The 144,179-nt window shown below is 45.4% G+C and overlaps 1 protein-coding gene across 1 annotated transcript; it reads left to right on the top strand.

Annotated features, from left to right (window-relative positions):
- Positions 1-44,077: 44,077 nt before the first annotated feature.
- On the top strand, positions 44,078-94,253 carry C3_1H15orf40 (chromosome 3_1 C15orf40 homolog). The gene is made up of 4 exons (XM_069222561.1): positions 44,078-44,358; positions 54,342-54,468; positions 73,096-73,223; positions 87,498-94,253. Exons 1-4 carry the CDS (start codon positions 44,113-44,115, stop codon positions 87,594-87,596), a joined length of 600 nt encoding a protein of 199 aa, XP_069078662.1. The 5' UTR covers positions 44,078-44,112; the 3' UTR covers positions 87,597-94,253.
- Positions 94,254-144,179: the final 49,926 nt, after the last annotated feature.

Raw genomic sequence — 144,179 nt, 5'->3', positions numbered from 1 at the left:
TCGCTGGATAATTGCAGTGAGAGAGGTGGGTGGTCAGAGGAGCGAACTGGGTCAGTGAAACTGAGAAAGGAGTCACGACGCTCGTCCGTAGTTTCTGTTAAGAAAGAAGAGAAACGTCTCAAACAAAAACCTCAATTAAAAAATAAAAAAGTGGCAGTGATTTCTATACGAAATGCCACTCAGGATGAGAGCTTTACTAAAGAACAGGAAGTGGGCTAGACAGCGCGGAAGAGGTCATAATAGTTTCCTGGAATGTTCAAGAGCATCTGGAGGTGAAAAGCAACTAATGACTTTTTAAAGTCGACACTCTGGACATGTGCGTCTCCACACCCATTAAGGTGTATAAACTAAAAATACAATAAGGAGACATCAAGCGCACAATAGATGCTATCGTTTGGGATCCTGTAAACACCATTTATGATATTTTAGATAGGATGGGATAAAGATTTCCCCTACCATATAATGCCAATTAGATCCTAACCCCAAACTCAACCCCAAATATCCAATAAAGCATGAAGCTACAGCACCTATGAAGGAACTCCTCACACAGCTAGAGTACCAGGGCGTAATTGACCCCTGTGTCTCACCAATGAACAACCCGTTGTTCCCCGTAGCTAAACCAGACCATTCATATAGAATAGTTTTAGATTACAGAGATTTAAATACTCACACACGCAGATTTGCCATTCAAAATGCACACAGTACAGCACTTAAAAACAATATAGTGCGCAAAAAAAATAAAACAACCATGGGTATTTCCAACTTTTTTGCTGCTGAAATATAGCACCTGAAATTAGGGATTTCACAAGTTTTAGCACTTTAGGCTCATAGAAAAAATGTTTGCAGACTATCACAAGGGTATAAAAACTGTCCAGGATTGTTTTCAGCTTGCGTTACTTCAATTTTACACTATATGACCCTGAGGCATTGTCCTACGTAGATGATCTCTATTTCATGGATGATGATCTCGTTCAACATGTAAGGTGGGTGGGACACATTTTTGTGAGATTTGCCGAATTAGGCTATAGAATTCAATTAAAAAAAACAAAAATAGCCTTCCTTAGTGTCCTATTTGTGGGATACAAATTATCAGATGAAGGCAAGAGCCTAGCGCCCCAATTTTTAGACAAATGCACACAATTGCAACCACCAAACACTATCAAAAAGCTCCTGTCACTGTTGCGCTTTTTAAACTTTGGCAGAATTTACGTTCCAGATTGTGCACAATGCATTAAACCATTATATGACATATTATGTCCTGACTTTTCAAGTAAATATTGGACAGTCGAACATGCATGCATTCTTCGAGCATTGCAACAAGACATGCCTGTAGCTAAAAACGTACAGACAAAAGACAACAAAACACATTTGGTCATCAAAGTAATTGCTGGTGCCATGGGTTTCACCTATGTAACATTCAATGAGGGTGATACCATCACTGTTGCATACAATTTGTATTCCAAAGCTGAACAACGCTTTGCTCCCACAGAAAAGATTCTGACTACTGTTCGGATGCCTATCATTAAAGAGATACACATCATTGTTGTATCTCTGATCCTTGCCCTTGAGGCTCTCAACAAAGCCAGCATTCCTAGTCAAAGGCACTACATCCACGTTGGATTCAGTGGGCAACGTCTCTGACGCCTGCTGATATTGCCAATGTTTTTGACCCAAAATTACAAACTCAAAAAGTTCTTCTATATGAACCTGAATACCCAGTTCCAGCAAACACATTGTCAACTGAATAATATTAAATAATTATGCACTGTTGGCTCAGCTCAACCTCCAGTAGGCACTAACAATCAGTACTCCACTGCCTGTGCGTTTGTGAGTGGCTACATGAGGGATGGTGAATTCCATCCATAACACACTTCCACGCAGACCTTGGGGTACTGCACTGTACAACTAGGTGAGCTCAAGGCTCTGCTAATGGCACTCGAACACATGGATCTAGGACAGTTAACATTAATAGTTTGTGATTCGTATTACTGTGTCCAGTCCTTCAATGAATATCCGCATTACTGGCACAAAAATGGGTTCAGAGATTCAAAAAGCAACACCATCAAACACAGACTCCTGTGGGGAAAAGTAGTGGATCTGAAAGAAACGCTACTCAATGTCCATGTAGTTCATACATTGGGACATCAACGTGTTGGAATACACATTGCCAGCAATACCTTGGCTGATGAAGTGGCAAGTCAGCAGTAGCTACAGCTTCTGTTGCTGTAATAACTTTTTCACAGATGAGGTTAGATGATGAAACACTGGCTGCTGTGAAAGCTTCAGCTGAAGGCAAGCCCATGCCAAAGGCATATCCTGCCAAATATTCCTACCGCATATCTAGCCTCAATACTGCCCTAGTAACAATACCAAGGGAGGGTGATTGTGTAATTCCCAACCAACATCAAAGACCTGAGTTGATTAAAGCAGGGCATGAGGGAGTTGCTTCTGCCCATGCTGGTGTGGCGGCTACTATTTCACTATTACAAGCACGTTATTGGTGGCCAGGTCTATACAAACACACCAAACAGTATGTCCTTTGCTGTGACATCTGTCAGCAAATAAAAGGGTCCACCGTCAAATGCCCACTGCAAACACCCCTCTTAATTTCTAAAAAAACACTACAATGTGTGTACCTGGACCATTGTGGTCCCCTGACACCTGTTGACTCATGCTCCAGATTTCTATGGGTATGGCCACAGCGCTCGGCTGACGCTCAAACTGTTATTAAAGATTTGCAAGTCTTTATCAGCACATATGCAGTTACAGCTTTCCACTCTGGGCAGGGCCCTGCTTTCTCCTCGAGGGCATTCAAGGACACCATGGCTTCACTAGGGTACAACTGTATTATTCATCTCCAAATCATCCCAAGGGAAACAGGGTTATGGAGCAAAAAAAAAAGATTTTAAAGCAATCCTTAACAGCTAGAGTACTAGCCATGGGTCATAGTTGCCTGAATTACCTGTATTGAGTCCAGAGAGCACTTAATAATCTGCCCAAATGGTCCCTGGGGGGGCGTACCCCATTTGAATGCCTGTTCAGAACACAAATGTATGTTCCAGATCTTGATGGTCCTGGTGCAGAGGCGGCAGATACACCTTTTGACATAAATTAATGTCACTGTCTTGCAAGACTTATAACAGTTCCGTGACAACAACGGATCTGCCAGTGCACCTCCTTGGGAATAAGGGATCAATCAATAACACCTACCGCCTAGATTACAAAAGTTGGGGATCTAGTGCGTGAAAAGATTGCTGTGAAAACTGAGTTTTATCCTTCTTATTGTGCACCGGTTCCAGTCTGGGAATACACGGTACCAGAACTGTTATTCTACCACCGCTACCTGGTTCTAAAGGAAACTGCTTTATGTCCATCGACAATGTCAAGCTACACTATATGGCCGATCCTGCACAGCAGGCCTAGAGGACTCCTGGGTCGTTCTAGACTCCATCTCACTACAGACCAGGATGTTCCTCTACGGGTTATGTGCAGCAACGCTGACATTTCTCTGAGCTTAGGGAGGGCGGAAAGTGATCTTTCATTAGTACCAGTAATTATTCTGCGACAAGAAATGTCAACAATATTGAGAGATTTTACTCAAATTCAACACAAACGAATGGAATAGTCTACTAGAAAACACCAAAGGATACTTCTGCCAGCTCTCCTCTTCCAAACACGGCTCAAGTTCTTGCAGGAACTGCTTCTGGATATTGTGCTGACATCAATGACACTTTGTTCCGACCCATCTGCCTCTTCTGCAACAAGACTGTCAAGAGCACGTAGGCTGATAAATTGGCTCAAAATTAACTACTTAATTCTTCCATGGAACTATCTGTGCCTTTTATTAACTGTACTAGCCTTCCTTCTTTTGATTGGGTTTGTCATTGTCTTATTTCTACTAATACATGGTCATTACCTTCTTGAATGCTATACGGTTGAACGGCTGGATGAGGTCCTAAAACCACATTTTTCCTCGCATAAGGTCCGCAGAGACTTGTCCCTGGTGTACATTTCAGCTTTACCACTTCCAATTAAGGATTTGAATGCGTCCAGTATACCTGCCCTGCTAAAATTTACAAATGGCAAAAATGCATTAATGGAACTGAAGATCAGCTCGATAGGTGGGTCCGAAATGGAACATTTAACACATCACTTTCACGTCCTGGCAGGGTGGTTATTGTGGCCAGTGAACACTACTGGTTCTCATGCACGTTTTGTTATCTCCACAGGGGTTTTTGGAACGAACAGACAAGACCCTCGCTATGTATTATCAGAACATTAGGGTATAATAATAACATACAGTGTATGTAGGAAGCTGGCTCTGTATATACTATCTCAAAGTGAGAGAAAGTGCGCACAGAGTCCAGGGGTTCCCCAAGAGGCTTGACAGAGGCAATAATAGATAATACTAATGCTCATTTGTGGTAGTGTGGTCGAGCAGTTAGGCTTATCAGAGGGTAGTGTTAAGCAATTCTGCGTAGCATTCCACAACAGCTCTCACTGTTAAGAAGGGCATAGCTTCCATTAGAGAGCACCTGGAATGCAGGTCTAATCAGGGGGACTGGGACTCCCTTCAGATATCAAGCTAAGTTTGCAGCCAAAGTGTTACACGCCCTGTGCAAGGACAGCTGCGTACAAACTATTGAATGACTTAAAGACGTCTCGCATTCACTACTGCTAAGAAAGACCTCCTTCATGCCATTGAAACATTTGTGCGAAAAGGGAAGCTTCACACTCATGAATGTAACTATCTCCTAGCCTTTCATATCTGCCTATTTGAATGTGTTTCAAGCAGGACGTGAATTGCAGTGTTGGAATAGGAAGATTAATAATACCATGTATTAACCATTCAGCAGATGGTATTTCAGCCATGGTAAAAGGCAACGTTTCTAACTCTTCGATGTACAAAATAAGTCACTTCCTTCTTAGCCATTATTTGTTGTTGTTGCATCAAATTAAATACAGAAAATATATTATCCCTCGCGCTGACATGTTGCCAGGGAACATAACCACATTTCAGTGTCTGTAGTGTCCAACCCAGCTGCATAATGGACCTTAGCGGACTGTCCATGTTGTAAACATGACATGTCTATTGCGGATTAAACAATGTTGTTTATGTTGTATATATAGTCAGACAAGGTGTTAATCCCATTATCTACAACGGCTAAAGCTTTCTGTAAGTTTACCTGATCTATTCGCCTTAACTGGGCAGCAGCTTCTTGTTGAGAAAGTTTCCAAATTTCACTGTAGACCGCATATAAGAACAGTTTTTTACATTGTCGTCTGGGGCCTAACAGGAAATCCTGCAAGTCTGTGTTATTAGACAGGAGACTGAGGCGTTCTTTAACAGCATCTAGGGAGGCAGTTTTTCTCTACACTGTAGGAAAATGGCTCCTTGTTGTAGTTACCACTCCACTTTTTGCCTAATATTGATGCTGACTTGACTGAGAAGTGTGCTGGGATCCTGCTAACCAGGCCCCAGCACCAGTGTTCTTTCACTTAAAATGTACCATTGTTCCCACAATTGGCACACCTCTGGCACACAGATAAGTCCCTTGTAAAGGGTACCAGTGGTACCAATGGCCCTGTGACCAGGGAAGGTCCCTAAGGGCTGCAGCATGTGTTGTGCCACCCTAGGGGACTCCTCACCTAACACATGCACACTGCCATTGCATATTATGTGTGTTGGTGGGGAGAAAAAGACAAAGTCGACAAAGCATCCCCCTCAGGATGCCATGCACACAAAATACTGCCTTTGGCATAGGTAAGTCACCCCTCTAGCGGGCCTTAAAGCCTTAAGGCAGGGAGTACTATACCACAGGTGAGGGCATAGCTGCATGAGCAATATGTCCCTACAGTGTCTAAGTCCATTCTTAGACATTATAAGTACAGTGTGGCCATATTAAGTAAATGGTCTGGGTGTTTGTCAAAATGAACTCCACAGTTCCAAAATGGCTACAGTGAACACTGGGAAGTTTGGTATCAAACTTCTCAGAATAATAAACCCACACTAATGCAAGTGCTGGATTTATTTAAAAAATGCACACAGAGGGCATCTAAGACATGCCAGCAGTATTTTACCCAATCCTTCAGTGCAGGATTGACTGATCTGTGCCAGCCTGCCACTGAGAGATGAGTTTCTGACCCTCTGGGTTGAGAGCCTTTGTTCTCTCTGGGGCCAGAAACAAAGCCTTCACTGGGTGGAGGTGTTTCACACCTCCCCCTGCAGGAACTGTAACACCTAGCAGTGAGCCTCAAAGGTTCAGGCTTCATGTTACAATGCCCCAGGGCACTCCAGCTAGTGGAGATGCCTGACCCCGGATACAGGCCCCTCTTTTGGCAGCAAGTCTGGGGTGATAATGAAAAAAACAAGGAGGAGTCACCACCTCAGCCAGGTCTACCCCTAAAGTGACCAGAGCTGAAGTGACCCCCTTCCTTGGAAAATCCTCCATCTTGTTTTGGAGGATTTAGCCCAATAGGAATATGGATGTGCCACCTTCCCCAAAGGGAGGAGGCACAAGGAGGGTGTAGCCACCTTCAGGGACAGTAGCCATTGGCTACTGCCTTCCAGCCCTAACACCCCCCCTAAATTTAGTATTTAGGGGCGACCCTGAACCAAGAAATCAGATTCCTGATGAGCTAACAAGAAGAAGGACTGGTGACCTGAAAACCCCGCAGAGAAGAAGGAGACGACAACTGCTTTGGCACCAGTCCTACCGGCCTGTCTCCAGATTCAAAGAACCTGCAACAGCGACGCATCCATCGGGCCCATCAACCTCTGCCAACTCAGAGGACTGCCCTGCAAACCCAAAGGACCAATAAACTCCTGTGGACAGCGGCTCTGTCCAAAGCAACAAAGAAGAAACCATCTTTAAAGGGACTCCCACCTCACTCCCGAAGCATGAGTCCTAAACACTCTGCACCCGACACCCCCAGCACGTGTCCCAACACCACAGAGAGGACCCCAAGGTGACTCCCACGAAGTGTCCACCCTGAGACGACCTCCCTGCAACCCCAAGACAAAGCCTGCAGAGAGAAGCCAGAGGATCCCCCTGACCATAACAAAGAACCCAACGCCTGGAAGAAGCACTGCACCCGCAGCCCCCAGGCCATAGAGGAACCAACTACCGGTGCAGGAGTGACCAGCAGGCGGAACTCATCTTTTCCCAGTCGACGGCTGGCCCGAGAAGCCCCCCTGTGTCTGCCTGCATCGCCAGAGTGACCCCCGGGTCCCTCCATTGATTCCAATACAACACCCAACGGTTTGTTAGCACACTGCAACCGGCCGCCCCTGTGCCGCTGAGGGTGTATTTTGTGTGCCTGTTTTGGACCCCCCAGTGCTCTACAAAAGCCCCGTGGCCTGCTCCCCGAGGACGCAGGTACTTACCTGCTAGCAGACTGGAACCGGAGCACCCCTAGTCTCCATATGCGCCTATGTTATTTGGGCCCTCTTTGACCTCTGCACCTGACCGGACCTGTGTTGCTGGTGCTGGGTGTTTTAGCTTGACTTGAACCCCCAACGGTGGGCTGCCTATTCCCTGGAGACTGAACTTGTAAGTGCTTTACTTACCTCAAAAACTAACCTGTACTTACCTCCCCAGGAACTGTTGAATTTTGCAGTGTCCACTTTTAAAATAGCTTATTGCCATTTTATGCCAATCTGTGTACATTACTGTTTTGATTCAAAGTTCTATCTATACTTATGCAAAGTACCTTACATTTAATGTACTTACCTGCAATTTGACTCTTGTGGTTCTAAAAAAGAATATTGTTCAATATAAAAACATATTAGCCTGGAGTTAAGTCATTGAGTGTGTATTCTCATTTATTGCCTGTGTGTGTACAACAAATTGTCACCTTTTACAAGAATTTTCTTTTTCCCCTACATAACAGACAAAAGTAGCAGATATTTGGCTTCACATTGCTACTTCAAATGTGAATTTTGTCAAGTGAGGCAGACTAAAGGCTTTATTATTTCAAAAACATGTGTCCTCTGCCCATGAGACCTATGCGTTCCAAGTGGCGAGGTCATCTGCAGAAATATAGTCCCTTTTAAATACAAACTTTCCAAGACACTTTGGTGAACTTGTGGGACACATTTTTAACTCATCCATTACTACTTGGATTGTGCATTTCTTTAAGGCTGTTGGATTTCGTTTTGTTCACGCCTCCTCCTCTATATTTGGCTTAATACCTTCAGCCATACACTTGATATATTTGAGTATTTTCATGGGACTTACGATTACTTTAGCTATAGTAGGTGGCATCTTGCTGTTACTGTTTTGTTATTCACAATGGCTGTCCCATTGCAAAAAGGAAGACCGAAATCGCTTCCACGAGCGCAACTGTGTCAGGAACCCATGATGCGGTATTTCGGAGCACCACCTCTGGAAGAACAGGAGTGCAACTGGTCTCTGTCATTCAGACCGGTTTTGGATTGTGTGCAGCCTATGTTTCGATACTTATGGTGCCTTTTCGAATGTGCACAGACAGTTTGTCTTTCTATGCGGCGCTTACTTTCATTGGACACTGATCTGTTGATGTTCTCGCTGAGGGCTCATTACCAGACATGCGCATTGAGGGTGCGTTTGCTACAAGATGCCGTCTATGAGTTGCCCTTCGTGGATCATGCAGCTCTTGACTTAACATCGGGTGCAACAGGGAATGCTGCTGCCTCAGCTGGGGCTCAGGCTTTGGAACACAAGTGCTCTTTGGTTTTCCTTGGGACTGATTTGGTCACATTACCACCTGCCGAAGTGGAACATTTCCTTGCTTCAATTGTCTGGCTGTAATTGGAGATTTTAAAATTGACATAGGCTGCATTACCACTTTTGAACCGACAATGCAAGAGTGTTGTAATCCATTTTAGAAATGTCCCTGGGCACGTTATTTTAGCAACTAGGCCTGCTGCTTGTGCCCTTTAGCTTAGTAACATTTTATTCTGCTTGATTTTATTATTTCAGAATCAGCCACATTGTGGTGGTGTTTTCTTTTCTTTTTCTATTTGTTCTTTCGCCGAGGAAAGCATTACATTTCTTAGCACTGTAGTCTTTTCACTCTGTGCTTTCCTCAAAGCTGCAGCAAGATAGGGTTGTCCACACAAGTGGTAGACTGCGTCTCTAATGTTCCCAGAAACATACGTATCTTTACCTAGGGACTACAAGGAGACCGGGCGGCATCCCCGCATTTAACTAGTTGTTAGCCCTGGTGAGGTGGCAGTTCCCCGGCCTGTGGGGGGGAGGGCCGGGTGGCCCACCACATTTAATTTGTGGTCCTTAGGTCCCCCCCCACATTCAAAACTTCAATTACCCCAGGAGCTGGCCAACTCAGGGGCTTCATTTAAACATGTGAGGGGAGCCCACGTTTGTTTTTATTGTTGTTTTTTTTTTTTGCCAGATCCGCCGCGTCTTAAAGTGGAACAACAAAAACATGTTTTTTTCTCTGGAGGGGTCCGCCTGGGATGCCTGCACCAGAGGTAAGGGGTCAGGGTGTCCCTACCCTGGCCTCTTTTCTTTTTTAATCTTTTGTTCTGGGGCTCGGCTTGTTGATGTGTTGGCAGCCAATCAGATCTCAGCACGAGATCGAGAAGGTTTGCAGAGTCTTCACTTCCTTATGTATACTAATTTTCTTTCATTTCTCAAAAACTACTGAATGAATTTACACCAAATTACAAAAAGGGCACTTTCTAGACCGAGAGCTACCTTTCTGCCAAATTTGGTGTAATTCTGTCCAGTGGTTTGGGCTGTATTCCTGTTCAAAATACTTATATACTTATGGAAAACTGCATTGGGTAAAAAGTGTTTTGGGACCCCCCCTTTTTCTCTGCCCCAACTTGACAGATCACCCCGAAACTTTCCAGACAGACACTTAAGTGAGCGCTGTATTTTTTGGCAAATGTTTGGGAAGATTGATCAAACAGCGCTAAAGTTATTAGCAAAACAAAAAATGTTTTTTCTATAGAAACGAATTATAATTATAATTACCTAGTGGCGACATAATATATGTATGAGACCATAAGCAATATATACATTTGTTAAACAGTCCTAAAGAGTATTTATTTTAAAAAACATAATTATTATACATATTTGCATAAAGAAATACGCATATCTAGATATATACTTTTAATCAAATTGTAATTTTTTATATACACAAGGGGATATGCTGTACATTAATGTTTGAGTAAGGTGGTTATGTAGGAAAGAGCCAACTTTTGAGTAGTCTTTTGAATATAAGATAGTTATCCATGTTTTGAGGTAATGAGTTCCACAGTTTAGCGCTTGGACAGAGAAGATGTGCTATCTATGATTTATTTCTTGTACCCTGGGATTTTGAGGCAAGGTGGCAATCTTGAGCAGAGGTTCCTTGTTGAATGTATTGTGTGATTTTATTCCTGATGAAAAGCGCCCCTGTTTCATGTTCAATTATGCACAATTTATTGTCAGATGTGAAACAGTGATCATATTCTACAAGTAATTCATTACAAAAAGGTAGGAAATTATTCCTTTTTAGGTATGCCTAGGAAGTGGAGCTGTCATCAGATATTACATGAGCAAGAGAAAAAGAGGGGTGGTTTGGCTATACCCACATATTGATTACATTGAGTACATAATTTGATTTGGCAGAAGCTGTGTGCTTGTGCAGAGAATGAGTGTGTGTAATGCACAGATTAGGTTCAACACGGTAGGCCTGAGTTAATTATGGTGACAAACCAATGAATATGGCTGTAGGTCTGAAAGTTTCTTTGGGAAAAGTTATGTCAGATGCTATTGGTCGGATCTGGTTATTATGAAACATTACGATAAAGAAAATAGGCCTGAGTTATTCACTGTAAAAAGCATATATTCAAGACAATAGGTCTTTATGTGTTGACGTTTATTAAATCCTATTAAAGTCCGTGGACAAGTATTTTGCAACATGTATTCCCACTGATGAGCTTAGTAGACAAGGGTTTTGATTACCCAATCTGATAAACTTTGTTTTACTAGAATTTCATTGGTTTTGGGCCTAGCTTGACAATTCAGTTGTCTGTGATGGCTTAGGTGATGACCAGAAAAAGAGCTGTAACAAGCAGTGCTTAGATAAGCTGTGGCTCCACCTACATGTTGATCAGCTTCTCTACAAGCTTTGAAAAATACTTGTGTTAGTCTGCCTAAGCTATAGTTCATAACTTATAGGGAAATTGTTAATGCAGATCCATTATATTAGTAAGGGGCTTTGCATGGTGTACCCTGTGACCAATACAGTAGGAAGGGTTTTCAAATTCTCAACTGTGACAAATACAATAGGAAGGGATTTTATATTGTAAACTGCTTGCCAAACACCACAGACAGGGGGCTTTTCAACGTAAGCCCTGTGCTTAATAGAATAGCTAGAGATTGCATATTCCGAACTCTGTGACACATGCAACAGCAAAAGACTTTACATAGCGAATCCTGTCAAACAGTATAAAGGTAATTTACAGTGTCAACACCATGGCAAACACCATAGAGATGGGCTTTATATTTTTAACTATTTGGAAAAAAATACAATAAGAATGGGGTTACATTGTAAACTCTGTGACAAATGCAAAAGGAAGATGTTTTGTTCAGAGGACTCTTTCTAGGGCTGTCCACAGTAAATGCTTGATGTTTTGAGAAAAAGACTTAAGGCCTGAATTAGAACTCAGAGGACGAGTTACTCTGTCACAACGGTGACGAATATCCTGTCCACAGAACTCTTAATCCCATTGCATCCAGTGGGATTTAGATCTCAGACGGAGTAACCCATCCTCCAAGTTCTAAATCGGGCCCTGATGTCTTAATGTTCATGACAATGAATACTTTGGGCCTGCCTAAAATGTATGTCGGGTGTCTATAGGTAGAGAGGACTTGGTCATGTTAATGGTAGTGTTAAAGCCAAGTGGCTTAATTCATTGATTTTCATTTTACATTGTGAAAGACTTGCTGAACATGAAAACATTGTGTGCTGCAATAAGTCCATACTATTTCTAGGGTTAGATCCTGTTAGTACAATAACTGTCACATGGTACCAAAAAAATAATAGGAACAGCCTAGATATAATGAGATAGTCACCCACTGTGCTATTTTGGGGTACATGATGTGCACCTTGTGATTCTGCAAGGCCATTAAGGCAATTTCAGGCAATTTGGCCTGAAATTTTATAAATATGACTATGTGTGTGTGTAATACTTGTTCTAGCACATAAACCATCCACAAATATGGCTTGTACTGCTCTGCCTCAATGCAAGAGGTGTGCTCAATTCAAGTAATTTGCTTTCCCAAGTTTTGCATAATTCTGGCAAAATTATGCAAAATGCGTAAATATGTGGCACAAGGATGCATTTAAACAAACAAATCGTGAAGATCCGCTTATGTTCTGTTGTTGCCGTGCGTTTGTAGTAGATTGTTTTTATGTGAATTGCATGCAATTACACCAAGTGGCATAATGGCATAGTTTGGGGAATTTCGTGTAACTTCAAATTCACAAAATGACCCCTGCGGATGTTACATTTCACCCAGGCTTACTCAATACCCATAGTCAGGTTTTGCACTGTGAACCCTTTGAAAAATGCACTAAGAAGAGTGTTTACGTTGTGAACTGTCTAATAAATGTGCAAGTAACGTTTTTTACAAAGAGACCACCATGACAATTACAACAGTAAAAATGTGTCATTGTGAACTCCTTAAATAACATCATGGGAAGGGGCTACACAATGTTTAACATTAAGAGAACTTCTAATAGAGATGAAAAAGTGAATTACCTTTCGTAATGCTCTTTCTGGTGGCTATTCTATCTAAGTGCAGATTCCTCACCCTAAACAGATTGGATCCTCACCCTAAACAGATTGAATCTGGAAGATCTCTGCAGAACAGACCTCGTGAGTCAGCAGATGTTACTGTGCAGCCCTGTATCGCCTACACTCCGGAAGCGATATCTGGAGAAACACACATGCGCCACCCCAGTGCACTAGCAATTTCTTTTTTGACACAGTCCACGCCCTTTGACACGAAGTTCAAAGGACAATTATTTACACGAGTGTGCAGATTTCTAGTATGGGACCTTTTTAGATAGTACATTTCGAAGACTAGGGATGAAGAGATGGTGGTGAGGAATCAGTGGTTAGATTACGTATCCACTTGAAAGAGCATTACCGAAGATAAATAACTTGTGCTTCTTATGGATAGTTCAAACCTCAGATTCTTCACCTTCGATTCTAAAGGTCTACTTTGCCTGTTGTGGGTCTGCTGAATGACTCAGACCAAAAGTCCAGCAGGATTGAAGTGCCAAAATGCCTTTTCTGTAACACCTGGCTGTCAAGCGAGTAGTGCTTCGGGAACATGTGTACTGACATCAACATCACAATCCTGCAGATGTCAAGGTAGTGCCAGAAAGGCATACAGGAGTCCTGTGCTCCACGTAATGCAGAATGAGTCTCTGAGAGAGAGCCTTCTTGAGAACTCCAGCATGCAAATGTGCTCACATTGCGTGTTCTAGGCTAAGACAAAGAAACTGAGTCAGGATTCTCCCTATTACTGGAAGATGCCCTGTACCAACTATGAGAGGAGCTGCCATTTGTGATCCACTAGGTGTCTCTGTCTGAGCTTGCCTCCTGGTGTTTCAACATCCTGCCAGATGGTGAATGACCATGGAAATGCCCTGATAGTTTAGCCAAGTTCAAAGATGTGTGACCTTCTGGCACAGAGCCCAGGAACCGACCCCATCCCTGCTTGTTGCAATAACACATGGGTGGGATGGCTGGGGTGAGGGGTTTTCTGCATGAGGACCTAAACCAGCCTCCCCTCAAGGGACAGATCGAAGGCTTTCATCACCAAGTGAATTGCCCACAAATTCAGCAGGATTAGGTAGAGAGAGATCTCCACCGGAGACCACAGACATCTGATCTCCACCCTTCCCAGATGACTTCCCACACTTAGCAGAGATACGTCCATCACCACCTTCACCAGCTGCAGTATGGAGAGGGGTCTGGCACTGGTCAATTGCAGTTGAGCAGCCACCACTGCAGATTTTCTGTAGATCCCTCTGAAACATCGATAGACTCTGGCAGGTTTCCTTGGTGTTCAGCTCACAGAGACTTCAGATCTCACAGTAGAGCCAGCATATGCCTCCTGGTAAGGTCAACAAGCAGGATGCAGGAGACCAGTAGTACAAAGATTCTCAGTCACCCTCACTGAGACCCAGGACCGAGTCTGAAACAGAATAAAAGCACAAATATTCTGAACTCTCTGATCTGGAGGGGTGGCTAGGCAATACACTGTGCTGAAGATGGCTCCAATTAAGTGGAGTCTCTGCGAAGGAGTCAGGTGTGAATTTAGAATGTTGAACTCCCACAATCCCTGGATGTTTGCCATCTCATGGAGGTAATCTAGAACTGACTGCTGCAAGTCTACTATCAACAATTGGTCATCGAGGCAATGGACTGATACATCCAACCTCTGAAGGTATGCTGTGACCAGTGGCATCACATCTGTGAACACCCGGGAGGCACTGATTCATAGCCCATCTTGAACTGCAAGTAGCACCTGTGCACCTGCAACACAATAACATAAAACTAGGGGGCATATTTATACTCTGTTTGCGCCAAATTTGCGTCTAAATTTTGGACGCAAATTCGTCGCAAACCTCACACCATATTATACTTTGACACCTGACCCTGCGAATGTCAAAATTCAGCAGTGTGTGTCATTTTCTGGATGCGTGAAACCGCCTTGCGTTAATGACGTGCAAGGTAGGCGTTCCCGTCCAAAAAATGACTTTAAGGCATGTTTGCCTTATTTATATTCCTGCGTCAATTTGACGCACAGGAGGGGGCAGGCCTTAAAAAATGGCACCCAGCCTGATTTGTGCCGTTTTTTAACGCCTGGGTGAGAGCAGGCGTTAAGGGACCTGTGGGCTCATTTCCATGGTCTCTGACCCTGGAAGCAGTCCAAAGGTGTCCTTCCCTGCCCCCAGGGACATCCCCTGCCACCCTCGCCCACCCCTGGAGGACACCAATGGATGGGGGGACCCATCCCAGGTAAGTATAGGTAAGTAGAGGTAATCCAACCTGCCCTGTTGAACTGAAAGGGATGCCATGCTGTAGCCCTTTATTTAACTAAATGCAGAATCCACTTTTCAGATGTTATGGTCTGCCACTAGTAGAAAAAAATGACTGATCATGCCTCCTACAAGGTGGTCATTTTCCGCTAACAGTAAACTAAAACGACTTGGAAGCTGCATCCAGGAGGCAGGAGACTGCAAGGTTTGCTGCCCCAGTGTGCCTAGATGCCTTGATGTTGTCTTTAAGCAAAACTCCTGCCGATGTCTCAAAAGGAGAAAACTATTCAGAATTCTGCCTGGCACACATAGAGGGACTGAAGGAGCATATCGTGGATCATCTCTCTTTAAAGTGCTCTAAGGCAGAGGCATCCTCGTTAAGGAGGTGAGACTCATCATAAGGAATTACCATGAACATCAGCCAAGAGGCCAGTGGATCTCATGTATTCATGCATGGTGCTGGAGCACGATGCTAGTCCCAACTGCTCTACCTAAACAGCTGGAATGATATTTGACCACAGCCTAGCCATTGTGAATAGTCTGTTCTAAATTGGGTTGGAACTTCTCCGGATCGCTGGCAAGATCTTTGTGACCGAGGCCCATAATACTTGGGGGTATTTGCACAGCAAATAGCTGGCAATGACTGACCAATGAGCGAGGCTAGTTGAGGAGAACACTTGTTTCCGGAATGATTCAAGTCTGTTTGACTCCTTACCTGGAGAGGTCGTAGGAAGAGAGTTTGGGTTGATCCTGCTAGTGTCAATTGTCTTCATCATATTGTGGGGGAAATGTATCCCCATCATCTCCATCGTCATCAAACGCTGGCTGGCGTTGTTCAGAATCTGTTCTGGAAGGTTGTTGGACCTCTGGAGGACAGCTACTAGGCAAATGTGGCATTTTTGTCTGAGTTGCAACGAATAAGGACCGGTTGCATCAGGACTGTTCCAGAATGTGACTTTGGTAAATGTTGAGAGGGTTTCGAGTCAGAGTCGGAGAGACTAATAGGATCTGCATCCTCATCTGACATCGGCGGCATTGCTGCGAGCTTGACATGACAGAAAATGGTATGGATTATGTTAGAAATGGGGTGTCTAGTTGGCAGTCAGTTTACACCCTGCCCAAGGAGGGACCTTCACTTTAGTCAGAGTAAGGGATACACACAGGTCAGATAACCCCCGCTCACCCACTTGGTAGCTTGGCACAAGAGTCTGGCTTATCTCAGAGGCAATGTGTAAAGTATTTGTACAAACACACACAGTAACAAAGTGAAAACACCACGAAAGGACTCCACACCAGTTTAGGAAAAATAACCAGTATTTATCTAAATCAAACAAGACCAAAACGACAAAAATCCTGCATACAGAAGCAAAGATATGAATTTTTAAAGTAAAAGAAAATCTTAATCTATGAAAGTCAATGGATGCGTTGTTTTAACACAAAGTACCTAGAATGCATAAAAAATAAAGCCACACAGGCCAGCATGCATCCGCAAAGCAAGTGTTGTGTCCATCCTTACTTGCAAGTGAGGCTGTGCGTCGATTCTTTCTCCACCGGGTAAGCGATGCATCAATTCTTTCCTCGCAGGGAAGGGATGCGTTGATTATCGGAAAAGCAGCCTCAGGTCTGTGCAGTGATGTTGAAGTGTTTGACGCCCAGTGTCGATGCGCAGAAAATTGTGATGCGCTATGCAAAGGGTCCACATTGAGAACAGGTGCTGCATCGATTCTCCAGCTGCGAGACAGGCACTGTGTAAAATGTTCAGCCACAGGACAGGCGCTGCGTCAATATTTCTGATGCGCACACAACGGTGTGTGGACTTTCCCTCACAGGTTATCAACTTCCACTTATAAGTGTCCAGGGACTGGATTTGGAACAACTTAGCAAGTCAGGATTCTCAGCAGAAAAGCCCAGGCACTGGCAAATTAAGTCTTTGATGTCCCTGAGACATCAGAACAGGGGGAAAGCTCAGTCCAAGCCCTTGGAGAAACTTCACAAGCAGGTTTTCAGAAAGGAAAGTCTAGTCCTTTCCCTCTTCAGGCAGAAGCAGCAGCAGCAGTCCAGCACAGCAAAGCAACGGGCAGAGTGGCAGATCCTTCTCAAGCATCAAGCTCTTCTCCTTGGCAGAGGTTCCTCTTGATCCAGAAGTAATCTAAATTTGTTGGGTCAGCAGTCCAATACTTATACTCATGTCTGCCTTTGAAGTAGGCAAACTGCAAAGTGAAGTCTTTGTAGTGCACAAGACCCTGCCTCTTCCTTGCCCTGCCCCAGACACACACTAGGGGGTTAGAGTCTGAATTGTGTGAGGGCAGGCACAGCCCTTTCAAGTGCAGTGACCCTCCTCCCTCCCACTGTAGGCCAGGAACACTCATAACGGTATGCAGGACACACCCCAGCTCCCTTTGTGTCACTGTCTAGAGTGAATTCACAAACAGCCCACCTGTCAGTCTGACCCAGACGTGTATTCAGCACCCAAGCAGAGTCACAGAATGGATAATCAAGAAAATGGCCACTTTCTAAAAGTGGCATTTTCAAATGTACAATCTAAAAACAATTTTACCAAAAGCTGTATTTTTAAATTGTGAGTTCAGAGACCCCAAACTCATTATCTGCTCCCAATGGGAAATTACACTTAAATGATATTCCAAGGCAATCCCCATATTAACCTGTGGAAGAGATAGGCCTTGCAATAGTGAAAAACAAATTTGGCAGTTTTTCACTTTCAGTGCATGTAAAACACACCGGTCCATGTCCTACCTTTTAAATACACTGCTCCCGGCCCATGAGGCTACCTAGGGCCTACCTTAGGGGTGACTTACATGTAGTAAAAGTGAAAGTTTGGGTCTGGCAAATGAGTACACTTGCCAGGTCGAATTGGCAGTGCGAAACTTCACATACAGACGCTGCAGTGGAAGGCCTGAGACATGTTTACAGGGCTACTCATGTGGATGGCACAATCAGTACTGCAGGCCTACTAGTAGCATTTGATTTACATGCCCTGTGCATACATGCTGCACTATACTAGGGACTTACCGGTAAATCAAATGTGCCACTCATGGAAAACCATTTATCAATAACCTTTAAACAGAGAGCACTTGCAATTTAGCACTGGTTAGGAGTTGTAAAGTGCCCAGAGTATCAAAACCAGCAAAAATGAATTACAGCACAAGATCCAAAAACAGGAGGTCAGAAGCAAAAAGTACAGGGAAACTACGTCAAGAGCTGCCAGGTCTAACAGGTCATGATGCCAGCCATGGAGTCGGCTCTGGAGTCAGCTAAACTCACAGCGGGTTCCGGAGGCACAAACCGCATAGAGGGCAGACCTGCTGGTGGGAACCTGATTGGAGGCACCTTTGGATCATTGAGGCCGGAAGGCGCACCAGAGGGAGTGGAAGGGTATTCACAACATGAATTCTTCAAGCTCCTTAACCAGTTGCAGCATCATCGACAGACCCACAAATTTGGAATACATCAGGATCAGCTGCAGAATTGTCTCCTCTGCAGTGGAATGAGAATGAGATCTGCGGGGCACCTTGATAACCTAGCAACTTCTCAGAAGGAGAGTGGCAAGGCTGGGATGAGGCCCACTTAGAATTCTTATGTCTCCGTTTGGATTTAGACGGTAAAGAAGACAAGTCATGTAAATGGCCCAGAAATTAGGAATGGGTCCACACTTTCAACTTTAAGCAAGAACAGGATATATGCGACTTAATCTGGTGCATGGTGACATTTAGCATGGGTTTGTGAACTCAAATCACCTTTGTGTGCAAAAGGGCACATTCCTCACATGACATGACATGGAGTCATGGCCTGAACCCAACCAGCAGAGGCATACCTCATCAAGATCTGTCACAGACATCTGCTTGCGACAGTACGTACAAGCCTTAAACCCTGTACATTTAGGAGGAGACATGTTCCCTTGCACACTGAAAAGAAATATGACAAACAAAGTGATGAGAAATGTTAGGAGCTATCCCCAGATTAATATACAAAGACATGGAATGACAGAAACTGAGTTCTGTGTGCTGGGGTGGCACCCACACGTGGCTCCAGATCTCACCTCTGGGGCGGAGTGAGTCAACATGGAGCCGCAAGATGCCATCCACCATAGCGCAGGGGCCAAGCTAAAAAAATCCTCCTGATCTAGCCTGGCTCCTGAAGGTGAGAAATTGGTGGTTAGAAGCATCATCTAGTTCAGGTGATGCTACAGAGTTCTTGATTTTATTGTCTACATATGTAATTTTCTATTTAGGGCCTGATTCGCAAACTGCATTTTGCAGTATGTAAAATAGTACTATATTAGTACTACTTACTACAAAAGCAATTCATAAATCAACAGGTGTAGCTTGCCACCTCCACCTCCTATTTTTTTCTATATGGGGATTTTCTCACATTTAGATTTTACTACTTACTTGTAAATGTGCGAGGGGCCAGTGGGAATGGTGGGAAAATGAGGAATATCTATACAAAATTAAAGGGTTCTGGGAAAAGTAAGGATGGGTTTAGGGAGGTACAGGTTACTACAAACACTCACCCACAAAATAGTAAGCCTGTGGTTAGTCACATATTTCACTTCTAATGTTTCCACCTCCCCAAAGGGGATAAAACAGTAGTAAGTGAATTCCTGCCCAGCCTTGGATCAAGGATAGCACCACACATGGCCACTCACAGGCACAGCACACTCACAGACAATAATGGAGGCATAGAGAATACTATCAAATACATAACATAATTTATACTTTATCTTATATATATATTTATATTCAAACTTGGGAATTTCTTGATTGCTCGCATGTTTGATTGCCATTAACCTTTTTAAGTTGAATGCACATAAAATGAAGGTGTTGGTCCTATGGGAACAACTTTAGATCCAGGACTCCACTTGGGAATAATTGGCTTTTGCCTCACTCCAAGTGCTACTAGTACGACCAAAGAAGTTGTTGCTACCATCAATGGTGAGGTTAAGGGAAATTCTCACTGCTATCAAAATTGAAGGTAGAGGTTGGTGATTCAGGCAGCTATCTCGTCCTGTTTGGATTATAGAAATACAGAATTGCTTGACTAACCTAATTATCATATCTGCCGCCTTTGATTGTACAAAAAACAGTTGCCACATTTTATGTAATTTACCTGAGCATACTTCTGTTCAACCCTAGCTGTACTTTGCCCTTGAATTAATGGATCTTATTTAAAATACTCTGCATGATTCACAGAGCACTTGTTGCCACTTGTCCCACGTTTTTCAGCCTCATCTTTAACATGACTACTTTTCATGCTTTGTACCTCTTCTCATGCACTCTCGGTTTTGTCCATGTTCCATTACACCACAACAGAGAGACACTTTTTGTTTGTTTTAGCTCCTATTCCAAGTACATCAGTGGTAAATGACTCTGTCCATGCCATTCAAGTGCACAGTGAGTGGTGTACCTGCGAGAGTGCAAGGTCCAGCCCTATTTGCATTGTCTATGCTTGTTAATTTGTCATGTCTTTTTAACTCTTTTTAAATGAAGTCAGTCACAATACATTCAGCTGCTTGCATAGACTTGATATAACACAAAAGTGTGACAAGTACAGATAAATACCAAGCACAGGGGGGCAACTAAATTCCAACCTAATTGATCACTTCAACTGGGAATCAATTTTATCAATGAAGTTTTTGCTAAAAGGGAGCCATGTTGCAGCACCACAGGTAACGGTTGAAGTCCTTCAATCTTAATCTGCTTTTAATGGGGAGGAGGATGTGTAGACACCATATCAGGTATTAAATAAATTTAAAGTATTTCCATTATTCCCAGTATCTCCTTTTTCAGATTACAACCAGCATGCCAGTTTAACCTGAAATCTACAGACAAAATATTTATAATTCTGTGCCTTTTGCACCTTCCATTTGTTGATAGACCAACAATTTTTCGTATCTGCTTTACAAAAGCTGATGGCCGGATCTTTGGTCAATCATCAAGGCATTACGCCTGGTACTGCTGGAAACTATTTTTGGGATTATAATCACAAATTTCGTGGTATGGCCCTTCATTTGCTGGAAGATAATATTAGAAAAACCTTCTTTATAATACGGATACACTGCCTGTGTATCCAGCATAGTGCTTCCAGCCCTCGTACAGGTAAGAAACTGTGCCCAGAAAGTTCAATAATATAAGTAACTGAGTGTTCTGCTTTCCCACTTATCTCATAACCGAGCTTACAGAACCTCTCGGGAATGCACTTCTGAGTTTAAAGAAGACATTTATTGTTGTTAATTCTCCCCCACCCACAAGTTCCTGAGAGACGAAATTAGTAGATTAGAAGCACACGTTCAAAAGTAGTTGCAGCAATGAAAGCAAAATATATCAAAGTACTTCTCAGTTGCAATGTAGACAGCAAATATAGGTGATTATAGTATAACATAACTGCAAAGCATAGCATAAAAGTCAAATTCATCACCGTTTGGGCAAGGCGGTAGGGCCTATACTCAGCTTCATCTTTCTGGGGTCTGCAAGTTAATGACTCCGGTCAACTGCGAGAAAGAGATTCTCTACCCAAATGGGAGACGGGCAACCGATGTCTAGTTCCAGTCTGAAGTCAAGCAGATTCAAATCTAACTCACTGTAGCCCAGAGTCATCCTTAAAAGCAAACTCAGTGTGAGAGCCGAATAACCTTGGAGAGTGGCCAATTCTCCTGAGCTCACTCGCTCTCAGACTGGATTGCGAGGTAAACAAAAAATCTACGTGCTCTTATCAGCTAAGGTCTGGTGTGAAGAAAACAGCTTGGTCCATCTTGTGGAAAAACACAGCTTGGAAAAACACAGACATCTGTAATGTCTCAACTGCAATGTCTAACCCTACGTTAAAGCCAATAGGCAGCTAACCTAAATATCAAATGTAATGTCTAATGTCATGTCAAAGCCAATAGGCAGCTAAACTGAACACACCATGTCAAAGCCAATAGGCAGAATTCAGAATGTAATGGCTAACTCCATGTTAAAGCCAATAGGCAGCTAAACTGAACAAAACATATAGGGGGTTATTACAACTTTGGAGGAGGTGTTAATCCGTCCCAAAAGTGACGGTAAAGTGACGGATATACCACCAGCCATATTACGAGTTCCATAGGATATAATGGACTCGTAATACGGCTGGTGGTATATCCTTCACTTTACCGTGACTTTTGGGACGGATTAACACCTCCTCCAAAGTTGTAATAACCCCCATAATGTGCTACTGGTGAACATTGAGCAACTAATATGCGCAGTGGTGAAACACAAAGGCCCTCATTCTGACCTTGGCGGTCTTTTCGCAAGACCGCCGAGTTACCGCCGCGGTGAAGACCGCCGACCGCGGCGGTATGCCGCTGTGCGCATTCTGACCGCTGGGAGCGTTCCGCCGGAAAACCGCCAGCAGCCACACTGGCGGTCGGCGGGAAAGTGGAGACTGGTCAACCTCCACCGCCACGCCAGCAGAACACCGCCCACAGAATTACGACCCACATTTCTGTGTGGCGGTCTTCTGTTGGCGGTCTTCTGTTGGCGGTCACCTCCCCATGGCTCCCGTCGCCTCCCGGAGGACCAACGCACAAGGTAAGTTGACCGTCCGTGAGGGGAGGGGGTGGGGGGGTGTTGTGTGATGTGGGCGTGCATGGGGGTGTGCGTGTGAGTGTGTAGAGGGGGTGTGTGAGTGCGTGTATGCGGGCGGGGGGTGCTGCTGTGTCTATGGGTAATGTGTGCTGTTCGGCAGGTGCGCATGTCTGCATGTATGTGTGCGGGTATGTGTCCCCGTTGTGTATGTGTGTGTAGGGGGTGTGTATATGTGCATGTTGGGGGTGTGTGCATGTCGGGGTGCATGTATGTGCATGTCGGGCTGGGGGTGGGGAGGGGGTTCGTACCACCTCTGGGGGGTGGCAGGGGGGTGGAGGGTGTGGGGGGAGGACTCGGGTGGGTAGTGGGGGGTGGGGGAGACCCCTATCAGTGCCAGGGAAGGAATTCCCTGGCCCCGATAGTGCTAACCGCCATGGTTCGCACGGCGGTTCCCGCCCGCAAGAAACCGCGGCGGTAGGCAGGGTCATAATACCCTTGGCGGTCTTGGGACGACCGCCGGGCCGGAGTGCGCAAACTCCAGCCCCGCGGTCATGACCGCCGTGGCGGTCGGAGTGGAGAAGTGGCGGTCGGTCGCGGCGGGGACCGCCGCGGTCAGAATGCCATTTTTAATACCGCCGGTCTGTTCGCGGTCCGACCGCCGTCTCTCCGCCGACCGCCAGGGTCAGAATGAGGGCCAAAGTCATTGGTCAAACACAATTAATAGCATCACACTGAGTCCCCCTTTCAGTCCCTAGCTGGGCAACTCTGAGCCATTTTCACTGTTCTGCGCACATAAGTCCTCTTAGTTGAAAAGGCTTCTAGCACATAACACCAGCTCCTTACCTGCTCTAGGGAATCCTTGTGCTCGGAAACTATGGAGTAACGTCCAAAGAGAACATGTGTAACCTCTCAGCTCTGTTCTGCTTCCTTGACATCCAAATGTGTCTTCAGGCCGAAGGGAATGATTGGTTCCTACACTAACGTTTAGATTTAAAAATAGGATAACAAAATTTAAATTATGTGGCTACGAAAGCAACACCTGGGTTAAAATGGAGAGATCAAATTTTCAGAGACTCGTTCAAGTATTCTACTCTAATCCCAATGTCTGAGTACAAATCAATGGGGTGGTGTCAGATGTCTTCCCTATATTTCGGGGGACCAGACAGGCTTGCCCACTGTCCCCCTCCTATTCATGCTGACGATGAGCCTTTAGCTCGACTTATTAGATGTGATACACAGGTTAGCGGATGGGTCTGGGCCACGAGGACCGCATTGCATTATATGCAGACAATGTCCTTTTATGTCTCTCGGATACTAAGGATAGCAGCCCCCCTTGTCTTCAGCTCCTCCAGCTTTTCCCTGAAGCGTCTGGCCTAAGTATCAATCCTACCAAACTGATTGTAGTACCACTATCGCCATCACAGAACTGAGTTGCATGGCAAAACAATATCCCAGTACTCCGACTAAGCTTCTGCTATTTGGGGAATACAGGTGGTTCTTCATTCCGTGCTGACATGGTCACTTAATATGACTCCTTTGGTCCGGAGAGTCAAGGCTGATCAAAATAAGTGGCAGTCTCCCACTAAATGTAATGGGCAGAAAAGCCCTAAATAAAATGATGGTTCTCTCGAGGTTCCTTTACTTTTTCCAAAACCTCCCACAAACATTACCCTGTCTTTGGGTTCAGGAAAAAGACTCCTTGGCCATAGCCTTTCTGTGGCACAATTCAAGACCAAGATTTGCCAATGGCAAATGTGAGTGTGCCACTTACGATGGCGGTCTTAGCATGACAAACTTATGTTTGTACTGCCTGACATCACAGTTACTACTAATAAAGTACTGGCTCACAGGTGGATGGTCTGACCCGGCTTACAGAGTTGAACGTACCTCTATGGGCTTTCACACATTGGTGGCAATGCTTTTCACTGATATGTTCCCCACTACATTGCCAGAAATGACTTGAATGGTGTTTCTTGCATAGCATGCTGCGTTGACCAACACAGGCTGCCACACTCACCCAACAGACTCCCCTGTAGGGCGGGTGGTTGAAAGAGGTATCGGCACTGGAGGGTTTCAATCAATGGGGCGCAATTGGTATTATTATTGGAGATGTATGATCCGCTACACATATGTACTCTTTTCAAGAACGCCAAACTACATATACACTGTCCACGACCCTATTCCATAATATTCCATAGGTACCTACAATTACACCATTCACTACATACTTACATCACGCAGGGCACATCTCTCCCAGAATTCAGTCACCTTGAAGCCAAGATCATGATGGGTGCTCTCGGAAGGGGTGACGTCTATCAAATATATCGTACACTTATCATTAATGCCTTCAATGCCATAGGACCCCTCCAAGCACAGTGGGAAAGGTGGTTAGGCTCTTTGGAAGACGAGGACTGGAGGGATGCATTGATGGCTCCTAGAGTCATTACAATATCCTCTAGGCTCAGACTGATACAAACATATTATCTCCATTGCACATATTTCACTCCAGACCGTCTATACAGGCGGGTCTCCTTACACATTCCAGTTGCTTCCGATGCTCCCAGATTACCACAGACTTCTATCACAGGGTCTGGGCCTGCCCTATCATACAACTATTCTGAGAGGCAGGGGTTGCAGAATTCTCAGCGTTACTGGGTTGGGAGAAAGACCTCTCTCCACTAATGTTACTACTGGGGGTGCTTGAGGGTGCCAGGGGCATGACGGCAGATTAGGCCTTGATGGGCACAGCCATCAGAGATCTAGAATGTCACTGGAAATCCTCTGAACCTCCATCAATCACTCAATGACGCTGAGGGGTGGACTGGTATGCCTAACAAGAGAAGACGGTGTAAGAAAGCCACGGGCTGCCCTGCCAAGTACCACAAGATATGGGGCAAATGGTGGGGGGACTCAAGTCTAGAATTGATGACAACCGCTAATATGGCACCCCCTGGTTGGCTGTCCTGCTGGCCCTACATGGGAGCAGTACTGCTTACAATGATGCACTTAACTAATAATGGTTGTGACGAATGATTGCTATGATAGTAACATGCTATGTTGTTATAAAACAAGTCATTTATTAAAACAATTGTAGAGATCAGAAGAATGTCAATATTGGGCAAGATCTAAATAGTAACAGACATAGTTTGTAGTATGTTGTGAACAAGGTACATTTAAGGCCATTTTCTAAGATTTTCAGGTGAATGTTAGATTGCGCAAGTTTAACCATTGCAGTTTAGGGGAGAAAAGTGAGTTGTTGCCTAATGTGAGTATCTTTTGATGGAAATGGAAGATGTTTAAGTGCAGGATTGTCTCAGATTGAAGAAGCATACACCATGTGTCAAGGTAGAGAAATGTTTGTTCAAAGTACCCAAAATATCCTTTTTGGGCTTTGGAATATGTGAAAGAAGTAGAATGTTTCATCAGTTTTGCAAGTTTCTACCAGCAATTCAGAAAATACCTTTCCTTTATCATTCAACCCAATAAACAAAGGAAACCTCAGCTTTGTATTGAAAAGAGGTTAGATCCAGCATGCATTTCAGAAATTAAAGACCACATTCACTTTGCCACCCACCTTGAGAAGTGCTGATGTGAATTTACCCTTTGTTTTTTTAAACTGACGCATCCTCCTTTACAATTGGAGAAGTACTTTTGCAGCGTGATTTCAAGGTTCAAGCTTTGCATATGGTAGCATATTTCTCATGTGCCTGTTCTGAAGCAGTAAACATTTACAGCTCCATACCATACAGCACTCTTGGCCATTAGTGAAGTACTCGCTCACTGAAGACACTACTGGAATGAACTCATCATCGGATTGCTGTATGGGCAGTTAATAAAAATGTATTATACTTCACTTTTGAGAGGTGTCATTGCCTGATAGGCTATATGGACTCTCTTTGTCTCACAATTGAATTACTTATGGTCACGTATGCGGCAGTGTACATCTTCACCGCTGCTGGTGTTCCCCATTGGCCACTGTACTCCATAGAGCCCCATGTTATCCAATGAGGAATAGCATGGCGGTGCAAGACCACCTTCCGCCATGACGCGCAACGTCGGCGGAGTTAGCTCACTTCCACCTGTCCCTACATACAGGATAGGTGGTCGCCATTTTTTGGTGGTGGACAATATTCAGATAATCGAGAACTGCGTCATATCTATAATTTGCACATACATTGCCATTACCAATGTCCCATCACGTTACTGCTCTATGTACACTGAGGTGGTGGTTCCATTGTTCAAATTGTGACAGCCTACTCACTCTTGTGTCCCTTAGATACCTACAACTGCTGAGGAATCAGAGGAGGAGGCAAGACCCCCTGAACAGACCCCTTGTGGACTTGGCTTCGCAGGAAGACAGGCACATAATACTCACCTTTAGACTGCACAGGGCCACAATCACAGAGCTGTGAGCTCAATTGGAGCCTGATCTGATATCTGCTATCCGTCATCCCACTAGGATCCCCCCTCTTGTGCAGGTTCTATTTGTGCTCCATTTCCTGGCAACTGGCTCTTTCCAAGTGAAATTGGGCTTGGCAGCAAGGTCACAGCCAATATTCTCAATAGTGTTGGCAAGGGTTTTGCCTGCCCTGGTGAAACACATGTGCAGGTACATTGCTTTCCCCCAAGTGGAAGATTTGGCCACTGTGAAGGCTGGATTCTATGCAATGGGACATATATCCAACATTATTGGGGAGACTGATGGTACACATGTTGCGTTTGTCCCCCCCTTTCTGCTAGAATGAACAAGTGTTCAGGAATCTGAAGAGTTTCCACTCACTTAATGTACAAATGATGCGCCTGGCTTACCAGTACATTTCCCACGTCACTGCAAAGTATCCTGGGTCAGTGCATGACGCCTTCCTCCTGAGGAATAGCAGCATCCCAAATGTGATGGCACAACTACAGAGGCACAGGGTGTGGCTAATTGGTGAGCCTGACTCCCCTCCCAATGTATGTCAGTGTATGCCTTCTGGTGTTGACCCTAAGCCATTGTGTAAGGCTAATGTTTATCCCTCAATACTTGCAGGTGACTCTGGCTACCCAAACGTATCGTGACTCCTGACCCATGTGAGGAATGCCAGGATAGGGGCTGAGAATCGTTATAATGTTGCACATGGGTGAACCACAAGAATTAATGAATGGACCTTCAGCCTCCTGAAGGCCAGGTTCAGATGCCTCCATCTGACAGGTGGATCCCTGTGCTACTCACCGAGAAGGTCTGCCAGATAGTAGTGGCAAGCTGCATGTTGCACAACGGGGCCCTCAGACGACAAGTGCCTTATGTGCAGGAGGAGGAGACTGGAAATGCCCCTGTGGCAGCAGTGGACCCTGAGGACAGTGAGGATGGGGAGGCAGAGGATGAGGATGTGGACAGCAAGACATCAGTTATACATCAGTACTTCCAATGACACATAGGTGAGACAGTGGAACTGACCATTCCTCTGATTAATTATGTTTTCTGTGTAGCTGTAGCAGGATGCCATGCACTTTCTTTGCATCTCTACTTACTGTCCCCTATGGCTTCTCATTTTGCAGATGTTGGTGATATGACAACAGTGTACTGATGTGATGACTACAGACAGATGCAGGTAATAAAATGTATGCTATCACAGTGTCCAGATCATTTGCACATGATGTGACTGTTTCCACATATCTAAATTTTCATCACAAAAACACTTTCACTTAGGTTGTGTTCAAGGGTGTTTATTGTAGTGCAACTTATTGACGGAAAAGTGCAAAGGAATGGGGTGAGGGTAGAGGAAAGTCCAGGGTATTGTTCCAGTCTGTTTGTAGCACTGGTCCAGTGTCCAAGGGGCCATTGGAAGGGGAGCAAAGGCAGTTCAAAGTGGACAAGGTGACAAGGTGGGACAAAAAGGGGACATTCAGGAGGGTCTCATTTCCTGGCGGTGGTCTTGGCCTTGGCAGGTGTCTCTGGCTTCTCTCTGGGTCGCAGGGAATGTTTGCGGGGTGGTTCACCTTCTGCAGGAGGAGGGGTGCTGGTGGCCTGTGGTCCCTGTGGCAGGGCCTCCTGCCCACTAGCTGCAGCGGAAGTGGTGGGCTGGTCAGTAGACTGGCTAGTGGTAGGGGCCCGCTGGTGTGCTGTCCATTCCCTCATGATGTTGGCCATATCTGCCAGCACCCCTGCTATGGAGACCATGGTGTTGCTGAGGGCCTGAAAATCCTCCCTGATCTCCTGATGGTGTACCTCCTGCAGCTGCTTGTTCTCCTGCATGTTGGTAATGATCTGGCCCATTTTGTCCTGGTATTGTTGGTAAGTCCCCCGGGCATTAGTGAGTGCCTCCTGGAGAGTCGGGTCCCTGGGCCTGTCCTCTCCCTAGCACACAGCAGTCCTCCCAGTGTCCCTGTTCCCCTGTGCCTCTGTCCCCTGAACGGTGTGCCCATTGCCACTGACACCAGGTCCTTGATTGTCTTGGGGGTGAGGTGTGGACTTGGGTCCCTGTACAGGCGGGCACCCTGCTGATTGACGTGTCCTGGGGACAGAGGTGTGGGGACATTGGGTTGGTGCTGTGGTGTTGGATACTGATGGGGGGGCTCTGTGGTGGACCGTGAGTGGACTGGGGTGGCCGACTGATCAGTGGTCCCTGATGGACCAGGTAGTTCATCAAGATACTGAAGTCCAGAGTTACTGTCATTACTGGGGGCATCTTCTGTTAGGGAACTGGTTAGTTGTGGCACCTCCTCGCTGCTGAGATTGGCTGGGGCACCTGTGGGGATGTAAGTGATGTATTATACTTCATGTCTGTGACATATTGTACAGCCCTTTCTTCCCCTCTATTGTTGCTGTTGCCCTGCTACCTTTGATTGTGTATGGTGATGTACTGTGGGATTGTTAGTTCTCCATGTTGTGCATGTTTTGGTGATGGGTGTCCATGCAGGGCTGGGAGGGCTGTCCATGCATTGGTATAGCATGCAGGATTTGCCATTGGGGTTAGTCAGATGTGTAGGTACAGTGTGGGATGGAGTGGAGTGATGGGAGTGAGGGTGAGGGGGTGTGATGGCATGCAGGTATGGGGTGATAAATAGTAAATATTGACTCACCAGTGTCCAGTCCTTCAGCAACTCCAGTGAGTCCCTCAGGATGCAGTATTGCCAAGACTTGCTCTTCCCATGCTGTGAGCTGTGGGGGAAGAGGTGAGGGTCCACCGCCAGTCCTCTGGATGGTGAGCTGGTGCCTTGCTGCCACGGAACGTACCTTCTCCCGTAGGTCGTTCCACCTCTTCCTGATGTCGTCCCTTTTTCTTGGATGCTGTCCCACGGCGTTCGCCCTGTCCACAATTCTCTGCCATAGCTCTATCTTCCTGGCAATGGATATTTGCTGTACCTGTGCTCCAAACAGCTGTGGCTCTACGCTGACTATTTCCTTGACCATGACACACAACTCCTCATCAGTGAAACGGGGTTGCCTTAGTGGGCACATAGGTGTTGTGTGGTGTGTGGTGTGCAGAGGGTTTTAAGTGATGTGGTGGGGTGTGGAATTTGGGGTACGTGACGGATGGATGGGTGTTTGTGGTGTGTGTGTGTGTAGTTGTATCAGTGGTCTTCGTGTTAGTCTTGTGGTGCTTTTTGGTATTTGTAAAGGGTGGTGTGTAATGTGGGTGGGTGTTTTATAGTGCTGTTGGTGAGTGGGTGTGGTGTGTGAATGAGTGGTTTACTGCCACTGAATGTCCGCCGCAGTGATTCGTGGGTCATAATGTGTTGGGTACTGTTTTGTTGGCATAACGGTATGGGTGCTCGTATCACCACTTTAGCACTGACCTTTGGGCTTGTGGATTTGTGTATGTGGCAGCATTCTGTTGGTTTGGTGTGTGTGAATCATAATATGGCTAACGGATATTCGCCACCGCGAACTAGAAGACATGTAAAGACATGTAAAGATCCTACTATACCACTAGTGTCATATGCACGATATCATAAGAAAACACAATACACAGAATTACTAAAAATAAAGGTACTTTATTTTTATGACAATATGCCAAAAGTATATCAGTGAGTACCCTCAGTATGAGGATAAGTTATATACACAAGATATATGTACACAAACCAAAATTAGGTAATTAATAGCAAGAAAAGTAATGCAAACAGTGTAGAATTACAATAGATTGCAATAGGAGCACATAGGTATAGGGGCAACACAAACCATATACTCCAAAAGTGGAATGCGAACCACGAATGGACCCCAGACCTATGTGAGCTTGTAGAGGGTCGCTGGGACTGTAAGAAAACAGTGAGGGTTAGAAAAATAGCCCACCCCAAGACCCTGAAAGGTAGGTGTAAAGTGCACCTACTACCCCCCGAGAGCACAGAAGTCGTGATAGGGGGATTCTGCAGGAAGAACAAACACCAGCAATGCAACAACAGTGGATTTCTGGACCTGACTACCTGTAAGACAAGGGGACCAAGTCCAATAGTCGCGACAATGTCGAGAGTGGGCAGGAGCCCAGGAAATGCCAGCTGAGGGTGCAAGGAAGCTGCCACCGGATGGAAGAAGCTTGGAGTTCTGCAAGAAAGAAGAGAGCTAGGGACTTCTCCTTTGGAAGACGGATGTCCCACGTCGCGATGAAGCTTGCAGAGGTGTTCCCACGCAGAAAGACCGCAAACAAGCCTTGCTAGCTGCAAGGGTCGCGGTAGAGGTTTTTGGGTGCTGCTGTGGCCCAGGAGGGACCAGGATGTCGCCACTTGGAGGAGGAGACAGAGGGAGTGCCCAGCAACTCAGGGAGCTCTCACAGAAGCAGGCAGCATGCGCAAAAGTGCCTGAACAGGCACTTGGAAGGAAAGTGAACGAACCGGAGTCCACGCGAAGTCACAAAAGGGAGTCCCACGACGCCGGAGGACAACTCAGAAGGTTGTGCACTGCAGGAAGGAGTGTCGGGGACCCAGGCTTGGCTGTGCACGAAGGAAATCCTGGAAGAATGCACAAATCACGCGGTACCCAGCAATGCAGTCTAGCATGGGGAAGCAAGGTCTTACCTCCACCAAACTTGGACTCACTGGACTGTGGGAGTCACTTGGACAGAGTTACTGAGTTCCAGGGACCACGCTTGTCAGTATGAGAGGGGACCCAGAGGACCAGTGTTGCAGTCTTTTGGTGTCTGCGTTAGTAGGGGGAAGATTCCGTGGACCCACAGGAGATTTCTTCAGAGCTTCTGGTGCAGCGTGAAGGCAGGCTACCCCCAGAGCATGCACCACCTGGAAACAGTCGAGAAAGCCGTCAGGATGAGGCGATACAAGGTTGCTAGTAGTCGTCTTGCTACTTTGTTGCAGTTTTACAGGTGTCCTGAGCAGTCAGCGGCCGATCCTTTGGCAGAAAGTGAAGAGGGAGATGCAGAGGAACTCTGATGAGCTCTTGCATTCGTTATCTAAAGAATTCCCCAAAGCAGAGACCCTAAATAGCCAGAAAAGGAAGTTTGGCTACCATGTTAGGGGGATTGGCTACCAAGAGAAGTAAGAGCCTATCAGAAGGAGCCTCTGACATCACCTGATAGCACTGGCCACTCAGAGCAGTCCAGTGTGCCCCCAACACCTCTGTTTCCAAGATGGCAGAGGTCTGGGACACACTGGAGGAGCTCTGGGCACCTCCCCTGGGAGGTGTAGGTCAGGGGAGTGGTCACTCCCCTTTCCTTTGTCCAGTTTCGCGCCAGAGCAGGGCTGGGGGATCCCTGAACCGGTGTAGACTGGCTTATGCAGGGATGGGCACCATCTGTGCCCATCAAAGCATTTCCAGAGGCTGGGGGGGGGGGCTACTCCTCCCCAGCCCTCACACCTATTTCCAAAGGGAGAGGGTGTTACACCCTCTCTCAGAGGAAGTCCTTTGTTCTGCCTTCCTGGGCCAGGGCTGCCTGGACCCCAGGAGGGCAGAAACCTGTCTGAAGGGTTGGCAGCAGTAGCAGCTGCAGTGGAGACCCCGGAAAGGCAGTTTGGCAGTACCCGGGTTCTGTGCTAGAGACCCGGGGGATCATGGAATTGTCCCCCCAATACCAGAATGGTATTGGGGGACAATTCCATGATCTTAGACATGTTACATGGCCATGTTCGGAGTTACCATTGTGACGCTATACATAGGTAGTGACCTATGTATAGTGCACGCATGTAATGGTGTCCCCGCACTCACAAAGTCCGGAGAATTTGCCCTGAACGATGTGGTGGCACCTTGGCTAGTGCCAGGGTGCCCACACACTAAGTAACTTTGCACCCAACCTTCACCAGGTGAAGGTTAGACATACAGGTGACTTATAAGTTACTTAAGTGCAGTGGTAAATGGCTGTGAAATAACGTGGACGTTATTTCACGCAGGCTGCACTGGCAAGCCTGTGTAAGAATTGTCAGAGCTCCCTATGGGTGGCAAAAGAAATGCTGCAACCCATAGGGATCTCCTGGAACCCCCATACCCTGGGTACCTCAGTACCATATACTAGGGAATTATATGGGTGTACCAGTATGCCAATGTGAATTGGTAAATTTAGTCACTAGCCTGTTAGTGACAAATTTAGAAAGCAGAGAGAGCATAACCACTGAGGTTCTGGTTAGCAGAGCCTCAGTGAGACAGTTAGGCATCACACAGGGAACACATACATATAGGCCACAAATTTATGAGCACTGGGGTCCTGGCTAGCAGGATCCCAGTGACACATAACAAACACACTTACAACATAGGGTTTTCACTATGAGCACTGGGCCCTGGCTAGCAGGATCCCAGTGAGACAGTGAAAACCCCCTGACATATACTCACAAACAGGCCAAAAGTGGGGGTAACAAGGCTAGAAAGAGGCTACTTTCTCACAATTACCTAAAACAGTATTCACACAGAAATCCTTCCATGTAGCTCATAGAAGACATCCATAAATGTATGTAATCCTTGAGACAAAATGTGGGTTCTGGAGGTTGTTCAACCAAGCTTTTCTCCAAATTCTGTAGTAATCTCTTCATGCAGATAACTATGAACATAGAACATGTTTGGGAAAGAGGGGTGCACAAATGACCACTGGGATTGTGTGTAAAAGGCTGCTTTATTGACATAGGTGCACATAGCAATAACATAACCTAGGCCTTTGCCTTACAAAACTACCACCTCACTAAACATGGAGTGAAACTTATCTCCTCTACCCCCTCCCCTAAACACCCTCTCTCTCACAGAAATCTTGTGATGCTATCTGCTTCTGAGTTGTTCTGTACTCTATATATCTTTAGAAACTCTTTCACTTTTTAAACCTGTTAACCTCTCAGGGCATAACCTTGAAACCAAACTCTAAAGCCTGTCCAGTTTGGGTTTGCTTCTATCTATCCCTCCCCCTCCAGCCTGCACTGCCCCAATGCACAACCATGAACCCAGTGAAAAACAAGGATAACTTGCCCTCCAACTGCCACCCAGAAAAAGGCCTTACAGACTTTTTCTGTCCCTCTGCACCCTGAAAACTTCCTAAGTAATCTTCAAAAGGGACTTCAAGACTTCTTTAATTTGAAGCAAATATAATTACGTGCCCATAAAGGACAAGTACACCCCATCAGCCCTAAAGAATTCTATATCCTTAAATCTAATGTTGGAATGTTCTACTCTACTGATCCCTCTTTCCCTAAAATAAAATCCCCATTTCCTTATTCAGCTGATGCCTGGCCCTTTCAATAGCTGTTGGGCGAATATCCCAGCCACTTCCTTCTTGGCATGAAGGCTGTCAAGCCACATGACATCCATACCACTGTGACTTGGTCACTTTGAGGTCTTTTTTTATTTGTTTTATCAATGCCAATCCTGTCATACCTACCATGTCGTTCTCCCCCAAATGCAATAACAGAATGTCTGGAATGTACCTTGCTCTATCAATTTGTTCAAACATGGAAACAGTTTGTGCCATATCGTTCCCCCTTTCCCGTGCCACTGTACATAATACAACAGTCGGTCCAAACCCAAATGTGACCCAAAACTGGTCTGCAGAGTCTCTTCACCCTCTTTATAAATGAATGACTCACCATCCAGATACTCAGGCCCCCTGCCTTGGGACCATGCACTGATCCTGTAAACTCTCCTCGTCAACAGTTTTCCCCTCTACTCTAACATATCTCTGAAAACAGACAGAAGCCCATCTGCCTAAGTGCATTATCTTCTCACTACTTCACCCGTACTTTAATGCTTCAGTGGCCATCCCTATGTAGAAAGAATGAGTGCCAAACTTTGAAGCATCTATACCCACTCTCTGCAGCACCTTTCGTAATACTGGCAATAGTTGAAATGCGGACACTGCTTTTCCATCCCTGTGTGAAAATACCTCCAGGCAACCCTTGGCACCTGCAGCCTTAAGCTTCTATCCCAAACGTACAGGACAAACGTCCTTTCTGGAGTATGCTGGGAGCCGTACCACTGCTCCCTTTCTCCACTGATCCATTTTCGACCTACAGAGGTATAAGTGAATGCTGTGACTGTTAAGCTGAACTTTCCCCAACGTAATGCCCTGAAACCATTTCCTGCCTAATAGCTTGGATACTCTAAATGCTCCAAGAACATCCAGGACATAAGAGTGCCAAAATAGTAGTGTCTCCTCAGGGCCGCTACCCACGCTCAGCAACGCGCCAATCAGTTGACCCAACAACGCAACAGAAATAGGTTCCCTCTTCTGGGCCCCAGATCCCACTTCCTTAGCCTAACTTTCTAGAATTCTTGTGCCCAACTCACCCTCTGACTCAGAGTAGCCCCATATTAGCTTCTCCATGAATGATATACTCGCTAATTTCCCAGCAATAGTAACTCTCGCTGTCCTTGCTCAAAGAGCCACAGCACATATTGATCTACATCTTCGGTCCTTGCCCACGTCTGCTGCCTCTGCCGTGCCCACCTATTCAGAAATTCTGACAATGCCTGTAAGTAAGCCATTCAGGTGGACACTGCTAGTGAATTCAAAACCAGCTGTAGCATCCTCTGTCTCCTATTTTCTACATTTCTTGTGGCAATTGCTTCCTGGCCGTATCTGCATATGTGGCCAGCCCATGGAATGCGAACGAGACAAAGCATCTGCAGTGTCACTGTCCACACCTAGTACATGATGAGCATGAAATGCAATTTCATGTCTGAGACAACTCACCACTAATGCCCAAAGCAGTTTTAACTTTTGTGGATCCCTGGCCGACTGGAGGTTGACCCCAAGGATTCTGGGTAACAGAACCTGGTGAGAGCACCACAAGTCACCCCATCCTGAGTTCCCCTAGGTGTCTAGTTTTATAAAATGCACAGGTTTGGTAGGTTTTCGTAGGTGGCGGCTGAGCTAGAGACCAAAATCAACAGCTAGGCACTTTGCAAAAAACACAGCATTTTTGTTTGGGAAGATGTGATGTGTCCACGTTGTGTTTTGGGGCATTTCCTGTCATGAGTACTAAGCTTACCCACAGAAGTGAGGTACCATTTTTATTGGCAGACTTGGGGAAATGCTGGGTGGAAAGACATTTGTGGCTCCTCTGAGATTCCAGAACGTTCTATCACCAAAATGTAAGGAAAAAGTTTTTTTTTGCCAAATTTTTCAGATTGCAAAGGATTCTGGGTAACAGAACCTGGTGAGAGCCCCACAAGTCACCCCATCCTGGATTCCCCTAGGTGTCTAGTTTTAGAAAATGCACAGGTTTTGTAGGCTAAGCTAGAGGCCAAAAACCACAGCTAGGCACTTTGCACAAAACAAAACAGACTTCAATGTAAAAATGTGATGTGGCCATGTTGCGTTTTCTGTCGCGGGCACTAGGCCTACCCACACAAGTGAGTTACCATTTTTATTGGGAGACTTTGGGAAACACAGAATAGCAGAACAAGTGTTATTGCCCCTTGTCTTTCTCTACATTTTTTCCTTCCAAATGTAAGACAGTATGTAAAAAATAAGTCTATTTGAGAAATGCCCTGTAATTCACATGCTAGTATGGGGACCCCGGAATTCAGAGATGTGCAAATAACCACTGCTTCTCAACACCTTATCTTGTACCCATTTTGGAAATACAAAGGTTTCCTTGATACCTATGTTTCACTCTTTAAATTTCACCAAATGAATTGCTGTATACCCGGTATACAATGAAAACCCATTGCAAGGTGCAGCTCACTTATTGGCTCTGAGTACTTAGAGTTCTTGATGAACCTACAAGCCCTATATATCCCCACAACCAGAAAGGTCCAGCAGACGTAACGGTATATTGCTTTAAAAAATCTGCCATAGTTGAAAAAAGTTACTGAAGAAAACGTAGACCGAAATGGCTAGGTTTTTTCAACTCAATTTCAATATTTTTGTATTTCAACTGTTACTTTCTATAGAAAAACTTTGAAGGATCTACACAAATGGCACCTTGCTGAATTCAAAATGTCTACTTTTCACAAATGTTTAGCTGTCCAGGATCCACCATTTCTGTCACAAACTGGAAGGAGGATAAAAAAGCACAAAAAATAGTAAAAATGGGTTATGTCCCGGTAAAATGCCAAAACTGTGTTGAAAAATGTGGTTTCCTGATTCAGGTCCGCTGTTCCTGAAAGCTAGGAAGATGGTGGTTTTAGCACCCCAAACTCTTCGTTGATCCCATTTGCAGGGGAAAAAAGCAGATGCTTTCTTCTGCAGCACTTTTTGGCCATTTTTCCCAAACAACTCAACTTTTAGCTGTATTTTGTCTAATTTCTCAGTTTCCTCCAGGGGAACCCACAAACTCTGGGTAGGTTTAGAATCCCCAGGATGTTGGGAAAAAAGGATGCAAAATTGGCGTGGATAGCTTATGTGGGCAAAAAGTTATGGGGGCCTAAGCACAAACTACCCCAAATACCCAAAAAAGTGCTCAGCACTGGGGGGGGAGGCCCAGCAACTAAGGGATTAAGGACATTAGGTTGTAATGACATGGAACAGCTACAGGGAGGAGGTTCATATTTTGTCTTAATCTGACTGATTCTTTTAAATGCTTTTAAACATTGTTGTTTTTTACTTCCTTGGGCAAGAGCACGCAATGCCAGGATGTTTACATCCAAACGTTGAAATAAAATATTTTGGATAGGACAAGGTTGGAATGCGAAAGTACTTTGTGAATGTTCCAGAGATTTGAAAACACATGAAAACAAGCGGCCTTTGGAAAAAAATGCAATATAAAGAACATGCTCTTGCATAAAGCGCTCATTCTGTATGTAAAAAAATAAAAATAAAAAAACAAGAGTAACCAGAGGAAAGAGACAAACAAGTAACCAATCACCAAAAACCGGAAGGTGTACTTCGCCCACATACCACGCAATGCAAGAGCAGAACAGAAGACCTGCTAGCCAATAAAAAGCAAGCAAATTCAAGCAATGTTTGAATGAACAAATGGGAAGTTCGGGTACGATGGGGTGAAGTAGGGTGGGTTCTAAGTCCAGTTAAAAAAATTATTTTATTTTTTTAGAAAGAAAAGTCTTTGCAAGCACAGTGCAGGTGAAAACTGATTTAAAAAAACAGCTCAGCACTGGGGTGAGAAGGCCCAGCAGTTAAGGTTAAGGGATTAAAAAATGTGGTCAGAATCTCAGAATGCCGAGCTTATGCCTCCACATGCCTCCTGAATGTACATAGCTGCCTATCAAAAGGTGAGAGCTTACGCGATCAGTCTACCCAATTAAATTCCTGAAAGTAGCTCTATCTTGCAAAAAAAGGGTGTTGTTATGTATTCTATGTCAGAACTGGAGGCTCAGATTATGCTTCTCTTTCTATGCTTTATTTTTTCAGCAGCCAATTAAAAGAGATCTTTTTAAAAACTACACTTCCCATAACTACCATAACCATGTGACCAACCATAGGGATAGCCCACATATCCACATATACAAACTCCTGACATCATCAGACTTCCTCTTTCTTTACTGCTCTGCAACCAGTTAAGTACACTCTTGTCATTATTTAGGTACTGTGGTAATTGCATTTACGATTGTTTTAGCGCGTCGCTTCGCAAGCGCTACTGTTTCAGTGTATTGCTGTTTTGTTATTTGAGAGCGCTTTGGCCTCTCAGAATGCAAAGTTTTTCACGCTCCCCTATGGTGGAGTGGGAGAGGGAGCAGAGACACGACCGCCATCTTGGGTCGGTCGCGTCTCCTCAGTCTGGTCCTTCTGGGGTCTTATGGCCTGCTGGAACACATCTGCATGCGCGCACTGGTCCGCAAGTCCAATCGTGGTTTTTCTGAAGTTTCTGGGGCAGTGTTAGCAGTGTGCTTCACTGGCCTCAACCAGATTCACCCAGAAATCATTTTTGATTGTTCTTTGTACCTTGGATTGCTCCCAACGCCCTGTGGTATCTGAGTATATCCAGTGCTGTAAATTTGTAAATAGGCTTTGCCTAGAGTGTTGAGGAGGACAGAGGGGAACACCAAGAGTTTCCCCTTTCTTTTGAGAAAATCCAGGTGGAGGCTTTAGACTCTAATGTACAATTGTCAGTCAACAAAGCTCTGGCCAGAGCTCTAGGCCCCCTGTCCCCTCACCTAAAAGGTTTAGCTCACCAACAGGGCTGCTTACCTCTGCTGACTGTGTCTACTGACACTAATTCTGTATCTACCTCGTTGTCAGAAGGTAAAGGCAAGGGTAAAACTAAGGTGAAAAAGTGGCATTCTGAGGCTGTTGAGAAGTTGTCTACGACAATCTTGTATGAGAGTGTTTAAAGCCACACTCTAACGCAAACATCCTCAGCTGATGACCCCCCAAAAGATGTGGACCCTTCTGGGTTGGATTCATCTAAAGGATATTCTGACAGCGATCAGGACGATGCTCCTGGTCCTAGCAAGAAAAGACATCTTGCGCAGGGGGCGGACACAGGATCTAACCCTCCTAAGGTACTTACCTTCGATCCTTCAGAGTTTATCCCTCCCCGTTTCATCAATTGGTCTCCTCTTCCAGAGGTTGCTAACTATGTACAGTTGCATTTGAGACAAAGTTTTGACAAAGAGGTCAGGGGGAGGCTCAAATCAGAATGTCCCAGGCCAGATCTGGAAGGCAAGGTAGCGGACACTCCTAAAGTTGACCTAACCATGGTCACTTTTATGAAAAGGTGGGCCAGGGACCCCAAAACAGAACTAGATAGAGCCTGGCGATCTTGTCAGGATAAGTTGTTGGATATTTCAGGTCCCATTACTAAAATTTTGGAATTGGGTTTCACAGCCAAAGAATCTGGTGTCCCTGTGGATCCAGATGTTTTAATTGGCTGGGCTCAGCGAGCAGTCTGTCAGTTAGGTAAAGCCAAAGTCGCCATGTCCAGTGAATGACTACATTCAATTCTTAGGTGTATAGATCCTAAATTAAATGATCTTGCTCCCTCCGAATCTGGACCCATTGCACAAGGAATGTTATTTGGGGCTCCCTTCGTAAAGGACCTGGCAAAGTTTGCGGAGACCTACAACACCCGAGAAAAGGCACACCTGTCTTTGAAAAAGGTTTTCCGCAATACCCTTTTTGGAAGGGCCGGACGTTATAGAGCCTGATTGTCAGGCCGCGGATTTTACCAGGGCTCACAGCACGAGGCTTTCAACAGATATCGCAATTCTTGGCAGGACCAAGCCTCAGACCAAACCTTCTACTCTTCCAGACCTTGTGGAGGTCACCAGCGATACCGTCAAGGCAGAGGCTATCAAGAAGGCAACCAAGAAACAGGATATTCAGGTGAGGATAATACCCTTTTCAGAGGTGATTAGAGGGGGGGAAGGATTCGGTTGTACCTACACAATTGGTCAAACATTACTCAGGACTCCTGGGTTCTAGAATCAGTTCAGGATTTCAAACTGGAATTTTACACTTCCCCGATACAGGATTCACCACCATAGGAAATATATTTTTCCCTATGAGATCAAAAGCTTGTATCTGAAGAAATGATGTCCCTGTTGTGATAAGATGCCATTTGTCATTCTTCTCCTCATCCCAATGGGCTTCATCAGCAATGTCTTTCTGGTCAGAAAAAAAGACGGGGGATCCCGTTTAGTTCTCAACTTGAAAAGCTTCAATTTGTGGCTAACATACCTGCATTTCAAGATGGAGAGTATCCATCTTCTAAGGGATTTGCTCCAGGAAGGCGATTGGATGGTGAGTCTAAATTTGAAAGACGCTTACCTCTCAGTTCCCATCTTTCCTCCTCACAGGCGTTTTCTTCAGTTCTTTTGGCAAGGGCAATGTTACGATTACAAGGACCTTCCATTCGGTCTTTCATCAGCCCCATGGTGTTTCACCAAACTGATGAGACCGGTGGCAGAAGCCCTTTGGGCCATAAGTGTCAGGTTAATCATTTATTTCACCAATTTCATACTGATGGCGCAGTACCCTCAGACTGTGCTCCTTCATTTATCATAGACTGTCCAGTTGTTGCAGGAACTGGGATTTGTCATTGACCAACAGAAGTCTTTCCTAACCCCTTCTCAACAGATGGAATTTTGGGAATTTCAGATCGATTTGGTGTCATCCCAATTAGTTCTTCCTCCTCAAAAGATTCAGAATATCAAGAAGGAGTTGAAATCTGCCCTGCGAGTCCAGACAATATCATTGAGATCCATTCCTTGGATCGTGGCTCTACTAGTTTTGTCTATTCAGGTGATTTTCCCAGGACCCCTTCATTACAGGGCTCTCCAACACCTCAAGATTCAACACCTCCAGAAAGGTCTATTGTATGCCGATCAGATTCATCTATCTGCAGAGGCCAGGCTGGAATTGGTGGCTGAACCACATGGAAGCCTGGAATGGCAGAGCAATTTTCGGCAGGACCCCAGTTGTTATTCTGGAATCGGATGCCAGCAGATGGGGTTGGGGGCCTTTCCCACGGGAGGTCGTTGGACGGAGAACGAGCTTCAACTTCACATCAATTGTCTGGAGTTGTTAGCGGGCTCCTTTGCGATCAGGAGAGTTTCCCCAATCAAGTCGGATTGTTGCATTCTGTTGAGAATGGACAAAGTTTCGGCAGTACGTTATGTCAACAGACTGGGGAGCATGAGGTCTCGCATGTTAGCAGAGATTGCTAAGGACTTTTGGCACTTTTGTCTGCAACATCTGATCTCGGTCATTACGGAATATCTTCCTGGTACAAAGAATTTGGTTGCGGACTGGTATTTCCGACATCTCCGGGATTTCAGTGATTGGAGGTTACATCCAAAGATTTTTAAACAGATCAATCGCAGGTGGGGTCCTTTTTCAGTGCACCTGTTTACCTCCAGAACCAAATGGCAGATAACGGCCTTCTTCAGTTGGCGTCTGGATCCAGAAGCTCTGGCAACGGATGCCTTTTTGCAGGACTGGTCTCCCTACAGAAGGTATGCATTTTCACCCTTCAATATGATACCCAGGGTTCTGTCCCTGTTTAGTCGTCAGAAGATTAACCTGATCTTAAAAACTGCATTATGGAGGGCTCAGCCATGGTTCCCCTTGGCTTTAGAAGTGTTGTGTGATTTTCCTCTTTGGATCCCTCATCTCCTGAATCGGTTGCTGGACCTTGTAGGCCTTCCACATGCTCTGATTTAATCCAATCAGCTGCAACTGGTGGCTTGGAGGGTTTCGGGGGTAGATGGAATTTGCCAGGTATTTCAGCAAAAGCTGCAGCCTTTATCAACCAGGCCTGGTCCTGAAATACCCATAAGCGTTATGCTCCAGCATGGAAGCAATGGGTTTGCTGGTGTGGCGAGAGGAGTTTGGATCCCTCTCAAGCGGATGTCTGTTCCGTAATTAATTTTTGTCATCTTTAGCTGAATCTGGCCTGTTTTATTGATCGGTTAACATTTACAGATCAGCTATTTTGGCAGGCCATGTGCTGATTAATGGTAAACCTATCAGAGAAGACCCGCTGGTATGTAAATTGCTGAGGGGTATTTGTTTTTCCATCCTCCTCAAGCTAAATATTCATCCTTATGTGATGTGAATGTTGGACTTTGAATTTTGAAATCCTGGCCTGATAATAAATACTTATCTCTTAGACAACTAGTGGCTTAATTGACTATGTTGTTATGTTTGATTTCCTGTAAAAGGGTGTCAGAGGTTAGAGCTATGGACCTCAGAGGTCGTCAGTTTTCCCCGGAAGGTGTGAGCTTTACAGTTTCTAGAAGGACCAAAACTAACATTAGGTCTGTATCATATCCGGCGTTTCCTCATGATTACAAGTTGTGTGTAGTACAGTGCCTCGGGGCTTATGAGGCGGCCACTTGTGAATTCCGAGCAGATTCAGAGGGACAGTTGCTGATTGCTTTAAAAAAGCCTTTTAATCCGATTACTTCGTCCACTTTAGCTAGATGGCTGCATTGGCTTCTTTTGGAAGCAGGAGTGGATACTTGCATGTTCGGAGCTCATTCAGTTAGAGGCGCTATTGCATCCAAGTCTTTTAACCTAGGGTCTTGCCTGGATGATATCATGAAGGCGGCAAATTGGTCATCTGAATCCACTTTTAAATCATTTTATTACAAACCTGTGGTGGATATGGCGTCAATAATGGTGGCTCAGCTTCAAACAAGCATAATCTGAGCCTCCGGTCCTGATATAGAATACAACATTTTCTAGCTTTCACGTCAAGCATTTACAATTCTATTTAGGACACGGAGGCGATGATTTTCCCACCCTGATGAGTTATGAAGACTTCCATAATGTATAAGTATATAGGTTATGAACATTCATAATGAAAAGAATTTGTTTTACCCACCCGTTAATTTGTTGTATACAATGTTGAGGGAATGGCGATTATGGCTTCCCTTTGTTTTTTCTCAGGTACGGATCAGAAGCAGTCTGCATAAGGGCAGATATCTCCAGATTTACCTCATTGAAGTGTCAATTATCTTCAGCGCCTTATGAGTTGGATCGTCTCTGGGATCCCAAGGTTCAGAGCCCGTGCGAGCAGTTGTGGATCGTTCCGCATACAAAGAGAAGTTTTATGTTTGGTTCCAGTTTTGGGAGTTGAGGAACATTCGATGTTTCGTAAGACTGTTTCAGCATATTGACAGACTCAAGTTCGATTGTTGTTTATTCGCAAAGAAAGAGGAAGTCTGATGATGTAAGGAGTTTATATATGTGGGCTATCCCTATGGTTGGTCACATGGTTATGGTAGTTATGGGAAGTATAGTTTTTAAAAAGATCTCTTATAACTGGCTGCTGAAAAATAAAGCATAGAAAGAGAAGCATAATCCTCGCCTCCGTGTCCTAAATAGAATTGAAAATTATTGACGTGAAAGCTAGAAAAATTTATATTACACCCTAAACCCTGTAAAAACGTTCCAAAACCCCAATGTTAAACGAATTTTCCACAAAAACGAATTGGGTTAAATTAGCAGGTTCAATTCGCTGCAGCACGTCTGAGAAAGGGGTTAAACACTATAACAATCCTTCTCACCTGACACCATCTAAACGTTTTGTTTCTTGACCTTACTACCAAATGCTACTTAGTATTACTATTCCTTTTCAGGCTCGCCCCCGCACTGTATTGTAATCGACTCCCAAAGTGATAGTGAAAGCAACGTCACGGAGGGGGCGGGGTGTAGCCCGGAAGTGGCAGCCAAATATACGGGATATGAGAAACAGACGACTTGGCTTTCTTGCGGTGCACATGAATGGTTGCCTGACTGCAGTGTACTCCCGTACTTTCAGATTATTATCACAGTCAACACCCACCTCTGCGACGAAGTTGCATGTTGCTCCTAACTGCCTGGATTCCTGCTCCGCCTCGATTCCGTTGTATTTCTGCAGTGCCACGCTCACGCAAGCGTACTGCTCCTGGCTCGTAAGGCGAGCAATGCCTAAGAAAGACAAAAAGCCGGTACGGGCCACTGCCGGTAGTTGTGTACCACTGCCAGCCAAGGGCATACCCTTTTCCTCTTGGTGTATTGTTTGATAACCGTTTATCATGCTCATGTGCAGGAAGTGACATCAAATTTCGGTCATATTCTTAGTAGGTTCCTTATCCAGTTAGGCCAGTTTTTTTTTTTGTAGATTTGGTGTGTATTCAGTAGATTTGGTGTGTATTCAGGGTATGATATGTGTGTATTCAGTGTATCGTTAGATCTAACGGTCACATTTATGTTTGCTTTGCTTGCCTTGTTAATGCAACTCAGTTACTGTTTGCCTACAGTTGAGGAATATTGTGCCCATTTCTGGCTATTGGTTATCGTGCACCTCACTAGCTGATTTCAGCCAATGCTTTTCGCCCATTAACACATTTATAAGTTACTTCAGAAACGGTTGTCTTGTCTAGCTTCGGACGAGTTTCTTTCATGCTCAATAAAACAGAGTTGCTGTTTACCTGAGGCTCAGAATAAAATTGGCATAGCCTTTAGCCTCGAGCTAAAGATGTTGATGATGGCCGGTCAGCCCCTTAAAAGCAGAGGCGCACTATCCACTCCGTCCCCTTCTACTCGTGCTATGATTGAATCTTGTAATAGTTTGTCCCATCTGACACCTCAAGTTGGGAAACTGCCGTCTTTTGACCCAGCGAGTACATATTTGTCCCAACATTCACTTATTTACAAGTCAATTTTTTTTTTAAATGTGCAGTCATCTATAAACCTCAAAATGTGGATCTTTTTATTTTGTGAGTTATAATTTTAAGGGAGCACTTGCAAATGCTTCTTTATTAACATGTATACTGATCTCCCTGACTACACAGACTAGTCGCCGCAACTGCGGAGATTCAACTGCTTGGCATCTAGGGATTTTGTAAGAGTGCTTTTAACATTGTTTGGCCACTTTCGTTACGGCTGCTGGCAGCGACACACCCGCGGTGCTCTGATGGTCCAGAGGAAAATCAGAGATCTCCCTCGGTACTTAATGCAGGGTACGCCATGGACGCCAGTCCCTGATTACAATGACTTGTCGCTGCAATTGTGGTTTAGAACTTTGCACTCTGTAGTTTGCACAATTCGTTTTAACTGTGGGGATTAAACTGCTTGGCATTTGGGGGTTTTGAAAGTGTGCTCTTAACATTGTCTGGCCACTTTCATCATGGCTGTTGGCAGTGACAAATCCGCTGTGCTCTGATTAGTCGAGGGAACCAATCAGCGGACGAGCCAAAGGCAAGCACGTCAGCATCCGTCCACGCTCGGATGTCGGCAGGGGCCAGGCATGCTTCCCTTCTCAACTTCCAGAGGTTAGCATGTTCTGCCAGTGAGCCAAGCTCTCTTAGGTCTGCTGCGTGGACAAGCAGCAATCATGGGTGGGTTCTAGATGGCCCCACTTTTGCTGCCAAGCCGGCGGCTTCAAGGTGCCTCACACATTATCAAATTGGCTAACTTTAGTATAATAAGTGTTTTTAATCTCCATTTGGAAGAAAGTCAAGATGGCGATAGTGCAATTTTTATAGAGGATCTAGCTGCTTATCAGTTAACTCAATTGGTCTCTGTTGCTACTCATTTTGCAGGTCACCTCCTAGACTCGGTATTCTCCATTCTTCAATCCATGTCACTAGCGAGCCCTTTGCCTAATTCTTGGACTGATCATTTTTGATCTCAATGCCCATATGCATGCCCTGTTCCAGGCAGACGTTTGGTACTGCTCCGAACCTTAAACACCTATGGCCTAAGCTTGACATTAAAAAAATTTGGGGAATTCATTAGAACTAGATGCCCACGGGTGGCTTATACAAAAACAACATAAGGTGGACGGAATGCAGAACAAATCAAACATTCACCCTGAGTCACAGATCTGTAAACTTTGCACTTGTATAGCGCACTACTCACCGTTAGGGTCTCAAGGCGCTGTACGCATACCGCTGTGGAACCCCTACTGGCTTTTCCCTGTGAGGCACCCACTCCTGGACAGCCCCAGGGGGAAGCCAGGCATCCAAGCGCTGTGAGGGCCGTTGTGGAGATTAAGCAAACTATTGCCCAGAGTTACAGAGTGGGACCCATTAATTAGATTAGGCACGAGGCAAGAATTATCTGGTCCAAGGGAATTGAGCCCAAGACCCACCAAGGTGGGAATTGAACCCTGGTCCCGGGCCAGATCTCTGCATCAGGGTCTGCCGCTCTAACCATTGTGCCACACTTCTCCACCCGATCTGGGTTTAATCCATCAGTTTTTTTGCTTGCCATGCCATTCCAGCTCAGACCCAGCAATATACAAATCACTCATGACCCTGTTCCCCATGGGAACAGTCCAGCCCGAACTGCAGGCCAGGTCCTCCCTGGACCAGAAACAAGCATCCTGGGACCGGTTTCAGGGTATCCCCCTTCATCACGCAGGCTAGCTTGAATCTGGTGGCATAGCAAGCACGGGACCCACGTCTGGGCATACCCTTCCCACTTGGGGCTACAAATGCAACATCTTATGGCCACTTGGCCAGTAAATATTTAAACAAGTATTAATATAAATGTTATATATATATATATATATATATTTGGCATTTTAGAGACATGTTGTCATGACTTGTTTTGATTTGTCCAGAATGTATGATGCAAAAGAAATTTAGATGTATCATATGGCTATTTTGCCTGCACATAAGAGAGAGGCATATTTATATAGACTTTTTAATTATATTTGTTTTTACACGTTTGTTAAATACAATATAAATATTTTTAATAGTCTAGATTTGATTAGTTATTTTGGATATAATTTAGAGATTATTGGTTTCTTGGTCTTGAAATGCATTGTTTTGTTCTTTTCTTTTTCTGTGCATTTCTACTATTTCTACTGTTTATTGTATCTTTTTAAGGGAGTTAGTGTAATTTATTGTGATTGGCTGTGAGGAAGATGTCAGTGAGATCGAAACGCGTTGCCATTAAATTCTTTTATCACGTATTGCAAGCCTTGTAGTGCGTTTTTCTAGTTACCGGAGACGGTGGCATTTAGTTTTTCTTATTCATACTTCCGCTCCACGCACAGACTCCGACAAGAGTGGAAGAAGCCGGGAAATGCTGGCAAATTGATTTTTTTATATATATATGTTAAAGTATACACCTTTTTCTTACAGGATTTTACCTCAACCTCCTTTAATAAATCATCACTATTTTTCTCTTCCAGCAAACCCAAAATGTTGTCTTGCCTTGGGATGGGAGGCAAGGGGTTCAGGACAGAGAGAGATTAAGGAGGAAAAGTAGGAAGGAGAGAATCAAAAAACTTCTAATTTGAAAAAAATCTTGTGTAATAATAAGTACACAGTCCATTCAAATATTACATTTAACTCCCAGCCAGTTCACTATAATTTACTTTAATTTCAGTCCATTCATTTTGCTCGTGTCACACAATCAGTGGCATTCTCCCTTTTCTACACGTTTCCAATTTACCATCTGTTATGTAAATCTCAGAAATCTAGCAGTCAGCCCCCCTGCGAGCACAGTTACCTTGCACAGTTCACAACTAAACCTCCTTGCTTGTAAAATCCATTTTTTTAAAGTTGTAATATTTTGTGGTCTTTTTTTCAATTAACCTTTGTGTGTTTTGCATTGGGAATATGAAATCAAGATCACTATTATTGATTAAAATGTTCATGTTTTTGGATTCCCAGTAAGAGTTACACCTATATATATGTATTTTCAAGGAGTTGTCTTCTTTAAGCTTGATAACCTAGAGCTTGCAAATCATTACTAATACATTTGCTAGAGAATTCATGATGACTACCTGGTGCTGGAAAATCATATGTTCCTTTTCAAAAATTATCTCTGTGCCTTTACTTATTTTTCATCTTGAGGGTGCACAGTGCTGGTAATGGGCATCTCTAGGTACCTGACAAGAGCCCCTTTCTCCCCAGATATTGACTAATTTCTGGTACCATTCTTACTACGCATGGCTGATTCCACTTTGATGGCCAGGGCCCAACCTGCCTTTCCAGCATAGTTACTGTTAGAACTTGGGTCTCTAGTTGGCAGTGGACCCCCTGCTGTCCAGGTAGTGACAACGATCCTAGTCAGGGTAAATCACAACACAACCCAAATTATCCTGTGCTCACCCACTTGCAGCTTTGGCACAGAGCAGGCAGTCTTAACTTAGAAGGCAGCGTGTAATGTATTTGTGCAAGAACTCATACAGCAACACAGTGAAAACACCACAAAAAAGTACTCCACACCAGTTTAGAAAAATAGATAATATTTTTCTGAAAAAAACAAGATCAAAATGACAAAGTTCCAATATACACAGGGCAACATATCACTTTTTAGAGGTTTAAGTCTTAATCCTTAGGAATCAATGGATGTATCTCTTTAGCACAGAATACCTGGGATGTGGCAAAAACAAGGCTTCTGCGGCCACAGAGGAGGTAAGACGCTGGAAAGCAAAGCGATGCATTGATTTTTTTTTTGGGGGGCGTGGCTGAGGTGATGTTGATTCTTTCCTTCCAGGAAAGGCGATGCGTCGATTTCCAGACATGCAGCCTTGATTCCTTGCTGTGGTGCGGGGTCTGGTGTCAAACTGACACCCAGGGCCGATGCATGGAAAATCCAGATGCACTGTGTTGATGGAACCATGGTGAAACAGGCGCTGTGTCGATTCTGCAGGTGCTGTGTCAACTTTTTTTTTCAGCCATAGGACAGGAGTTGCATCAATTTTTCAGCCGTGGCAGGTTGAGGCATGGATTTTCTCCTTTAAGTGAAGTCTTTGATGGCCTTGAACAGGAGACATGCTCACAAGCCTTTAGAGATCACTTGTGGGGGGAAGGCAACGTCCTTCCAGCAGAGTCTGGGAGCAGCAGGCAGCAGGGCAACAAGCTGGAGAACAGTCCTTCCAGAAAAGTAGTCTATATGAGTTCTTTGGGCAGCACTACAGTTCTTCTGACCGTTGTAGGTCCAGAAGTGTCTGATTTTAGAGGGTCATAGGCCCAGTATATATACACACCCAAACGTGCCTTTGAAGCGGAGGAGACTTCAAAGAGTGGTTTTGAAGTGCACTAGTTACCCTTTTAACCCATCCCTATCTACCAGGAGATCTGTGGGGGTTATGAGTCCTTTGTGTGGGGTCAGGCCACTAGCATTTGAAGTGTAAGTGTGAGCCCCTCCACCGTTTCTGCCCAGGAAGACCCATCAGTATGCAGATGAATACAGATGGCAGCTGTGTGTCTTGTGTTTATGGCTGTCTGAGTGGAATGCACAAGGGGAGCTGTCAACCAGCACAGACCTGATGTGGATTGGAGTCAGGTTGTAAGGAACAGAGAGAAGTACGTGCAGATAAATGCCTACTTTCTGAAAGTGGCATTTCTAAAATAGTAATGTTACATTTAAATTCACCAGTAAGCAGGATTTCTCACCACCATTCCAAGCACGCCAAACATGACAATGCCACTCTTTTCAGAGCAGAAGATACCACTTAAAAACATATAAGGGAATTCCTAATGCTGGCCTATGGCAGGAGCAGGCTTCACAGTAGTGAAAAACGACTTTGAGAGTGTTTCACTACCAGGACGTGTAAAACTCACAAATACATGCCCTACCTTTTACTTACATAGCACCCTGCCCTGTGGGCTACCCATGGTCTACCTTAGGGGTGACCTATATGTAATAAAAAGGGAGTTTAAGGCTTGGGAAGTAGTTTTAAATGGCAAGTTGAAGTGGTAATGCAGCTGCACACGCAGGCCTTGCAATGTGGCCTGAGACATGGTTATGGGGTTACTTATGTGAGTGGCACAATCAGTGCAGCAGGCCCGCCCACTAGTAGCATTTAATTTACAGGCCCTGGGCACATATAGTGCACTTTACTAGGGACTTAGAAGTAAATGTAATATGCCAATTGGGTAGGAGCCATTGGTACCATGTTTAGGGGAGAGAACACAAGCACTTTAGCACTGGCAAAGTGTGCAGAGGCCTAACACCAGCAACAACGAGATCAGAAAAATAAAGGGAGGCATGCAAAAAGTTGGGGGAAGACTACCCTAAGGCTGTCAGATCTAACAGTTACATAAAGTTCCCGGCAGTTGATGGTGAGACAATTTAAATGTGTAATCTGCATAACTTTGTGAAGGAGAAATGATATGCATATATATTTTCACTCCAGTAAATGATTTCAATAAATCGCCTAGTTAAAAAAAAGTTTAGTCTAGATTTATAAGAAAACATATTAATTAATTCATGCATTAATCTTTCTAATCTTGTCTTCCAATAGTATAAGTAATTATAGATGAGTAAAAGTAGATAACAGACATTTTTCCGAATGGTTCCAGGTGGCATTAAATTGACAGTTCTGGCACAGCTTGAAGTGTCTACGATGTCACTTAGAACCTTGAGGTGAAAAACAACAGTTATTCATTTTTTACATATCTTATAATTTTATATTTTATGTGCCGACAAACATCTGCCTCTGAATCCAACTGCTATGCCGAGGTAGAGGAGTATGAGGGAGCCATTCATAACGGTGCCTCTCTTTCCTGTCTCAAATGTAAAATACATTCTTGGTCTCCTGCTTCTCATCTACACCACCCTTTGCCCGTTTCCCTCCTACACAAAGCTGTTCTCTCAATCGGAGTAGACAGCAAGCTGACAGGGTCTCTGAAAGCCTTGTTAGAGCAACCTGGAATTCCTTTATGATTTAGCAACAGTGGGGAGAAAATTTTGTTTCCCACTGCTGTGTTCTAAAGCAGTGAATAACCAGGTTTAGAATCTGAAGTTCATGCTAGTTGATCACAGTGCCACAGGTAACAAAGGTTTTCATCTCACACTTTGTAAACTGTTTGACTTCTCAATGTATCTACTACTCTTTGGGAGTGTGTAAACCTTTGTTACACAATGACTTTCAAAATCCATACAGAACGTGCAAAGATGAGTATTTCAGAAATACAGATGTTTTCTAGAATCTGGTTATTTCTTTATATATATATATATATATATATATGTGCTCGTTCACTTACCCTGAAGGATGTCAGTGCACTTTATAAATAACATAAACACAATTGCTCAGAGAAACAAATATAAGGACCAGAGCTTAAATATGTTAAAGATCCAGTGTGGTGCAATTTTGGAATAACTATCCTTTTGTTTGCCTGCCAAGTTAGTCCTTAGATGTGTGAAATGAGCCAAAACATACAGCCATCCATCTCTGTTAGGTTAATCTTGCCTCTTTTTCATATGTTCGTTCTCAATTATTGTAGAACTTTCTCTACACATCCCACTGAAGTGATGGAGTTTGGAAGCAGTTTGAGTGAAGTGGTTATTAGCACTAATAAATAGAACTGATAAGGAAATTATAGCCTTTTGTTTATAGTTCTGTCCTTCTAGTGTGATATCTGTGCACAGCATCACATTTGCCGTCTTAACACAATGTGTTGTAACAAAATGCAATCAAATGTGGAAGGAAATCTTCCGTGCAATGACTTTTGTTCTTGACAAAAGTCTGAAAGTGCAATGCTCTTCAGTGTGCAACTTGTACATGATAATCGAATACAGGAGGCTGCTCTATTCCAATTTACCAGTACAATTTTCACATGCATGTTGAAAAGCTGTACTCTGAATCCTTGTCATAGTTTAGCCATTAAGAATAGCATTGCAGATACATCATTATCCCTGAGAACACTCAACATTGTGCTTCTAGTACCTACACCAACCGCAATGGCAGGTTTATCACAGTGCAATACACCAACCATGCTGTAATTTATGAAGCTGCAGAATATGTGGTGATTCAGCAAGGGGGGATACTAATGTTATACACATCTCTAATTCATGAGGCACTGCTTCACTGCTTTATTGATGTGCATGCCTCCTGGAAGGGAGGAAGGGAATAAAGTGCACTCCCTCCCAGAGCATCTGTGCTCTATCAAGGGAACTGTCAGAATTTTGGGTTGAATTTAATTTGCTAATCTCAATTTCTTTAGTGCTAATCTGTCCGTTTGTAGGATCTTTTTCTTAACATCCTAGATGTCGTCTAGAACTATTTTGGAGAGTCACTGACCACAGATGTCTACAGAGGTCTCTGTGTTTAGTAGCTTTAGCTATCCGAACCCGCCACCTCACCTAGTTCCCACTTAGAAAAACTTTAAAAAAGAGAAAACATATATAGATGGGTAGCTGTACATAACAGGATATTTTTCATCAAGAAATTGTGAATGGAATTAAAGAGAACTTAAGCTTTGCTCTTCTCTATTTCATATCACTCAAAGCCCCAAGGTAAAAAATCCTTTCAATTCAGTTACCCATCTTCAATTTTCTATTCTCTACAGCCCCAATTTCATCTCTCTCTGCTTTTATCAGATATGCAGGGGTAGAGGAGTAATGGTTTCTCCTGCTCCCTGTTGCATCTTACACTTAATGTCCCTCAGTGCACCCTACAGATCTCCCACACTCAGATTGAAAAAAACATAACTAAAATTTGTCCTGCAGTTCCCAACCACCCTGAGCATTACCCATCCCTTCCCTCCGAAATATAAAGAAAAAAACTTGCTTAGTGTACTTTTACCTTCCCCAACTGCCTTCTGAATATACGCTCCCCCTCACTTGTCCAAATTAAAAAAGAAAACAAATGTTGTATTGCTATCCCCTTCTGACCACCTTCACTTTAGACAATTACTCCTGGTTCACCTTTCTTCCGAATATTTAAAAAAAAAAATCATAGCCTACTGACACTCACCCACATCACCCTCTGTGTCTTCCCCCAGTGCCCCTTAACCAATTAAAGCCATGCTTCTGCAGAGAGCAGGCAGTGTGTTGACAAGCTCTCAGAACCCCGTCAGCGCGATTTGAAGTTCCTGACAGACCCACGCTGTAAGGGGACAGTGGCAATAGACCAAAGAAGATGGCCACCAGTGTTCTCTTGCCTCTTAGATTTATGGAAACACAAGAACTGTGGGAGAAGTTGGGTGAAGCCATGAACTACCATTTCGCTTAGGTCTCTGGAGACCAATGCGAGGCTGTGGATCACTTCCCCTTCCACTGTTGCTACATTATAGCAGTGAATAACCAGATTTTGAATCTGCTATTCAAGCTATTGTCTCTAAGAAAGCTGTACAAAGCATTTTTTTCTTCTTTTTAGTGCTATGCTTTATTAGTCTACTCATGTCTGCTATTTGCTACTTTCAAAGTAGCTATGTTGTCTTTGCTGTGGTTACCAACGTTTCTAATGCTTAAATTACTGTCATATTGCAGTGTAGATGAGTTCTTTTTTTTTTTTTTTTTTTTTTTTAAAGGTATGGCATTTTTCTCTCTGCAAGCATCACCTCATAAAGAGCGGTAGGTGTTAGGCAGAGTCAGTCATGTGTTAGCCTTGCTGAAAAGTCAGATTTAAAATCAAGTCAATCTAGGCCAGTAGTGATGAGGGTCCGCATCAGTCAGAACTTCGCCCTGCCTATGAAAATATGTTTGTTGCTGAGGAAGTCACATATCGGGCTCGTGTCTGAAAGATTATTGTGTTTGGAGAACATGTGCTTTTCAGTTAGTATGTATAAGTGTTAAATCTAGGGCGTGTACATCGATGTGGTAGAAATCTGCTCAGAATATACGTGAACATTTCTTACGAAATGTATTTAAAATATTCTGCCTAAGTTACCTGAGTTTCCCCCTCCGTTAACTTCATAAAACATAACACTCTGTTTAGCTGGTGGATCCTCTGATGTCAGTACCTCACACAAACATTGTAAGGTTGGTAAAATGAAGTGTGATGCTAAGTTTCAAGTCATGCCATGTCTACTAGAAAATTATAAAGTAGCATTCTAAACCTTTTACAATTAATAATTTAATCTGAAGAACTGACATTTACTTTTGACCACCGAAGAGTTGATAAATTCATACAGAGTCACAAAAGGAAACTTTATTCCTAATTTGTTATAACATGGAAAACCACAGTCTAAGTACTCAAACTGTGTCGTCTGATTTCTCTTCTCTTGCCTCTTTCATTTAGGGAAAAGAGCAAAGTAAAAGTCCAGTGAATCCACCTGCGCAGTCTAGTCCTGTTGGGGTTGATAAAAACGGTTCCATCACCATAGCTATTCATGCTAAACCCGGATCAAAACAAAATGCCATTACAGGTTAAGTATATCTGTTTTTGAGTTCTATGGAATCACTCAAGTTAAAACGTAGGTGAAAAAAATATATTACCAGCTTCTAACGATTTAATATTTGTATGGTAAACTTTCTTGGTGAAGAAGTACATGGGGTTCTGTGGGGGAATCGATAATCATGGAGAATGTATATTTTACAGTTTGTGGTCTTTGTAATTCATACAGAAAAGGAAGAACGAGTATTCCTAGGGACCACATTTACTATTTCTACTGTTCTTTTGTGTTAGTTGGATGAAAAGGGATGATTGCCATCAGCTGCTTTGCTTAATGTCTTCAAGACAGTTTCTGTTTGATAATGTTTAATGGTATCTTGTGTGACTTCTTAAGTTTTGGGGTTATATAAAGACTTGCACAAATGCTGTCAGATCTGGCTACTGGCATATGTATCCAAGCGTGCCAACCATACCTTCCTAGTAGAGCTTCTGTAGGACATTAAGCCCTCGAGAACTGTACCTTTTCGTGTTTCGGTACAAGCTCAAAGTAATAACAAGTGACACAACAGGAAATAAGAAGTGAGGCAGTATTTAGAGAACGTGCTGCATCCAATGGCATATGCTTGCTAAAGTACCAGTAATAAATGTGTCCACACCATCCCGAACAGACACTTATTTGACTGTTCATCTATCTCTGAAGTTTTAAATTGTAATTTGTGCCAGAATATGATCTTGTTTCTATTAGGGAGCAGGACTTTACCTAGCAATACATACAACAAGGGAATTGAATGCTTTGGAAAATTAATAAAGTTGTTCTATGTTCTAGTGCAGCTGTTCTTAATCTGCGGTGTCTGCTGCATCTTCTCATGGGGTGGTAAGACCCATGTGACTGCTAACCCATATTTATTCTCAATCATCAGCGTTTTGAGCTAAATAACTGTAAATGTGGTTTCTCCTACAGGGATAATAGTTTCATCAAGTAACTATAATATCTGAAGTTTACTGTATTGCCTCCTCAGTGTATTATATAAATGCATTAATAAACTCAATAACGATAAGTTACAAAAGATGAACATAAAAAAAAAAATCTTAGTCAGATGCTGATTGCTTGTTCAAGACAAAGAATGTGCGAGTGCGTAGTCACTATTCGCACTCAAACATACTACAATCTGAGCTAGCAATCCGCTTCTGACTAAAAACACTTTTGAAATACTTATGTTTTTCTACAAAATCATATGCAATTGCACTCTTAAAGAACCAGTGTTCTAACCACTCACTGATCTCTGCATGTATTCAGAGGTAGACTGTAAAGAAATGGCTCCCTGTTGCAGTTACCCCCCACTTTTTGCCTGATACTGATGCTGACTTGACTGAGAAGTGTGCTTGGACCCTGCTAACCAGGCCCCAGCACCAGTGTTCTTTCACCTAAAATGTACTTTTGATTCCACAATTGGCACACCCTGGCATCCAGGTAAGTCCCTTGTAACTGGTACCCCTGGTACCAAGGGCCCTGATGCCAGGGAAGGTCTCTAAGGGCTGCAGCATATCTTATGCCACCCTGGGGACCCCTCACTCAGCACAGACACACTGCTTGCCAGCTTGTGTGTGCTGATGAGAACAAAACGAGTAAGTCGACATGGCACTCCCCTCAGCGTGCCATGCCAACCTCACACTGCCTATGCAGTATAGATAAGTCACCCCTCTAGTAGGCCTTACAGCCCTAAGGCAGGGTGCACTATACCATAGGTGAGGGCACCAGTGCATGAGCACTATGCCCCTACAGTGTCTAAGCAAAACCTTAGACATTGTAAGTGCAGGGTAGCCATAAGAGTATATGGTCTGGGAGTCTGTCAAAAACGAACTCCACAGCTCCATAATGGCTACACTGAATACTGGGAAGTTTAGTATCAAACTTCTCAGAATAATAAACCCACACTGATGCCAGTGTTGGATTTATTAAAAAATGCACACAGAGAGCATCTTAGAGATGCCCCCTGTATTTTACCCAATTGTTCAGTGCAGGACTGACTGGTCTGTGCCAGCCTGCTGCTGAAAGACGAGTTTCTGACCTCATGCGGTGAGAGCCTTTGTGCCCTCTGAGGACAGAAACAAAGCCTGCTCTGGGTGGAGGTGCTTCACACCTCCCCCTGCAGGGACTGTAACACCTAGCAGTGAGCTTCAAAGGCTCAAGCTTCGTGTTACAGTGCCCCAGGGCACTCCAGCTAGTGGAGATGCCCGCCCCCTGGACACAGCCCCCACTTTTGGCGGCAAGTCCAGGAGAGATAATGAGAAAAACAAGGAGGAGTCACTGGCCAGTCAGGATAGCCCCTAAGGTGTCCTGAGCTGAGGTGACTCTGACTTTTAGAAATCCTCCATCTTGTAGAAGGAGGATTCCCCCAATAGGGATAGGAATGTGACCCTCTCCCCTTGGGAGGAGGCACAAAGAGGGTGTACCCACCCTCAGGGCTAGTAGCCATTGGCTACTAACCCCCAGACCTAAACACGCCCTTAAATTTAGTATTTAAGGGCTCCCCTGAACCTAAGAATTTAGATTCCTGCAACTTACCGAAGAAGAAGACTGCTGAGCTGAAAACCCCTGCAGAAGAAGAAAGAAGACACCAACTGCTTTGGCCCCAGTCCTACCGGCCTGTCTCCTGCCTTCTAAAGAAACCTGCTCCAGCGACGCTTTCTCCAGGACCAGCGACCTCTGAATCCTCAGAGGACTGCCCTGCTTCCAAGAGACCAAGAAACTCCCGAGAACAGCGGCCCTGTTCAACAAAGACTGCAACTTTGTATCCAGAGGAGCAGATTGAAAGACCCCTGCAATCCCCGCAAGAAGCGTGAGACTTGCAACACTGCACCCGGCGACCCCGACTCGACTGGTGGAGAAACAACACCTCAGGGAGGACCCTCCGGCGACTCCGAGACTGTGAGTAACCAAAGTTGTCCCCCCTGAGCCCCCACAGCGACGCCTGCAGAGGGAATCCCGAGGCTCCCCCTGACCGCGACTGCCTGAACTCCATTCCCCGACGGCTGGAAAAGACCCTGCACCCGCAGCCCCCAGCACCTAAAGGAACGGAACTCCTCTGCAGGAGTGACCCCCAGGAGGCCCTCTCCCTTGCCCAGGTGGTGGCTACCCCGAGGAGCCCCCCCCTTGCCTGCCTGCAACGCTGAAGAGATCCCTTGATCTCTCATTGAAAACCATTGTAAACCCGACGCGTGTTTGCACACTGCACCCGGCCGCCCCCGCGCTGCTGAGGGTGTACTTTTTGTGCAGACTTGTGTCCACCCCGGTGCCCTACAAAACCCCCCTGGTCTGCCCTCCGAAGATGCGGGTACTTACCTGCTGGCAGACTGGAACCGGGGCACCCCCTTCTCTCCATTGAAGCCTATGTGTTTTGGGCACCTCTTTGACCTCTGCACCTGACCGGCCCTGAGCTGCTGGTGTGGTAACTTTGGGGTTGCTCTGAACCCCCAACGGTGGGCTACCTTGGACCAAAAACTGAAACCTGTAAGTGACTTACTTACCTGTGAAACCTAACCATACTTTACCTCCCCCAGGAACTGTGAAAATTGCACTGTGTCCACTTTTTTAAAACAGCTTATTGTGTTTTATGTAAAAAGTATATATGCTACTGTAATTATTCAAAGTTCCTAAAGTACTTACCTGCAATACCTTTCAAATGAGATATTACATGTAGAATTTGAACCTGTGGTTCTTAAAATAAACTAAGAAAAGATATTTTTCTGTAACAAAACCCATTGGCCTGGATTTGTCTCTGAGTGTGTGTTCCTCATTTATTGCCTGTGTGTATGTACAACAAATGCTTAACACTACTCCTTTGATAAGCATACTGCTCGACCACACTACCACAAAATAGAGCATTAGTATTATCTATTTTTGCCACTATCTTACCTCTAAGGGGAACCCTTGGACTCTGTGCATACTATTCCTTACTTTGAAATAGTGCATACAGAGCCAACTTCCTACATAGACTGACCAAAATGCCCTTCCAGCCTGCACCCTGTACCGTTCTTTACATGGGCAGGCACCTAGGGACACCAAGCACCTACACGTATATTGGATGGGGAGCATGCCTGTACTTTTCAGAAGAGAGGAAATACTTCCACTGTAGGCAGCGTAATGAGCACCTAGTCTTGTAGCCTTTATGTTGTCACTGTCTGTCATGTTTTGGCGTGAAGCCTCTGCATGAGCTACAGCTTTGGCCATACCAAGCTTAAGTGCACCCCTCTGTCTGTCTCAGGCCAATGTCACTCTTGTTACTACTTCTGCTTAGAGCTCCGATTTCAGATGATTACATATTGATTTGTGAACATGGCCTCCGTCTTACACCAGTGTGTAGTCGATCTCAGATTTAAATATACAGTCGTAGAGGAAAGTAAATATGCTGAATTCATATAGTATGTATTTTTGTGTATTATTTGTGAGGTACATGGGGTCCGTAAAAGTCAAAGGGTTAATAACTACTGTTCTAGTGTGTTTATCTGTCTCTGGAACATGTCAGTGAAAGCAGTTAATTAAAACTATTTCTCTTTGGTCTTTTGATTGTATGCCCACTGACCTGACGACTGTTGGGATCCCAAGGGATTATACCATCCATTTGTTCGTGACTGATGCCTTCTGTGAATAGTTTCTTAACACCGTGTTTGGTTAGGACTGACAAGTTAGAATACTGCCTTGACATATCCCTTCTTGATTAAAACCTGGGAAGTCTCTCTCCAGGTCATCTTTGTGACATTCTAGTATGTAACTGCTTCAAAGTTACTTGTTTAAATAGCCATTCGAAAATGGACAGTAGCCTAGCTATTGTGTACATGGTTTCTTTAAAATGCACCTTTGTAGGAACCTCCGTCTTAAGTTTAGCCCATTTTTATCACGGCTGCACTGAACTCCTAAAAGGGATGTATTTTCCTCATCCACGAAAATAAAACCACACATTGTTCGAAAATATTTCCTCTACGAAAAACTCACTCTTCTCATCTATTGTCCTCGGAGGAGACTGTGATAATCATTTTAACCGCCTGAATAATATCACGACCACTATCTTAAAATCATCACTTTCAGTCAAACTATCATTCCAAGAAAAAAACAAAGACGCTACAGTTGACTTATCTTCACACACAAAGACATTATTGTGTACCAGTTCAGCCCCGCTGTTCCCCTCTATCACCCCCTCCAGCCTTAAAGAATGCAGCAACATGGTTACCTACATGTCTGCTTCCTTGCACCAGTCCTCCTTTGTAAGAGTGATCCATGTACCAGACAGAAATCATTGCTTCTGTTTACATTCCACCTACCAACTGCAGTCTGTGAACATTGCCTGGATTTTTTTCCTGCTTCTAAAATTGAATATCCTACTTCTGTGGATCCCCTATTTGGATGGGACTCTTAAATGCACCTTCCCAGGGAAGTAAATGGGTGTTTGTGAACGTGAGATATGCTGGGGCCTGACAGCTGGTATTCTGCACATGCATCATTGCAAATGTCTGTGTGTGTGATCAGGCCACAGAATGGAATCCTAATTGGTGCAGTGGGGAACAGTGATATGTGGATTTATTGTGCTGTGAGGACCCAGCCTGTAACAGAAAGCACTGTGAATATGTAAGTATTATTTTAAAATTGTATTACACACAGTATTGGAGAGGGTGCTCCAAAATGATTTAGTACCGCATTACGAGTTTAGTTTGGTGGTCTTTTGGGAAGACCGCCATGGTGGCGGCTGCCAAAAGACAGCCATGTTGGCGGTAATCCGACCGCCGTATTAAGAGTAACACTGTGAAGTTCGCCAAAATACAGCCAAATATCCAAAACTGCCAGGACACTGGAGGACAGAAAAGAGGCAGTTCCACCACCAGTACTGCCAGCCTGACAAAATTCCACCCACCAAATTATGATCCGCAAATCACCACAGTGGTCCTTCCGTGCGGGAAAACTATTTGCGGTGCGAAATGTGGCAATCTCAACTCACTTCTGTCAGAACACCAGACACAACTACTCACTGCACTGTATAACACACCCCTGCACAACCCACATTCCTTTGCATTCAGAACACCATATACATATACCGAGAAATCTAAAAGATTAGATTTTGTACTTGTACACTATAGGTACACATACACATTTCACTCTGCACCCCCACAGCAATCACAATACACACATCACTAGCATAAACAATCGCTACAACCGTTTCCCACTCACATCGCAGCACCCACACCTCTCCAATTACCCAACACTGCACCCTTACACTCACAACACCCCCACACACCGTCTACGCAACCACTACCATGTCCCCACAAAAACACCTGTATCTCACTGATGACGAGTTGAGGGTCATGGGGGATGAAATAGTAAGGGTAGAGCCAAGCCTGGTCAGAGCACAGGTCCAACAAACATCTATTGCCAGCAGTTGTGGCAAAGAATAGTTGACAGGGTCAGTTCTGTAGGCAGTCATCCACGCACAAGAGAGGACATCAGGAAGAGGTGGAACGAACTATGGGGGAAGGTGCGTTACATGGCATCCAGGCATCAGCTAGCCATACAGAAGATTAGCGGTGGGCCCCCACCTTCTCCCCCCTACTTTCACGTCATGGGAGGACAAGGTCTTTGACATACTGCATCCTGAGGGCCTGACAGGCATACCTGGGGGACTGGAGTTTGGTAAGTACCCACACCATTTATGTCACCAAATTGTCTTGTCCTGCATCCTCGCTCACCACCTAAAACCCATCCTGATGAACTAGTTTACCCAGTACAACTCTCGCCAAATCGCCTAATGCCCCTCTCTGGCATGCCATTTCTCCACTGAGCCCAACTGCCCTCATAGCCCTTGGAAATGGCACGTTAACTACTGGCTAATAATATCACTACGACTCCCAGAATGCACTAACCCATCATTGTGAGAACCTGGAATGTGCACAACACATCCCATGTAGTGCAAGTACAACTAAATCACTAGCTACACAATCTAGATTGTTCTAGTGTGTACAATACAAGGCAATGACAGCAATGCAATGGCACACTCACAATAGCAACCAAAGCAAAACACAGCTATAGCTGAGTGGCCATTCACAATGGCCACAAATCGAATATCCCAAGCCAGAAATAGACTGACCTAGGGTGGAAAGTCAGATGGCTGAGTCGATGCACATGCACTATGTCTAGATACAGGACAATGTCCCTTGCATACTCAGATACTGTGTTCATACAAGGACACCATTGTGTAGCTTTAATGTGTGACATCTAGCAAGCCTGACTATGCATTAGGTAACAGAGGTGAACACTCATGTCAGTAATCAGAAGCTGTGCAGCAGCTGTCAATGTCATTGCAGGGAATCTGGTTAAGGCACTGTCTGCATCTCACACAAATGCTACAAAATACCCATTTTAACCTGAACTCTGTGTCTCATTCCCTCCACAGGTCACCTTGCCATTGCCACCATGGAGAGAATACCAGAGACTGTCACTCCCCCTCTGGATGAAGGCCCCAGTGAGGACAACACCTTTGGATGTCTGGACACTGACAAACAACCTGGCACATCAGGGACACCTGGTCAGTCAACAAGTCTCTGCCTCACCCTGCCCACATCAACTCCTACCAACCCTGTTGCATCAACATCACAGGTAACTGTTTGCCACTAAACCTGCGTCCCAAGGACTGTATCATCTATTGTGTGCCTCACAGTACAGGTACTTGAGTCTAACCTTGCCACCCCTGACAATGATGGACCTGGAACCACTGGGAGTGGGTGTACACTGCCAGGGGCATAGGCATGTGGGGGTAGGGTGCATGGGAGGGATGCTGTAGGTCAGAGGATGGGCCCTCAAAGGGACACAGCTGACCAGGAAACCATCTCCCAAGTCTTGGGAGCCTACCAAAGTTCCCAAGACAAGATAGGCCATGTCATTACTATGTTGGGGGAAAATCAAAGGCTGCAGAGGGACCACCACCAGGAAGTCATGCAGCAGTGGCAGGCACCAACATGCCCACATGGCTACCATTGCAAGGGTGCTGAGGGACATCAATACCGCCCTGATTACTTTCTCTACACAACAACTGGCCCCTTCTACTAACAATGAAACACCAGCCCCTTCAATATCTACTGCTGCTAGTGGATTGGAGGCCCTGCCAGGGAAAGGTCATGCCTTAGACACCCCTTCCTCTGTAGCTGAAGAACGTTCCTGCAAACGTGGATGTCCACCCAGACATACAGCATGACCAGATGCCAAGACCAAACCCACTGCCAAGAAGTGAACCTCTCCAGATTAGTCCCCCTTGTGTGCCCCAGCCACACCCTGCTGACTGTTCTAAAACGAACTCCATTTTCCCATTGTACAAGTGCACTGGACTAGTGTTACCAACTGGAGTAACAGCTAGCCTAATGAAGTCATTCACCATGACTTCACCCGTCACTGTTATGTTTATTTTACTATCATTGTTACAGATTTCCTTTTGATATGCACAATAAATCGCACTTAAACATAGGCCCTGTGTGTGTGTCCTTTATAATCCACGTACAATAGTAATGCATGCCAACTCTGGTGTGGTCATGTCCCCTTGTATCGAACAGCCAATGTAATGGACATCAAACGGGGACTCCAACAAAAGGAAACTCATTACAACAGAAATGTTACAGGACAGATGTCAAAGAGGTTGAAATCCAGTTCTACACAAAGTTATAGTTAGTATTGCAGTCAGCATATAGAACATGACTGAGAGTACCATCAGGATGTATGCAATGGTGTCATACAATGCAAATACACAGGAGACAGAAGTCTGGGTCATGGTAATCTACCTAAAAAGCAGGGGCACACTTACAAGTCCTCTGTATCACCTGGTATAGGCTCTTCACATACCCATACCATAGCTTCTAAATCACATATCCCATGGAGCATACAAAGATGATAACTGAGGCAAACAGTACTGAAACCTTTCACTAACGTTGGTCCCATAACTTTAGGATTGTAACTCACCTATGTCAGACGAGCATACATCCACCTCATCATCCAAGGGTAGCTCAGACAAACTCAAGCACCACGACACAGCACCGGCATGCACACAAGCAACATACACCTGCTGACACATCAACAGCTTCAACCTGCCCTGACACCCCCCACCAGCCCCAGCATCACAGACTCAACACCTGACACATCTGCAGACACCACACCAACAATCACAGATTCAGCCACTACACCTATCTTACCCACAGGCATCACAACAGCAGACCTTCAGACATCCACCCAAGTCACCACATCCGCAGACACCACAACCACAGACATGCCTACATGCAGCATGTTGGAAATGGCAATTTTTGCAGGGTTATCCCCAAACTTTTGTCTTCTTCCTCCTATTTTTTTGGATTTCATTTTGCTGGTTTATTGTCTCTGCGCACTTGACCCCTGCAGATCAGTGCTAAAGTGCAAGTGCTCCCGATGTAAATTTTATTGGTGATTGGTTTATCCATGATTGGCATATTTGGTTTACTGGGAAGTCCCTAGTGAAGTGCACCAGAGGTGCCCAGGGTCTGTAAATCAAATGCTACTAGTGGGCCTGCAGCATGGATTGTGCCACCCACGAGTAACCCTGCAAACATGTCTCAGACCTGCCACTGCAGTGTCTTTGTGTTCAGTTTTAAACTGCCAATTCAACCTGGCAAGTGTACCTACCTGCTAGGCCCAACTCTTCCCTTTTTGTGCATGTAAGGCACCCCTAAGGTTTGCCCTAGGTAGCCCCCTGGGCAGGGTGCAGTGTATGTTAAAAGAAGGACATGTACTGATGTGTTTTACATGCCCTGATGGTGAAATACTGGCAAATTCTGTTTTCACTGTTGCAAGGCTTCTCTCTCTCATAGGTTAACATGGCGACTGCCTTTAAATATCTTTTAAGTGCAGTTTCCCACTGGGAGCAGACAGAGATATGGATTTTGGGGTCTCTGAACTCACAATTTAAAAATACACCTTTTGGTAAAGTTGGTTTTTAGATTGTCTGTTTGAAAATGCCACTTTTAGAAAGTGGGCATTTTCTTGCGTAAAACCATTCTGTGCCTCTGCCTGCTTGTGTATTCCACGTCTTGGTCAGACTGACAATTGGGCTGTTGTGAATTCCCTCTAGACAGTGACACAAAGGGAGCTGGGGTGTAGCCTGCATATCCTGATGATTCTCCTGGGCTTGAGTGGGGAGGGAGGAGCTGACACTTACACCTGAAAGGGCTCTGCCTGTCCTCACACCATGCAGTCTTTGACCCCCTGTAGTGTGTCTGGGGCCAGGTCTGGGCAAGGCAGGATCTTGTGAACATCAGAGACTTTCCTTAGAAGTTTGTCTACTTTAAAAGCAGAAATGGGTATAAGTAGTGGACCCAAAACTCCAGACTTTTAGAACACTTCTGGATCAAGAGGAACATCTGCCAAGGAGAAGAGCTGGAGGAGGAGTACTGCCCCTTTGAGGTTTGTGCTTTGCTGGGTTGGCCTGGAGTTCCTGTTTCTGCCTTAAAGAGGGCAAAGACTGGACTTTGCTGTGTATCCCGCTTATGAAGTTTCTCCAAGGGCTTGGAGTAGAACTTGCCTCCTGTTGGAAGTCTTAGGGATATCAAAGACTTCAGCTTCATTTGCCTACAGCACTGTGAACTGTGTGTTTTGTGCTGCAACAGAAGAAAAACCACAGCGATTCCGTCAACGATGCTGCTGACTGCACCGTGACCGGACAACGACACACAGCGCCGTGCCCCATGTCGCACCGCAACCCTGGTCTCACTGGTGCCGCCACCTGACTCTGTCCCGAGCCGCTGCTTGCACTGTGACCTGTGAGCCCCGCACTCTGCCTCACCTTGTTCACACCTCAGCCTTGGCCTCCCAGGCGATGCTGTTCCACGCTGACACTGCCTGCACCGTGGACTGTGGACACTGCTCATGAGGTACATGAAGCACCGTCCCGCACCGCAGGCCCGGTCCACCGACGCCAGCACCATAGACTCCAGCATCAACACTTGCCCCTGTCTGCACCGTGACCCATGGGTGCCGCACGGTGCCCACCCTGCGCTGCACCGCTGCCTTGAGCCTACCGACAACAGCACTTTAGCAACGCCGCTGCCTGCATCGTGACCTGGAGACACCGCACGTCACACTGCCGCACTTCACACCACAGCCCTAGTCTCAGCATCAGCCACCACAGCCGTCATCAGCACAGAGTTCGATCTGCAACACGTGTGACTTCAAGGGCCTGATGACTCTAGCACCAACGCCCCAATCCTGACCTCATCGCGAGGATCACAACGCCCTGCATTTCCAAGGTACTGTTGTTGGGTCTTCCTGACACCGTAGCTGACCCACGACGCTGCAGCCGACCTACACTGTTGGATTTGTTGTTCACGACCCTGTGATAGCCCAAGGTGGAGCTATCGACTTCAAGGTATTGTATTTTTAAGTTAATTCTTGCAAAATTCATATCTTTATCACTGGATGTTGGATTTTTTCTCGTTTTGGTCTTGTTTTACACAGATAAATATTGGCTATTTTTCTAAAACTGGTGTGGTGTACTTTTGTAGTGTTTTCACTGTATCACTGTGTATTTTGTGCACATGCTTTACAGATTGCTTCTGAGATTAGCATGATTGATTGTGCCAAGCTGCCAAGGGGGTGAGCAGGGGTTATCTGAGCTGGGTATCTCCCTTATCCTGACTAGAGTGAGGGTCCCTACTTGGACATGGTGCAAACCAACTGCCAACTAGAGACCCCATTTCTAACACAGCACATCAACCATACCTGCAGTCACCACCCCAGCATACAGTCACCCATCCACCACGGCATTTCCCAGCACCTCCAGCTCACTCCTCCCAAGACACATAAAGGCCCACACTCACCCACCCAACAGACACCCACAAGCATACCTTGCACAAACATGCACCCAAGACAGCCACAACACCTCAGACAACCACTCCCTCCAAACCCTTTTGCCATCACTGTCCCCGTGTGTCAGAGAAAGCTTTCCTCTCAGAGGTTGCCCTTTTCCCTACTCCTCTGCCAACCCCTAATCCCTGAGGTGCCTGTCTGCCCCCTTGATGCCTCTACCTGTGGAGGTTACATGGCAGTCAGGAGTCAAGTTGGGGGCACACAGATGTGCTTTGTGTGAATGTTGCACATTAAGTTCTTGGACTGGCCTCTGGCATTTTCACTATATTTATACTAATATTATATATTTGGACCAACCTGTTGTTAGTTTCAACATTCTATCTTTGTTCTGCATTTCTTTACTTAGGGCAGATTTGATTATGGCTGACAGTGTTTGTGCGTAAGCATTTGTGTGTCGGGGTGGTTGTGCTACCTGAGAATTTGTCCCCCAGTGATGGGTGTGTGTTGTGTGATGGGCATGTGTATGTTGGGGACATGTTGTGATGGTATTGAGTGGTGTTTATGTTGACGTGTTAGTTGCAGTTTTGTGCGCCTTTGTGTAGTTAGACTGTGTGTGTGGAGAATGGTATGTCAGCTACATTGTGATGTGTGTTTTGTGGAGTATGTCGTATGCTACGTTGTATGGTTGTGTGATTGTCTGTGTTTGTTCCCTGATGTTGGTACGTACTGTTGAATTTATTATTTGTAAAGGGGTAGTGTCTATTGTGAGTGCTTGCCAATGGTTTGCTGGTGTTGCGATTGAGTTGTAGTAGTGTCATTTGGTGGTGGTGTGTGTTGATGTGTGTGACTGTGCCGGTGCTGTATATCTGGGGGTTTGGTGTGTGTTTTTGACGTGGGTGGTGGTCTTAGAGTGTGTACTATGTATGTGCGGGAATGTATATGGCTGTGTGTGAGTGCGCATGTCAGTATGAGGTTACGTTTGTGTTTCGCCCTCGCCACCCATTCCCGATTTGTATGTTGTGTGTGTGTGTGTGTATAGGCACTTTGACATTTTACAACAGTGACAGGTAAGTGTGTGTACTCACGGTTGCTGTCGTCGTCGCTGGCTCCAAAGTCGTCGGGCAAGCAGCGGGAAGACGTGTACCTCAAGTTCCATGGCGGCTCCGGGCGAGTATGGCTTCCTGAAGGTGAGTGTCTCCTTTATACAGTTGGTTTCTGCTTGGGTTTCCGTGGTGGTGCGACCACAGTGAAAAAGTTGGTGGAAACCTTTGCGGTGTGCAGCCTCGTAATCTGTCCGGAAGAAAGATGGTCTCTGCCGGCCTACATGTGGCTACTGTAGTCTGTCGCGGCCTGACCGCACTGTCGGTGCCGGCGTTGGTTTGGCTGTATTCTGTTGGTCCTAAGACCGACAACTCTTAATCAGGCCCTTAGTGTTTAGGATAATAAATGTTTTCAAATTATATATTTTAATAATAGCTAATCAGACTGCACCTATTGCCAACATGTTTGTGTTTATTAAAAGTATGATTTCAGGAACTCAGTTGATGACACCCATACATTTAACTCTCAAAAAGAATAAATCTTTGTTACCATAAAAAATTAAGTGACTCCATCCATAAGCTTATACTGACTCTCAAGCCTCTTTACATTTGGTCATTAACCAAATGGACATTTTTACAATTCTTTCAACTAGTGGTCACCCAGGAGAAAAGGCCTGTTTCTTCTTTTACTTTTTGTTCCTCCTCCTGGTTCACAATACAATGGGGACCTCTTTATGAGGAAGTGGCTTACAGGTTGAGGGCAGTGAAACCCTGCTCAAGCAGGAGTCACATTGCTTGTCAGGGTGAAGTCGCAAGCAACCCCAAAATTAACCGGTGCTCAGCCCTTCGGTAGCTTGGCACAGAGCAGTCAGGCTTGATCCAGAGACAATGTGTAAAGTGTTTCTGCAACACTTCAAACTGTGATACAGTGAAAACATAGCACATAAGAGTCTCACACTAAATTAGAGTAATTTTTAAATGAAGCTAGTGTCATAGGCAAAGCTGTCCCCCATATGTTGGGTGCGACCTTTCATACTCGTCCGTGCCTCAATGGATGTCTCTTAATGGTTGGATGGAGGATGTCAGAGGGTGGGAGACCTGTTTCTGAAGGCCGAGGCAGGGAAATGTTTTGGAGTAGGACCTGGGCGGTTCCAGCTGTATGCAAGCATGTTCCACACAGTCTGTTAGATATGGCAAACGTCCCTGAGGAACCCAGTGAGTCCCATACCCTAATGGTAATATTAGATCTGGGCTCGAGTAGGGGCCTTATTTCCTGGTTGTACGCTACCCTGAAGGACAGGCAGATGAAAGCAACGTCCGTCCTTGATAACTGGAATGGGGAGCTTGAGGTCCCACTTACGGACAGAGAGTGGAAGCAGGCCTCTGCACAAGTGCAAGAAACTGCCAATGATACCAGGTTTAAATTAACACAATTCTACTACCTGCATAGGGCCTACCTGATGCCACAGCGGCTGCATAGGATTTTTCTGGCACAGTCAGTGAGCTGTGCGGGCAGCAACAGGACCCCAGCAGACTTTACACATATTATGTGGGTATGCCGCTGGGTGTAGTCCTACTGGACAGGAGTGATGCAGGAGGTGATGTGACTAACAAGAGTCAGGGTTGAGATGACAATTCGCCACTGTATCCTGGGCATCTTGCCACTCCCCTGGGAGGGCAGGGAGATGGGATATAAATTTTCCCAACCAGGCCTGATGCTGGTCAGACATTGTATTGCCATTCATTGGGCAAGTTTGGCACTGCCGACGCAGGATAAGTGGAAGGTTGACCTATTGAGTTGCGCAATGGCCAAAGAATGTCAACTTAAAAAGATACGCACAGATGAAAATGTAGAGAGGGATTTGGAGATGTGGGGCGCAATGGTGGATCACCTGGAAGAGGACAGGGGAGGGACAGAAGAGTGCTCAGCTCTGATCTCGCCTGTGGCTGAGGCAGCGCCCCCCTGGGAGGTGGAAGGCAGCCCGGGTGTGACTTAGAATGGTTCGGAGCCCCCTCCCCACCACAAGGTGTTACTGAGAATTAGCAACAGGGGACCGCGAAAGGTGTGACTGAAGGTTTGAATGGACGATGTAGCTGCAGATGACTGTTCAACAGAATGCCATATTGAACTTACATACGTGCCCACACACCCCCTGAGCAGAACACAGTTGATCATTAGGAGACGTCTTGGGGAATTGAGGGATACTATGCTGCAGGACTGTTCTATGTTACTGTTATGGGCCAAGGCTCAGTAAGTTATTGTAATGTTGTATATTGCGTAAATGACACAAAATAAATTGGGAAATTTTATAATAAATAAAACAAGACCAAAACTACAATAATCCAAACAGTAGAACCAGAGATATGCAAATTTAAAGATTTTAATGAAAAGAGCTCCAAAAAGCACAAATTGCAAACTGTGGTTATCTGATCCCACTGGACCTAAACAAATTCACAAGCTCAGCCGACTGCAATCGAACATGGGCTGGCTACAGGGATCCAGTCAGTGCTGCTGAACAAGAGTACCTTAAAACCTGGTTAGCAGAGCATTGCAAGGTCCCATGTCGAGGAAGCATCATGCAGCTATGCAGCTGCAGTCTTGGGTAAAAAAAAAAAAAAAACTGGTTAAGAAAACAGGAGGGTGAAGGCAAAAGGTTTGGGGATGGCCTACAGAAAGGGCCAAGTCCAACACAACCCCCAAAAGCCACGATAGACTAATCAGTATGATGGGCCTTCCCTTCTTAGGCGATAAAACACAAACAAAGGCCCTGTTATGGAGGGGCGATTGTCAATTTTGTGCCTCTCTGAGCTCAGTTTTATGCCCCTGCCTACACTCTCCTGAGCCACTGAAATGACCCATGGGGAACCTTTCTCGTCAGTTGTGGACCTCATCTGTGAATCACCCAACCTTACCTGGCTCACAGATGCATCCCAGTAGGCAGACAGTACCACCATGACCAACAAAGACACGCAGCCCATTCCGCCCCTTGGATCAGACTTCTGTCCCCAACCCAAGGAAAATCCTGCCCATAAGGACCGCAATCAGCAGAGACCACTGGCAGCTGACATTGTCAAGAGCCAGGCCCCGGACCATCCACTGCCAGGTGAAAGTTCCAAGCGGGGACTTTGGACAGACTGCTCTTCCAGTCTTCTGCCTGACAATGAGTTCCCTATGGGCTCCTGATGGTTCTCTGACCTCTTAGGTTTCTCTGAGTGGGGGACAAGTGCCCTGGGTTTTAGGCACCCTACTTCCACCCGTTCAGGGGTGGTAGCCTGTGATAGGTTTACAAATGTGGAGCTGTCTCCACGGACAATCAGAATGCATAGGCATCGTGTTCTGTGGACAGCAGCATCAGGACAGTTCAGAATACGGGCGGCACGTATGTCAGGTCAGCAGTTCAGAATTATTAGTACTGAATATCATAAGCAATAGGACAATTAGAATTAAAGGAAAATCCGCAATATGAAGATCAAATAGGGCAGAAGGCTTGGAGAGGGACAAAAGGTGGAGATGACAGCAGCCTTCGTCAGATTCGAGCAGACTCCTAGACCGTAGCAGAACACTAATGAGACTGTGCCAAATGCTGTGGAGAGGTCCAGTTGGGACCAAGGCGGCAGAGCCACTTTCTTCAAAAGTTGTTCTGAGGTCATCCAGCACAGCAAACATAGCTGAATCTGTTCTGTGTAGAGGTCTGAAACTTGATCAAGTGTTTTCAAGGATGATGACTCATTTCAGGGAAGTTAAAAAGTTGCTTCTTGACTTCTTTCTTGAGGATTTTAGTTGCTGAAGTGTATTTCTGCTAGTCTTAACTCCACGTCTCCTTACCTGACACTATAATAGTACTCTATGTTGTGGAATCAAAATGAAAGCTTTGTTAAGGTGGAACATATGCTGCAGAGGTGACGAGGTAGAGGTGATAATGGTAGTCAGAGGTTCCCTATAGGAGGAATAGAAGGGAGCTGAACTGAAACGTGGAGCAAGGCCATGCTGGTTTTGCATTTTTAGACCCTTCATAAAACTTCATTTGTTGTAGATTTTAAGTTATAATTATTTTGCTGGCAACTGTAGGAATTACTTTGAAGATTTCCTTAATACTTGAGACACCATTACCCTCATTGAATCCTGTGTGCCAGTGAGAGAGCTCCATATTTGCTCACAGCTGGAATGTAGCTTTGCTCCCCATAAAGCAAAGGCACAAAGCCTACCTGGGAGCAGCACTTTCAGTGGAGGGTTCTCTTGTCCCACCACCATCTTTCATTGTACCAGCAGCACAGCGTGAGGCCTCTCCATCTCATTGCTCGGGTAACAAAGGGGTGTCGAGGCATTTTGGTAGTCCAGCAAGATAGTTAACCGTGCATTCAGACTTATATAATTTGTAGTTTTTCAGTCCTGTAGAAAATCAATCTATATTCACTGCATCACTTGGGATTAAAGAATCCAATTTTTGCTTCTGTAGGCTCATAGCTGAAGTGCTTCTGCAAGAGTACGGTTTTAATAGGGGAGCCAGTGCAAAAGAGAGCAGGGACACGTCTGGTACCTACTGATTTGGTCTCCTGCTGTTGTTAAATGTAGGGTTCCACATTCCTGTTAAGGAGTACATCCGTAAGCAATGGTGTGGGATTAAATGTGAGTTAATTATTAATGCTGCATTCCCTGTTTGACCCCCCCCATCTTGATTTTCATTTGATATATTTTTTTTTTTTTTATTTTTTTTACCTGTGATGCCCAATCCTTAAACCAAAGTACTGCTGCTGTCCTCTCATCTGGAGTTGTAGTTAATACTGCTGCCTATGTTAACACCACCGTACTCGGACACAACATGAAGAAAGGGCTGATGTCTGAATATTTTACCAGGAGAGAGAGACCCCCGAATAGGAATTTATTCCATCTAAGATACTCTAAATGGAGTGGGAATAAGGTGGCATAAACTTGTGATTTTAGCATCCACAGTAACTTCCAAACGGCTGCCTTACACGTTTTACTCTGCTTCCTAACAAACAACCATCTTTCTCCCCTTAATGTATTTTTAATATGGCCTTCCAAATTCGTTAATCCTAATAACTTCACACACACTTGATTTTCCACCTGAAAGCTCTGCTCGTAACTTCGCAAATTGTCCATTGGCAGCACTCCTGTGAAGGCTTACAGATGTAAATGTGCATTGATCATCCTTATGATGTGAGATAGACATGTATCTACGGTTGTGTTATGATGTCCGTTCGTAGTTCTCACTTTCGTTTCTGAAGGTGTCTTTATTTTATTTGCTTTGTCGTGTTTGTAAAAGCTCGTTTTCGTGTGCTTTCTTTGTCCCACTATTGAGATTTGAGTTCAAAGCAATTACAGTTTTGTTTCTTTATACATAGAAGTTTTGGCTGCAGTACATCCTTTTATAGTGTAGGAACAAAATAATGACACTGTATAGTGTGAGACCATTCATTTTTAAAGTTTGTATTCTTAGACAGTCTCAAGAACTCTAATCGTGACACATCATGTAAGTGTCTGACATAAAAAAACAAATTGTTGTCTAAGGGATCATTGCTTTTATGTGGGCCTGATCGGAAATGCATTTATTGTATATTTACACCCACCTTAACAAATGTAGAACATTGTTAAATTCATGTTTGTTAGTAGTTCATGGTTGTTGTAATTATCCTTTTTTATAAAGGTTGGTAATTTACTTTTACCTAATTTTTAAAGCAAAACTGTACAAGACAAAAGGTGTAGTAAGGTTACTAATCCCAATATTTTTTTCTTAAGATGTGAGCAGTGATGCTGTCGGTGTAGCTATTGCCGCACCGCCCACTGAGGGGGAAGCAAATGCAGAACTGTGCCGTTACCTGTCTAAAGTTCTAGAAGTGAAGAAGAGCGACGTTGTTTTGGATAGGGTAATGATGATCTTTTATTTTTAATAACCTATGATTTACTTCAGTAGGTGCAGTTTGTAGAGGCACAGATTAGTGTTATGTGATGGAGCAGGGTGAAAACGCCTACTAAGGGAGCATTTGGTCTTAAACCTTTGTGTGTATGAAATGCGCAATCAGCTGATGGATCTAGGTGTGGAGCATTTTTGTGCATGTGTAGTTTGAATGAGTAGTCTGATTGGGAGATGGAGTATGTACTGTAGTATCTTCTGAATGTGAGTATTCAATAAGCAGTTGGTTAGGCAGCTCATAAAGAGAAGGGCTGAGTTTACATTAACACCTTCCCTGTAACTGCACCCCCAGTAGGTTAGTGCCATTTGTAACTGCACAACCGCAGCGCTAGTGCTCTGTAACTGCACAGCAAGTGCTTTCTTTACCTGAACTCCTAATGCCCCGTGTAGCTGCACTAATTGTTAGTTTTTCTATATCTAAATGCACCACCGCCGGATCTGTGTGAACCTATAAACCTAGGTACCGCACAGAGTCCACATACTGAAAGGGATGCTCTGCACAGGCTACGTGGCAGCCGTGAGGGGTAATTTTAAGAATCTCTCCCAATCAATACATAAGCCTGAATGCACGCCAGATTGTGCTCCAGATTTTGCACAGAGGATGGTATCATCCGGGTATGCAAGTGGAATCAGATTGTAATGGGGGAAGTGGATCCCACGGTGTGCGTGGTACTCCCGCATTGCGCAAGCCCACGGCTGAGGCACCAAAGCATACAACACAGGCGATGAGGAGCAGCCCTGCCTTATGCCCCTCATGATACCGACAGTGTCTGGTAATATGCCATTGACCCTCTCCGTGCAGTTGGCTTGGCCTTCTATATGGGACCATTATAAGCTGCATCAAGACTTCTCCAACCCGCCATCATGTACCTCCACTCAACAGAATCAAACGCTTTTTCAGCGTCCTGAAATATCACAATAGCGCAGTCCTGTGGGTTGATCCTGGAAATAGTCCTAAAAGAGGTTGTGAGATTGTATATCTGCGATGTACCCATTATGAACCTGGCCTGGTCATATTTGACTATGCATGGGGCGCGAGTCTGTTGGCAATAACCTTCGCAAAGATTTTAGAGTCGACGTTTAGTAATGAAGAGGGCTGGTAGGATGCACTATGGTCGGCTGGCTTGCCGGGTTTCAATAGGATAACAATAAGAGCCTTCTGCATTGTAGGAGGCATATGGCCCCCTTTCACCATTTCTTCTAAAAAGCATGACAAGGTGGGGCACCTGGTACTCTTTGTAAAAGGTCACCGTTAGGCCATTGGTGCCTGGCGCTTTCCCACCTGGCAAGTCTTTGAGCTGACACTATCTCAGATGGGCAGATTGGGGCTATGTGGTGCTCTTTATGCTCTGCAGACAAGCACTTCTTATTATAGCTGTGTAGTCCGCTGTAGCCTGCTCATCATGTTGGATGCATGTGGCGTTCAAGTCTGCATAGTAAAGCCGGAAGCGTCCCGCCACCTGTTCCAGTGTCTGTAATGTTTACCATGTCTCATACTTGATAGCCGAAATCTTGGGATCTTTCTGTCGCAGCCGTAAGAGCATTGCACTTGGTCGATCACCCTCCCATTGACCCTTGCAGTTACGTAATTACCCAGATGAGTGACTTCGCTATGCTCCACCTGGTAGTATTCCTCCAGCTTATCTTTAATCTCCCTCAATACACTCCTCTCACCTATCTCTCTATGCATGCACTTCAGTGTTGGTTTCCCAGACTCCAACTTTTTCAACCTGCCCCCGAGCGATCTCAGCTCACCAGTGTCATTCGCTTGTGCGAGTTCCTCCTGGAACACTATGTCCAGAGAGTAGGACGGGATTCTTGAGGCGACTGTGCGGGGCCTTTGGGAGTCTAGAGCCAGTTCTAACAAAACCAGTGAGTGGTCTGAGTAGGTGCTTGGCAAATGCTTGCATGTGTGAGCCCGTGCGGCCTAGCTCTTGGCCAAGAGCCAATAATCAATGCGTGTACGAATATAATGTACTGTGGAGTGGTGCGTCAACCCTGCGGCACTGGAGGATCTGTGCCGCCAAATGTCTAACAGCTTATTCTGTTCAGAAGGTTTGTTAAGGGCACGAGCTGTAGTCAAAGGCTGTCTCAGTGGACCCCTAGACCGGTCCTTGGCTGGATTCAAAATACAATTAAAATCTCCACCCTTTTTTGAGGCAAGTCTCCATACAGTGCTAGTCTGACGTGCAAGTCATAGTAGAACTGCGGATTGTTGTAATAGGCTCCATATACTTCGAACAGCAGCACTCCTAGGATGTTTTTGTAGCAGCGCGCTATCAAATACTGGCCTCCCAGGTCAGCCCGTACTTCCTGCAAATTAATACCCGAGTCCTTACAGACCTAAAACAGTACTTCCCTTGCCTGCAAAGTAAAGCGTTCTGTGTAGCAGTCCCCCTTCATTCGGCGCTGCGAGGTCAGACCACTGTGAGGATAGCAACATCTATTCAACCCCCCTACAGATAAGCCACCACCTTGTGCACCTTCCTGCAATCATTCAGCCCCCTCACTTTCAAGGTAAGATACTTGCCGCCATCACGCAACATACCGCACGAATGATAAAGCAGAGTACAGTTTACTCCATGCATCTATCTGCCCTGCTTTTACATGCTCTCAGTGGTTGTTCATACCTTTCCCTCCCCCCACCCACACTGCAGTCCCCAACTTACTGTGCAGCAAACTAGATCCCTCCCGGGCCCCACACCTCCCACAAAACCAAACATCTTGGGGACAGATGTTGCCCTCCCTATCCTCCCTGTCACACTATACTACAAGGAGCCATTCTTATCAGCGACCCTTGACCCAAGGGTAGGTCGCTCCCCCTGCCGCTGCAGCTCCTCCAAGTTCCCGAGTTCCTGTGTTCCTGAGACCCACCTAACTGTAAGTACCCCCCTCCTCCCAGCCCCTCGCCCTGCCCCGCGCCACTCACCTTCTCTCCTGCTCCTGCTTCTTTTCCTCCTCTCTGTCTCTTCCTCCTCACTCCCCCTCTGCAATCTTCTTCTGTGTTCTTCTGTTCTTCCCTTCTGTTCTTCTGTTCTTCCCTTCTGTTCTTCTGTGTTCTTCCGGTCTTCTGTGTTCTTCTTCTCTGTGCTTCTGTGTTCTTCTTCTCGGTTCTTCTGTGTTCTTCTGTGTTCTTCTGTGTTCTTCTGTGTTCTTCTGTGTTCTTCTGTGTTCTTCTCTGTTCTTCTCTGTTCTTCTCTGTTCTTCTCTGTTCTTCTGCCCTTCCGATCTTCTGTGCTTCTGTCTTCTGCTCTTCCGGTCTTCTGCTCTTCCGGTCTTCTGCTCTTCCGGTCTTCTGCTCTTCCGGTCTTCTGCTCTTCCGGTCTTCTGCTCTTCCGGTCTTCTGCTCTTCCGGTCTTCTGCTCTTCCGGTCTTCTGCTCTTCCGGTCTTCTGCTCTTCCGGTCTTCTGCTCTTCCGGTCTTCTGCTCTTCCGGTCTTCTGCTCTTCCGGTCTTCTGCTCTTCTGTCTTCTGTTCTTCTGTCTTCTGTTCTCCTGTCTTCGGCTCTTCTACCTCCTCCGTCTTCTTCCCCCGAGCCTGCCCTCCTGCTCCTTCCTCATCCCCCTCCCTCACTCGCCTCCCCCTCTCTCACCCCTAGCTAACCCGTTCGCTATCTACCTCCCTCACTCCTCCTATCTTCCTATCTCTCTAGCTCCCTATCTCACTATCTAACTCCCCCACTCTCCACCTCCTCCTACCTACCTATCTGTCTATCTATCTATTTCCCTATCTATCGACTTCTCTATCTATTTTCTCTATCTATTTCTCTATCTCTCCCCCCCTCCCGCCACCCCCTCTACTACCTATCTCCCTATCCTCTCACTCTACCTCTCTCCCTCACCCACCTCTACAACCCCCCCTCCCCTATCTTCACAACCCTACTCCTATCTCTCTCCCTAATCTCCAAACCTCCTAACACTCACCCTCCTCCACCCTAAACCCCCTCCCCCAGCTCCTCTCACTCTACCTGTCCCCCCCCCCTCCCTCGCGCTTTCCCGCCGCGACCTCCTGCACGCCCCCGCCCCCCAGCTCCCATTCGCCCCCAGCTGACCCCTCCCCCCCCTCCTACCTCTTATGGCGGCCGCTGCGCGACAGTGGTAGCGACCCTTGACCCAAGGGTAGGTCGCTCCCCCTGCCGCTGCAGCTCCTCAAAGTTCCCGAGTTCCTGTGTTCCTGAGACCCACCTAACTGTAAGTACCCCCCTCCTCCCAGCCCCTCGCCCTGCCCCGCGCCACTCACCTTCTCTCCTGCTCCTGCTTCTTTTCCTCCTCTCTGTCTCTTCCTCCTCGCTCCCCCTCTGCAATCTTCCTCTGTGTTCTTCTGTTCTTCCCTTCTGTTCTTCTGTTCTTCCCTTCTGTTCTTCTGTGTTCTTCCGGTCTTCTGTGTTCTTCTTCTCTGTTCTTCTCTGTGCTTCTGTGTTCTTCTTCTGTGTTCTTCTGTGTTCTTCTGTGTTCTTCTGTGTTCTTCTGTGTTCTTCTGTGTTCTTCTGTGTTCTTCTCTGTTCTTCTGTGTTCTTCTCTGTTCTTCTCTGTTCTTCTCTGTTCTTCTCTGTTCTTCTCTGTTCTTCTCTGTTCTTCTCTGTTCTTCTGTCTTCTGCTCTTCTGTTCTTCTGTCTTCTGCTCTTCTGTCTTCTGTTCTTCTGTCTTCTGTTCTTCTGTCTTCTGTTCTTCTGTCTTCTGTTCTCCTGTCTTCGGCTCTTCTACCTCCTCCGTCTTCTTCCCCCGAGCCTGCCCTCCTGCTCCTTCCTCATCCCCCTCCCTCACTCGCCTCCCCCTCTCTCACCCCTAGCTAACCCGTTCGCTATCTACCTCCCTCACTCCTCCTATCTTCCTATCTCTCTAGCTCCCTATCTCACTATCTAACTCCCCCACTCTTCACCTCCTCCTACCTACCTATCTGTCTATCTATCTATTTCCCTATCTATCGACTTCTCTATCTATTTTCTCTATCTATTTCTCTATCTCTCCCCCCCTCCCACCACCCCCTCTACTACCTATCTCCCTATCCTCTCACTCTACCTCTCTCCCTCACCCACCTCTACAACCCCCCCTCCCCTATCTTCACAACCCTACTCCTATCTCTCTCCCTAATCTCCAAACCTCCTAACACTCACCCTCCTCCACCCTAAACCCCCTCCCCCAGCTCCTCTCACTCTACCTGTCCCCCCCCCTCCCTCGCGCTTTCCCGCCGCGACCTCCTGCACGCCCCCACCCCCCAGCTCCCATTCGCCCCCAGCTGACCCCTCCCCCCCCCCTCCTACCTCTTATGGCGGCCGCTGCGCGACAGTGGTAGCGACCCTTGACCCAAGGGTAGGTCGCTCCCCCTGCCGCTGCAGCTCCTCCAAGTTCCCGAGTTCCTGTGTTCCTGAGACCCACCTAACTGTAAGTACCCCCCTCCTCCCAGCCCCTCGCCCTGCCCCGCGCCACTCACCTTCTCTCCTGCTCCTGCTTCTTTTCCTCCTCTCTGTCTCTTCCTCCTCGCTCCCCCTCTGCAATCTTCTTCTGTGTTCTTCTGTTCTTCCCTTCTGTTCTTCTGTTCTTCCCTTCTGTTCTTCTGTGTTCTTCCGGTCTTCTGTGTTCTTCTTCTCTGTTCTTCTCTGTGCTTCTGTGTTCTTCTTCTCGGTTCTTCTGTGTTCTTCTCTGTTCTTCTCTGTTCTTCTCTGTTCTTCTGCCCTTCCGATCTTCTGTGCTTCTGTCTTCTGTTCTTCTGTTCTTCTGTCTTCTGCTCTTCCGGTCTTCTGTTCTTCTGTCTTCTGTTCTTCTGTCTTCTGTTCTCCTGTCTTCGGCTCTTCTACCTCCTCCGTCTTCTTCCCCCGAGCCTGCCCTCCTGCTCCTTCCTCATCCCCCTCCCTCACTCGCCTCCCCCTCTCTCACCCCTAGCTAACCCGTTCGCTATCTACCTCCCTCACTCCTCCTATCTTCCTATCTCTCTAGCTCCCTATCTCACTATCTAACTCCCCCACTCTCCACCTCCTCCTACCTACCTATCTGTCTATCTATCTATTTCCCTATCTATCGACTTCTCTATCTATTTTCTCTATCTATTTCTCTATCTCTCCCCCCCTCCCGCCACCCCCTCTACTACCTATCTCCCTATCCTCTCACTCTACCTCTCTCCCTCACCCACCTCTACAACCCCCCCTCCCCTATCTTCACAACCCTACTCCTATCTTTCTCCCTAATCTCCTAAACCTCCTAACACTCACCACCCTCCACCCTTAAACCCCCCTCCCCCAGCTCTTCTTACTCTACCTGTCCCCCCCTCCCTCGCGCTTTCCCGCAGCGACCTCCTGCACGCCCCCGCCCCCCAGCTCCCATTCGCCCCCAGCTGACCCCTCCCCCCCCCCTCCTACCTCATATGGCGGCTGCTGCGCGACTGCGCCGCTGGCGCGCCAGAGGCGCGCCAGAGGCGCGCCAGAGGCAAGCCCGTCTGCGCCCGTCCGCGCCTGGCCCGCGCCCAGCGCCACGACCCCTGGTCCCCAGCTCCCCCAAGCCCCGCTGATCCGCTACGACCCCACCACCCTCCACGCCCTCAACCCAGGGCGCTCCAAAACCTGCTTCCTAGCTCACCCCAAACGCACCCATGGACCCTTCGCCTGCAACTCCTGCAAACGCATCTTCCACCACGCAACTACCACGACCACAAGCCCACGCGCCATCAACCACCTCAAGTGCATCCTGGTCAACGCTCGTTCCGTCCACAAGCACGCCGTTGAACTTTGGGACCTCCTGGACTCCACAGCCCCGGACGTCGCCTTCATCACGGAGACATGGATGAACGCCTCCTCTGCTCCAGACATCGCTACCCGCCATCCCCGAAGGCTACAAGATCTCCAGAAAAGACCGCACCAACCAAGTAGGAGGAGGTGTCGCCATCATCTTCAAAGACTCCATCAGCGTCACCACCTCCACCGAAGACCCCCCCCTCGCCGCTGAACACCTGCATTTTCAGATTCGCACCGACCCAAGGACCACCCTCAGAGGATCCCTCGTCTACCGTCCTCCCGGACCTCGCGCCTCTTTCAGCGACGCCATCGCCGACTTCATCTCCCCGCACGCCCTCGCCTCACCGGACTACATCCTCCTAGGCGACCTCAACTTCCATCTGGAACAAAACAACGACCCCAACACCACCACCCTGCTCGACAACCTCGCCAACCTCGGCCTCAAACAACTGGTGAACACCGCCACCCACATCGCCGGACACACGCTCGACCCTATCTTCTCCGCCAGCAAACACGTCTTCTTCAGCCACACCTCTGCCCTACACTGGACCGACCACAGCTGCGTCCACTTCACATTCCGAAACGAGACCTCCCACCTCCGCACTCAACCCATCCCTCGTCGACAGTGGAACAAGATCCCTGAAGAGCAACTCTTCTCCGCTCTCGCCGCCAACCAACCCACCCTCACCACCGACCCCAACGACGCAGCTCTCAACCTCACAAACTGGATCTCCAACTGCGCTGACAACCTTGCTCCCCTCAAACGCACGCATCGACAGACCAACACCAAAAAACCTCTCTGGTTCTCTGACACCCTCAAAGAATCAAAGAAAACTTGTCGTGCCCTTGAGAAGGCCTGGCGCAAGGACCACACCGCTGACAACATGACCGCCCTCAAGAACGCTACACGCGAACACCACCACCTGATCCGCACTGCCAAAAGGAACTTTTTCACCGACAGACTAGACAAAAACAGCCACAACAGCAGAGAACTCTTCAGCATCGTCAAAGAGTTCTCCAACCCCAGCGCCAGCGCCAACGCCGTCACGCCCTCACAGGATTTGTGCGAATCCCTCGCCACTTTCTTCCATCGCAAGATCAGCGACCTCCACGACAGCTTCGGACACCAGACCCAACCATACACCACTGAACCCGCTTCCCCGGACATCACCCTCAACAACTGGACCCACATCAACACGGAAGAAACCAAATCCATCATGAACTCTATCCACTCCGGCGCCCCTTCGGACCCCTGCCCGCACTTCATCTTTAACAAAGCCGACGACATCATCGCCCCGCACCTCCAGACCGTCATCAACTCTTCTTTTTCTTCTGCTACCTTCCCCGAATGCTGGAAGCACGCTGAAGTCAACGCCCTACTAAAGAAACCTACGGCTGACCCAAGCGACCTGAAAAACTTCCGCCCCATCTCTCTTCTACCTTTCCCAGCCAAGGTAATAGAAAAGACCGTCAACAAACAGCTGACCACCTTCCTGGAAGACAACAACCTGCTCGACCCTTCACAAACCGGATTCCGAACCAACCACAGCACGGAAACCGCCCTCATCTCAGTCACAGACGACATCAGAACCCTGATGGACAACGGTGAAACAGTCGCCCTCATTCTCCTCGACCTCTCGGCTGCCTTTGACACCGTCTGTCACTGCACCCTAATCACCCGCCTACGCTCCACCGGGATCCAAGGCCAGGCCCTGGACTGGATCGCCTCCTTCCTCGCTAACCGCTCCCAAAGAGTTTACCTCCCTCCGTTTCGCTCAGAACCCACCAAGATCATCTGCGGCGTACCTCAAGGCTCATCGCTCAGCCCGACACTCTTCAATGTCTACATGAGCCCCCTCGCCGACATCGTACGCAAGCACGACATCATCATCACCTCCTACGCCGACGACACCCAACTTGTACTCTCCCTCACCAAGGACCCCGCCAGCGCCAAGACCAACCTACAAGAGGGTATGAAGGACGTCGCAGATTGGATGAGGCTCAGCCGCCTAAAGCTGAACTCTGAAAAAACGGAAGTCCTCATCCTCGGCAACACCCCGTCCGCCTGGGACGACTCCTGGTGGCCCACGGCCCTCGGCACTGCACCGACGCCCGCAACCTCGGCTTCATCTTGGACCCTCTTCTCACCATGACCAAGCAAGTCAACGCCGTGTCCTCCGCCTGCTTCCTCACTCTCCGCATGCTCCGCAAGATCTTCCGCTGGATCCCCGCCGACACCAGAAAAACCGTGACCCACGCCCTTGTCACGAGTCGCCTGGACTACGGCAACACCCTCTACGCCGGGACCACCGCCAAACTCCAAAACCGCCTGCAACGCATCCAAAACGCCTCGCCCGCCTCATCCTCGACGTACCCCGCAACAGCCACATCTCCGCACACCTGAGACACCTGCATTGGCTCCCAGTCAGCAAAAGGATCACCTTCCGTCTTCTCACCCACGCACACAAAGCCCTCCACAACAAGGGACCGGAATACCTCAACAGACGCCTCAGCTTCTACGTCCCCACCCGCCCCCTCCACTCCGCTGGCCTCGCACTTGCTGCCGTCCCTCGCACCCGCCGCTCCACGGCGGGTGGGAGATCTTTCTCCTTCCTGGCGGCCAAGACCTGGAACTCCCTCCCCACCAGCCTCAGGACCACCCAGGACCACTCCGCTTTCCGGAGACTCCTAAAGACTTGGCTGTTCGAGCAGCGATAACCCCCCCTTTCCCCCCTAGCGCCTTGAGACCCGCACGGGTGAGTAGCGCGCTTTATAAATGTTAATGATTTGATTTGATTTAAGGTGTGCTGTGACATAGATAATGACACTATTCTCAGGAAATGATGTACCCACCATCTCCTGCTGTTTCACTGATGGATAACAGCTAGAAAGTCTAAACTCCACCATCTGCTGCCTGAGTGCTGCCACAGCGTCCTGACACAGGCCTACCTCCCCAGTGGTAACATTTAGTGAAAGTCCATAGCGGTGCAGTCCACCCAACAGAGACTAAAATTACAATCAAGTTATACTGTGTTCGAGTCAGGTGAATTCCCAATTGTAGTTGCTAGTGTAGTCAGTGCAGCCTGCATGCCATCTCCCCGGCAGGGCCTCCCAACCTACCAAGGTACGAATCATTGCCTCCCAGAGGTCTCTAGACCTGCTCGTTAAGATCCTGTCAAAGTCTCTCCCTCATCAATCCGTGGAGATCACCACGTGCAACACTGACAGCCTGCTGTTTGAGGGACGGCTGTGGTTGCTTGGGGTCCCCGAAGATCCTGAGTTTTCTATCATCGCCCTCAGTCAAGTGGGGTAGAGCATGCTGTTGTAATTTCCGCTTGACCTTGATGACTTTCCTCCAGGCCTCCTGAACCTGCTGTGTGAAGTCCAGATAGATCGAGATCTCTGCCCCCTTGTGTCTCAGTACTTTCAATTTGCACTCCCTGTGGAGCGCCACATCACGATCTCTGTAATGTATTCATCTCTCTATTTCCGGATACGGCCAAGCTCCTGGTACCGGCCTGGGAGCCAATGACCAATGAGCGCACTGTCCCACAAACAGCTCAGAGAGAGCCACTTGCACCATAGTGTCGAACAAGAGATGCTCCACAAATGTCTCCATGTTGCCGGTATTGGTAGATTCAGCTAGGCCAACAATCTGTATGCCTTGAGGTTTTCTGCCTTAGCCTTGCAGCAATGTGAGCGTCTTGACTAGTTTCTCCTGGGACACCGAGGCGGACACTTTTCCCTTCCCCTGACATCCGTCTTTCCACCATGTCGAGGCGTTTGGTATGGTTGTCCAGGCCCCAGGCCACACCTGCATGATGTCACTTGTTTCTTTATTCATCCTAATCCCACATAACATTTCCTTACAGAAGGAAATGTGCTGTCAATTATTCATTCTTCGTGCCCTCGTTTCTCCCCCTGGTACTACCCTTTGTATTTCTCTTCTTTTGCTCACCATTGTCTTCATAGTATATTGGTGTGGAAGCTTCATTGCTCTCGGCAATCTGTCATTGGACTTCTTCACATTTCTTTGTCAGAACGAACCATACTTTTGTGATGTAGATTGCTGTGAGCAAAAATGTCTTTCCCCGTTTTCGCATCGTGCCTGAGAGCTCATTCCCAACACTCCCAATTGAGTTGCTCATTCGAGCTCGAGGTTTAACACTACTCGCCGTAACTGTGAGCATGGAGTGCAGTTATCTGGAAAGACCTAAGCAAATCAGAAGTTCAGGTGATAAAGGATGGAATATCTAGACACAGGAATTTCCAGGACTATTATAAATATAATTAATGGAAAGAATCCTTGAGCCAAAATACGTTTGTGCCCATCCTCTTTCTTTCTATTGCTATTTATGATTTAACTCTAATATTTGATTGACTAATCTAAAAAAAAAAATCTCATTGTACCACTTGGACCCTTTGTTCTTTATGCCCAAGTTATATTAATAGCCAACACTGCCGCCAAACCACCTGCAACAGTCATTTTACTCACCTTGTGTTGGGAAGTGTCGACACACATACTCTTGGCATCCTACTGGGGCAAGTGACGGCACTGGGAAAAGACCGATCCCTACATTGAAGGGAAATGAACAGTCATTAAAATACATAGAAAATACACTGCCATCTAGTGGCATTTATGTATAATGAAAAATAAAAGATTAATTGCAGCAATTTCCGGTTGTGATGATATAACAAAAAAATAAACTACAACAATGTTAAAACTCTGCCATCTAGTTGAACATATATATATATATATAAGAAATTGAATCATGACACAAGTATCACAGCAGCCTGATAAATTTCACACTCTGGACAAGGCCCTGGCTACAGCAACTATGCATGTCGATTGTTTATCAAGCATAATCTGTACCATGAGGACCTTATACTCTGTGGCTTCAAGGTGGCCGCCACTGCCTGCAAATCGCCTGAACGTTCTATGGCCTTATGGGACATATTTACCTTACTGAACTTTAGGCTTTTCATGTATCTCATTCGGCAAATAATTAAAGACTCTTTCGTAGCAGCGCAAGCACATCGTGCACTCCGTGAGGTCTTCTGGCTTCGGAACGTGCGCGCTGTCAGTTTGAAGGATCATGCTCTGTGCATAGGACTGAGATTCAGTAAATGTGGGCCACAGATCAAGACAGAAGTGAAGAGAGAAAGGATGTGAAGTAGAGAGAAAGCTGATGTAGGGAAAGAGGTAAGCTTGATAACGAGAGAGTGTGAGGTGGACCGTTTAGAGAGGAAGGCATAGAGGTAAGGTAGAGAGGGTGAGTTAAAATAGAGAACCAGGTACAGTGAGAGAAAAGAGCGAGGTAATGAGGGATGAAACAAGGAAAGGCAGACAATGAAAGAGGTAAATTAGTTAATTAGTGAGAGGGAGGTGTGGTAGATATGTGAAGGAGATATGCGGTAAAGAGAGATGGAAGGAGAGGGGCTGGGAGATAGGCGAGTTACAGAAAAACGTGGTGAGGCAAGAGAGATGAGGGAAAGAAGTAAATGTGTTCAGAAAAATGAAAGAAGTAGATGTGGTACAGCTATATGACGGTGATGGAAACAAAGCAGCAAGGTGCTGAAAATGGGGGGAGATAGAGATCTGATTGAGAGTTAGGCACAGAAAGTGATACAGCTTGATGAGGTCAAAGGCGAGTGAGTGAGAGGCTGGGTAGAAAGTGGTTTGGTGGACATAGGTGTCATTGGGAGAGTTAAGATAGAGGTCTAAAACAAGATTTAGGTAAAGAGAGGGTCGCTGTAGAGGAATTACAGAGTGGGATAGTGAACACAAACATTCTCTTTCAATTTCATTTCCACCAACTGGCTGAGAGCATGAAGGTGAATGTTGGGCTGGCATTTAGAAAGTCTGCTTGAGAATTAAAACCGGAGTTCTTGTAGTGACTGAATGTTTTAGATCAGTGCTTCTTAACCTTTTGTCTTCTGTAGACACTCACTGAATCACTTTTGGATCCAGGGCTCCCTATCTAACTTCAAACAGTACACACAAATGCAGAAACACGTATGCATCAAGCAGATATGCAAACTAAATATTATTTAATTTTCAAACAAAAATATACGTACATAATTTTTTTCATGCTTCTTATTGAGTTAACATGTATACAACAAGAGAGAAACAACTTCCTTTCCCCACCCCCCCACCTACCCTCCCAGCATAAGAAGAAGCAAGTCGCAGCTATCACATATCAGTCACCTGTGATACATAGCAGCAAAACAGTACAGTTACCTGTCAACTCCAATCAGTCCTCCAAGGTCAGAAGTACGGATCTACCCTTCTGCAGGTTCTTCATCCTGTTCTGGAACCCGGTCCTCAAGTACCTGCTGTAATCCAACCCGTGCTAAATCCCGTTCTGTCCTTTCTCCTTGTCCTGTTCCTAAGAATGCCAGGTTGTGCCGTACCCCGCATTCAGAATGCATCCATAGTTTAGGGGTAGGTAAGCGGGTCCAACAATTGGCAATGCATTTCTTTGCTACAGTCCACCCCAGTTCAGTGATTTTTCTCGCATGTTTAGTGCATCTATTCCGTGTTACCAGCCCCAGTAAACAAAGCTGGATCGTCGGTTGTAATGGTAGGTCGGCCACACCCCCCAGACTCTTAAATACTGTTTCCCAAAACAGTAAAATGTCCTCACCACATGTGTATGTCATTTCCTGCTGCTGCTTTACATTTAGGGCAGGTGTCAGGCTTATTGGGATCTATCTTGTGCAACCAACTTGGTGTAACGTAATCCCTGTGCACACACTTGTAATGTATCAGTTTCAGCCATGCATTATGCGTGATCTTTTGCAGTCCATCCACAGTACCCCAACCTCCACACCAATATCGCACTATTTATGTAAGTTCAGACTGCTCATCCGAGGGGTGGTCTTAGGCACCAATAACTCATCCAATCGGGGAACCGCTCTGCCCTCACCTCACTTGTCTGGTAGAGTCTGATTCAGTGCACGAGTATCTGGCTCCTGATGAAAGAATGGATCTTTCAAAATGTAACTTTATTTTTAAAAGACGAAGTAATCTGCTAAATTCTGTCATATCACTTTGTTTGTTTTGCTTCTAATGGATGTTCCCTATATGTCCGCATACGTTTTGCTGTACTTGTGCTGCTCCCACAAATCAAGATACCAACTTAATTTTTAGCCTCCTTTCCAAATTCCTTCATTACTCATTCAGTTTTACTCTTTATTGTTTATGTGTGTTATTATTCTGATCATGATATTTTGTTTCCTAAACTGTCCCTAACAAATCCCTGACAGTCCAGGGATCACAGGTTAAAAACCACTGCACTAGATACATGCATTAATACAGACATAATATTGAGAACAACTATGTATTTTAATTCTAAGGTTTTAAGCAGAAATCATGCTTATAACAAAACTTAATCATGAAAATTAAACTATAGAGTGTACATGTGGGTTTCAAACTGACCTGTTTTGTTCTGAACTTGCAATGAAATATCTACCTGTTTAAAAGAACACACCATTTTTACAGGGTGGAAAATCTCGTGAAAAAGTGGTAAAAATTTTAACACCAAAGAAGCCAGAAGATATCTTGGAGAAATTGAAGAAAGAAGCTGCTTCGACAAGTTGACACACCACAGAGAAACATTAATAAAGCAACATTTTAAGGATTAATAATAGCTACGAATGGATCTGTAAGCATCAAAGGCTGGTGTGCTCCGAGAACTAGACAATTGAAGTTTTCAGCAAGAGTCGTGCATGAAGTTAGTCAGTCAAGTAACTAAGAGTGAGGGGTTGAACATACGGTTTTTTACTGAAAATTTCCAGTAAACCTTTTGTCAAACCTTTTTATGGAAAAGTAAGTGGTACATCCACTCTGCGCTGGATACCCTTTCAGGCAATAGTGCACAGTACAATGACATAACCATGCTTATCTTCACAAAGCGTGCATCCTGTTTAACTCTAAATTATTAAGTAAAGTATGTTTTTTTTACTATTAAGTTTTAATAGATGTTAAGGGCCTACTTTACAGTTTGGTAAATGGTTTAATCCATTCCAAACATAATACTTTTCACCCGCCTTATTACAAATGCATTATATTCTATGGCACTTGTAATAGTCTGTTGGGATTTCTGTGACATCTGCCAAACTCCTAAATGAGGCCCAAAGTTTCTGTCCGGTCCTTCAGCACTCAATCTTATGGAGCTTAATCTATAGGTTCTGTTTGCTGATCATTACAATTATCCTTCACAGCCATTTCTTTACTGTGATAAAGTGGCTATAACGGGGTTAAAGCCCGATGACATTTGTTTGTCAGTCGTGATTATTAAATCCAACCTCTAGAAGTTTGCGATATATTTTTTGCTAACCTTTCACATTTGGGCCGAATTGTTATCCTTGTGCTGTAAATGAGAATTGTAACGTCACTAATATTGTAATCTACCTGTGAGATACCCAGATGCTTGCCTTAGTAGAAGGTCTGTGAACAGAACAGAGTGTGCCGATGGATGGAAATGCTGAGTTTGTATATTTACATGCGCAGAACAAGCAAAGCGACTGTGAGTTTTCTTATTGTGAATAATTTTCAGTGTTTATACCAAACAAAAATAATCTTTTATTCGTGTATGTCAAATTCAGTAAATCATATTGCTTTAATACTGAAAGCAAATGTTCAGGGTGACCATGATCCGGAGCCCTTGAAGACAGTTTCACACAACATAATAGATTTAAAACTGAATGACTGTGGAGAATGAAGAGTCATATTGATACTGTGAAAGTGTTAATAACAACAATTATTTAAGTGCATATATTGTTGTATTCCATACTAACACTTTTCTAAAGCACGCCTAACCAAAAGGGAAACTACCACCAACTCTTCAAAAGAGGGATGTTAGACCTGACAGCCTTACGGTTGTCACCCCTAACTTTTTGCCTGCCTCCCACCACGTTTTAGATACTGTTTTTGCTGGTTTTTAGACTCTGCACACTTTACCACTGCTAACCAGTGCTAAAGTGCATATGCTCTCTCCCTTTAAACATGGTAACATAGGATCATACCTAATTGGACTATTTAATTTACTTATAAGTCCCTAGTAGAGTGCACTATGTGTGCCCAGGGCCTGTAGATTAAATGCTACTAGTGGGCCTGCAGCACTGGTTGTGCCACCCACTTAAGTAGCTCCCTAACCTTGTCTCAAGTCTGTCATCACGAGGCCTGTGTGTGCAGTTTCACTGCCAATTCGACTTGGCATTTAAACGTACTTGCCAAGCCTAAAATGCCCCTTTTTCTACATATGTCACCCCTAAGGCATGCCCTAGGTAACCCAAAGGGCAGGGTGCTGTATAGGCAAAAGGCAGGACATGTACCTGTGTAGTTTACATGTCCTGGTAATGTAAAACTCGTAAATTCATTTTTACACTGCTGTGAGGCCTGCTCCCTTCATAGGCTAACATTGGGGCTGCCCTCATACGTTGTGTGAACGGTACCTGCTGATCTGAAAGGTGTAGGAAAGTCATATTTAGTATGGCCAGAATGGTAATACAAAATCCTGCTGACTGGTGAAGTTGGATTTAATATTACTATTTTAGAAATGCCACTTTTAGAAAGTGAGGGACCCATGAAAGTCGCTTTGCTGGTTAAGTTTGGGCTGACCCCTGAAAAATACTGTCAGAGGTTTAGGGACCGCACCAAGTTTTCCACACAAACTTGGGTAGATTGTTTTGATTTCTCCAATAAGGCACTGAATGGATGGGTGCGGGGCAGCAAAGTAAATTATTACAAAGGGTTATATGATTTGATTCTGAGAGAGCATATGCTCAGTATTTCTTTTGCAGAGTTGGGCAGACAGAGGTGTCCCTAGTATCCATGGGAGATAAGGAGATGGTGCCTAAAGCCCACATGGCTGCCAATACTTCAAAGTAGTCAGTGGGTCACCATTGATGGGCAAAGGGTGGAGGCTCTGCGCGACACAGAAGCCAGTATGACTACTGCCAAGAGTCAGCTGGTGACAACAGAGTAGATAGTCCCTAATACATTCCACCCGGTCATAGTCGCTGACAATCGTGAGAGTCACCTACCGGTGGCCATGGTTCCCTTTGAGTGTGGGGGAGGCGGGTCTCTGTGAAAGTAGCTGAGTGTCCTGCCATGCCTGTAGATTGTCTGTAGGCAATGATCTTGAGCATACTGCCTGGAAGGTGGTAGAGCTCAGATCCCACCTGGAGATGTTAGGTTTGCCTGAGTGGGTCTGCATAGCCACAAGGTCCGTGGCTGCCCGGGAAGTGAGTCAAGGGCGTCTGGAGCCTGGAACAATGGCCCAGACCGCTGCAAAGAGAAAGGGCAAGAGGCGTGGGAAACCTGCCTCGGATGTTCCCACAGTGGTGGATGGGGCCCCTTAAAAGGAGGAGGCCCCTGAGCCAACTGGAGAGGACATAGCTGACCTGGGCAACCTGCCTGAACTTGCTGGATGGCAAGTAGAGGGTGGGCCAACCACAGCAGAATTCTGCAAGGTGCAGAAGGAATGACCCATCCTTGAGGGTCTGAGGCAACAGGCCACAGCCCAGGCAGCAGGTGAAGCCTCTGGCGATCACCATATCTACCGGGAGAATGATCTTCTTTACAGTGAGCCTAAGGTTCCGGCCATTGGGGCAGCACTGGTGCTGGTGGTCCCCCAGTGTTATCGGGCCTTCTTACTGGGTCTGGCTCACAACATCCCCCTAGCAGGACATTTGGGCCAAGACAAGACCTTTGCCAGGCTTGTTACCCACTTCCATTGGCCTAGAATGCGGGTAGCCTCAGATAGTTTCTGCAGGGCCTCCCCCACCTGCCAGGTTAGTGGGAAGACAGGGAACAGGCTTAAAGCCGCCCTGATCCCACTCCCCGTTGTTTGGCACCCCCTTCGAAATGGTGGGCATCGACGTCATTGGTCCGTTTGACCCCAAAACTGCCTTGGGCAACAGGTTTATCCTGGTTTTGGTGGACCATGCCACCCGCTATCCAGAGGCAATCCCTCTGAGAACAGTGACTGCACCGGTGGTGACCAGAGCCCTGATGGCAATATTTACCTGTGTGCGATTCCCTAAGGAAGTTGTTTCTGACAGAGACACAAACTTCATGTCTGCGTACATGAAGGCTATGTGGGATGAGGGTGTGGTGACCTACCGGTTTACCACCCCTTATCATCCTCAATCCAATGGGCTTGTTGAGAGATTCAACAAGACCCTTAAGGGCATGATCACTGGCCTACCTGAGGCCATGAGGTGTAAGTGGGACATCCTCTTGCCATGCCTGCTGTTTGCTTATAGAGAGGTGCCCCAGAAAGGGATGGGGCTCAGCCCCTTCAAGCTTGTCGATGGTCACCCTGTCAGGGGACCGCTAAGCATAGTCAAGGAGGGCTGGGAGAAAGCTCCCAAGACACTGTAGATGGGTGTCTTCCACCGCACCTACAGACTCCTCCGACTGGCGCCGTTCGCGCGCGTCGGAGGACGGAGTTTACCGTTTCCATGGTAACATGGGGGCGGCACCAGACGCCTGGGACTCGGATTTCCGGGTCCCGGGCACAGTAAAAAGGGACGACGGACGCAAAGAAAGCAGGAAGGGGACTTCCGAGGCAACGACCTCGAGAGGAGGAGGAGGAGATAGAGTATCGGAAGACGCGGTGCCCGCAGAAGAAGAAGATGACGAGACTGGGAAGCCGGAGCTTCCCAAACCGAGGGCAAGGCTCGAGGAGAGGACCAGCCCGCAGGAAACGAGCACTTTCCGCCACGTCCCTTGTTAAAGGACACACTAGCCATTCATAAATAGGGAACAAGGGAGGGGAGAGAGGGAAGGGAGGAGGAGGAGGGGGGTGGGGGGTTAAGGGGGTGGAATCACTGCTGATAACTAGAAGGACAGAGACAGCCTATAACCTCGAACGTGATTGATAGCAAGGATCTACAGGGGAGCACTAAAGGGATCTGAGTGCAGCACCTGTGTTTCTGCCTTCCGCACACACGACCAGGTCTCTCTCTCTCTTTCTCTCTCTCTTCTCTCTTTCTCTCTCTCTCTCTTTCTCTCTCTCTCTCTCTCCCCCCACTCTCTTTCTCCCCCGCTCTCTCTCTCTTTCTCTTTCGAGATATATCTGTGCTTGACTTACCTTCCATTCAGCTCCTTTGTTTTCGGTACCCCAGGAGTCCACATCAAGTCGGTGCCAGTCAAGAGGGGAGCCTAGGAGGAACACCAAGGGAGAGACATTAAAGAAGAAACCGAACGGAAACCTAGACCACAACAAGTTTTGCACAAATTCTTAAATAAATATCACCATTATCTAAAATAAGTCTCGGAGTCCTTCATACCACCCGCGCACCCCGTCACAGACACCTTCCCAGGATGTGATCAGCTACATGCTGGCCCTCCGCAACCAAACCCAAAGCTTATGGAAGCAGGCCAAGAGTAACCTTGAGGCTAGTCAAGAGGTTATGACCAGAAGGCCACTTTGGTTGAGTTCGCACCTAGAGACACTAGGGCTCTCCAGGACTGCTGGTCTGACCCATTTGAGATCAAGGAGCGGAAGGGGGAGTCACTTACGCAGTGGACCTCAAGATCTCTAGACACCCCCTAAGGGGTCTTCATCATAACCGACTCAAGCCTCATTTTGAGAGGTCAGAGGTTAGTATGCTCCTTGTGACAGATGAGGGCATGGAGTAGGAGAGTGAACCTCTCCCCGACATCCTCTCTGCCAAAGAAGGTGATGGGTCAGTGGAGGGTGGCAATCTCTCTGACGCCCTGACTCTAAACCAGAGAGGAGACTGCTATGAGCTGTTACAGCAGTTCTCTTCCCTGTTTTCCCTTACTCCTGGACTCACCCATCTGTGTGTCCATGACATTGACACGGGAGACATTTCCCCTGTAAAGAACAACATTTACAGGTTGTCAGATAAGGTGAAGGCCAACATCAATGAGGTCTCCAAGATGTTGGCCCTTGGGGTCACTGAGAAGTCCAGCAGTCCCTGTGCCAGCCCTGTGGTGCTGGTACCTATGGCTGCTGCCCCTGGTGCAAAGCCAGAACTCTGGTTCTGTGTGGACTACCAGGGTTTAAACTCAGTCACATGGACTGACGTTCACTCCATTCCCCGAGCTGATGAGCTTGTTGACAGGCTAGGTGCTGCCAAGTTCCTGAGTACGTTTGATCTTACATCAGGGTACTGGCAGATCGCCTTGACTGAGGGGGCTAAAGAGAGATCTGCATTTTCCACACCTGATGGCCATTACCAGTTGCCAGTGATGCCCTTTGGGTTGAAAAATGCCCCCGCTTCCTTCCAACGGTTGGTTAACTGGGTCCTAGTCGGCAATGATGCCAACTCTGCAGCTTACCTAGTTGACATAGCTGTCTATAGTTACAGCTGGGAGGAACACCTGCTCCACCTCAAGGAGGTGCTTCAGGCTCTGCAACAGGCAGGCCTGACCATCAAGGCGAGTAAGTGCCAGATTGGGCAGGGTTCCGTAGTGTACTTGGGACACCTAGTAGGTGGTGGCAAGGTGCAGCCACTCCAGGCCAAGATTGAAACTATCAAGGCCTGGCAACCACCTAGCACACAGACTGAAGTGTTAGCCTTCTTAGGCCTCACTGGATACTACTGTAGGTTTGTCAAGGGCTATGGAACCATTGTGTCACCCTTGACAGAACTTACTTCCGAAAAGCAACCTAGGTTGGTGAGTTGGATAGAGGCTTGTCAGAAGGCCTTTGATTCCCTGAAGGAAGCCATGTGCACGGCCCCCGTGCTTTGATTCCCTGAAGGAAGCCATGTGCACGGCCCCCGTGCTCAAGGCCCCTGACTACTCCCAGGAATTTATTGTGCAGACAGACGCTTCAGAGCATGGAATACCAGTAGTCTTTATTAGCAGAAGACCATTACCACGGGAACAGAGGTGGAGCCTGACGGCTCAGTACCAAGCTACCAGCGGGTGGGCACAGGATAATTTGGATTTTGTGTGACTTACCCTGACTAGAGTGAGAGTCCTTGCTTGGACAGGGGGTAACCTGACTGCCAACCAAAGACCCCATTTCTAACAAGGAACATACACAGAATCTCAGTTCCACAGTCCTTCAAATCCATTTGAGCCATTTAACTGGTATTTACCAGTGGAACTCACACTTGTTTTCATTTTCAGCTTATATGCATTTATTGAAATCCTGCCATAGTGCCATCCACCATTTGATTTCGTTTTTATATTGGAATAAATAAAAAACATTCTTCCTTTTTTTCTTTACTGAAACAAGTCGTTGAAAATAAAGGTTGATATTATTATTATTATTATTATTATTATTGTTGTTGTTTTGTGTAGTACTGTCTCTGCTTATTGGCTGCGTTTCAGTTGTTCATGGGGATGTTTTTTTTTTAAATCTCTAAACCTTATGTACTTGAACAAAACCACGGTGCATAGGTGGTGGGGCACTGACACTGTGTGCCACGTCAGCTGGAATGATGTAAAAGGGTTTCAGAAGGGCACCATTTTGGTACAGCCATGGAGTTCATCAGGGCTACAGCCATGCAACACACAGTGGATAATGCATAGTGTCCTGAGCTGTTTGCTATCTCACATTGGAAACCATGGTAAGTCTTTCAAGGTGAGGCAGTATGGTCAGGGTGTTTTGGACTTAAGATGGCTCAGGCAGCTTGGATCAGGGCCCTTTGTAGTTTACTTAAATAGTTAGCTGTGAGGCCTATGTAGATATGAGGTAATAGTTTAGAGGTGATGTAACCACAATGAGGGCAAGAGATACCTTGTGTAGTGTGGTGCGTTTGAGAGATTATTTTCTTAGTGGTAGTATTTAATGGCTATGTTGATTTTGAACGTAAGGTAATATTGACACTGCTGGGAACCCCAGGATCACAAACGTGCAGTTCTCTCAGTCTCTCAAAATGGCCTCATGTTTACCTGTCACTGAGAATATGGCTCAGCACTGCCTATGTTGTGGTCCTTCACAGCCACACAGCTTCTCTGTAAAAGCGAGTTAAATGTTCCAGCTGGAGTCTCACCTCTTGGATCTAGTAGCTGACGCAAGGAGCATGGCCAGCCACTGTCAGCGGATGCTTGTCCTCCGTAATTATGACCTCCAGGACATTAGGAAGCCTCTGCTACTGTGGTAATGACTTCTTTGTCCACAGCACATCAGGAAGCAGCAGAACAAGTGCATCAGGCTGCAGCAGAGATGCTGGATGGCCCCTGGAACCTAGGGAGTTGTTGTCACTTTACACAGTTGGACCAAGCAGGGTTTCTGGTGACCCCTCTTGAGTTGGCACCAGCCACACCTGAGTTTGAGTCTGCTTTGTCTGGGTGCTCCTCACACTGGGAATATGGCTGGGCTTCTCATGCTGGATAGTCTGGCTTCCTACATGGCCAAGAGCACATCTTCCTTCTCTGAAATGATAGGCACGCTTCTGGGTATTATCCAGACTCTCTTTCTTTAGCATGTTGCACAGATTTCAGCTGTCAGCTGTGCAGGGAGACAGGTTATCATGGAGACACCAGCCATTGATCACAGTAACTCTTTGAGTACTCTGTGTAGCACTTCCTTCCTTGGTCAAGAACTGGAACAAAGTATGATGCTGTGGGTCCGACCTTTTTTATTATTTTACAGGCAAGGTGTGTTGATCCACTGTCTATAATCCTGAGCAGGTTTGTGGTGGGTTCCTTTCAAATGTATTTTTTCAGGCTGCAGTGCATACACAGCTTTTGTGCATAGCACTGGGCCTCACTGTAGTTAGTAATAATGCTGACTCTAAACAGGATAATCCCCAAATATGAAAACAATGAAGTGTGAAGACTCTGCAGCTGTCTGTCATCAGTAGCAATCCGGGAAAGACAAAAGGGCAGGCCCTGCCTGGAAACTCCCTCACCCTTAGCAGTAGAATATGCTGATTCAGCCTCTCTCCCCTACCTTCCACCAAATATTAGTGCTCAGAAAGAATACATGATCTGCCGCCGGTGGTTGTTCTGTGGATGCATGGGACGGTGGCGAGGGCAAGGTCGGCGGAGCGAAGCTGTCAGGTTGGGGTGTAGAAGGAGAGCCGTCCGTTGAGGTATTCTGGTCCGGAGTTGTGCAGTGCCTTGTGAGCGTCGGTGATAAAACTGTTGCTCCAATACAGAGCCACACTACCATCCACACCTTACATACATGCACGTGGCCCACATGGGATGTTAGTGCAAGGGCCGCATCTAAAAGGAATGTTACATTGATAGGCCCATTAGGCTGTACTCCTCCTGAAACAGAAAAATGCTGCTCAGTATTTATAATCCACCAAAACATCTGCATGCTGCCACTGCATGTCACCAGCCAAGAACACAGACAGTAATCCAGTATCAATAAAGATGGCATGCAGTTCACAAAATGTTCTGGACTTTAGAATCACCATCAGCAAGCCTAGGCCTTAAGTGCACACTCACAATCAGGGTGTCAGCTGGACTACCAGAAAGTCAAGGTACTGGTTTTACATGCAGTTAGGTCACTGAGTGAAAGTGTACAGCCTTGTTTTAACTTGTGGAGGACATTCCCATCCCAGCAGTTACTGATTTAAAAATAATTTGTAAGTATTCCTTTCATCTTAAATCAGTCAAGGCAAAGTTTCGAAAACGGGAGCTTTCAACAGCTTAATATTGCACAGCACAAATTATGAAATGTAATTTCGCGTACAGCCTGCAAATAATTCACTTTGACGTTTTGTTTGCTTTCTTTTTATAGCTGACGGGGGCCAAATAAAAAAATTGGTGCCACATTTCATAAAGGGTGCAGCATGTTCTTTCCTCACAGTAAAATTATAGGAAGTAATTACTGATTATGTTAGTAAAATAAACCTGCATTTTATCCCTGCTATGCATAAATTACACTGCTACCCCAAGGAAATCTTAGCCCTTGTCTGTGATGTTGATTTAGCGTAGCTTTGGATTTGGCAATCAGGTGTCCCTTTGTGGCAGTGGGACTGTGTAGGACCACTTCAGATACTATAGGATCCCAATGAACCTTGTTTCTGTCGCCTATTGCTTTTGTGTGGAGTGAAAACACAGAGATTAGTAAGTCGTTCTTGTCAGCCTCCAGTAATCCATGTATCACACAGCCTAAAGAGAGTGTGTGAATAATTATACGAGGAATACCCACTTGCAAATTAGCATGGTGGTGATGCCACTGTTGTAGTTCAATATTTGCATACCTGGCTCAGTGTGTACCTATTTGTGGTTGATGCTAGGAGTGCTGTTTGGTAGATCGTTTTTTAACATTATAAAAACAGGCTAGTGATTCGCCTGTGCATTCCCTTTCGATGACACCAGAGTAGTTGCAGTTGAACGTACAGTTAGATTGTTTTTTTTAAAGATGTTTTTTATCGAGTCAAATACAAGAACATTACCTTAACATTGCCAGGACAGAGATATGCAGTTGTGAATATATATGCATAAGGAATATTGTACTTATAAATGCATATTAAACATGTACATGAATTAGGCATATACAGCCATATAGTATGAAAGACTCCAAGTTTATAGGGATAGAAAAGGGAATCAAGTGATAGCCATGTGGAGAGAGAGGTAATAGACATTAGTTACAGCGAATGTAAGATGAAATAAGTATATATAAGAAGAGAAACAGGAAATGTATTGATATTTTTTTTTTTAAAGGAGGAGAAAACTCAATTTCCTTCGCAGTGCGTGAGAGATAGTTACTTTATGGCAACCATAGCTGATGATGTTTGAAGAAAGTTCCTGTTGAATCAAGCTTGTAGCTGTCAAGTCTATGATGATAACATACAGAATTCCACCACTGTCTGAGAGTAATGTTCTCTGAAGATTTCCAGTTAGAAGTAATAATAGAGATTGCAATAGAAAGCAAAAGGTCCACCAATTTTCCAAGAGGCCTGAATGAACTCCAGATATCGTGTATGCCACCCAAATTCATATGACATTGGTAAGGAGATCTGAGCTATTGCTGAAATGCGAGACCATATTGAGGACCAAAAAGTAGATAGGGATGGACAGGAAAAAAACATGTGAAAGTCAGTACCCTGCTGAATGTGGCAGCGCCAAAAATTGTCATTTTGTGCAAGTTTGAGTTTGTAAAGGCATACAGGAGTGTAGAAAAGTCTATTTATAAAAAAAATATAGGGTCTGTGTGAGGCTTGCAGTGCGTGCAGTTGAATGTATCTTATACCATATTCTATCCGATAAAGAAGTTGGCCAAACAACACCAAGATCTGATTCCCACAATGTCTCCATAGGTGATTTGAGTCCAGCTGCCCTAGGATAATTAGAAGTTACAATCGGGTGTAGATAAATAGGGATGTATTTGCTTAATGCCAAAAGATGTGTGGTAAGTTACAAAGTCAGGGAAATTAACTCCACCTTGTACTTTAGGAAGTTTTAATTTCGAGAGAGAGATTCGGGATTGTTTACCGTTCCACAGGAACTTGGATAGAATTTTATTAATTGAACTAAAAAATAGTTTAGGTATCATAAGGAAGAAGTTAATGATAGGGAGAAGCATCATCTTAATGGTGTCCAAGCGGCCCCACCACGTGAGATATAACGGAGACCATTTCTGTGTGAGATCTATAACCTTTGCCGATAAGATTTCTAAATTAGTCCTTAATGTATCTTTGAGAGTAGTGCAGTACCATACCCCCAGGCATTTAATCTTAGAAGAATTCCAAGATAATCCTGTATCAAGGAATACAGAGCCAGTGCAATGAGCATTAAGTGGTAAGACCACTGTTTTGTCTCTATTAAGATTATAGCCAGATACATCAGAATATAAATTGAGCTCATGCAGGAATGCAGGAAGAGAAGTGTCAGGGTGAGACATGAACAAAAGAATATCATCAGCATATGCCATAAATTTGATGTGTGCATTATTAATTTGAAACCCTGTAAATTGTTCAGACATTTTTAATTGGTATAGAAAAGGTTTGAGAGCCAAAATAAATAGTAAAGGAGATAATGGGCATCCCTGACGAGTACCCCTTTTAAGAGGGGAAAAAAGGAGATCGGATACCGTTTGTTATAACCGAGGAACATGGTGAAGAATAAAGAATGGATATAAAATGTCGGAATTTAGTACATAGTCCATGCCATTCCAATGCTTTCGACAAGAAACCCCAGTAGACCCTATCAAAGGCCTTTTCCGCATCCAATGATAAAGCTGCCAGAGGAATCTTAAGTTTAGATGCCTTGTTAATAATATTTTAAAAAGTACAGGAATTATCTGCTACATTTCTATAAAACCAGATTGATGAGAATCAATAAGGTCAGGAATATATGGGAGTAAACGGAGAGCTAAAACTTTGGCATAGAGTTTACAATCAGTATTAATTAAAGATATGGGTCTTTAATTTTTACAGTCAGTCGCATCCCGATCTTTTTTGGGAATAAGACAAATCATGGCCTCCGTAAATGAGCCAGATGCAGAACCTGACATTACAAAGTGACTAAGTAATTGAAAGAGTTTGGGGAAAAGAGACTTAGCAAACTGAAATAAGTATTCTACTGTGAAGCCATCTGGGCCTGGAGCCTTACCCTTGGGGAGAGATTGTAAAGCTGTATATAGTTTGGTAAGTTGTAGGGGTTGGTCTAAAGATGAGAGGTCAATCTGCAATGGGTCTCTTGGTTTGAGATTAGAGAAATATTGGTGGAGAGATTCAACTGTTGGTATGTGTTCTGGAGTGTACAGGTCCTTATAGTAAAAAGCGAAACACAATGCTATATCTTTATCTCTAAAGTATTTAACACCATTGTTATCTGTGATAGATTTAATAGTTGTTTTTTCTTTTCTTTGTTTCAAATATCGAGCTAGAAGAGAACCAGCTTTATTGTTACCACCATAATATCTGGTATTTATTTTCAGGAGGGTGCCGCATGCTTGTTCAGTGGTATATTGGTTAAACTCCATTTTAGCTGAGACTAGTGCTTCAAGATGTGATTTACTAGTTTTGGGACTATAGTATTCATGTTCTTTGGACATTATATTTTCAAGGATGGAAGTCGATTTTTGTTGAGCAGACTTTTTTTTTTGAGTGAGCATAACTTATGATGAAACCCCTAGAGGCTGCTTTGAATGCATCCCACACAAAATGAAATGATAGTTGATTACTATCGTTGATGTGAAAGTATTCTCCTATAAACTTACTGTAGGAAGCGATAAAAGTAGCATCTGAAAGTAGAAAGTTATTAAACCTCCAGGAAGATGTTTTAGAACCATTAAGAAAAAGATCAAGGTCAGTAATCACAGGTGCGTGATCTGAGATCAAAATAGCACCGATTTCAGAGTTGACAATGTGTTGCAATAAACCTTTACTCAGAAAGACATAATCAAGCCTAGAATGGGAATGGTGGGTAGGAGAATAAAAAGAGTATTGCAAGAGGTCGGGATTGCATACTCTCCAGGAATCAGAGAGAGAATGCTGTAAAATAAAGTTTTTAATACCTTTGTGGGAGGCATGTGGAATGAAACGTGATGTGGAACGTCTGTCCAAAAATGGATCGAGAATTTGGTTGCAGTCACCACCTATTAGTAAATTGTTTGAGGAATGTTCAGAGACAATATGTGAAAGATTCTTCCAAAAATTTGGATCTGGATGTGTGGGGCCGTATATATTTAGGATAGTAAGAGAAATATTGTCAATTGTAAATGTAACAAGTACCCAGCGACCTTCTGTATCTTGATGCTGTGAAATTATGGTAGGTTTGAGAGATTTATGACAAAGTATAATTAGCCCATTTTTGTTTGTGATGGAAGGGGAGTAGAAAATGTCCCCACCCATTGTTTTTTAAGCTTAATTGCCTCAGAGTCGTTGAGGTGAGTCTCTTGCAACAAAGCAATGTGGCATTTCAAACGAGCTAGGTGAGATAATACACGCTGACGTTTAATGGGGTGTTTAAGCCCCTTAACATTCCATGTAACAGTTCTAAGTTGCATAACAAGAAGTATTAATAAACAACTGCTGTAACAAGGAAAAAACTAGGCATAACAATTTTGCAAAAGCAAAGAAATGGGAAAGAAACAAGATAGTAAAGAAAAAGAAAAGGAAGAAGATGACCTCCAGAAGTTGTATATACATGGATGTGGCAATACAGGGACTAAAGTCCACGAAAGCTAAAGAAAACAAGATAGAAAGTGATTACCCTGAAAGGTAGAGGGACAGCGGAGAACCTGAAAAGACAGGCAAGAGTGGCTTCAGCACAAGAAAAGTGATATTAGACATTAAAACATATGAAGGCAAGTTTCATGGAAGAAAAAAACACATACAAACGAAAAATGTACCATTCAGGAGACCAAATAAAGTAATAACCACAGTAAAGGACTGTGACATAAAAAACAATAAAAATCAAAGCTTACCAGTGGAACGTGTAGGAGAACAGTTTGGATGGTGAGAAAGGGATACGGTTGGGAAAGGAACATGAGGATTGCACAAAGAACACTATCTAAAAAATATATATATATATATATATATATATATATATATATATATATATAAAAAATAAGAAGATGCAGAGAAGGAAAACCATGGATTTACATATTAAACATAACCATTACTATTAAACTGTCCAGAAAAAAAGAAAAGAAAGGACATTAAAACATTAAAGACAAATTAAATTATATCTTCAAGTAATTGCAGATGCTCCTAGTTCCATTGCTTCTGTTTTGTGTTGGTTAATAAACGTTTGTAGTGCTGAAGGTTCCTCAAACGAGTAAGATTTGTCCTTGAATGTAATTTTGAAAAGGCATGGGTGAAGAAGACCATATCGAATATTCAAGGATTTGAGTTGTGGGCGTAAGTCCAAAAACTGTTTGCGACGTGCAGCTGAAGAAGGAGAGAAGTCTTGTGTGAAAAACACTTTATGCCCTGACCATAGCAAAGAGCCTATCTTTTTGGATTCCGTGAGTATTTGCATCAAGTCAGTAAATTGGAGAAAGAGAGTAATAATTCCTCTAGGATGTGCACGAGGGCCAGTTGGAGTCTGTGGACCTAAACGATGTGCCCGTTGGATAAAGAGGGGAGAGGTAGGAGGCAAGCAAAGAATTGAAGGTATTGCTGTTTGAAGGAATGTTATCATGTTAGAGCCTTCCGAACCTTCTGGAATCCCAAAAAGGTGAAGATTATTTCTCCTATTTCTGTTTTCTAAGTTTTCAGTAAGCCTTTTAAGTTGAGCTATGTCTTTAGAGATCTGAGGATTGACAGTGTTACAATCTTCAAGGTTACTGACTCTCTTTTCCAGAGTACAAATTTGTTGTTCGTGTTGGGACCATTGCTCCTCAATTCGTTGCAAAGAGGCATTAGTGTCCATCATAAAGGGCTTTAGTGCACGCAATTCCTCCATGACATCATCTAGAGTAAGATGTGTAGGTGATTTTAAGGGAGAATCAAGGTCTTTTTTGGGCGCTTGACGGAGGAGGTGTTAGATGTTTTTTTCGCAATTGCGCCAGCAGCATGAGATGAAGAGGCACTATCCTTTAAAAAGACTGCAGCACTATCCACTGTTAAAGCTGGTGGTAGAGAAGATTCAGTTATATGTGTGAGCACCACTCAAAGAGGATTATTAGAGTTGGAGAAAGATGATGACTGGAAACTCTGAGAATTATGTGGTCTCCCCATAAAAGCCAGCAGCAATTTGGTAATAGGAAGCCAGCAATGTGAGGTGTTGATGAAATTATATTACGATGAGAAGCTGCTGCCAGAAGTTTCCAACAATAGAGCAAAATATAATTAAAAAAATATATAAATAGAAAATCCTAAATTATTCTCATATAACAGGCATGACAGAATACCACAAGAGCAAAGCACTTTACTGCACATAGTCAAACAATTGGTGACTAGTTTTAAGGGAACCTTCTGAAAAGGAAAAAATCCCCTCCGTCAAAGGAAAGCATTTACCATGTTATGAAGAGCAATTTGAAAGAGCTCCTTGACAAGAGCTGCCAGTGAATAGTGAAAGTTGAAAACCTCAGCTAAATGTGTTTGAAGAGAGAGGTCAAAAGTTCAGCTGGCTGTCAGAAGGTAATAAATATTCCATTGCAGAGGAAACCAGATTTGTAGAATCACATCCAGGCAAGCAGTTAAAAGTCAAATATAAACATCTCTGCGAAAGTTTAGGTTTGTGCAGAGGCTCAAGGAGTGAAACGCAAATGACACAGGTAAATAATTACCTCAGGCCCTCACATGAAGTCTCTGAAATGAATTCAAAACTCATGTCTCTGTAAGATAAAGGCATATTTATGCAGCGGCAGAGCTCCAGTGCTCAAAAATGCTGAAGAAATTAATAATTTTGATGTGAAAACATCTCCTCCTTTCCAGGAAGTGCTGAAGCCTCAAGGAGCTCTAAAGGTCAGCGGCCATCTTGCATGACCTCCAGCCACGCCCCTACAGTTAGATTGTTAAATGGGGAAGTTAGCATCCAGTCAACAGAGTGATTAACTGTGTCTAATTTTCTTAAGCATTACAATTGTTCCTAGACAAACTGAGTTGAAAGTGAGCCTGAGTAGTTAAGTTTTCAGGAGTTTTACAAACTTTGGACCTGATTTTGATTTCAGCAGACGGGTTACTCTGTCACAACAGTAACGGATAGCCCATCCACTGAAATATAAATCCCATAGCATAGATTGGGATTTATACTATTGTGACAGAGTAGCCTGTTCGCCGAGATATAAATCAGGCCTTTTATGTGACTAGATTTTTACTATTGTGTCATAGTAGCCTGTTCGCCGAGATCTAAATCAGGCCTTTTATGTGACTAGATTTTACTCTTAGTTTCAACTTAAGGGCAGACACCGTCCTTGTATACATAGAGATTTCACCATCTTGAAGGATTACAGGATAATGTGACAGAGAGTGAATATCTCTAGTAGTCATGTAGTACGCTGTTCGCTTCTGCCAAACCCTTGGCCTTGTATGCTTTGTTGTTGTGCATATTACCTTGAATTTAGTCCTGGTACCTACTTGGGAGCTAGTGTAGCGCTTTAAGAGAAGGTATGATATTGTCCACTTTCTTGAGTTGTACTGTGGGCACTTGATTCTAGAGTCATTGAAGCCTCACAGTATATTTATTGGTGAAACCACAGTAGATGAGGTTACAGTAATCAGGGTGCTCAAGGGTTAGGTGTCTGGTAAGCTTAATTTGCCAAGTCCATACCCTTTGCCACAGCGTTGATTTGAGGATCAAAGAGTGAGGGATTGTTCCAAGGTTTTTGGGTCAAGCATTTGGTGCTGCAGCGGGCCCTGAATTTCCTGTCACCTGGATCTCTGTCTTGGTGCTGCTCATTCACTGCCAGCTCTCTCTTTCATCCAATGGAACACGTAGTTCAGATTCTCTGGTCCATTTTCCAGGTGGTAGTAGATTTGGATGTGGTGAGTATACATTTGAATGCTAATCTGGTACTATTTAAAGTGGTCCGTCAAAAGTATTTTGTAGATGTTGAAAAGAAAGTCTGAGTTGGCAGATCATTGAGGAACACCGCATGATTCTCTGCATCCAAGTACTTACTTTTTGGCTGGTATGAAGCGATTTGACCCAATGTAGCGCTGGTCTAGAAATACCAGCCCAATTTTCAAGTCTTTCCTGAAGTGTCATATATTAACAGTGATATAGGCCAGGAGACTTCTTGTCCTAATCTGAGTCTAGGCAGAGGAGGAACTCATATTTCATGGTGGCATCCTTAGATCTGGCATCCTTGGCATTGTTCTCCCCTAACTTTTTTGTCTTCAACACTCTAGTTTGGCTAATTTCGTTTTTGCTGGCTTTAGGACTTTACTTACTTTTCCACTGCTAACCGGTGCTTGTACTTTCTCCTTTAAACATAGTGAAATTGGCTTACACCCAATTGGCACACTTAATTTACTTGTAAATTCCTGGTAAAGTGGTACTACATGTATCTGGGGCCTATAAATTAAATGCTGTTAGTCAGCTTGCACAATATATAGTTTTACAAAAACAAGAGCGACGCAGATGTAAACATGGCAATCAAGCGTTAAACTTGGAACAGGTGTTCACATGGAACTCATTTTTCAAAAACAATGTGATAACGCAGGGTTTTCTGTGCAGAATTAATCTATGTGGAAATCTGAATTTTCATATTTTTGACAGACCGTGTTCTGTCTAGATTTAATATATGTAGACGCTTGACTCAAAGAAGCAGCCAGCATTTTATAGTCAAAGTTCATTCAGTCGAATTAAAATGTATTTGATAAGCAAGGCAAAGAAATATTTATGGGTGCCCTCATAGGCTGAGAGAGTGCTGCCTCCCTCCTTCACTCCTGGGAGCCATACTCTCGCTTCGTAGCCCACTAACATCCCAGGGGAAACGTGCCAGGTGCTGAGGACAAACTTGCCGTCATATTAGCTGCGATTGGTGCAACAAGGGAAGCCTTGGAATCCAAAATTGACTCCTTGGTGGTGGATCTGAGTCTCCTTGTTCAATGACCATTCCAAAACGGCTGATCGAGTCCACACAGTTAGCACCACATGAAGGTGCTTGAAACAAGGTTTTAAAATCAAGAGGGTAGAGCCCAGCGCAGCAACATGTGCATCATTGGACTGCCCAAGAACATTGAGTGGACGTCATTGCTTTCCTTCCTACAGGACTGGCTCCAGGAGGTGGTTGTCCCTAAGGGCCTTTCAATATTTTATCCATGGGAACATTCTAATAGGGTGTCTGTATACCCTCCACCCCCGGGAGCTCCACCGAGGCCTGTGGTGGCCCACCTCCTCCATTTTGTAAACCTAGACTTCTTGCTTCATCAGACCCTGACAGCGGGCCCCTTCCAGATTGAGAATGCGAGAGTACACCACAGTGGTCCAGCAGCAATGAGTGTCATTTCTTGCCTTAAAACAACATCTACATAAATTTTCCATCTTGCACACTTTACTTTTTCCAGTCAGACTGCGGATACACCTCGATGACAAAACCATTTTTTTTGGCACCCCTAAGGAGGCTTAAGGATGACTTGACACCCACATCGACTCCTGCCTCCCACCGCGCCCAGTGATCACAGAGGAGGGGGTGCTCTCACCCCACACTAAGTGTACAGGGACAGAGCTCAGGCTCTTGCTGCAGCGGCACTGGTGGGGCGCACTGCTGGAGGAAATGGCACTGGTGTCACTGAGGCGGAGGAGGCCAGTACAGGGTCTTAGAGTAATCGGGGATGATTCTAGCATCATCCCCCTGCAGGTCATGCCAGGAATTGCTGATGAGATCATTTGAGGTTTGTTTCATCCCCTTTCCTGTCCCAGTGAACTCCACTCTTTGCCCATGCTGTTCATTTTCTTGTGATGGTGTTAGTCCAGGCTGCTAGATGATAAATAGCCAAACTTCCTTACTCTGTTGAAAGCTCAAAACTCTCCTCGAGTGACTTATTGGAGAGTTTACTTATTATTTGTTCCCTTTTGAAGGCTATTCCCTTTTGATGTTGCTGGTGAGTTTGTTAGTGTTACGTTTATATTGTGGGACATGGCGGGGATGGGGAGTCTGCTGGGCCTAAGGTGTTGCACTGCCTCCCATGGCTGACTTAACCTCCTGTCTTAAAGTGCTCACCTGAAATGTCTGGGGCCTCAAATCCGTTTCTCAAACATTACATAATACTAATGTATCTTAAGAGACCAGGGATACAGGTTGGATTTCTCCAAGAGACCCATCTTAGACAGGCTGAAAGCTATTCATTGTAGAGATGCAGAAGGGTTTTAATATGGATGCTTCCTGGCGTCCCCTTCCTTCCTCAGGGGAAGATTGTAGACTATTTTATGGTGTTGGGGTAGACTAAAGGATAGCAATATTGCCTTTCTCAATCTATATGCCCCGAATACTGGCCAACCCTTGTTTCTGTCTTCATTAGTCCCTCATGTTGCGAAGGTCATCCAGGATCCAGTGCTGGTAGCGATTGACTTCAATTGCATGGCTGATGTCGCTCTTCACAGATCTCACCCCCCTCTCGCCACGTCACCAATTCATTACACTGCCCGACTCTTCCATGCTTGGATTGGAAATTGTGGCTTGGTTGACACCTGGCAGGCCCACCACCCGCTGAGCTCCTGCTAAATGTATTATTCTGGCCTCCATCCTTTCTGTTCTCTTAGATACGTTCCTCTGTTCTGCATTCCTAGAGGCCCAAGCCACAAGTGCCGAACACCTCGCTAAAACCCACTCTCACCACAAACCTTTGCAGTAGTTCTTTTCTTGGGGTCACGCCAAACCCCCCCCCCCCCCCATGCCCACCTGGAAGCTTAATGTCCTGACCCTTGACCCCATTTTTTTAAATGGGCTGAAGGACACGATCTGTAGCTACATCACTGACAACAAGGGTATGGCTTCCTCCTCACTTGCAGAGTTAGTGTACCAAGGTAATTGGCTGATATGGTTGGGATTTGAACCCAGCTCAATATAGAAATTGAGCAGCAGGAGCATCTCCTAACAACTTTAGAGTTGCCTTTGGTCAGTGCCACTGCCCTCCCAGACCATCTCTGGACCAAATGAGGAAACCTCCTGGTCTTATTGAAATACCTTTGCACGTACGACTATAGGGCTTACGTCACTAGGACCCATATTGAGCTGGATAAGACAGGGACATTGTTGGTGTGGTTAGCCAACTCAGATCATCAGCTGCCACCCCCCACCCAATTCTCCAGTTACACGCATCCTATGACAGGGTGGTTTACACCCAAATCAATGATTTACAGTTTATTACGCCCAACTTTACACCCAACACAAAAAGGGGCGTGCTCCCAACATATGCATGATTATATCCATGCCACTGAGGCTTCCAGCTGCAGTTGGGGCTTTGCTGGGAGCAGAGATCACCAAGCAGGAGGTACAGGGCAGTTAGGGCTCTGGCCCCAGGGAACTAGGAAGCATTGCTAGCCCCTCCCCTCAAGAAGGATGAACCTCAGAAGATGGATCTTACAGACCCCTGTCTATGCTGAATGTAAACTATAACATTTTAAGAAAAATACTGGTGAACAGACTCCTTTCCCATGTCCAAAGTCTTATCCATGAAGATCAGTGGGGATTCATCCCTACATGGAGCACTGCCAATAATATCCCCCAGCTGGTGGAGGTTGTGTACACCGCTCCAAGTTTCTACCTGAAAGCTTTTGTCATAGCAGTCTATATCGAAATGGCTTTCAGCACTTTGTGCTGGAACTACCTTTATGTGACAATGGCAAGCATGAGCCTGAGTAGCAGTTTCTGTGCTAGACATATCTGTTGTACTCAGACCTAGTGGCCTGCGTGAAGACTGGCACTACTATTTCTGCATTGCATGCAATTGGGAGAGGTACACAAGGCTGTCCTCTTTTGCTTATACTTTTCACTATGGCAACGAGAACCTATGCCCTCCCTCACTTCATACCGGTCATCATTACCAGGGGTTTCAGACAGACTGGGCATCTCTCTATATCTCCCTGCACGTGGATGACCAAATCCTTTACACCCATGGTGAGCGCATCAACGTTGAGGGAGCTGTAGCTGCCACTGTGCCCCATGGGTCAATTGGGACAAGTCTAATGCTTTTCTGCAGACACAGCTCTATCCCTCACTCCGTCCACAGTAGAGACAACCCACTGGGGACCCATCACATTTCAATACCTTGGAGTTTGAGTTTACCACACAGAGGCAGAGCTGATTGAGGGCAATATGATGGTGACACTTGCTGCATTACGTGACTGTCTGTTTCTGGCTCACCCTTTCTATATCAGTCATGGGTTGGGTTGACCTGTTGAAGTTAATATTACTCCTTTAGCTTCTCTGCTAGTTCACATCCCTCCTGGTGCATCTTCCTAAATCCTTTTTTAATGAAGTGGATAGTGTACTCATTTGACTCATTTGGGATGTCGGGTGCTGCCATTTGCCCTGGCTAAACTGAGCCTTCCTTCAGATAAGAGGGAATTGGCATTCACTGATCTGGAGCTCTACTACTGACAGTGCAGCTGAAATGGGCAGTCCTAGTTCTATGTTTCAATAAAATCTTGGGAGATGGAGCCCCACCTGGCCCACTGTGGCGACTGTCATCCTAGCCACGTCCTCTCACGGTAGGGAGATAGAGTCCTATGGTGTCTACCCTTTACTTTGCCTAGACCCAAGCACTCCAGCTTGTGAAAACAATGCTTCCTTGTGTCAGAAATCTCCCATCAGCAACATTGTCTCACCTCCTGCTCAAAGGGAATAGGGCTGGTCTGCGTGAGTGGGAGCATCGGGAATGAATAGACTCAGAGACTGGTACTTGAAAAGCCAACTACAGGACTTCCAGTATTTAATTAAAGAGTTTTATATTCCCCCTCATCAGTTTCTCCTATACTGCTCAGTAGCGGCTACCCTTCGGCGGGTCTGGGGCATCGAGAGGTTGGAACTTATTGAGCATGAGTGTCTGAAGACCGGTTGCACCAGGACGGCCAGGCCCACAAGATGATGCTTCTGTATCGCTCTCTGCTCACTCATCCAAGTGCAGCCTCTCTTCTTTGTGGGATAACAGGGCCACGGACTTGGGTCAGGAGTTGATTGATGGGGACTGGACCAACGTGTTGAGTTATACCAAATTTCCCGTAATGCCTGCTTTAAACTGATTGAACATTATAACTTGCATAGAGCATACCTGACTCCTAGCAAATTAATAGGATATTCCCAGGGATCTAGGTTGTATGGCCAAGGTGCTGACTAGTTGGAGTGACAGTCGTAAATGCTGCTACAAGCGGCACCTTCGTGAGAACAATAGTTGTATGCCTCCTGGGATTGTTTCCCAGACTTTTGTGCTGGCACGTCACACATCACTATAGCTTGGAGGTCCCTCATTTGGCTCTTTCTCCTGGTATTCCAGTCGTCCGTCCTGATGGGCGTAATATTAATGTGCTGTTAGGAAGCTGAAAGTACAAAAGGGCTGACATAGGTCAGAACATGCACAGGCATGGAACCTCTTGCTTCAGGATAGCCCACTGATAGCTGCAGAAGTCCGCCTACCACTCACTTCAAGGAAATCGTGGCTGGAGAGAATCGAGTAATCACTGCCTGGTTAGGGCTCACTCATTCTGTAAACGCTGTAACATCACATAACGACATGCAGAGCCGCTGCACATAATGCCACTGCAAGCTCCCTGCTTTATCACCCTTTACACTAAAGTCCCCATTCACGCTTCAAGGACATCGTGCCCCTTCCCATGTTTTCCCTGTTGTTTGATTATTTAACTGATACCCCCTCTATTTGTTCTCTTCCTTGTTTCCCTTAGATTGCTGGAACCCACTTCTTTTTTTTTAATCAATTCTTGTTATTGCAAAAGAACAACAAGCAAAACATTGCGGCAGTATAGTTAACAACATTAGGATGTTAGTCTGACCATGTTACTACTCCCAGAGGATTCCCCATGGCTGACTCCCTCCCTCCCCACGTGAAAAAATCAAAGCACATCCTAAAAATACAATCATGTCTGGTTGTGGTCTTCTGCCCCATGGGGCTGGGCAGAGTACACAAACCACCTCTATAGGCATACCAATTTCCCCAGATTCCAGTCCATTTCCTTGGGAACTCCCACTTCGCGTATACCACTCGCTCCGCCACCCTAGACGAGTCCAGATCAAGTTTCCAGTCTGCCAGTTCCGGCGGTCGACTTGCTTTCCATGTGCGGGTAATATTACATTTCGCTATTTTCAACCCCAGAGTCATCCATACCCAGTCCAAGCGGGTGAGATCTGTTTCATCCCATTTATTTAACAGACACCACTTAAGGTAGAGCACAATGACACTCTCACACACTGTGTTGAGGCATGACACCACTGATTCCCAGTAACCCAATATGACCGGCAACTCCATAGCATATGATAAAGAGTCCCCCCTTGACGACAATCTTGAAAGCAAAGGGGGATAGCCACTCTGCCCATCTGTGCCAGAGTCTTGCAAGCATAGTAGCTTCTGTGGAGGATTCTCAGTTGGACTAACTGGAATCTAGAGCGCACCACCACCTCCCTTGGGAAAGCGTGAGCCTCCTGCCATTCCCCATTGTCCAGTTTCCCCAGGTCTGACACCCATTGGCCCTTCAAATTCCCAAAAACATCAGGAGAGTTTTTAATGAGTTTTCAATATGTAAGAGAGATGGCCTTCTTGGGAATGTATTTGGTTAATAATTGCTCTTCAGACTGGTAGTAGTACTCTGGGGGGTCTGCCAGTTTCGGTAGCGCTGAGCATAGTGCATGTCGGATTTGTAGGTACCTGAATATTTCTGTGGGTGCCAGCTGGTATTCTGCCTTAAGATCTGAGAAGGAAAGGACTGTGCCATTCATCCATATGTGTCACACCTTTGCTATTCCAATTAATTCCCAGTTATGGAAACCCAGTTGTGTGCCTAGAGTGCCCAAACTTGCAGTGTCCACAGCGGACTGACCCACGTAATTGTATTTTTCCAACCCAGTGAATGAAGTGTTGCATGCCAGATGGTGAGAGTTACCGCCGTGTGGACAGGGAAGCTCCGAGGCATATTCCCTCATATAGTGCCCCCAGGAAACCCCTGGTTGCATGGCCCCGTGATCCATTCGATAAGCCTGCTCGGTCTTGGAGAGATGGACCCAGTGGTTAATAGGTACCAATTGGGCTGCTCAGTAGTAGGCCCGCACATCAGGCAAGGCAATGCCTCCATCATACCAACTTCTTGTGAGCTTTTTAATGGCTATACGTGCAGGGCCCGTGTCTGAGAGCAAGGTGCAGAATGCACCGTCGATGTTTCGAAAGTAAGAGACGGGGATGGGATAAGGTGTATTGTGTAGAGCATATAGGAAGTGAGGTAGCACCATCGTTTTAAATAAGGCTGCCCTGCCTAAAAGTGACAGGGGAAGGGATCGCCAGTGTTCCACATCACAAAAATCACTTGAGTCCAGAGTGATGTAAATGCCTAAGTACCAGAACCCCTCTGTAGTTATTTGGGCTTTGCATCTGGCGGGCAGGCTCGGGGCTGTGCCGCAGGGAAGGTAGATCAGAGATTTGTCCCAATTGACAGTGTAGCCTGAATAGTAGCGGAATTGCATTAGGGCATGCAGTGCATGTAGTATTCTGTCAAGTGTACATGTGGGGTCTGTTACATATAGTAAAATATCATTGGCATATAGTGATATTCTATCTTCCCAATCCTCTGTCCATTTCAGGCCTCAAATCAGGGAGTCACCACATATCTAGACCGCCAGTGGTTCCAGAGCCAGGGCAAAGATCAAGGGGGATAGTGGTCAGCCCTTTCAAGTGTCTCGCCACAGTCGGAATGGTGCAGACATGCTTATATTAATGGTCGCCTGAGCCAGAGGCTCTGTATACAGAAGGTGCACCCACACCAAGAAGCTTGGCCCAAAGCCAAATCGCTGAGGATCTTGAATAGATATGGCCATTCAATCATGTCAAAGGTCATCCTTGCATCGAGGGAGAGGACCAAGGCGTCTTCTTGGATGCGAGGTACCCAAACCAGGACGCCATAGAGACATCTCAGATTAAGGGCTGTACTTCTTCCCGACATAAAGCCAGAGTAGTCCAGGTGGACCAGGGAGGGGATCACCTTGACCAACTGGGAGGCCAAAAGTTTGGTAAGGATCTTCACATCAGCATTGAGGAGTGACATTCGTCTATATGAAGTACATGTCTCTCACAGTTTACTGTCCATTAGTATTACCACTATGTTGGCCAGCCTCTGATCTCTAGGTAGATCCCCCTTGTCACGGCTTTCAAGGAACATTGTTAGGAGGTGGGGGACAATCGTGGTGGCTGTGTTTGTAGATTTCGATGGGGAGACCATTGGGTCCCGGGGCTTTGCCAGTAGACAAATTGCGTGTTGCTTGGGTTATTTCATCTTGTATTATCTCCTGGGCTAGTAGAGTTTTATCTGATTTAGACAGGACCGGGAGATCAACGGCCGACAGTAGTTCCCGAGCTTCGAGTGCTGTAGTCGATAAAGCAGGGAATATAATTGCGTGTAGTAAGCCACAAACGCATCTACGATGTGTTGCCCGCCCTTCACTCAGTCCCCACTGTCAGTCAAGATTTCAGGTGCCCATTGTTTTGCCCTTTCCTTGCCTTCCAGCCAGGCCAGCAATCTCCCAGCCGTGTCCTCCACTTCATACAAGTACTGTTGCTGTGCTGTATAACGTGAATGGGCTGCATCCATTGTGGCATCCCTAAACTCCATCTGTTTCAAAGCCAATTGATGACTCATAGGTTCTTGGCTCGAACCCATGAGTCTGGATTCTAGGTTGTGAATTTCCTTCTCCAAAGCATCTAGGCGTACCTTCTTGTCTTTCCTGTGGCCTGCAATCAGTGAGACCCCCTGACCTTTTATTACCGTCTTGTAAGCCTCCCACAATGTCTGTGCTGACTCTATTGTACCTGTATTTTCTCCGAAGTAGTGATTTGCTGTTGTGATCAGGCTTTCAAGAATATTTGGAATTTGGAGGCACCAGGGATTGATTATTAGACAGCGCTGCCACAAGACAAGTGGGCCACTGTATGTCAGCTAGATAGGAGAGTGATTGGATATGCCTCTTGCCTAGTGGTCGATCTTTTTAAGACGGGGGTCATGTGGAGAAGGGCAAGGCTATAGTCAATTCGTGACATACTTTTGTGTCGGAATGCCGACAAGGAGTGGCGGGCAGACCAGTCCTCCGGGATGGCCAACTGTATTTAATCTCAGATTTTATCACATTAAAGTCCCCTCCCAGCAACAATTTCCCTTTCAGGAGTCCAATAAAAGGGTGCTCAGCATGGTAAAAGCAGTGTCATGTAGTCGTTGGAGGATGTAAACCAATATTATATTGACCATCGTGTTCTCTCACAGTCCTGAAACTGCTGAATATCTCTCATATTGGTCTGTCCATGTGTGCTGGACCCTGAAGGGTGAGGACTTTCGCATCAGTATGCCTACTCCCCGGGAACCTGAGGTGTACCCCGCATGTGCTATCAGTTTGAGTCCCCAGCAATCGAAAGCTCGGTAGGTGTTGCCTTGTAGGTGTGTGCCTCTTTAGATATTGGAGCACCACTCCTCTCTTTAATTTCTCTCCCAGACCATTAACATTCCAGGAGATCAACTTAATGTCTGGTGTAGACAAATCATGGGTATAGACAGGGGAATCTGCCACTCAGGGTAGCCAAATATCATAGAGGAGCAGGTAACCAGTCATAGTGTGCAAACCCCCTAGGGAGAGCTGTGTGAAATGTCAGATCGGTTGTGCTGCATGCTAAATACATCCATAACACTTCCTATAACAAAACAAAGTAACATTCAAACCAATCCCTCTTCCCTGCCTTCCTGCATGGTGGATCTAAAACTAGCCACCCCCCCAAATCTGCAGAGTGCTTGCCACCCTGACCCAACATATTCAGCTATAGATGGCATTTACCAACATTCCAATGTCCCTTGCTTATGTCTCTCGTAAGGAAAGCATTTACCATGCTCTCGCTGCTCCATTTGAGATAGCAGGATTGCCCAGTCCTGTCACTGCTTTGTTCCTTCTTGATGGACGGAATGTTTCAAAACTACTGAGCCCAAGGGGTGCCAAACCACCCAAGAAGGACTCTCCTCGGGGAGACCCCTTGTTTTGCCCAGATCCTACAGGAAAGTTTAGGTCTCAGTCTGCCCTGGTAAGTCGCTGTGCTCTCTTGGTTGTCCCTGAGCTGCTTGGTGGCCAGGTCTGTCGATTTCTTATCACCTTTGTCTCGGGTGCATCTTCCGTTGCGGCATTCCTGCCATATGCCATCCCTCCTGCCAGTCTAAAGCATCTTGTGGTGTCTCAAAATACCATGTTTTACCTTGAGCCACCACTCGTAGCTCGCTGGGGAACATCATGGATTATTTTATGTCTCGATCCCGCAATGCCTTCTTTACCTCCAAGAAACTGCATCGTAGGCTTTGCAAATGCATGGTGAAGTCTGGAAAAAAGGTTATAGTTGAGTTTTCATACTGAACAGAGAGGCAATGCAGCAATCATGTCCCGATCTCAGAAATTGAAAATCCTGGCTATTATCAGTCGTCGGGCGTGGGGCCACTCCCAGGATGTGATGGACTTGCTCCTCTGAGAAGAACTTAGATAGGCCTCTTGGCTGCAGTTCCTTGAGGATAAGATCCTCGACAAACAGGTCAACTTTGTGTCCCTCTGCATGTTTGGGCAACCCTACGATGCAGATGTTGTTTCTTCGCGATCGTCCTTCATAGTCTTCCAGCCAAGTTTGAAGGGTAGTAGCCAAGGCTTGTAGTTCCCCCACCTGAATTTGCAGCTTCTTTGTGTCCCCCCGGAGGGAGGTTGTAGAGTCCTCCACATCTTTCACTTGTGTAGCCATGTTTCACAATGCTGTTCTCAGCATTGACACTTCTGTTGTCACTGAGTTGATTCTAGTTTCTAGGGAGGTACGAACCTCCTGTATAGCTGCCATAAAGTCCTGAAGGCTGGGGGAACCCGCCTCAGGCGGTGGTCGATTCGAAGTTGTCGTATTTGATTCCAGTGATGCCCTTCTTCTGGGACCTACCTCGGGAGCCCATATTACTCATGCTTGGATTGATGGACATCATGTCTCCTCTGCCTCCAGTCATGGCAGGGCTACCAGTTTAGTAACCGTGGGTCGTTTACCTCAGGCAGTAAAGGAATGGTTGGGGGCAGGCGGCGCCACAGTACTCACCACCGCCCACCAGGGTTGTTTCAGATACCCCATCGGCCTGTCAGTTTCCCTGCCGCTTGCTAATCCCTTTGAAGCAGTATCAACCAGTGGTTGGCTTCGATGTGTGCCTGGATCGAGTGATGGTGGGTGGCCTAATCCTTTGCTCCGGTTGCAGGGCACTCTCCAATGGCACCGCCCGCACAAAGCCACCTCTGCTTGACTGCCCCTCAGATAGGGTGCCAGTACCTATTGGGTAAAGCAAAGGTTCTGGGTATTATAAGTGTGGAAGTTGGAAAAACGCCTACAACGAGGCCAAGGGGCCTCCCAGGGTAGCCGCCATGACAGTATGCAAGGAAGTTCACTTTGACGCTAGGTGCCTGGGCACAACAAGTCTCCTCACTGGAGTCTGTGGCACTCCGATCAGCTCAGACGTCTGTGCCGTTCCACAGTGACAATGGGAGGGGTGGGGCAGGCGGTCGGACGAGGCTCCAGATCAGTCACCCCCAGCCGCCCCTCTCCGCACTGCACAGCCACCTGGGCCTGCCACCATTCAGTCACTCAGGTGTATGGAAGGGCGGTCAGACCCTTCACACGGAACCCACTTCTAGTACTTCCTTATGTTGCACATGTTTTCTCTGCGAGCTCTTTTTACCTCCTAGATTGTAATCCGTACGGGCTGCTTTGTGTCTTATTTCACTAAAGGCAGCACTGATGTATTGTAAGTTGCATTAGTCGACATCACACTGCATTCCTCATCACAGTGATTGTTTCATATTTTTAGAAACTGCCAATAAAGTTTGTTACCAAAAAATCCCAAAGGATTGTGGTTGCTGCTTAAGTATGGTCTCGCCCATGAACCAGTAACCCATTTTCTTATAGAGACGAATGTTGTTTTGGTGCCTCTTGCTGGTCAGAATCCAGATTGGTGGTCATGGCGAAGATAGTTGTGTTCCACATTTTCTTGAATTTGTAGTGCCACTTTCTTTTCCATGATTTTGCGGAGGGACAGGAGAATAGAAATCTGTGGACCATTTTTGTTTTTTTGTCACAAGAGGCGAGATGATTGCCTGTCTCAGAAAGGTACAGTTGTAAGGAAGTAGGTGGCAGTTATGTCCATGACCAGGAAAGTTTTTTGAGGCATGTGGGTAATCAAGGTTCTATCTAAAAAAAAAAGGAGGGACTGGGAGTATTTGGAACAGGTCCAGTGTGCAGTCTCCCTGGGCAATAAGTAACAATCAAGTTGGGCACACTATTCCTAAAAAGAGAAAAGACGCATGGGCACTTCTAAATTTAGAAGCTAAAACCCTCACACCTCCATTGGATGTCATGCTTCATCACTGGGTCTGCTCCTCGTCGGGCCGGTGCTGCAAGGCCCGACAGGCCCCGGCAAGGGGGCTCTGTGCTGGATATCTTTTATTGTGAGTGTGCCACAGAAGTAAGCAGGAAAGAAGTGAGACCTACTATAAAGATCAGAGAGAACTGGACATAAAATTGACTGAGAACCACCCAAAGTCAGATTTATTGGGGATGGTGGACCTGGGGCAATATTAAAAACAAAGGGAGTGTAAGGAAAATTATGTTCCAATACGCTAACCATTAATGTAAGGGATATAGAGGACATTGGCTCTCACCCTAGCTAGAAGATCAAGGGTCAAAATGTGTGCTGGACATTTATATTATGAGAGTCAAGTTAATGACCTTAGGATTTAGGCATTGGAGCACTGTGAAGACATATTTAATATATGGAGGTGGGATATGAGGATAATGAATGAGGCAGTATCAGAGTATTGGCAATTATCTTAGGGATTATGGGCTTTGCATTTCAAGATGGGGGGCATGGTTGCTGCTGGTGTGTGCATGTCTTGCTTTTTAAGTTTTCAGATGTGATGATGTCCTGATAGAAAAAAGTATGTCCTTGATTTTGTTGGGTGCTTTTTAAAAACATTTGCTATAGTAGTCCCTTGTGCCACTGCTGATGGCCTTGTGGTAGCCTCTAAACTTTACTTTGCAACACTTTTTGTTGTCTTTAGAGTCAGGCTTAACTCCATTTCCATTCCAGGTTTTGTTTGGCATACTTGAACTCTGCAAGTTGCTTAGTGAGTTGTGATTCACAGCATGGGTTTGCTGAGTTTGACGTAAGCTAGAGAATATAGCACTCGTGGTAGGTTGTAGCTATTTGATGTGCTTTGGATGATTTTGGTGACTATTTAAGATGACTTAAACACCTCTATGCTAACATTTCTGAAATGTCCAATAGCAATTGGTTTAGGGTCTGTTTCTTTGTTGGATTGTTGGTTTGTAGATTAAGCTGGTGAGATTAATGAAAATTAAGCAATGATTCGACCCAGTCTAACTGTCAAGTTAGAAGTTGTTTGTCAAAATGAGGTTTATATTTTTAGAAGTATGAAACATACAATATATATTCCTGTTTCAATTTTGTTGTGTATGGGCATTGGTCACCTGGTTGGGATTAATTATTGAGCCTAGTACCCATAATTGGGCATTCTGCCTATGGTGGTAATGCCTCCTAATCCTAGTGTTGTGTTTGGAGTGATTATTCCAACCAACTGTTTTAGTGTGTTTATGTAGGCATCTCCTTGATTGATAGATGTGTAAAGTGTGCAGCAATTCTTCCCAGGTCCCATTCTTGGTGAGACGGGGTGAGGCGGTCTCCATTTTTGTGTGATATAACTAATTTAAACTCCCAGTACCTTCCAACTTCTGGCTTATTTAGAGATCAACAGGGGTTTTTTCATGGTTGGTGTACTATTTAATGGCACTTTTCAGTCTTTTTCTTGTGTATTTGGAATGTCAGGTTGATGGTTACCGGAAATATAACCTGTTGGATCGGAGCTATGTAGTTTGGGTGTGTGTTCACTTTGTGCTTATCTTAGTATTTTTTGAGGTGAGGGAGGGACTGTGAGATTTCTAGACACAATATTGCTAAAGCTAAATTCAGGATCTGTAGAACAGCTTCTTGGATCCTGGTCTTACTCCTGGTGGAGTAGCATGTGTGCAATAGTCCTTCCTACTCCTCTATAGCAGATCTGTCCTGCTGCACTCCCAGGGATTTCACTTGCATACAGAAGGAGATGTGACTCCACCACCTCAAACCCCAGAACCACTTTGAGATGGTTCTCTTTTTCAAGTGCCCATCTCAGGCTACTCTGCAGATACAGCATTTATGTTGAGTGTTGCTTCTCACAGCAGGTAGCACAGGGTTGGTCTTCAGAATGAAACACCCACATCGGCACAATAAAGTGTGAGGTTTCTGCACCTGGCTGTCATCAGCTTCTCTGAAGAATTAATAAGGAAAAGACAAAAGGGCAGGACTGACCTAGAAACATCTTGACCTAGGATAACTGAAACTACAATCACTCTCTCTTCACGCCATCAAGAAAATGACAGTGCCGAGGAAGAACTGATTAGCAGCTCCTTGCTATCGAAAGTGCTCATGTAACTTCTAGAGGGAGACCTGCCATCATTCTCCTTACTTCAGTGTCTGGATCGCTACCTTCCAGTCACAGGAATGCCAGCAATACACTTCCACTGTCTGAGGAAGCTGTCCTCATCCTCCTCTTTGGATACCCCTGGCTTGACATGACAAAGTTTATCCCACTAGGGTCACTGGATTCGGTAGTCAGGCTCACTCTTAAACAGAGCCATACTGCTGCACATGTACACAACACAGGATGTAAATGCATGGTTCTCGGCATACACATAACAGTTGAACTTTACGTAAGTGGGCCCTGTAGGCCACAATATTAGTCACAGAGACAAGAGATCTGTTCTCACTATCAGTTTGAAAAATAAGGTGTGCTGTCAGTGTCGCTTTATGCACTATGTCCAAGATGGGGATAGCAGTCCTCTGTCATCTATGAACGCATGCTTGGTGCAGCCCTCCAGGTCACACAACAAGTCCAGAAGCTTGCATAGTCTGGGACAGACCTAGGATGTGCCTACATGTTTAGATTACTATGCGCCACAATGAAAAAAATAAGTCAGTATACCAGATCCAGGTAAAGATGAACACTCCGAGCAGGAAACACCAGTTTACAAGGCAGGGGACATTCCTTTCCGACAATTGCCAAGGGTGGTGCTCCACAAAACATTAGTACACAAGCACAGTGTAATGTGCCCATGATAGAGACCTACGCCTAAGAAAGCCCACAAAGTTCTTGTAAGATTTTTTAAAAGTCATAAGTAGAAAGTACTTAATGCATTGGTCCAGTCTTTCAGGCAGAAGAATCAGATGTCCGCCACCTTTTACGATTTCGCACTATTGATGTGTCCTGGGAGGCTTGGAGAGCAGACTATTATGTGGTTAGGTACTGCCAGTTTCAAGGACTGAGAAGTGGCACGGTGCTGCAATCTGCTTCGCCAGCGGGGAAGACGGGCACAAGCGTAAAGCGCTTCATTTTTCTCAGTTCAGGGGGACCGATGACACTATGTACAGGTAGCCTGTGAGACTTCTGTGCTGCCGTTTTCTGGGAAAGGTTCTTCCCGGGTCAGATGCTTTTTGATCTGGGTGTCAGGTCTGCTCTGAAGAAATGACGACGCTGTTTCAGATTACTTTAGAGGAGAACAGGTTGATAGTAGATTAAAGGTACCATGTTGATTCAGCAATAGGCTTGAAGTTATCACGATGTGCACCATGGCATCCCTGCCAGATGAAGTGTGTGAGGGAGGGCCATGGGGGATGTTGGCAGTGGAATTCCTGGCCAGTGTTCTTAGTTGTTCGCACAGAACTAGTGTGGACTTCTCTACCCTACTGCTGCCAGTTTGCTGACTCATGCAGTGAGCTCAAAACAGATGGGAAACTGATATGTGATTGCATGTGGACGGTTTTAGTATCTAGTTGTAGGAATGACATGCTCATGGTATTTTTTATTTACAAAAAGCCCCTAGGCCATCTAGAAAATATTTAACATTTTGGCGATTCACTACCCAACAGGTCGTGGAAACGACAGATGTCTGTGGCGTCTCTTCCTAATAGCCACCGTTGGGGTCAGGAAAGCGCATACGCGCGTGTCTTGTACGGCATATCATCAGCTGCAGGATTTGTTTTGCACTTGCTCAGCACGCGGGGCTGCCTCGCACAAGGTCATCAGACAAGCTCCCTTCCATGGAATGCTGACAAATGAATCACTGGCTGACTCATGTGTTCATTTTATGCTAAAGTGACTAGTGGGCCTGACACTGTTGCCCCAGGTGCGAAACATTTGGTGATAGAGCTGGAAAGCATGAGAACAAAAGAGCCCTTTTAATAGAAAAACAACTGATTTGCGTCTTTAATTTACCACAAACTAAACCTACATATTTTTAATTCTAAAATGTATTTTAGATGCATTCTTTCAAACTAGAAAATTGAGGTGTTATAATGTGTATTGCTGTTGTGTTTATAATGATGCATTCAGACTACTCATATAAATACAGCAAACATCAATGCATACAAGCACGTGGGTGGATGCAGGAGTTTGTGGTTGGCATAGTCACCTACTGTGTGGGGGTTTAGTACAATGTGTGGGTGAGGAGATAGATGGGCTTGGGTTCAAACCTAGACGATGGCTTCGTTGTCGAGTTGTGTAACAGAGGCAAAACTTTAAAAACTTTCTTCCTAGACCGGTCTGTGATTCAAATTGAGCACTAAAGAGTGCTTCATTCACATACAGCAGCTTTGAAACAAATCCGTTTGAGACTGTACAACAAACAAATATGAGTTTTAGGAAAGTGATAAAAAAATCCTCACTTAAACTTTTCATGATTAAGAACATTTGGGAAGTACAGGTTGCTAGTTTTTTTTTTTGTCCCGTCTTCCTCGCACATTTAAGAACACCTGCTATTTACAACTTAATTCAAATCAGATTTGCAATCTTGTTTTCATATTTGTGGCCCTGTTTCTCAAACAAATACAATATTTTCCTTTTAATAGCAAACCATATGAATTAATATGTGGTGTTACTGAAAAGGGTGAGCTTTGTCCAATTGGCCGATTTGAACTCCTCTTTTCCCCGGGCTTGTGTCCGTACCTTCGAAGTCCCTCCCCTGGTCAGTTCGTCACCGCCCTCGGTGGCTTTAGGTGCGGGCCCGAACGGTCCGCTACGCAACCGGCCCGTGCCAAAAAGGTTTAATGTGGCCAAGTGACGTGTGAAAAGGCAGATTTAATGTTACTTTTACATGGGCGGCCCATCAACTACGAAGATTGTATGATGTGGAATTGCAATGCAGTTGTAATAACAGATAAAGCGTATGCTTTACTAGTAATGCTGTACAATGCAGCTTTGCGAAGTGGTGTTGAACTACTGGAGCTGCAGATCTAGTTTGTTCCAACGAGTGCATCTTTGATTGGGTGACGAGGCAGCCGGATTGGGTGAACGTCGTGCTTGTTGAACTTCAGAAAAAACGTGAATTTCAGAAAAACACTTTTTGTTCCACAATTTAGAACTAGCCCAGGTCTATGCTATACATTTAAAATGCAAAATAAAATAAAATACCTGAGGGGCAGAGAGGCCTGCGTGGTTGGGGAAAAGACAGATGTAGGACAGAGACATACCCACTATCGTGACCCCCCAGAAGAGGACACTTTGGAGGCCCAACACATCCTTTCGCTAGTCGCCAGCTCAGGTGGGGGTTACCAGGGCAGGCTAGAGCACTGCAGAAAGTTCATTAAGGTCCCTACAGCCCTCCAATCTAGGCTTCATTTGATTACTCTAAATATATATGTATGTAGTAATAAAACGTGGAAGCCTGCAATCCCTGTATAAATGCTGCCTCTAATTTCCTTATTAAAGTGGAGTTGTGATGGCTCTAGTCACTTGTAATAAGACAAATGACTTCCCAAGTGGAATAAGTTATTACAGTAGAGTTGTGACATCAAGATACCGTTTGCCTGAGCCAATAGCCAAAGGCAAAAAGCAGTTCACAGAACATAATTGCAGCTGCACTTTAAACAAGGAAAGCAAAAACGTGCTTTTCTCCCGATCTGTTTTTCTTTAATTGCCAGTTTTCAGAAGAAATGCGAAATTTTTATCAACAATTTTATCTTTTTTGCATGCTTCTGCTTGTTTCTACACATTCTGAGATAAAGAATATTTGTTAATTTGCCTAACATTAAACTTATTCTAATATATTTTTGCAACAAATTACCAATTTTGTGCTGAATTTCACACTACACATTTGATTTTTTCTTGAAGCCTGCAATGACACTATCTCTTTCATGGGAATGAGCAAGACATCATGGATTTAAGTGTTTTTTTGTGACGGGTGATGATGTCACTATGTACTATGATGTCACTATGTACTATATTAAAGTATCCTCTGCCGTACATTAAACGAATATTGCAAGTTACCTTGGAGGTCTGTGATCTTATAAAAAAAAAACTCGGCTTTCGGCCTTGTGCCTCTACCTATATGGTCACAGAACACCTCATTTCACAACATTATGTTTGAGAAAGAATGCTTTTGGTGCTCGCACAAGAAGGATTTTCTTCTTGAATGTGGAGGACAAGACCTAATGTAGAAGAAGTGAATGTCCTATCCTCCACCTTCAACCAGTTAACAAAGCAAGTAGAGTTGTTCTGCAATTCTAGAAAAAGTATTTGTCTTTTACAAAACAAAGTGTGGTCTCTAATTATGCTGACTGTTTTCAATAAACATTTCCCATTTTAGAAAAAACCCTGCATTTTCAAGCTTTCTACACCAAAATAACTATATTATATTAAAAAAAAGCATAACTGTTAACATATAGAATTATCTGAAAATGCCCATCTCAGGCACCTGATAACTTTTGGCCTCGTGGTTTATGATGTTACCAGAAGCACCAGATGGCAAATTAGGACTATTTTACATGGTTACCTCTTATATATTCTTTATCTTTCTCTTATTAATTAGACTGGCCACGCTAGCACCAGTGTAGCTATATTTAGGTGAGACTTTCTGTAGAAAAGGCATTTTTTTTGTTCCCTTACCAACATTGGTGGTGTTTCACAAATCTGCACAAACCTTTCCACAAAAAAAGGTTAGCCACTTGTGATACTTTGTGGAAAGCCTAGCACTTATCCATCAAGTGGGGCTCAAGAAAAAAAAGGATGGAGGGTGTCTCAAAAGTGTAATTTCTCATTGTATTTCACTTGGAAAGTGTTCTCCAATACAGAAAAAATGGCTGAATGGAATTACACAAAATTTGGCTCAAAGTTAGAACTTTACCCAAAAAGTGTACTTTATATGATTTGGTGTAAATATGTTCAGCTATTTTAGAGAAATTAGGGTTTAAAGGAGGGCTCAGTTGGACATAAAAAGGAATCAAGATGGCAACACATGCTAACACAATGGATTCAGTTGCTGCCAAAGAACTAGTGATTCTCCTGAAACTTACTTGTGGGGGAGAGCCATATAGATGTATACACTGATTTATGTATGTACTTCCATACTGTGCGAATATATGTGAAATTACTGATTTAGGATAGCCTTGAAAAAGAGGAGTGTTCCTCGAACCCTGTTGCTAGACTTGTCAGCTCTTGGTGTGGTTTCCCCTATCTTTTTGCTTTGACTTCCTGTTTTGTATCCAGTGCTGAATTTCGATATTGTTGCCTTCAGGACTCTGGGCACTCTCACTGCTGAACAGTGGTAGAGTGCAATGCTCCTTGTGTGAATAGTATTGGTGATTGGTTTCTCTATAATTTGCATATTTGATTTACTAGTAAGTCACTATTGAATTGCACTATAGGCACCCAGGGCCTGTAAATCAAATCGTACTAGTGGGCCTGTAGTACTCATTGGTCCACCCGTATGAGTAGCCCTGTTAACATATCTCACACCTGCCACTTCAGTGTATGTGTGGGCAGTTTTAAACTACCATTTCAACCTGGCAAGTGCACCCACCTGCCAGGCTCAAACCTCCTGTTTTACTCCATGTAAATCATCCCTAAAGTAGGCCCAAGGCAGCCCCATGGGCAAGGTGCAGTTTATTTAAAAGGTAGAACATGCACTAGTGTGTTATACATGTCCTGACAGTTAAATACTGCTAAATTTGTTTTTTACTACTGCAAGACCTGTCTCTTCCATAGGTACATGGGGATTGCCTTGAAATACCTTTTAGGTATAATTTCTTATTGGGAGCAGATAGAGTTCTGGAGTTTGGGGTCTCTGAACTCACAATTTAAAAATACATCTTTTGGTGAAGTTGTTTTTTTAATTGTATGTTTGAACATTCCACTTTTAGAAAGTGGGCATTTTCTTGCTTAACCATTCTGTGCCTCTGCCTGTCTGCAGAATACACATCTGGGTCAGGATGACAGTTGGACTGTTTGTACATTCACTCTAGACAGTCACTCAAAGAAAGTTGAGGTGTGCCCTGCATATCCTGATGGCCCTCATCAGGCTGATGGGTCTTTCTGAGCTAGAGTGGTAGGAGGATCTGACACTTCCACCTGAATAGGGCTGTGCCTGTCCTTACACAAAGCAGCCTCCGACCCCCTTTAGTGTGTCTGGGGCCAGGGCAGGGAAAGGCTGGGTCTTGTGCACTACAAAGACTTCTGTTTGAAGTTTGCCTACTTCAAAGACAGAAATGGGTATAAGTACTGGACCTCTGTCCTCGCATACTTAGAACACTTCTAGACTGAGGACATTCTGCCAGGAAGAGAGCTGGATACTGTAGGGGAGACTGCCACTGTGCCTGTTGCTTTGCTTTGCTGTGCTGGCCTGCTGCATGCTGCGTTTGCCCTGTGAGTGAAAGGACTGCACTTGGCTTTCATCCTGCTTCCCAAGGGCTTGAAATGAGCTTGCCCCCTATTAAGAAGTCTCAGGGCCATGATAGACTTCACCTGCCAGCATCTGGGCTCTCATGCTGAGAGTCCTGACTTGCCAAGTGGTGCTAAATCCAGTTCCTGGTCCTTGGAAGTGATCTCTGGTGCAACCAAGAAGTAACTAAGCACATTGACTCCAGAGCGACTTCGGAACTGGCTCAACTCCCTGACTCCACGCCCCTGCCTGCACCAGAGCTGTGGTCACTGCTGAGTGCAACAACCATGACCTGCAACACAGGTCTGACACCGCCGCAGCACCTCCGAAGTCCCGCCATACCGTGAGTCCCTAGTGCTGTGTCTCCAAAGTACATAGTCCGTGACACCGACTCCGACTCCGACGCAGCAACTGTGGACCCATGGTGTGATCACGACAACGCAAAGTCGTCGTTTTGTGTCTTGACTTGCTGGATTCATCAACCTCGTCTTGTCCTAAGGAACTGATGTCTTGCCACTGATGCTACATCGCCTCCCCTGCAATCGTAAGGAACCAATGCGTCACCTTCCGTTAACAGTAAGGAACAGGTGCTACACCAGCTCCAGCGACGGCGCACCTCCCCGACTCCGTGCAACATCTTTGTTTCCTCATTGTTTTCCAAGGTACTGTACCCGGGGTCAGTGCGACTCCGTGATCGGCCGTACTCCCTCGCGAGTGGTGTCGGACTGTTAGAAACAACTTTGTCAAGGTGGCGTGATAGCCCCAGTTGGAGCTATTGTGTTTCTAAGTGCTATAATACAGTTCATCTTTGAAAATTCACATCTTTACTTGTGTATGTTGGATTTTTGCAGTTTTTAATTCTTAACAATTCTTTATTTCTGGTAGGATATTAATGCGACTATTGTTATTGCAGCTGACATTTTGTCCTCTAGTTTGTTGTATTCTCCAATTAGCTGCTCTTTGTCGATGCTGTAGAATTTTCAAACCGTTTTTAAAGTCTCCCATTTGCATTAATGGCTACTAATAATTCAGTTCTCTTAACCCTTTTGCAATCTTCCACCATATCTGTATATAGTGAAACCTTTTTGCATTATATTTAGTTTTAAGTGTTCCTTTTTACCTATTAGGTGGAATTTTTACTTGTGTTCATACTTCCATTTCGTTTTTTTGCTGCATAATGCATTTCAGCAGTTATTAAGAGACATAGGCGGTCATTATGAACACGGCGGGAAACACCGCCGTGGCGGCGGTGAACAGAATGCCGCCGTTGGCTGTGAATGGAAACCCGCCATATAATGAACGAAAATCCCAACTCTGCCAAAACTCACCAGATCACCACTCCCCGCCATGACCCTGTCGGCGGGAATCCCGGACCTCCGCACCCCGCCACCACCACCACCGCCAAGCTCAGGAGATCCTGAAGATGGAGCCACAAATATTTGGGGCCGATGTGCAGCACACACTCATCGCAAGGAAGATGGAGCTATGACAGACCATTGTGAACAGGGTCAATGCAGTGGGACACCATCCACACACCAGGGACGACATCCAGAAGAGATGGAACGACCTGCAGGGGAAGGTCAGGGGCATGGCATCAAGGCACCACATCGAAGTGCAGAAGACTGGGGGAGGACCGCCACCAACACCACCAGAATACACAGACTGGGAGGAAAAGGTACTGGCCATCCTGCACCCTGAGGGAACCACTGGAGGAATGGACTCAGGTAAGTCATCAACATATACCCCATATACACCATACCTGTAATGCATGCACCACCCCAACCCACCCACACCCACCAGGACCAACACCCCACCCAGGCATCAGCCACTAAATCCACCTCCCCCGCATGACCACAAACCCACTAACCGGCCCACATCCACCCGTGCACAGTCACCTACCCCTGCAAGTACCCACAATGGACCGACACCCCCCACCACAATGCAACCCCACAGTTGACACTAAATGCAGTGTCAACCACACAAAGGCACCCTGTAAGGCCACGGAAAGTAACCCCAGCACAAAATAGCCCAGTCCTGTTCACCCCAAACGTTCATGCAGCTGTAACAGACATGTCTATGTCCCCCAACAGGCACCACCACCCATGCAACTCCAACGGACGGGACAAGGAGTGCCACAGCCCCCCCAGGGAGACAGAGGCACCTCACAGGACAGTGGTGAAGGATCCCTGGACACTGATTTGCAGGCAGGCCCCTCACACAGTCCTGGACTCTCACCATGCAGCAACCCCACCCAGGAAACCACTGTCACCCCTACCACTCAGTCAAGACAAGTAGCCCAGGGCAAGCGTCCCCACACCAGTGTATCCAGGCCACAGACTGATGGAACACAGGTACCAAGATCACAGTCTTCCACTCCCAACATGCAGGAAGGTGAGGGCTCCTGTACAAGTGGTACTGCCAGACCTGTGCAGGGGACACAGGCACAGGGGGCTATGGCAAGTGCAAGGGTGGCAGTGGGCCAGGGGTGAGGCCACCGGAATAGATGCAGCAGCCCAGGACATGATATCAGAGGTATTGGGGGCCTACCAGCATACCCATGACAGGTTGGCACAGATTGTGTCCACCCTGGAGCACAGTCAGAGGACGCAGCAGGAACACCACAGGCCATGGAGCTGTGGAAAGAGCACAACGCCACAATGGCCACCATAGCAGGAGCACTGATGCAGCTGGTCCAAAACCAGTCTGACACCCACACAGGACAAGAGGCCCCCACAACAGCACCGGACACCCACCATAAGATTACACCATCAGCAGAAACATCCCAGGAACTACCCTCACAGGAAACCCAAGGGCCTACCATGTCATCCCCTGAAGATCAACAGCAGGCACCCAAATGGACCCTCAGGCCAAGATATGGTACTGGAACCCCCAGAAAAGGACAAGGCCCCCTTCAAGAAGTAACTCAGCAACAGTCTGCACAGCAACCATCCCACTCAATCAGCCACCACACATTGCTAAGAGGCAATATGAACTAATGTAAGAAAAGATGGACCCATCATTAGTACCAACAAGGCTGCCACCATGTTGGTCTTGAGGACACCCACCCCTTATGACTTGCCATCATTGTAAATAGCACTATTCACTCACTTCAACCAATAAAACACATATCACACCTGTAACACTGTCCCCTGTGTTAAATTGTGAACAAAGTGAAGTATGGATGCAACTGGCTGATAACTACTTTATTGTCAAATCTGTGCATGAAGGGAGTCCTGTGTGCCTAAATGTTGGCAATAAGTAAATGCAGAAAATTTCAATCTGTACCATGCAGAAGTGGACCATGTTTCACCTATCATTACCAACCCCCCTTATATGACTGAGCACACTGACAGTATGTGTCATAAACCCCAATGTCAGGCCCAAGTCCCACACAGTTACTGGAAGTAGAGTTGTATCAGTTGGGTCCTGGAATTGACATCTTCCCCTTCCTCATCATCACCATCAGTCTCCTCACCTCTCTGAGTTAGCTGGTCAGGACATACAGCACCCACCACCTCCAAGAGGGGGATAGAATGTCTCACTGCCACGTTGTGCAGCATGCAGCAGGCCACCACTATTTTACACACCTTTTCAGGCCCATAGGCCAGGGAACCCCCAGAGATATGCAGTCAACGAAATCTAGCCTTCAGGAGGCCTATAGTTCGCTCTATCATCCTCCTAGTACGTCCATGGGCCTCATTGTAATTCCTCTCTGCATCCGTCCTGGGATTCCTCACTGGTGTCAGGAGCCAATGCAAATTTGGATAGCCAGAATCACCTAGAAAAAGGTGCAATACAGAGTCGTCATTGTTATGCCCCTTAGTTAGACAGCCTGGCTCTCTGCTATGTGTCAGTTAGTGACAGGCACACTTACCTATGATCCACCCTCTGTCCTCTTGGAGTTGTTCCATCTTGTGTGGCACACTACTGTTCCTCAACACAAATGAATCATGGACTGAACCTGGGAACATGGCATTCACATGTGAGATGTACTGGTCTGCAGTACATACCAATTGGATGTTCATGGAGTGAAAGTTCTTTCTGTTTCTGTACACCTGTTCACTCACTCTTGGGGGGATGATCGGTATGTGGGTGCCATCGATGGCACCTATGACATGGGGTATGTTGGCAAAGGCATAGAATTCCGACTTGATGGCAGGGAGTTCAGTACTTTGGGGAAACCTCACATAGGACTGCAGGTGTTGTACAAATGCATTCAGAAATCTTGTCAGTACCATGCTGAACATTGGCTGGGAAAATCCAGCACCATGCCCACTGTCACTTGAAATGAGCCCGTGGCCAGGAAATGGAGTGCGGAGAGCACCTGCACTTCAGTAGGGATGGCATGCTGATTACGATTTCCCAGAGTTAGTGCAAGATCCAGTAAAGCACAAAGTTCCTGAATTATTGCACATGTGAGTCGGTAATTGATTATGATCTGATGCTCCACCATGGTCCTCATATCCACAAGTGATCTGTACACCGATGGTGCCCTTCCTCGCCACAAGGGTCGGTACCTACAAGGGGTTTCAAAAAGGTGTGATGAAGACACATACATAGGCACACATGTCATCTTTTGTGCACTGCATAGTTCATTGTAGTGACTTTACATTAACTGCTTCCTGACAGATCTACATCTACATCACAATGAGGGAACAGAGTACTTCATGTGTGGTATATTACGGAATGGACACATGCTTAGGTGCTTCATGTGGCTAGTAGGGCCTGCATTTTGCAAAGTTTTATTTATAGATGCGTAGTTACTGCCAAAATGTTTGCCCACTGTAATCCAGGCCTTTTGTTGTGGAAGTGACCTCATACCGCTAGCGGTTGATGTCACAGCATAAGCCGGTGTTTACCGCCATTCGCACCGTCATTGGTTAACATGGATGCCAATGGGGAATCCTGGCGTATCATGATCAATTATTCACTTGACTCCCTGATCTCGTGCGGACAGGTACTCCACTGTGTGTACTGCTGTGGCCTGCCTCTGGCAATGGATGTGGCTCGTGTTGCAGGGGAAAGGGCCCCGGCCTTCACCCAGGAGGAACTGGAGTGGCTAGTGGACGGGGTCCTGCCCCTGTACGCAAAACTGTACGGACGGCCAGAGGTACAGGTGAGTCTGGGTTTGGGGGGCACTGTTTGGGTGTAATGGATGGTGTTGAATGGACATATATGTGCACCTCTGAGCCTGCATGGGCCATGGTGCATGGCATGCATCTGTGAAGCCCAGCTGGGTAAGCCCTCCCAACGTGGAAGGGGTGCCCGTCGGGCACTGACCCCCCCTCATGCGACATATCCTGGGGGGGCGTACCCAGACCTGGATGGGCGCTTGAAGGCTGCACAGCAGTCACAAGGGGGTGAGTACTCATTTCACAAACTACAATCTGGAAGGATGTCTGTGTGTGCATTAGGGTTCATGCTGCTTAGAGGCAGGGACTCCGACTGGTGTCTGTCTACTTTATGGTCCCCAAAGGGTGTAGGGGTGTCTTTGTCAGGTCTCCCGTACGTCGCCTCCTTAGGTAGTCCAGGGGATGGGTGTAGAGGAGTATTCTGGTTAGTAGTCAGGGGCATAGTGAACAGTGCGCCTGTTGGGTGTGTCTTCTGGGTGGGTGTATGTCTGGCCATTATGTACCTCCATTCAGCTATTTACAATTATCTCTCCTGTTTTGTCTCCCCATCCCTGTTCTCTTGTGTTGGTTTGGTACAGCAGCAACATCTGGCGAGGGAGCTGAGGCACCTGCAAGTGGGAAAGCAGCGGCCCACGGATCCTCGGAGGCAGAGACATCCGATGCCTAGGGGACCAGTGGGTGGGAGGGTGAGGGGAGTTCCACGGGGGAGGCAACTACCACAGGAGGTAGTGACTCCGAGACCACCTCCGATGGTGGCGGACCCTAGTGGCCACACCACTACAGTGACATCTTCTGTCACCCCCATTCCATCACCGCCCTCCCTTCTGCTCCCGCTCACCAAGAAAGGTGGGCGTCTCTGTCGCCCCAGGCACCTCCTCCCTTGTCTCAGTCAGCCCAGCTGCCCTCACAGAGGAGGCTATTGACCTCCTGAGAACCATCTCGGTAGGGCCGACAACCATTGTCAATGCCATCCAGGGGCTAGCATCAGCAGACAAATGCCTATCTGGATGGCATTCACGGTGCCGTGTCTGCCCTACAGAGATCTTTTCAGGCTCTGGCCTCCTCCTCCTCTTGGACGGCAGCCAGTTTCCCTGGCCATTCCGTCCCCCCTCCAACCTCCTCTACCCCTTCCAGCACCCCACTCCCTTCACCCATCCAAGGCACACATTCAGACACTAGATTTTATACCATAGATAGTGAAGGTCCAGATTTCCTTCCTGTGTAAATGCCCAATAAGAGTTTAAAGATTTGGTGGTGGGAACTCAAACAAGGGGTATGGACCGGATTTCCCCTCAGAGAATAAAATTCCACAAATATTGAGATTGAGGACCCATTTAATTGATACTATAAGGATAATATTACGTAATGCAGTCTTTTCACTAGTCAAATGATTGTATAATCCATAGATTGTGTTTTAGAATATTTATTAATTTTTTCGTTGAAATACGGATTTCAGAAGAAACTTGAAAATTGCAGACTGAGCACAGCCTTTATTAATTTGTTCGGTGATATTAGAAGAGACTTGAAAATTGCAAATCGAACACAGCTGACACGTGTTTCTCCCTCTACGGTGCGTTCACCTAGGGCTTTCTCAAGGCTGTAATTAATCAAAAATGGGCAGGTCAAATGTTGAGGAGAACCTTCCAAGTATAGGTGGGCTAGGGACATGAGATAAGGCATGCAGAACTTTCACCAATCAGTGCAATTATTTCTAAGACTACATGAGAATGGTGAGAGTTAGATGTAAGAAGGATGATCTGAGAGTACATATTGTGACCCAAATTTAAAGCAACTTATTAAAAGAACAGACTAAAAGAAAAGAAAAGATATATTGGCTCCCTATGGCCCATATCTGATTAGTCAGTGAAGTATCAGGACAAAAATATGCAGAGAGGAAACAAACTTATTGGTTAAGAAAGATGATAGTGGTGCTGGCACCTCAAACTAAAATATGGCATGAGGTTTAATAGTGTCAACGTGTGAAGAGAACACGCAAAATTGGTAAATCATGCAATCTTATTATTATTAAACAAAACAAGGGAAAAATCATACCATTACAATATTCTTTTTTTTGCAGAACATCATGTTGTATATGGTCTATATATTAAAAGAAAAATATCTCACATGAACAACTAATGTACATGAGATAATCACAGATCGTAATGTCAAAGCTGAATAGTATTGTCATCTAAAGTAATTTAGATAATAAGAAAGAGTAAAATGAAGGAACTATTAAAGAAAAAGTATTAGACAAGGAACTTTTCAAATAAAGTACTGCCTTGAGGTTAGGCCTCCCACATTAGGGTATTAGGGCATATTACATCTTGTATGTCTTTTCTATGCATTGCAAGATGGTGGGGGTCTTTGTAATAATGACTCTCGTCTTCACAATTCTGTTTCTTGCATTATTCATTATCCTAATCATCGCAGCCCATGCAACTTATCGCAAATTGCAGTTATGTTAAATAAAAACTATTGAAACTGTCGCGTAGGCTCTCATTATTCTAATAAGACTACTGGATTTTGAGTAGCAAGATCGTCCACAGTGTGGGAGACTGAGTCTGACCCACGGTGGATGACACTTGTCACTCCAAATCCGGGCTTTGCTCTGGCTAACTAGCAGTGCCTCATCTCTCCCAAATGGTAGAGACGATTGGGCAGCCGAGCGCATGACATATGGGTACTTCTCAGGGAAGTCGTGGTCACTCAGGTCACAACCGGTTCTCTCATACACAGTGCGGTCTCATACATAAATGACAATAGAAGCAGTATAAGTTTTAAAGATTGGTTTAAAAAAACGACTGCATTTTGGATAGCAAAGTGTGAGCTGCAATAACCAGAACTACACAACACAACAATATTAAAATAGTGACAATGAGAGTGAAGCATAGGAATAATACTATCATAGTGCCACAAGGTTCAATGGACTATTCCCTATCTAAATCGTATTGCGAGCACAGCATGTTAAGCTCTAATCCTGCCTTTCAGGTTCCCCGGGAGGACATCAACTCTTATACCTGAGCAAAGGCCTGTAATCTGAGTCAGCTTCTGCAACGGAGCATTCAGCATACATTTGTGGTTCCCTGGCTGGAATCTCCCTCTTGACGTGTACTAGGACTAGGAAGAATTTTTATAACTAACACAACAGATGTTCTAAGAAAATGTCCCTACGTAAGGATGTGTATTTTCTACGTACGTTGGAGACTAAACTTCTACCACGTTTACCGGCAATGTACCAGACTGTAGCCTTGACTGAAGCACAGGGCGATCAAGAATGCATTGTTTGAGAACACAGTGCTGAACTAAGCTAAACAGTTTGATAGAAGAAATTAAAACAAGACTGTAAAACTGGTTATTGTAAAAATAACAGTGCAAATCTAAATAAAATATATCTAGGTCAAGGTGCACAGCGGCCTAGTGTATTGAACTAACGTGCATGGAGCTATTCTTAAAATGGCTACACAACAAAACTACTGCATCTTTGTCATTGCCTGTGTTTGTATGAGATATGATATATCTGTGAGAAAAGGGTAATCTCCGTTTAACCACGACACTCCCTGAGATGTCTTATTTTGAGTCCATGCGTAAAGGCTGCCACAAATCACCTTTTACTATTGTGTTTCTGGTGAGGTGCTGCTAGTGAGCCGGTAAGGTTGGGACAACAGTTGCGATTTGTTGTAGGATAGGCATAGTCACCTACAGACAAAAGTACTGTCATCCTTTAACCAGCAGTCTTGCCCAGAGCAAGAGTCCAAACTACGACATGGCGCCACCAACGATGGTGTTTAGGCACTAATTTACAGATACCCTGACTATCACTGTCTCACAGACAACAGGTACCCTAAGTATCATTATATGGAGATGTCCGTGGTCTTTGGGAAAATCCTCCTCAGCTGAAAAGGTAACACCTGATTAAGCTGTAGGTTGTTCGAGCTCGAACTCATAAAAGGACTTATACTCCCCATTTTTGGTGTTCCATTTCTCTAAACAAAAATGGCTGCTGCCATAGACATTCCTGAAAATGCTAGACATGCACTAACACAACATTTACTAACACATGGCCTTACAGATGAGGGCGGGGATGTTACTCTTATATAGAAGCTAATGAAGCATATCAAACAGAAACATTTTACTGTTGGGTCACCTTTCCTGAGGTAGACCAAAGAACACATACATTCCACACATATGAAATTGCAAACGTACCTTTACGGTACCGAGCATACTAGAATCATGAAATATCGCTCACATACCAAGAGCATCAGAACTGGTTTGAAGGTGCCCTACCACATGTACGACAAAGAGTGAGGTTAGGTCCCTTAAGTAATGACGGACCTACATGGCCTATGTTTACTACATACACACCTCAACCAGGCATACAGAATACGCAAATAGCAGATCTGCAAGATTTATATAATGAATTGGTGACATTATATAGACGATTAGTTCAGTTTGTAATGCGAACATTGAACACAACACCAGCGCGTCCAGCACCGCCAGCACCTGGTGGTTATTAATTGGCTACTGGGATTAATCCACAAACAGTGCATACTATTATGGGTAAAGTGCCAGTGGAACGGGAAAAAATACAGTTCTGGATTGCCCAGAAAACGAATCCGCTGGAAGCTGTGTTTCCCCATACGGGACCACAGGAAAAACGTAGACTGCTCACTATGTGCTTGCCTTTTGGAATGGTTCCCTCTGTGGATGACTGTGCCACATGGGGTACAGTCTTCGCTGCCATATATACTACCACACATGATACCCCGACACTTGCCAATTTACTGGAGGTGTTAAAACAAATACAAAATGAACATGGGGCTGCACCAGCCCTGGATTTGGGGATGAAATTAATGCGTAACTTTGACGCAGTATCCTCAATAATACTCAGTAACATTAAAGGGGAAGCGGTAGCACTAGCAATACGCCAGCGTCTCCGGGAAACTCCACACCAGGAACAAGAAAGACAGCTACCAAAAATTATTTCCGATACCTATACTAGTATATGGCGGGATAGTTTGGGAGCCAAACCAAAGAAATTGGAGTTACAAGGTACCACCCATAAGGAGGGTACAAAGCAGGCACAAGAGGGCTCTAAGAAGCCCTGGGACAAACAAAAAGATTTAAAAGAAAGAAGAAATAAGAGAGCTGATTCTCCACACCCGGAGAACTCCGAAAGGAGATATAATCTCAGAAATAGGGAGAACATTAAAACTCCAGACAGATATACTGATTCACGTTGTGGGCAGTGACTCTGTTAGAGAGCGCGGCAGAGGTCACAATATGTCGCCAGAGTCTGAAAGATCATCTGGATGCGACAGCAACTAGCGATTTCATCGCAGTTGAAACATCGGACGGTTGCGTTCTCCCCCAATAGGGTTTATGATTTAAAAATTCAGATAGAGGGAGACGTGGAGCGCACTATTAGTGTGATATTCTGGGATGAACTTACTAGTGATATCCTACTGGCCACCTGAACACGTCCGCAAGCTCCCGCATGGGAAGATGTCATTTTGCCTTCTTTCTCCGATCTTGTTCCGGAAGCAGAAAAAGAAGCCTATGCTGCTGAATGGGCTCTAGCGCAGGCACCTGTGTTATATCGCAATCATGTAGGTTGGGACAAGGAGTGTCCTTGTCATGTTATTCCCATTAGGTCTACACCCCAACCGCAGCCACAATATCCTGTTAAACATGAAGCAAAAGCTTGGGTGAGGGAGATCCTTGCCCAGCTTGAGTACCAGGGAGTGATTGAGCCCTGTACATCTGCAATGAATACTCTGTTATTTCCCGTTGCAAAGCCAGACCATTCAAACAGAATAGTCATTGATTATAGACATTTAAATAGTCATACACGTACATATGCTATACAAAATTCACATAGCACAGCACTAATACACACTATAATGCGCAAAAAATATAAAACAAAATTAGACATATCTAATGGCTTCTTCTGCCAGAATTTAGCACATGAAAGTCGGGACCTGAGTGCATTCTCATTTCACTCACAGAAACGCTTTTGTCGTTTACCTCAAGGCTATAAAAAATAGCCCAGAGCTATTTTCAGCCCGTGTAACATCAATATTACATGATATTGATTCCGAGGCATTATCCTACGTAGATGACATATATCTCACAGACGACGTCCTTGACATTCATCTTACAAGGGTCGATCGGATCATTCTGGGATTTGCAGACCTCGGTTACAAATTCAATTTTAAGAAAAGCAAGATCGCCTTTCTCAGTGTATTATTCCTGAGATATGAGCTATCAAACAAGGGGAAAGAACCTGGCCCCACACTTTCTGGAAAAATGTGCTCAACTGTCCCCTCCTAACACACTTAAGAAACTACAGTCACTACTAGGTTTCTTTAACTTTGGCAGAACATACATTCCAGATTATGCACAATGTATAAAGCCACTTTATGACTTAGTTCAGCCCAATTTTTCTAGCAGACACTGGACAATTGAACACACACACACACCCTTAGGGAAATGCAACAGGACATGCTAGAAGCTAAACACTTGTACACACGTGACAATAAAACAAATTTGGTTATCAGAATAATTGCTGGTGCCATTTGATTTACTTATGTCACCTTCAATGAGGGTGACACGGTACCCATAGCGTATAAATCACATTTATACTCTAATGCAGAACAGCGTTTTGCACCTACAGTAAAGATTCTGACGGCAGTTCAGATGGCCGTCATGAAGAGAGGCCACTTGCCATGGGGAAACGTATTATTGTTGTCTCCCCGGTGCCGGCCTTAGAGGCTGTCACCAAAGCAAGCATTCCTAACGCTAAAGCATTACATCCACGTTGGATTCAATGGGCAATGTCTCTGACCGCCACTGATGTCGATTATATATTCGTTCCAAAACTTCAGACACAAGAGTTTCTCCAGTACGAACAAGAGTACTCTGCTCCTCTAAAAATCTTGCCCCTGGACAGATACCATACTGTCATATATACTGATGGTTCAGCACCACCTGCTGTAGGTACTAAACATCAATACTCCGCAGCTTGCGCAGCCGTGAGCGGAGTGATGGAAGATGGAGTCTTCCATCCACACAATACCTACACACAGACCCTAGGGAACTGCACAGCCCAGTTGGCTGAACTTAAGGCTCTTATTCTAGCGTTCGAACATACTGAGCCAGGATGCCGGACTTTAATAGTCTGTGACTCATATTACTGCGTTCAGTCCTACAATGATTATCTCAATTATTGGAAAGTGAACGGGTTTAGAGATTCTAAAGGTAACACCATTAAACACAAAATATTGTGGGGGAAGGTGGCTGATCTTAAGGATAAGCTGCCGTGTGTCCATGTAGTACATACATTGGGACACCAACGTGTAGGAGTACACGTTACCGGTAATACATTGGCTGATGAAGCGGCCAAAGCAGCAGTAGCTACGGCTTCTGTGGCTGCAGTGACTCGTTCACAGACGAGATTGGATAATTAAATATTGACTGCCGTTAAAGCTTCGGCTGCAGGCACGCCCCTTCCAAAAGGATACCCTACAAACTATACTTACCATATCAGTGCGCAGAATGTTGCTTACACAACAATTCCTGGGGTTGGAGATCGAGTGATCACCAATGAAGACCAGAGATTAGATCTAATTAAAGCAGCGCAGGAGGGTCTCGCTTCTGCACTTGCTGGTATATCGGCCACAATAACACTCTTACAGAAACGCTTCTGGTGGCCTGGTCTATGCAGACGAACAAAAAAATATGTCCTTTGCTATGACATTTGCAGCAGATAAAGGGCTCTAATATCAAACGCCCACCGCAGACATCCCTCCTATTGTCCAACAGGCCACTACAGTGTGTGTACCTGGACCATTGTGGTCCCCTACAGCCTAATGGTGCATACAAATACATTCTAGTTGCTGTAAATTCTTGTTCTAGAGTCCTGTGGGTATGGCAACAGTGGTCGGCTGCGGCCCGGACTGTTATAAAAGACTTGCTGATCTTTATGGTACATATGCGGTTGCAGCATTCCATTCGGACCAGGACCCTGCATTTGCCTCTAAGACATTCAGGGATACCATGGGGACGATGGGTGTTGAACTCCATTACTCCTCACCATACCATTCCGAGGGAATTAGGTAGTGGAGAGGCAGAATCGTGATCTAAAGCAGTCCTTAACAGCTCGAGTATTAGGTTCAGGCCGCAGTTGGTTACATCACCTATATGGGGTCCAGAGAGCACTGAATAATCTTCCAAGACGGTCCCTGGGGCGACGCACTCCATATGAGGTTCTCTTTGGGATACCTATGTATGTCCCAGATCTTGATGCCCCTGGTATGGTGGCAGCAGAAACACCATTTGACCTAAATGAACGTCTCACTGTCTTACAGGAGCTTCAGCAATTTTGTGATGATAAATCATCTGCAAGTGCTGCCACTGTAGGAATAAGGGATTTAGCGAAAATTTAAACTGGCTGGATTCCTAAAGTTGGGGATCTGGTTCATGAGAAGATCGCAGTGAAGAAGGAGTTTGGTCCATCATACAGAGCACCTGTACCGGTCTTGGGAGTTCAAGGCACCAGGACTGTCATCTTACCACCGCTGTCTGGCTCTAGAACGAACAGATTCATCTACATTGATGACATCAAATTACACCATGTGGCGGATCCTTCACAGTAGACCAAGAGGTCCCTTGGGTGGTTCCCGTTCCCCTCTCACTACCCAACAGGACATACATCTACATAGTAGGATGAACAACACTACTACAGACTATGCAACAATGTCTAATGCTGTTCCAGACACCTCCTCGACCCGGGGAGGGCGGAAAATGAACTCTTGCTAGTTCCTCTCACTACTTCAGTGACCACCCCGGTTCAAGATTTAGCTGTTTTTTACACAAACACATCACAGACTAATGACACTGTCTACCAAGAGCCTCCACGTGAAGTGGGCCAAAGTACAAACAGTGCACCGGCTCCCGTGTTTGCAGAGACTGCCTCTGGCTATTTCATTGACATTGATGATTTTTCTTCAGACTCATCCACTACTGTGATTGACAATGTTTCAAAAAGAAGTCAGCTGTATCAATGGCTTAAAAAGAACTATTTGAAATATCCATGGAACTATTTATGGTTCTGTTTGACATTTTTTGCATAATTTTTATGAATTGGTTTTGTGACTGTTTTCTTTTTGCTTATAAATTGTCACTATATTCCTGATCGCTCCTCTGTAGAGCCTGTTGATGAAGTTTTAACGCCATATCATTCCTCACATAAGGTCCGCAGAGACTTGTCACCTGTAAATGTTACAGCAATACCGATTTCTGATGGGATTGTGTGGGACAAAGTTCTATTTGATATATACAGGCCTACAGAAATTACGTGTTCAAAATTTCTATGACAGATGTAATTACACCTGGTGTTGTTTCTGATGAATGGGATGTCCAAACAGTTGATTCTATGCAAGCTGAAATGAAGGACTATTCCGCTTTTGAAAGTGATGATGTATATGAACATACAATGAATTATGGGGAAATGTTCTGCTATAACAATTGGGGACATTACTACCTACACCGTGCCACTAGATACAGGCCAGTATTAAACTACACACAGTGGGAACACTGTTCTACACCACCGGTGGGGAGCCCAAAATACGATAGTGATAAATTTACATACTTTTCTGGGCATGACACAAAAAAGCAGAGTCCTATTATTTTAAAATACCTCCGGCACAAATTAGGAAAATGTTGCTAACTGACATAAAAATGATTTATTCAGATCCCTTTGTTTCCCGGCTCGCAGTTGAAGGTTAAGAATACTGGAAGAGCACTATTGATCTGAAAAGTGTATGGGGAACACAAGATTGGCAGATACAAGGTAGGGAGGCTTTATTTCGAGCATGCCTGATTCCTGTGCAAATGATTTTTTTAAGTGACACAATTCAGCAGACATCCTGTCTGGGGTTTGCAAAAATTAAAGACTTGAACACGCCCAGTATCCCCAGCCCGGCAAGGTTTAAAGATTGGCAATACTTCCTTAACATCACCGAGGACAGGGTAGATGCAATGGTTAGGGCTGGTACCTATAATTCTTCACTTTCCAGTTCTGGCGGGTGGTCAATATGGCCCACTGACACTAATGGGTGTCAAGCGTGTTTTTTTAACTCTTCAGGGGTTTTTTCAATTAACAGGCCAGACCTTCGCTTTGTATCGGGTCAACATACAGGTATAGTTACAACATACAGTGTGGGTAAGCTGTGCCAGCAATGGGTACAGACCAACACGTTAGCCGCAGTTAAGCAACACCTGAACACCTTTTCCGAAGATATAGATTTGCAGGATTTTCTGCTGGGTCCTAGAAAAAGGCGGTCGAAAAGGTTTTTATATGCTATGTACAATGAAATTTGGAAACTTTCACAGATTGAGGCTGCTGCACGTTTAAGGCAATTGGATAAAGAAAAGTTAGAAAAAGCACTAGCTATTATCGACAACGGCATGAATACACTGTCCAACAGGATTTATCCACTATCAAATATAGTGTCATCAGCTATTGATATCACTCAGGCAGACTTGTCCCGGTTATATCATGGGCAAACACAGCTACGTTCCATCATGCAGCTGGGTTGGACTTTACAGACACTAAAAAATGGCCGCATTCCATGGAAGTATATTAACGGGAGTGAATTCTTCACTGTCTTAACTTTTTCCAGAGAACCGCAGAAAATGGCTAAAAGGGAGGCTAGTTTCTCCATGCTTCATGTAGAAAAGTTAGTTAAGTTGCCCTTCACAGTAGCAGAGTCCTTCAACTATCTGGCTCTTACATGGCATAATTAATTTACCGATTTCGACCTTTCGTTTCTCAAGCTGCCTGAAACGTCTTGCAGTGGGAAGGTACGAGCAACTAGGAGATAGCTATATTAAGGAAGACTGGGAGTTGCCCTTTTACTATAAATGTCTGAACGGCGAAACAGAGGTCTTTCTTAGCGGAAGCGAATGTGAGACTGCTGTTAGTCATTCCATGATATGCAAGCAGGTGTCTCTTCACGGTCTTTGCAATGCGGGGTCGCAAATTTGGCCTGTTTGCTGAAGGGTACTCCCATCCCTTTGATTCGCCCGGTATTTCATGTACTTTCTAATGGAAGTTATGTGGTACTGAACGATCAAAGCTGTTGCGGCATGCGACCAGGAATTGCCTACGCAATCTCGGTCTCGAAGGTCGTTACGTGTTGTGGACATGTTTTGTTTCCCCCCACACGAGAGATAAAAGTATCTGACATGTGGCCCCACATAGATACTATTAATGTGAACTATGACAAGCTGAGCAGGCTAAAGGCACTATTGTTTCAAAAACAGGTTGCCTTGACATCCGCAAAGGAGACGTATGCTCTCCAGATTGCGAGATCATCAGCCGAGATACAATCCCTATTAAATACCAACTTCCCCAAGCACTTTGGAGAACTGATATCGAGAATATTCAATGCTTCGAGCACCTCTGGGTTTGTTAATTTCTTTAAGGCTGTCGGATCTGGTTTCGTGTCTATCTTCCAGACTGTCTTCGGAGTCATCCCTTCAGCCATCCATTCGCTCTTTTCAAGTGTGTTTGATGGCTTTCCAATTATTTTGGCTTTGATTGACGGACTACTACTATTTCTTCTGATTCGCAGTGGTTGTTTCTTTCCAGCTACGCAGAGCAATGGAGTCGCTCCCACCAACTCCACTGTGCCGTGAACGCATGGTTCAGATCTTTGGTGCACCCTTGCTGGTGGAATTGGAGCATGACTGGTCATTGTAATTTCAGCCTCTTCTCTGGTGCGTACAACCAGTCTTCCGCTGCATATGGTGCCTCTTTGAACATCTGCCTATGGTCTGTCTTGCTGTTGCACCGACCTCTCCTGTGGACCACGAACTGCTGATGTCCCTGATGAGGGTTCATACACGGTCATGCCCCTTGAGACTGAGGTTGCCCCGCGAAGCCACCTATGAGCCTTCCATTTTGAGTTCTACCATGGATGAGGACACTGCAACGAATAACGTTACACCAGAAAATACTGCTCACTACTGCTCTGTGGATCCATTTGTCCGCCCAGCACTCAATTTGACACCAGAGGATGTTGACTCATTTTTTAGGTAATTGGTTGGTGACTTCGATGACACTCTTCAAGATCATGCGTACTGCAAATAATTTGATGGATTGGTTTGCCATTCCCGATGAAAAATTATGCATTTAAATTAACTTGCTTTGGCACGCAGTGACATTTACATCTCTGTAAGTGTTTTAGCGGAACTGTTTTTATTACCTTTTTAACACATTTTAAATATTTTTTAGCTGGTTTTTATGCTTTTAGCTTTTTAGTTCAGAGCAATTTTAGCGTTTGGGTTCCTGTACCTTCGTCATACCTGTTACGGCAATGGGGAGGGTGTAGTGAGTCCTAGTTCGTTTTAATGGGATGAAAGGAGTTAGCTGAGCCTCTGGCTTGCAGACTCGTGCCCCCTTCACCTAGTGACTTTTAACCTACTTAGCTTGCTCTGTCTTAGCCCATTTAATTATTTAATTCTTCTAAGATGGCTGCCTTGTTTATAGTTAGGCCACTTGTTATGGTTTACATTATCAGTGTCACTGCGCTAAGGCGTCAAGATCAAGCAAAAAAGACAAACAAACAGTAGGTGTTCACACTTAGGGATTTTCCCTCTCTGTACTTTGAAGGGATTGTTTATATTAATTGCCGTCCCAAGCATGTCTGTTATCTATTGTTTGGGAACATACCTACGTCAGGGGTCCTTATAGATCTGTATAAATACATCGCACTTTAGACAGATAATCAGAGGGATTCCAACCAGAGGGCATCGCCACCATCGCTGATATCGATGCTGCACGTCGTCTTGACGCTGACCCAGTCTTCGTGTCCCTGCGGAGTCTGAGATAGAGACCTCATTCCAAGGTAATGAGGGCTGGGGGCTCCGCTCATGGACATGGCATTGGCAGATTAGGTTTAGCAAACCCAGCTCTCCTTTAGGTAGGAGGTTAGGCCTCTCACATTAGGGTATTAGGGCGTATTACATTTTGTATGTCTTTTCTTTGCATTGCAAGATGGTGGGGGGTTTTGTAATAATGACTCTCGTCTTCACAATTCTGTTTCTTGCATTATTCATTATCCTAATCATCACAGCCCATGCAACTTATCGCAAATTGCAGTTATGTTAAAGAAAATCTATTGAAACTCTACTGCATCTTTGTCATTGCCTGTGTTTGTATGAGATGTGATATATCTGTGAGAAAAGGGTAATCTCCGTTTAACCACGACACTCCTTGAGATGTCTTATTTCGAGTCCATGCGTAAAGGCTGCCACAAATCACCTTTTACTATTGTGTTTCTGGTGAGGTACTGCTAGTGAGCCGGTAAGGTTGGGACAACAGTTGCGATTTGTTGTAGGATAGGCATAGTCGCCTACAGACAAAAGTACTGTCATCCTTTAACCAGTAGTCTTGCCCAGATCAAGATTCCAAACTACGACAACGCTGGGCACAGAAGATGGCTGAGGCCCAGCTGGGAATGGCCTCCCAACGAGGAAGGGATTCCCGTCGAACCCTGACCCCCCTGATGGCCCGCATACTGGCGGTGGCATATCCGGAGGTAGATGGGCCCTTGGGGGCATCACAGCAGCCACAAGGGGGTGAGTACAGTGCTCTGATTTACAACTTACGCCTGGTGGAGTGGTATCCAGGTGGGGGGTGTGGGCCCTGCGGGTGCCCCTAGGCCTGG

This window comes from Pleurodeles waltl, chromosome 3_1 (genome assembly GCF_031143425.1).
Source record: "Pleurodeles waltl isolate 20211129_DDA chromosome 3_1, aPleWal1.hap1.20221129, whole genome shotgun sequence".
NCBI classification, from domain to species: Eukaryota; Metazoa; Chordata; class Amphibia; order Caudata; family Salamandridae; genus Pleurodeles; species Pleurodeles waltl.
This window is presented reverse-complemented; position numbering and strand designations above follow the sequence as displayed.

Excerpts from the sequence above, each read along its gene's own strand:
- C3_1H15orf40 (XM_069222561.1), top strand. The coding sequence starts at position 44,113 with ATGAGAAACAGACGACTTGGCTTTCTTGCGGTGCACATGAATGGTTGC. Across the intron at positions 54,469-73,095 it reads AAAACAAAATGCCATTACAG|ATGTGAGCAGTGATGCTGTC; the intron begins GTTAAGTATATC and ends TTTTTTCTTAAG. Across the intron at positions 73,224-87,497 it reads GCGACGTTGTTTTGGATAGG|GGTGGAAAATCTCGTGAAAA; the intron begins GTAATGATGATC and ends CCATTTTTACAG.